At 34.8% G+C, this 139,135-nt stretch overlaps 23 protein-coding genes and 2 long non-coding RNA genes across 32 annotated transcripts; 14 read left to right on the top strand and 11 right to left on the bottom strand.

Moving 5' to 3' along the window:
- The first annotated feature begins 1,846 nt into the window (after positions 1-1,846).
- On the top strand, positions 1,847-2,653 carry LOC9306386. Its single transcript, XM_002870269.2, has 2 exons — positions 1,847-2,228; positions 2,313-2,653. The coding sequence occupies exons 1-2, from the start codon at positions 2,090-2,092 to the stop codon at positions 2,651-2,653; spliced, it is 480 nt and encodes a 159-aa protein (XP_002870315.2). The 5' UTR covers positions 1,847-2,089.
- A 520-nt stretch (positions 2,654-3,173) lies between these two features.
- LOC9304356 (ankyrin repeat-containing protein ITN1) lies at positions 3,174-5,437 on the top strand. Of its 2 annotated transcripts, XM_002870268.2 has the most exons (5): positions 3,174-3,226; positions 3,321-3,470; positions 3,571-4,010; positions 4,087-4,719; positions 4,848-5,437. In XM_002870268.2, exons 2-4 carry the CDS (start codon positions 3,335-3,337, stop codon positions 4,699-4,701), a joined length of 1,191 nt encoding a protein of 396 aa, XP_002870314.2. In that variant the 5' UTR covers positions 3,174-3,226; positions 3,321-3,334; the 3' UTR covers positions 4,702-4,719; positions 4,848-5,437. The 2 variants fall into 2 exon arrangements, with proteins under 2 accessions (XP_002870314.2, XP_020874970.1); XM_021019311.1 differs by having other exon boundaries at positions 4,087-5,437.
- Positions 5,438-21,828: 16,391 nt separating this feature from the next.
- On the bottom strand, positions 21,829-24,114 carry LOC110226494. The gene is made up of 5 exons (XM_021018422.1): positions 23,847-24,114; positions 23,508-23,735; positions 22,729-23,429; positions 22,554-22,643; positions 21,829-22,431 (listed from the first exon to the last, which is right to left on the bottom strand). The coding sequence occupies exons 1-5, from the start codon at positions 24,112-24,114 to the stop codon at positions 21,829-21,831; spliced, it is 1,890 nt and encodes a 629-aa protein (XP_020874081.1).
- A 2,592-nt stretch (positions 24,115-26,706) lies between these two features.
- On the bottom strand, positions 26,707-27,760 carry LOC9304354 (enoyl-CoA delta isomerase 2, peroxisomal). Its single transcript, XM_002868236.2, has one exon. It carries the CDS (start codon positions 27,535-27,537, stop codon positions 26,815-26,817), a length of 723 nt encoding a protein of 240 aa, XP_002868282.1. The 5' UTR covers positions 27,538-27,760; the 3' UTR covers positions 26,707-26,814.
- A 3,729-nt stretch (positions 27,761-31,489) lies between these two features.
- Positions 31,490-32,552, bottom strand: LOC9306384 (enoyl-CoA delta isomerase 3). Its single transcript, XM_002868235.2, has one exon. It carries the CDS (start codon positions 32,339-32,341, stop codon positions 31,625-31,627), a length of 717 nt encoding a protein of 238 aa, XP_002868281.1. The 5' UTR covers positions 32,342-32,552; the 3' UTR covers positions 31,490-31,624.
- Positions 32,553-33,806: 1,254 nt separating this feature from the next.
- LOC9306383 (uncharacterized protein At4g14450, chloroplastic) lies at positions 33,807-34,731 on the top strand. Its single transcript, XM_002870266.2, is given in 3 exon segments — positions 33,807-33,861; positions 33,994-34,244; positions 34,246-34,731. Coding segments are annotated over 3 exon segments (642 nt in total). The 3' UTR covers positions 34,582-34,731.
- A 540-nt stretch (positions 34,732-35,271) lies between these two features.
- LOC9306382 (bet1-like SNARE 1-2) lies at positions 35,272-37,146 on the top strand. The gene is made up of 6 exons (XM_002870265.2): positions 35,272-35,430; positions 35,675-35,825; positions 36,218-36,274; positions 36,362-36,421; positions 36,524-36,609; positions 36,708-37,146. Exons 1-6 carry the CDS (start codon positions 35,411-35,413, stop codon positions 36,730-36,732), a joined length of 399 nt encoding a protein of 132 aa, XP_002870311.2. The 5' UTR covers positions 35,272-35,410; the 3' UTR covers positions 36,733-37,146.
- Positions 37,147-39,927: 2,781 nt separating this feature from the next.
- LOC9304353 (AT-hook motif nuclear-localized protein 20) lies at positions 39,928-41,436 on the top strand. The gene has a single exon (XM_021016501.1). It carries the CDS (start codon positions 40,357-40,359, stop codon positions 41,200-41,202), a length of 846 nt encoding a protein of 281 aa, XP_020872160.1. The 5' UTR covers positions 39,928-40,356; the 3' UTR covers positions 41,203-41,436.
- A 7,929-nt stretch (positions 41,437-49,365) lies between these two features.
- Positions 49,366-51,704, bottom strand: LOC9304352 (serine/threonine-protein kinase BLUS1). Its single transcript, XM_002868234.2, has one exon. It carries the CDS (start codon positions 51,024-51,026, stop codon positions 49,596-49,598), a length of 1,431 nt encoding a protein of 476 aa, XP_002868280.1. The 5' UTR covers positions 51,027-51,704; the 3' UTR covers positions 49,366-49,595.
- Positions 51,705-51,818: 114 nt separating this feature from the next.
- Positions 51,819-53,560, bottom strand: LOC9306381 (FHA domain-containing protein At4g14490). Its single transcript, XM_021016504.1, has one exon. The coding sequence runs from the start codon at positions 53,433-53,435 to the stop codon at positions 52,203-52,205; it is 1,233 nt and encodes a 410-aa protein (XP_020872163.1). The 5' UTR covers positions 53,436-53,560; the 3' UTR covers positions 51,819-52,202.
- Positions 53,561-53,880: 320 nt separating this feature from the next.
- LOC9304351 lies at positions 53,881-56,873 on the top strand. The gene is made up of 6 exons (XM_002870263.2): positions 53,881-54,454; positions 54,639-54,801; positions 55,236-55,412; positions 55,500-55,583; positions 56,021-56,102; positions 56,189-56,873. Exons 1-6 carry the CDS (start codon positions 54,093-54,095, stop codon positions 56,608-56,610), a joined length of 1,290 nt encoding a protein of 429 aa, XP_002870309.1. The 5' UTR covers positions 53,881-54,092; the 3' UTR covers positions 56,611-56,873.
- Positions 56,744-60,773, bottom strand: LOC9306380 (CRM-domain containing factor CFM3B, chloroplastic). The gene is made up of 9 exons (XM_021016503.1): positions 59,789-60,773; positions 59,156-59,636; positions 58,949-59,079; positions 58,388-58,825; positions 58,123-58,279; positions 57,747-58,039; positions 57,524-57,583; positions 57,327-57,422; positions 56,744-57,217 (listed from the first exon to the last, which is right to left on the bottom strand). The coding sequence occupies exons 1-9, from the start codon at positions 60,614-60,616 to the stop codon at positions 56,981-56,983; spliced, it is 2,721 nt and encodes a 906-aa protein (XP_020872162.1). The 5' UTR covers positions 60,617-60,773; the 3' UTR covers positions 56,744-56,980.
- Positions 60,774-60,952: 179 nt separating this feature from the next.
- Positions 60,953-62,691, top strand: LOC9306379 (DNA-directed RNA polymerase subunit 7-like protein). 7 transcript variants are annotated; one of them, XM_021016507.1, is made up of 4 exons: positions 60,972-61,080; positions 61,233-61,396; positions 61,616-61,658; positions 61,858-62,691. In XM_021016507.1, exon 4 carries the CDS (start codon positions 61,874-61,876, stop codon positions 62,474-62,476), a length of 603 nt encoding a protein of 200 aa, XP_020872166.1. In that variant the 5' UTR covers positions 60,972-61,080; positions 61,233-61,396; positions 61,616-61,658; positions 61,858-61,873; the 3' UTR covers positions 62,477-62,691. The 7 variants fall into 7 exon arrangements, with proteins under 7 accessions (XP_002870308.2, XP_020872166.1, XP_020872164.1 ...); XM_021016505.1 differs by lacking the exon at positions 61,616-61,658; XM_021016510.1 differs by lacking the exons at positions 61,233-61,396; positions 61,616-61,658 and adding an exon at positions 61,659-61,670 and having other exon boundaries at positions 60,978-61,080.
- Positions 62,692-64,751: 2,060 nt separating this feature from the next.
- LOC9304350 (nuclear transcription factor Y subunit B-3) lies at positions 64,752-65,554 on the top strand. Its single transcript, XM_002870261.2, has one exon. It carries the CDS (start codon positions 64,993-64,995, stop codon positions 65,476-65,478), a length of 486 nt encoding a protein of 161 aa, XP_002870307.1. The 5' UTR covers positions 64,752-64,992; the 3' UTR covers positions 65,479-65,554.
- Positions 65,555-71,341: 5,787 nt separating this feature from the next.
- On the bottom strand, positions 71,342-73,404 carry LOC9306378 (auxin-responsive protein IAA14). The gene is made up of 5 exons (XM_021019653.1): positions 72,854-73,404; positions 72,466-72,695; positions 71,969-72,104; positions 71,593-71,654; positions 71,342-71,503 (listed from the first exon to the last, which is right to left on the bottom strand). Exons 1-5 carry the CDS (start codon positions 73,072-73,074, stop codon positions 71,466-71,468), a joined length of 687 nt encoding a protein of 228 aa, XP_020875312.1. The 5' UTR covers positions 73,075-73,404; the 3' UTR covers positions 71,342-71,465.
- A 13,395-nt stretch (positions 73,405-86,799) lies between these two features.
- On the top strand, positions 86,800-88,010 carry LOC9306377 (auxin-responsive protein IAA1). The gene is made up of 2 exons (XM_002870260.2): positions 86,800-87,342; positions 87,437-88,010. The coding sequence occupies exons 1-2, from the start codon at positions 87,185-87,187 to the stop codon at positions 87,783-87,785; spliced, it is 507 nt and encodes a 168-aa protein (XP_002870306.1). The 5' UTR covers positions 86,800-87,184; the 3' UTR covers positions 87,786-88,010.
- Positions 88,011-88,117: 107 nt separating this feature from the next.
- On the top strand, positions 88,118-92,710 carry LOC9304349 (acylamino-acid-releasing enzyme). The gene is made up of 18 exons (XM_002870259.2): positions 88,118-88,268; positions 88,593-88,774; positions 88,894-89,197; positions 89,275-89,499; positions 89,579-89,776; positions 89,873-89,944; positions 90,160-90,298; positions 90,449-90,600; positions 90,689-90,771; positions 90,878-90,996; positions 91,080-91,158; positions 91,243-91,423; positions 91,515-91,575; positions 91,658-91,780; positions 91,857-92,048; positions 92,130-92,198; positions 92,302-92,378; positions 92,456-92,710. Exons 1-18 carry the CDS (start codon positions 88,135-88,137, stop codon positions 92,520-92,522), a joined length of 2,457 nt encoding a protein of 818 aa, XP_002870305.2. The 5' UTR covers positions 88,118-88,134; the 3' UTR covers positions 92,523-92,710.
- Positions 92,711-93,593: 883 nt separating this feature from the next.
- LOC9304348 (CBL-interacting serine/threonine-protein kinase 4) lies at positions 93,594-95,148 on the bottom strand. The gene has a single exon (XM_002868230.2). It carries the CDS (start codon positions 95,001-95,003, stop codon positions 93,732-93,734), a length of 1,272 nt encoding a protein of 423 aa, XP_002868276.1. The 5' UTR covers positions 95,004-95,148; the 3' UTR covers positions 93,594-93,731.
- Positions 95,149-107,014: 11,866 nt separating this feature from the next.
- Positions 107,015-109,092, top strand: LOC110226674 (integrator complex subunit 3 homolog). Its single transcript, XM_021019072.1, has one exon. The coding sequence runs from the start codon at positions 107,111-107,113 to the stop codon at positions 108,647-108,649; it is 1,539 nt and encodes a 512-aa protein (XP_020874731.1). The 5' UTR covers positions 107,015-107,110; the 3' UTR covers positions 108,650-109,092.
- Positions 109,093-109,202: 110 nt separating this feature from the next.
- LOC9306375 (bet1-like protein At4g14600) lies at positions 109,203-111,277 on the top strand. Its single transcript, XM_021020013.1, has 4 exons — positions 109,203-109,375; positions 109,527-109,650; positions 110,159-110,215; positions 110,814-111,277. Exons 1-4 carry the CDS (start codon positions 109,305-109,307, stop codon positions 110,973-110,975), a joined length of 414 nt encoding a protein of 137 aa, XP_020875672.1. The 5' UTR covers positions 109,203-109,304; the 3' UTR covers positions 110,976-111,277.
- A 287-nt stretch (positions 111,278-111,564) lies between these two features.
- LOC110226591 lies at positions 111,565-112,988 on the bottom strand. The gene is made up of 2 exons (XR_002330551.1): positions 112,711-112,988; positions 111,565-112,244 (listed from the first exon to the last, which is right to left on the bottom strand). It is a non-coding gene; the product is annotated as an uncharacterized LOC110226591 (long non-coding RNA).
- A 90-nt stretch (positions 112,989-113,078) lies between these two features.
- LOC9304347 (transcription termination factor MTERF5, chloroplastic) lies at positions 113,079-115,034 on the top strand. Its single transcript, XM_002870257.2, has 4 exons — positions 113,079-113,183; positions 113,279-113,445; positions 113,531-113,749; positions 113,847-115,034. The coding sequence occupies exons 2-4, from the start codon at positions 113,310-113,312 to the stop codon at positions 114,986-114,988; spliced, it is 1,497 nt and encodes a 498-aa protein (XP_002870303.1). The 5' UTR covers positions 113,079-113,183; positions 113,279-113,309; the 3' UTR covers positions 114,989-115,034.
- LOC9304346 (probable disease resistance protein At4g14610) lies at positions 114,979-117,919 on the bottom strand. Its single transcript, XM_021018556.1, has one exon. The coding sequence runs from the start codon at positions 117,796-117,798 to the stop codon at positions 115,153-115,155; it is 2,646 nt and encodes an 881-aa protein (XP_020874215.1). The 5' UTR covers positions 117,799-117,919; the 3' UTR covers positions 114,979-115,152.
- An 84-nt stretch (positions 117,920-118,003) lies between these two features.
- LOC110226590 lies at positions 118,004-119,772 on the top strand. Its single transcript, XM_021018558.1, has 2 exons — positions 118,004-118,210; positions 119,358-119,772. The coding sequence occupies exons 1-2, from the start codon at positions 118,082-118,084 to the stop codon at positions 119,457-119,459; spliced, it is 231 nt and encodes a 76-aa protein (XP_020874217.1). The 5' UTR covers positions 118,004-118,081; the 3' UTR covers positions 119,460-119,772.
- Positions 119,773-126,538: 6,766 nt separating this feature from the next.
- LOC110226130 lies at positions 126,539-127,343 on the bottom strand. The gene is made up of 3 exons (XR_002330239.1): positions 126,987-127,343; positions 126,778-126,834; positions 126,539-126,621 (listed from the first exon to the last, which is right to left on the bottom strand). It is a non-coding gene; the product is annotated as an uncharacterized LOC110226130 (long non-coding RNA).
- Between the last annotated feature and the right edge of the window lie 11,792 nt (positions 127,344-139,135).

Raw genomic sequence — 139,135 nt, 5'->3', positions numbered from 1 at the left:
CTTGTCCGCTATTTTATGGACATGAAAAATGATGTCCAAACCCGCCCCGTTGTGGGCTACTTGGACAAAGCCCGCGGACTATCGGCCGGCTTGACACCTCTAAATGTGAGCAAGATAGACTAATGCAATGGAAGATGTTATGTAGTGTGGTCTGCTGAAGTGCGTGATATATCAATTTTAGGTCACTACACAGAATAACATCCCAGCCTGCAGAGATCAAGAATTGCAAGTTGTAGTGCCGTAGCCTCTGCTTTTACCGGATTCATGAGTTGGTTTTAACTTTTAAGGCACCTGAGGAAAAACGGTCTATTTCCTCACGAGAAGTATCGCATCATAACAGATAGAGCTCAATCTATGACTACATGCTAGATGTCTCCGAAACAATATTTTTCAACCTATATCTCCCCGAATCCATAGTTTTCATCTATTTTCCCATAAATCTCGGTTAAATCGGTTTACAAACTAAATCTAAAAAAAAACCAATCAAACCGATACCAAACCACTTATGTCAAACTTTCTTTTGATATAAAAGGTTTCAATAATTAAAAAACAAAAAACAAAAAAAAACAAAAAAATTGCAGCACGTTGTTCGTCTCTTCTTCATTCTTCGTCTTCAAATTCTAAATCTTTTTGAAAATATTGAAGCACCGTTAACAATCTCCAGTGCCTTATCCACGTGACCACGTCTCTGTTTTTGCAAACACCATTAATCACTGTGTTGTTATTGAAGATAAACTCGTTCAATTGCAACATTGCAAATACAACAATCTAATTACCCCAAATCAACATCTCTATTATTACATTTGTTTTATTGATTTATCTCTCTGTTTGTTCGATTTCTCATCTTAAAATCAATCGGGAAACAAATTACAAAACCCAGAAAAGAATCAACACAAACCATCAAGCCGCTGCAAAATAGATCTATAGCCATCATCATCGGCATCGACATCACCGTTCACCGAAGGGAAACGAAGAAGAAAGCCATCGTGTTTTTTTTTTTCCTTAATTATTCAATAATTACCCAAAAATATTATACAATTAATTAAATTAAATGTATTCGGTTAAATCGGGTTGTCAACGGGTTTAATCTGGTTATAATTAGGTTTAGTTGGTTTGTTTATCGGTTTTGAATACAGTAAGCTGATTAAACCCAGTGTGGTTTTAGCTCTCGAACTATTAAATCGGGGACATTCAGGTAATGAACTTTTATTTCATGGGAAAATAGGAATAGAACTTTCATTTCATGGACATTAAGACCGAAGTTAAAGTTTGGGCTCTATTTGTTATGATGCGATACTTCTCGGAGAGAAATAGACCGTTTTTCCGGCACCTGATCCTTTGAGTATCCGTCTACTATTCTTAGTTTTTTATTTGTTAGATATAGATATATATTTTATTTTTTCGATAAAAATTTGTACTCCCTCCGTATCAAAAAGATCGATTTTATAGAGTTTTCACACTAATTAAGAAAAATATTTAATGTTTAGTTATAAATGCACAATTTATTCATACCAAACTATTTCTCATAGCTATTAACCAATAGTAATTCATCAAATTTTAAAATTCTCAATTAATGATTTTTTATTAACATTATTTGATTAAAATTTACAGAAAATCAATCTTTTTGATACAAAAATAAAACCTGAAAAATCATTTTTTATGATATGGAGGGAGTATTTTTCTATTTTTATTTTTAAATATATTAATGAATAATAAATTTAGATTTAAGACATGACAACATCTAGTATTTTTTTATTTGACACATTTGATGTTCATGTGGTTAGTAATTTGAAAACCAAGTTTTATACAGTTAAAAAAAAATATTATAAGATGGAAGTTGGCAAGAAAAAAACAACCTCTAGAAATCTCAATTTTCGTCAAGAAAATGTTTAAAAACGAAAACATGGACTCTTTGAAAACTGATCGTTCACCAACTTTTATATACTTAATGAAACATTTTTCATCAACTTGGCTTTGAAATTTTGTCTTTCCACTTCACTAAGTTTGCTTATTAATTAACGTAAGATCCCCAGTCTCTTATTTTGTTCATTGATCTTTCACAACTTGGAGACAACAACGAAACGAAATTATGAACGATTCAAATACTATGGCGGAGAGTAACAATCAATCGCAACCAGATTTAAGTGTAACACTAGATATCTCAGGGACAAACACTTTGTTGCCCGGTCATATCCCCCCAGATCAGCGGGATCTTTCGTATTTTTCTGGTTTGGTTTATAATCTCTAACGTCATAATATTCCTGTTTTAAATTCAACTAGGTATGGATCTTATTATATTTTTGTTTCCACAGCTGAACGGAGAAGTGAATATCTCAATATATGTGTTCCTCTGTATCAAGCTGCTATGAATGGTGACTGGAAAGTGGCTCGTCCCATTATCGATCAGCACGAAGGTATTGCCCGAGCAGCGATAACCCGTAACTGGGAGACGACTCTTCACATTGCTGTTGCTGCAAAACACACCAGGTTCGTAAAGAATTTACTTACAAGAATGGAGAGAGATGATTTGGCACTGAAAAATCAGAGTAACAACACGGCTCTTTGTTTCGCTGCTGCTTCTGGGATTAAAGAAATAGCAAAAATGATGGTAGATATGAACCCGGATCTTCCGCAAGTCGGATCCGGCCCATAGAAAAGTGGTGGACAATGAAACGAAGTGGGCCGTCAGCCCGTTTCAAAAGATAAAAAGAACGGCCCAGTAAAAGTCGGCCTAGCTCGAGTGAAACGTCGGGATCTCGCGAATTAAATGAAAGGCGGGTCATACGGGATTTGCGAGGTTCGGAAGATTTGAAACGGAAACATTGATGAAGGCGAGATCTGCGGCTTGATGAACGACTTCGGTTTTGAATCGCGTGACTATAAATAGAGAACTAAAACCATTGTAAAAAGGGGACGATTTTTCTTGATCGATAAACAGATATACACACTTTACTCTCTTGTTTTCTTATCACGATTGTTGTTCGAATTAGCAAGGCTAGACGATCCAATATACATCATAAAACTGGTATTGCGGATTCCGACATCCACAATTTGGCGCTAGAAGGAGGGGATTTCTAGTCTTTTACTCCAGAATATCAATCGGAAAGATGTCAGACGTAGCGGATTCGGCTTCAGTCCTCGACGAGATCAAGAAGTTGCTAAAGAAGCTTGAGTAATGTGCAACTTGTAGATATCTTTCATGCCATCATATATGCCAACATTTTTGGTAAAACAATCTTTTTTCCGCGATGATCAAGTTTAGGTATGAAAATTTGGTTACAAGTGTCATGATGAAGCTAGTTTTGAGTTTGATTGTGCAGATGTAGCTTTGTGGATGTTGGAAAGATACCAAATACTAGCTACTTCTTGTAACCGTGCTATGGAAACCGGGTTACATCTTTTAGCTCGCAAGCCTTTGGCTATCGGTCACAGAAAAAATCTCAATTTCTTTCAGTGGTTAGGGCATTTAAGTAAGATGTATAATCAAATAGTTCTTATATATTAATTGCAAATCCATGTACAAATTAAACACCGTTTTTTTTTTTTTTTTTTTTTTTTGTGGCCTTTTAGTGTTTGAAGGGATGTTTCATAAAGCTAAAATGAGAAGCTTGGCTCACAAGTTGGTGGAGGATATATGGAACTTGATTATTCAAAAATCTGATGAAGAGGTTTCGGATTTATTGAGAAAACCTACAAGACTACTCTTTGATGCTGCATCATGTGGAAATGTCGAGTTCCTAGTCATTCTTATTCGTTCGTATCCAGATTTGATATGGAAAGTCGATAGAAGAAACCGAAGCTTGTTTCACATTGCTGCTATAAATCGTCATGAAAGCATCTTCAACATCATATATGAACTCGGAGCAATCAAGGACTTAATAGCTTCTTATCGAGAAGAAGCCACAAATAATACTCTGTTGCATCTTGTTGCAAGCTTGCCTCCTCATGATCGACTACATATTGTATCAGGGGCTGCACTTCAAATGCAAAGAGAGATTCTTTGGTTCAAGGTAATTATTAAACACATGAAACCAATAATCATTTTCTTTAACAATTTTAATTACCATACTATATTGCGTATTTCAGGCTGTGAAAAAGATTGTTCCTCGTTCATACATCAAATCAAAGAATAAAGAAGGGGAATTAGCGCAAGACATCTTTACTAATGGACACAAAGAATTACGGAAAGAAGGAGAGAAATGGATGAAAGATACTGCAACATCATGTATGCTTGTAGCAACGCTAATAGCAACGGTAGTTTTTGCCGCGGCCTTTACCGTACCAGGAGGGAACAATGAAGAATCAGGACTTCCTATCCTCCAAAAAAAGAAATGGTTTAATATATTTATCCTATCGGATGCGGTCGCGCTATGCTCCTCCTCAACATCTATAGTGATTTTCTTGTCAATCTTGACGTCAAGATATGCTGAAGATGATTTTCTTGTGTCATTACCCTCAAGGCTAATGTTGGGACTTTTGGCATTGTTTGTCTCCATTATCGCAATGGTCATAGCTTTCTGTGCGACGTTATTCTTGATCTATGACCGGAGACTCGCGTGGAATTTAGCCTTCATTATTTCACTTGCTTCAATCACAGCTTTTTCGTTTGCCTTGCTACATGTGCAGCTTTGGTTTGACACACTTCGATCAGCCTATTGGTCCAAGTTCCTCTTTCAACACCGTAAACATCGGCTGCATTAACCCACACGCACTCCTAAGGTTAGCAATTTTTTTTTTTTTTTATTAAAGATATTATTTTCTGTCATATCCTCTACGTTTATTCTCTTTTGAAGGTCTTACTTTTTTTTTTTTTTATAATCCACGTATCCGGACCGAAACCCGACTAGCACCAAGGCTTGAGGCCGGTTCCTGTCGGGCCGTCCAAGCCCAACGCTCAGTGTGTTTTCTGGAGGCCCGAGGGGGCCAGATGAAAACCTCGATGGCCAACGGAAATCGAACTGCGGGCACCATATTGGGATTACCCCGTTAAATTCTAAAAAAAAATGAAAAAAACATGTATGATATTAAATTTGTATACGGAAATTAAGTTTTCTGCATATCCATCTAGATCCGCCTTTAGGCACACTAATTCCAAGTTTTATAGTCAAACATTATACTATCTTCCTCAGAGACAGAGATATCAGATATGCATGCATGTTTAATTTTCTGATCAAAGTATTACTAGAATTGTCTATATCTTTGTTCTTTTATTTGCCAATAATTATATTAAAGAAAAATGTTTTCCTGTGATTGTAACCGCAAGTGATGCGAGGAGAACAAATGGTTTTCTATGAAGGAATTTAGGGTACGGTTTTACCGATGATCTTATCAAACGTATTGAGCCTGATTGGGACTATGAGTAAGTTTCCAAATAATTGATGTGTTCCTTAATTTATCCACTGCAATTATTGTAAAATAAAATATATTTTTTTTGATATTTTTGGATCGACAAGGCCCGATCCATAGCCAATCCCTACTACGCGGGGTAACGCGATTTAGTGGAGTCGAACTCCGGTGGAGAAGACGGAGTCAAATGAACTTAACCACTTGACTAAAGGCACATCCCCTGTAAAATAAAATAATTCTATAAAACTCCTAATATAATTTTTTATTAAAATACAACCGACAACAACAAAATCTAACAAAACTATTACTCCCTCTTTATTACATAGAATGATTTTTGAGGATTTTCACCAAGATTAAGAAAATAATAAATGATGTATATTTATTAATTATTTTTGTGTTATATCTTTTAAAAGGTTAATTTCAAACTGTGTTTTACCCCCACTTACTCCAATCAATTGATCTTGAAAATAAAAATGCATTAGATATACTATAGTAAATTATTATTATTTTGATACAAGAAGAAAACCTCAAAATCATTCTTTTTGATACAGAGGAAGTAGCAATCAATAATAAAAGAGAATACCAAAAGACATGAAATCATATAATCCAAATCAAAACTGAATAGCAAAAGTTTACTCTTTAAAATTATAAAAATTATTTTTACTTATTATTTTTTATATTTACCACATTATTTCATTCATTCCGCAAGACAATATATCGATATTTTTATATTATTCTCATAATTATTTAAATAATCAAATAAATAAAAATGGTAAAGTTATAATTTGACATCTATAAAATTAGGTTTATTTTATATGCAAAATATGTAATTGTTTCATTTGACCAAAATATATATATATATATATATATATATATATATATATATATATATATATATATATATATGTAATTGTTTCATAAATATTGCTTCGATATATTTTAGTGGTTCTTTACTATATGTTATTTTAAAACTACTTTATTCATTAAACTAAACTAATTTGTAAAGATTTATTTTTAAGTTCTAGTTTTAGTTATTTTATCTTTTTTTTTCTTATGTCATAGTAGAATAAAGAATTCAATATGTCGTTGTATTATATGAATTCTATGTAAGATTATTCATTTTATTCTATTATAGTTACTCTTATATATTTTTTATAGTCAAGCGTCATTGAAGATTTATTTTGTTAAAGGATCTTCATAAGCGTCATTGAAGATAATCTACAAAATGGCCAAATTTCCAAAGTTTCATTGTCTTACTCATTCAAAGACGAATATACATACGCAACTTCTTTTTTTTTTTGCAAAGTATACAAAAGCATTTCTCGAGAAGTGACAAAAGCTTGTGACCAAATTCCATATTTCCCATCTAATCGTGACTAAGCAATCAAGTAGTGACCAATAGAATTGAATTTACCCTTAATTCTGAAGTTCTGGTAGTTTACTATATGGTATGTATAATTTTAAAATATAAGTAGAATCTTTATAAATCTCTTCATATACCGCTGTATTTTAAAAAGTCGGAGTTTTACAATAAATTACAATATTAAGATTTATTTATCAATAAAAGTCTAAACTTCGAAGGAAATAACGTCATCTCATAGGCTGCATAAAGGGACCAGTACATCAGGGAGTCGGGTTGAAGTATTGGTCGGATGGGTGATGCCAACGGATGGCTGGGTTAAGCTTAACAGTTAACACGGATGGTGCCTCATACGGGAATCTGGGCTTACCCACTGCAGGAGGGGTCTTGAGGGATGGGAATGGTGGTTGCATGGTATGGTGGTTTCTCCCTTAATATAGGTCGTTGTACGGAACTGCTAGCGGAGCTATGGGGCATCTATTATGGCATGTATATAGTTTGGGAGAAGAAGATCACGCAGTTAGAACTGGAGGTGGACTCACAATTAGTGGTAGGTTTTCTGAAGACAGGGGTGAGTGAGAAGCATCCACTGTCGTTCTTGGTACGTTTGTGTCATGGCTTTCTATCGAGGGACTGGACAGTCCGTATCTCGAATGTAAATAGGAAAGCCAACCGTCTCGCAGACGGGTTAGCAAACTATGCGTTTTCATTGCCTATTGGCTTTCATTTTTTTTATGTTGTCCTGAACGTTGTTGATTCTCTTTTACACTACAAAAAAGTTATTTTACATCATTTATTTTATATATTTGCATCATTTATAAATGATGTAAATAAAATTTACATCACTAAAATAAAGGACTCTGAATATGGTGATGCAAATAAGTGACTCTTAAAATTTACACCACTTAAATAAAATATACATCACTTAATTAAGTGATGATGTCATTGGGTCTGTGCGTCCCAAAACGTGTCCGTTTGTTATTTGTTTTATTTTTTCTTAATAAAAGGGAGACCTAGACCTAGTCTCCCATCTCTTACCAAAAAAAAAAAAAAGTCTAAACTTTTTTTTCTTCTTTTTTCTTGACACCTGTAAATTCTAAATGTTTATGATTCAATTTTATCCTTAGTTTATTCACGAACTCATACTTCACAAATTGGTGAACTAGAATCTCCTTCACACCTTTTTTTTATTACTTTTATTGATTTTTTTAATAATTTAAGTGATTCTAAAAACTTTCTAAACTTAAAGACTAATTATGGATCTCAATAAAATCATGTTAGAATTTGAACTCTGGTGACCAATGCTACTCGAACCCAAGTGACGAAAATTTTCATCTCCTTTACCACTGAATCAAGGCGACTTAGTTGATTTTGAATTTTAGCTTTATGAGTTTCTTTAAAAACATATTCAAAACTAATTGACTCCTATATATAACCTTCTCATGTGACTGAAGCATCGAGCACGTATTTGATGTGCGAACTCGAGAATTGCCTGACTCTCCTCTATTTGATCTGCACACTTAGAACACATAAACCTAAACTATGAGTGAACATGAATACAATATTCATATCAAAAAGAAACATAAATAGAATTGAAAAAATAACTAGAACACAAACAAAAAAAACAATATTAAAATTTATGAAAAATCCCATTAAAAATCCTCCAATTAAATCATTTCCTAATTAAAACGTCTAATTGTTTAGGTTCCCCTTATAAAACATCTAACTAATTACTCATTCCAATTTAAATAAGTTGTCGTTTAAGGTATTTTCATGCATATTAAGATAACATTCAATTTTTCTGTTCTATCCCTCATTAATGTATTTTTTTATTTGATATCGTTAATAAATAAGCTTAATAGGAGTAAAATTGGAAAATTTGTCAAACATCTTCATTGAAAACATAAACGACAACTAATTTAAAACAAAATTTAACTTTTAAAATGACAACTAATTTAAAGGGAAAGGAATATTATTTTTCTATTAAACCCTCAAACATTTTTTGTTATCATATAAAACTTTTAACGAATGTACGCTACCTAAACAAATCTTTAAATAGTCAAATTTGAGTTCGAGCAATGGTTGACGGTAAACGACAATTCATATATCATCTATTTCGAATAAGAGCCGGCATGTGATCCATCCCAAAAAAATCAATGCTTTTTTTAACCGGAGAAATCCCGAATGAAACTCATACTAATGTCTAAAAACGATAGAAGTCTAGATGTTTTTGCTATTGAAGACGTCTACGGGTGAACAAGGTTTGAAGAGCCAAAACTTTGTTGGGACACATTAAATAAATCGATCCTAGGTCTAAATCCACATAAAAAATTTACACCATAAGCGAGAGCTATTAGTCCATCATAGCTTTAGAATCAAAGCTTTTTCTAAAAACTAAGGATTCTAGGAAGCGCAATTGTGGAAGAATTATCGAGGAATGACTTAAGCAATGACCACATTCCAAATTTCCCAGAAATGATGATAACTAGATACATTTCATATTCTATTACTATTTAATCAACATTCGCCAAGAAGTGACTAAGCAATGACCACGTCCAATACTTCCCATCTAAGTAGTGGCGAAAATTAGAAACATTTTATGTTATTATTCATACCACCAATAACTTTTTTATAAAAAAAAATACAAAGATCAGTTTCATCATATATTTCCAGGGGAAACAATGCTAACAAAGTGAAAAATAATAATCACAAAAGCAAAAGCAAGCAACTAAAAATAACCACACGTTGATATTTAGTCAGTCCTGTATTTAGTGATAGTTTCGAAACAAATCAAGGAAAATAGCTTCGAGATATTATTAACAAAAAAAAAAAAAAAAATTTAATATATATACATGAAAACAACAACGTAACGCAACCTGTTGTGGTTCCAATATAGAATTACACTGCTGGCTTGGTCAACCTTTTACCGCCTATTTAAGAGCCATCAACTCGTTAAAGTGAAATACAGAAAAAAAAAAAAAAAAAACCAAATCCCCTATCCCTAATTCGAATTCACCTACAATGTCGTTAGCAGGCAGTTCTGGCACTGGCTACAGTGGTTCTGCATTTGCTCCATCTTCCGTTGGTCGGATCTTCCCCGCCGTTCCTTCTAGAGATTCTAATCTCCCATCCCAGAACTATCTTGATGCCCGATCAAACCAGGCAGGCAAGGCATTTCAACAAAATTCATCCATTTATTCAGGAGGCTCCTCGGGCACGGGACATTCTCCGGCTAGTTATAATGGTTTTACTGGGAGAACTTCTGCCCGTTCTAGGGTATCAGGAAGCCACTCAGGGATATCAGGAAGTCACTCAAGGAGGTCGCCAAGTGTTGAAGAGACCTTCCCCAGCAACTCTTCAGTTGCTCCATCAAGCAGGGATAGCCCGAACCAGGTCAACGACCCTTGGCCGTTTAACAATGATCAGTACCCTTTTGGGTGGTGAAGACACTGAAGAATATATATAGCTCTATCCTTATTTATATGCTGCTTTGATTTGTATTTCAATAAAATTGCAGTATAGATGTACTTGGATATATAATCATCATAATATGCCTTTTTGATTTGTATTTAATATAATAATAAAAAAAATCTAAGATTTAAAAGTAGAATTGCGAGATTGAATCGATTTATATTAATAGTAATACTAGGTTCTGGTTCATATTTTTTTTGTGAAATAGTTTAGTAAACTGATATGTTTCTGATGTTTGGAAAAATTATAGTTTAGTTAGGGTATAATACTACGAATTTAAATCTATAATTCACTAAATTGATTTGTTCGGATGGTTTTTAAATTGGGTTTTCAATTAGGTTTCCGAGTAGCTAAGATATAACGCATTCTCATGGCACCAAACTCTGCAAATGGCCCATAAGTAAGATGCTTGTTCTCGAAAGTCATCAAATTTATTACGATATATGGTTTGATGATTTGATCTGGTTTACTACTGGTTCAATGTTTGGTTAACTTCGGTTAATCAATCTTAATTTGTGTATATATATATACGTAACAAACACTCTGTTTTAGTTGAACGTTTGTAACAACATTTTGTGAGATGAATAAAAGTTTTTTTATCATCTTCTTCAATCGTTTCTTGTTCTCCGATACATTGGAGCTTAATATGGTATCAGAGCGTTCTATTAAGCTTCCGCATTAACTTCTTTGTTATTCCCGGTGTTAATCGGAGCTAATCGGAGCTAAATCGGAGCTCGCTGAAGTTCTTTCTTTCATTTTCTTTTGATTTCTCTTTATCTTCTGCGATTCGTCGAAATTCTTTCACTCTGTTACTTTCTTTTCTTTCGATTGACCTTCGTATTGACGAATCTTTGCCTCTTTTTTTTTATCAAATTCGTCACACATTTCTTTGTAATTTTCTATATCTCACATTGAGTATGGGATCTTATGTACGACCATCACTTCCGACGGATCTACCACCGCAACAACAGCCTAATGGTGAGCGATATCAAACGGATCAATATGAGAATCCATTTCATCTTCATAACAATGATCACGCTGGTTTGAATATAGTTTCTGATAGATTTACTACAGCTTCCGATTTTCTGGCTTGGAGACGTTCTATATAGATGGCTTTGAATGTTCGTAATAAGCTAGGATTTATAGATGGCTCAATTATAGAACACAGAGATTATGGTGCTTGGTCTAGGTGTAATGATGTTGTAGCAACGTGGTTAATGAACTCGGTTGATAAAAAGATTGGGCAGAGTTTGCTTTTCATATAAACTGCTGAAAGTATATGGAAGAATTTGCTAACTAGGTTCAAGCAAGATGATGCACCTAAAATATTTGATATAGAGCAGAGATTGAGTAAGCTAGAGCAAGGTTCAATGGATATTTCTGAATATTATACGACACTACTTACTTTGTGGGAAGGACATAAGAACTATGTTGAGTCACCAGTTTGTTCTTGTGGTAAATGTGAATGTGATGCTGCTGTCAAATGGGAAAGATTACAGCAGAGAAGTCATGTGACTAAATTTCTTATGGGATTGAATAAAGGATATGAGAAGACAAGGCGTCATATTCTCATGCGGAAGCCTATTCCCATTATGGAAGAAGCTTTTAATATTGTAACTCAAGATGAGAGACAGAAAAGTATAAGACCGTTGACTAGAGTAGATTCTGTTGCTTTTCAAGCTACTACTCCTGTGATGGATAATGCAGACTATGGATATATTGCAGCATATAACACAGGGAGACCAATTCAGAAACCTATTTGACTAATTGTGGGAAGATGGGTCATACGGTTCATAAATGTTTTAAGATACATGGGTATCCTCTAGGCTATAAGATTAATGCTCCTTACAAAAACAATGGTCAACTACAAGTTCAACCTAGGATGCAAACAAGTCTGTTCCAGCCTCGGATGCCACAACAACTATGCAACCTATGATAGATCAAATGCAGCTTACCTCTCCAATGCAGTTGGTTCCCTATGCTAATACAATTCAAAATGCAAATGCTTAGTTTGAATAAGTGTAGATGAAAATACTTACAAATTAAATATGAAATAAAAATTGAAATAGTAAATTGGTTGCTTGTTATGATGTTGGAGTTTGTTTTTGTATTTTTTTGTTAATGGAAGCAGTAAGTTGTGAGATTTACTATACTATAATTAATCCATGTTTTGTTCTCTGGTATTTCCCTTTTGATTTGGCGAATGTAAAATTCTCGACAATACGCCAATCTCCAGATTTGATGAACCTCTACTTGTTCACTTGTTGCTTCTTAATAGTAGCATGGAACAAAGTACCATGTATATGAGAAAAAAAGACTCGTGTTAATAATAAGATGACATTGATGTTTACTCAACGATTTCACCTAGTATAATATGAACTGAAAATGGAATAGTTACTTATAGCTAGAATCATTTCCATTGTTTCCCATGTGTATTGTGTGTACGGAGTCCACAAATGCACAATTTTAACTTGGATTCTCCATTGTGTTTTGAAAGGCTTGATGTCGGCAAGATCGGTGAATGCTAGTTGTGCTGCCATTTTCTTAGAAGGAACGGAAAGAGAATAGATGATCGCTTTAAAAGGTGAGTGTGTATCTTTAATGGCATTCTTTATCCTATATTTATATTAATCCAAATGGCATTCTTTATCCTATATTTATATTAATCCAAAGTCGGCTAGCATTTTCTTAGGGTTTAGAGAATTACCACCAAAGAGAATATTTTCGAATATGAATAGTTAAGGTATATACTTGATTTGTTCCGATATGAATATATAGATTTTGATTTTTTTGGTAAAACTAATAATTTGATGCGGTTATAAAGAGATTTTGTTATTTTTGGTAAAAACTAATAAATGAAATCGAATGTAAAGAAATAAGTCTTTTTTTAATCATCGGAATATATAAGATTGGGTTGGTATAAATATATCGACGAAGTGATCTTTTTCTAATTCGAATTTATAGCTTTGCTTGTTATGGAAATATCTTTGAAGGTATTGAATCTAATTTATTCAAACTTTAATTACTACAGATCTCAATCCTAATTCGAGACCATCATAAAGGTCCTAATCGGCAAAGCCCAATAGAATTATTACAGATCCAATTTCACAAGGCGCATAATCCGCGTGTTTTACCAAATATGGTTGGATATAGATCCGACCCATAGACCCAAGATCCGCGTGTAAGTGTCCGACAAATTGTTCATTTTACCCCTTGACGGAATCTTTTAAGTAGTCTTAGATTGAAAAAATTTCAATGGCATCCTAATATTTTACCTTTTGTGAGGTTATTTAATGTTGGGGTCGGATCCCACACATTTTCGGTAGGATCCATTTGGATCTGTCCACGTCATTATTACATAATAATCCTCTTGGATTTCTAGGTATTTCATTAGGAGAATCGAGCTCGATCAGCCGGAAGTTCGATTCAGTTTATTAAAGAGCTCGATCTTTACCAGTACGGAGTTCGCTCTTATTCAGCATACAGCTCGCACAGAGAAAGGCCGAAGCGAGGAGAATATTGTTCGAGGTTCGTAGCAGCGTCAAGACGTGGGAGTTTGGAGTCAACAAGAAAGAGTTCGGAAGATCCACGCGAAGCCCAAGATAGTTCAAATTCAAGCCGTTTCGGTCAAATTGTAACCTACATGATTAATGCGGGTCAGTGCGATTATGAGCAGTAAATGACCGCATTGATCATGTTTTCTCTATAAAAACAATCCCAAACGCATGTGTTTGGGGAGAACAATCTTTTTACCTCTTACAATCAAGCAATACAACATACTCTCTTACAATTTCGCAAAGCTCTTTACTATTTTGTTCTTATCAAATTCTTTCTCTTTATTTAGTTTCTTGGTTACTTTCCTGTTCAAATTCTTATTTTCATCCTTTGATTTTAGAGTTTTTTCTCCGCAAAAATACTTAAAGACAATCGAGTGTGAATCCTACATCCACATTTTGGCGCCGCCTGTGGGGAATTACCGCAAAACTCTTTAATCTCAAAATCTCTCTTTCTCAAACCAAGAAACTATGGCTGATCAGCAAGCTTTGAGCAGTGCAATTCCCTCGCTTACTCAGTCAACCACCGATCTGACCAATCAGATGGGTACACTCACTAGTACCAACGCCACTTTTGGTGAAAGGTTAAACTCAATTGAGCAAACTTTAACGAGTGTTCAAACCACCCAGACAAATTTGTTAAACGCGCAGAATACTATTTCAAGCCGTTTAGATAATTTGTCCTCAGCGCGAACAACAACGTATTCGCGCAAGCTATTCCAGACTCCCGCACAAAACAGATCCGGGAGCACTCAAACTCCTCCTACAGGCCGTCCTGCTAATACTAGCAATCAGACAACCATAGGAGATGGGTCCAACCCAACCGGGGATGAAAATCCCCAAAATCAGGGAAATCCTGCTGTTGACGAAGAACTCCTTATGGAAGATCCTGATGTCATCCTTTCAGATGATTTCGTCAAAGTTCGTCAAGAGCTTGATGAGATGAAGTCAAAGTTTCATCAGGCGACCAGTTCGGCACCTGAGATTGATCGAGTAATCGAAGAAACTCGACGAACACCCTTCACTTTGAGAATCTCGAACCTTCGGATCAAAGATTCTCGAAAGGTAAAATTACCAACTTACGATGGTAAAGGTGATCCTAAAAATCACCTCGCTGCTTTTCAGATCGCTGCTGGCAGAATTGATCTAGAACCAGACGAGGAAGATGCTGGATATTGCAGACTATTCTCCGAGAATCTTTCCAGACCGGCTCTGTTATGGTTCACTCAGTTGGAGCCTGAATCTATTGATAGTTTTAAGGAATTGTCCTCCGCATTCCTAAAACAGTATTCCATGTTCATGGAAAAGGCAACCTCTGATGCAGATCTATGGAATTTAACCCAAGGTCAGAACGAATCACTTCGCAAATATATCGCTAAATTCAAAGAAGTGATAGCCAAAATTCATGGGGTATCGCACGCTGCTGCCCTTTCTGCTTTAAGAAATGGACTTTGGCATGAATCTCAGTTCCGGGAAGAAATCATTGTCAATCGTCCGAGCACCATCCAAGACGCTTTATTCAGAGCTACTAATTGGATGGAGGCAGAAGAAGAAAAGCTTAGCCTCGCTAAAAAACATCGGCCAGCAAAATTGGTCGCTGGAAATCCAACTAAAAAGTTCGAACCAAAAGATTAAAAACGGTTCGGAGTTAATCCTGCTACTAATGCCGTAGGAAAACCCTCTCCAAACAAAGGAAGATATAATTCTCCTAATACCTGAGTTAGAGATGAGAATGCCTATTGCGATATCCATAGAGTAAATAAGCATTCCACCAAAGATTTCAGCGTACTCAAAAAGCACCTCACCGAACTGTGGGCGGCTGGAGAGCTCGCTAATTTCAATATCGAGGAATTTGTGGAATCTTATCATAAAGAAAAAGAAGACTCCGAAGCGTCTAATCCTCCTGAAAAGAAACATAAGCCCAGTGGGCCCGGAACTCCAAATACACCTAAGAAAAGGATCGATGTTATAATGGGAGGATCCAAATTATGCCGAGATTCGATCAGATCAATCAAAAGGCACAAGAAATCAGCAGCAATTTAAACCGCTGTGGGTTTCCAGTCAAGTGAACAAACACCTTCTATCTCTTTCGATAGTTCGGATACTCAAGGATTAACGGGACCTCATGACGATGCTCTTGTGATAACATTAGATGTTGCGAATTTTGAAGTAACTAGGTGTCTAATTGATACTGGAAGCTCAGTAGATCTCATATTTCTAAGCACTCAGCAAAGAATGGGAATCAGCAAGAGAGCACCTCGCGTTATCCAAGTGGTCTTAGCCCGAATGAAGTTACCACAGAGATTGAAATTGATCCCAAATTTCCGAATCGAAAAGTAAAAATCGGTACTTCTTTGGGTTCAGAAATCAAAGATCAATTGGTAACTTTTCTAAAAGAAAATAAACATACTTTCGCCTGGTCGGCAAAAGATATGCCCGGAATCGACAAAAGTATTATCGCCCATGATTTAAACGTCGATCCCAGTTTTAAACCAATAAAACAAAAAATAAGAAAACTTTGTCCTGACCGAGCACAAGCGGTCAATGACGAAGTTGATAAACTTTTAGAAATTGGTTCTATCAGAGAAGTGAAATATCCGGACTGGTTAGGAAACCCCGTGGTAGTCAAAAAGAAAAATGGAAAGTGGAGAGTATGTGTCGATTTCACTGACATTAACAAAGCATGTCCAAAAGACAGCTTTCCCCTCCCTCATATCGATCGGCTCGTAGAATCAACGGCCGGAAACGAACTCTTAACATTTATGGATGCATTTTCTGGATATAATCAGATCATAATGAATCCCGAAGATGAAGAGAAAACATCCTTCATAACAGATAGAGGAATCTACTGTTATAAAGTTATGCCATTCGGTTTAAAAAATGTCGGGGCAACATACCATCGTTTAGTTAACAAAATGTTTGCAGAACATTTGGGCAAAACGATGAAAGTTTATATAGATGACATGCTCGTAAAATCTCTTAAGAAATCCGAGCACATCACACATCTCAAACAGTGTTTCAAAATTCTGAACGAGTTCGGAATGAAATTAAATCCAGCTAAATGTTCATTTGGCGTGCCTTCCGGAGAATTCTTGGGGTACATAGTCACGGAACGAGGAATAGAAGCAAATCCTAATCAGATTAACGCTTTCCTCACTATGCCTTCGCCAAGAAACATTAAGGAAGTCCAACGATTGACAGGCAGAATTGCTGCATTAAATCGTTTCATATCAAAATCTACGGATAAATGTCTCCCCTTTTATCAAATTTTGAAAGGGAACAAAAAATTTCGGTGGGATAATCAATGCGAAGCAGCATTTGGTCAACTCAAAACTTATCTAACGACACCACCGATTCTCTCAAAACCTGAATAAGATGAAAAACTATATCTCTACATTTCAGTCTCTAACCATTCCGTGAGTGGGGTGTTAGTTCGAGAGGACCGAGGTGAACAAAAGCTAATTTTTTACATAAGTAAATCTCTTACTAGCCCAGAAACAAGATATACCATGATGGAAAAATTAGCTTTAGCAGTAGTGATATCTGCTAGAAAACTCCGACCTTATTTCCAATCTCATCCAATAGAAGTTTTAACTTCTCATCCACTTCGATCAATTCTTCACGGTCCAAGTCAGTCCAGAAGATTGGCAAAATGGGCAATCGAACTTAGTGAGTACGATATAGAATACAAAAGCACAACTAGCGCAAAAGCACAAGTTCTAGCTAATTTTCTAACCGAACTACCACCAGATGATGGAATCTTTGTTGAAACGGACTCCACGTGGAAATTACATGTAGAAGGATCTTCTTCTAAACAAGGATCCGGAATCGGTATTAGGCTCGAAACTCCGACAAAGGAAATAATCGAGCAATCATTTCGATTAATGTTTCCAGCTTCGAACAACGAAGCGGAATACGAAGCTCTCTTAGCAGGAATTCGGCTTGCTCTCGCAATTGGAGCAGAAAAAATAATAGCTTATTGCGATTCTCAACTAGTTGTAAACCAGTTCGCTGGAGATTACGAAGCTAAGGCTCCTCGAATGGAAGCTTATCTTTCGGCTGTCAAAAAATTAGCCAGAAAATTCAAAGAATTCGAATTAGGTCGAATTCCTAGAGGAGAAAACACTTCGGCAGACGCTTTGGCTGCCCTAGCTTCTACCTCAGATCCTGAACTCAGACGAGTAATCCCAGTTGAATGTATTTCTTCGCGAAGTATTTCGGTTGAAGAAACAGAAAACAATAACAGTTTGGAGGCCGAACACTTCGAAACTCCAAAACCAAGTTCCGGAAATGAAAGTAGTTCGCTTGTCGTCACCAGATCACGAATAAAGTCTCAAGATGACAAACTTATTCCACCACCGGAACTTCCTAATAGAAAGCCAAGAAGAAAATCAAAGGATCAAGAGGTTCTCATTAAAGAACCGTCTCAAACCGAACAGTCACTTCCAGTCGATGTGAAGGTTCAGGAGACAATCGAAGATCCTGATATTCCCTCTGAACCCGAACCAAGGAAGTTTATACTCAAAGATAACACTTCCGCTAATGATTGGGGGGCTGACTGGAGGGTATCCATCAAAAATTTTATTCTTAATGGAGAACTACCATCGAACAAATGGCAAGCTCACAAATTAAAAATCATCAGCGCTAAGTATTGTATAATTAAAGAATCGTTGTACAAGCGAGGCGTCAGTGATCCTTATCTTTTATGTATTTTCGGACCCGAAGTTGAAATAGTGACAAACGAGGTCCACGAAGGGCTTTGTGGTAGTCATTCTTCGGGGCGAGCAATGGCTTTCAAAATCAAGCGGTTAGGATATTTTTGGCCAACTATGATTTCAGACTGCATCGATTATAAAGTTATGTCAGATGCACGCTCCCCTTATTCACCAGCCATCTGAAATTCTATCATCTATATCTGTTCCATACCCCTTCATGAGGTGGTCAATGGATATAGTCGGTCTGATGCATCGTTCAACACGAGGCGTCTAGTACTTATTAGTTCTAACGGACTATTTTTCCAAATGGATTGAAGCTGAAGCTTATATAAGCATACATCATTCCGTAGTAAATACATTTTTGTGGAAACACATCATTTATCGCTATGGAGTTCCCTACGAAATAGTAACGGACAATGGTCCTCAATTCATTTCAAATGACTTTGAAGATTTTTGTTCCGCTTGGGGAATAAAACTTAGCTACTCAACACCAAGGTATCCCTAAGGAAATGGACAAGCGGAAGCTTCCAATAAAACTATTCTCAGCAATCTTAAAAAACGCTTGAACGCTCGAAAAGGTGGATGGTACGAAAAGCTACAACCTGTGTTGTAGGTTTATCGAACAACCCCGAGGCGAGCAACAGGTGAAACTCCATTCTCATTAATTTATGGGATGGAAGCCGTAGTCCCAGCCGAGCTGAATGTTCCAGGTTTGCGCCGGAGCGAAGCTCCACTTAACGAGGAGTCGAATTCTAAATTATTAGAAGATGTTCTCGATACAATCGATGAAAGGCGAGACCAATCCCTTATTCGACTTCAGAATTATCAACAGTTGACCGCTCGATACTATAACTCAAAGTTGAAAAACAGACCTTTAAATGTAGGAGACTTTGTTTTAAGGCGAGTGTTCGATAATACAAAAGAAGAAGGAGCTGGAAAACTCGGTATTAACTGGGAAGGCCCTTATCAAATCACTGAAAAAATCCGAAACGGTGTATACCGTTTATAAGACCTTGACGGGAACCCCGTTCAGAGGCCTTGGAACATAATCAACTTGAAAAAGTTCTATTGCTAAAGCAAACACATTCGAACTACGATTTGGCTTGATCCTATTTTGGGTACGTAGGCAGCTCGCTAAAAACGAGTCCAGCTATAATATAAAAATTAAAATATTATTTCAAATCATGAATATTATCCTTGGGCTTGAATATAGAGTACATTGCAAACAATGTATAAATAAATATTTCCAGCTAAACTCAGACTTAGAAGGGTCTTGAATTACGGAATAACTCTGCTCCTTGACCTGCGAGGTCAACGATGCTCATAATGCAACCTGGCATGTTTTCGTACTCCTGAAGTCCTAGTTCGATCCAATCGGAAGGATGGGCTTCGAGGCGATGAAGCTGCGAGATATGTCGAGGCGACGCTTCTCTAGCTCCATTATCCGTCTCCTAATCTTTTTCTTCTCATCTTCGAGCTCATCATGCCGAGTGATAAGCTGAAGAAAATAAAACGCTACGTTTAGCAATAACAAAAAAAAGTTAATCACTAGGATGGAAAATACCTTATTGATAAACTCCTCAGCCTTAACACGATCTTGAGGCAACAATCTCTCGATTAGAACGATCGGAACCTGAATGCTAGTTCCCTTCTTTAATATTTGTGAATCTTGGTTCGCCAGATTCTCCTGCTTTTATAAGCTCGATGTCCGACGTCCTCGAATGATCAACATTCATCACTTTGAACAAGTCTGAAGGATTCTCTGATGAGTTACCTCCCTTGAACATTTTTGTAGAATCGTTGTTGAAATTCAATGACAAACTACACCCACTTTATACTCGAAAAATTATTCGATTGCATTTAAGAGGATTAATTGACGATTTCCCAAATCTGAAATTACGATTTTCATGGCAAATGTAATCGAGTTAATTGCTAATTATACTCCCTAGATTAAACGCATTAAATGAGATTTGAATAAATCGGCGAATTTAGAGCGAAAGGGGAAATGTAATTAATGTTGCTGGGTTTCAAGACCAGTGACATTTTACAAACATAAATAGGAAAGTGTTCGATCAAAAGTCTTCGCCCGATAATGACTCCAGCGAGGTGGAAGATCCCGAATAGCTTTCCGAGGATAGCCCCTCGTTGGAAGATAAATCAAAAGGGCCGGAGAAATCGTCAATAATTTTCGTCTCCAGTTCCTCTTTTTCTTCAGTTCTTAACATTGGAAGTCTCCGGAACTCTGAGGAACATGAAACAAAAGAGGACCCATCACTGGTCGCCAAAGATAAACGGTGAAATTTATCCAGCATGCGGAGGAATCTTCGGAGGCAAGTAGGCATTATGGCCACGATGTCTAGACCATTCCTCTCCCATTCGTGCGGTTCATATTCCAAGCGAAGGATCTCTCTTTCTATCCTCTTTATGCGCTCATCAAGAGCACGACGCCTCCTTTCGATTCTTTGTCTCTTATCACACAAAGCTTTGTGTCTCCCGACGATCTGTTTAAACTAACATTTTGTCAAATGACCAAAAGAAGAGAAGTTTTAGTTTTCTGAGAAGACTAAGAGATAGAAAAGGAACCTTTTCCAGGAAGTCATAACATTTGACCCTTTCCTTTCCTATTCGGAAATGAAAAAACGTTGGGTGAATAACTCCCTTTTGAGAGAATCCGTCTTCGGACTCAAACAATGGGTTCCCACTTGAAGTTGTTATTCTTGAGCTTGATCTGAAAGAAGACAGCGACATCTTTTCAAGTTTTTTCTTATAATAAGCTATGGTGATCTTTCAGAATCCCTTTTTAAGGAGAAAGGGGTTCAGATTTCTAGAAATAATTATATATTGTTGGCCTATTGGAGCAGGCTTCAGATCGAATTAAAAGCGGCCCAGCGATTCCGAAGCCATCATGGGCAACGATCGAAATCATTGCCTGGTCGTATTTATGACAAAATTCTTATGAATTATAAATCTTATCCCTCGATATAAATAGAAAACTTAAGCCGAGCTCCATCCTCGCCTTCGAGAGACCGAGGAGAAATACATATTAAGATTTTTTCTTTAAAAAAGGCAAGTGAGCGTGATCATCTCATCTCTCACAATTCATAAAACCTCTTTGGCGGGCTAGGACTTGCAAACCTAGAATCATGTCCAAACGTTTTTGCTAAAAAAAAAAAAAATCATATGCCAGAGCATGTACATGGTTGTGTTCGGTCACACTAATTGAACAAAATATTTCCGTCAAACAGAATAATCCTCATGGACTCAACAAAACATTTCTTTAAAAAAAAAAAAAACTTTCCTACACCTCTGGAGAACCCTCATGTGGCCGAGAACCTTCACCTACCTCGAATTGAGATGGGGAGTCTCCGAATACCAAAGAAAATTATTTCAGATCGAGAGTAGGACGGGAAGCCGAGGATAACTTGGACTCAACCATAGCGAGTTCGGCAGCAACTTCGTTCCTCTCGTTCTCGAACGAAACTTTCCCAGCCTCTAGTTCCTTAATCAGGTCTAGATTGCTCTTTAGTTCGGCTCGATCTGTTTGAAGTTTAGTCCAGACCTCTTCGTCATTGATGAACTTCGTAACAGATTGAATAAGTTGCCTTCCGAATCCCCTCATCACTTCTCGAGCATTATGTTCGGCTTCAGCGATATCGCGAGCCCTGTTCCTAGTTAAAAGCTCGATCTCTTGATTTGCTTCTTCGAATAAAGCTGTATTCTCCACTAGCTCAGCCTCTAAGCGAGAAGCATTAGACCTCGCAGAATCTCTTTCAGCATTCGTAATTCTGATGCGTTGCTCGTTAGCTGCTAGAGTTTTCTTCATATTTTCAAACGATGACTCGAGTGCTTTTTCCCGCTCAAGTCGCTTGTATTGGTTGGCTAATCTGAGATCATCAACCTCCTTCTTAGCCTTTGCGGTCTCTCTCTTCGCTTGATGAAGAAGGTTTTCATAATGGAAGATCATTCCATTAGTCTCCATAAAAGCCTTCGGAGTAAAAAAAAACGTGTCGATTAGACAAAAAGCTTTTACCTAAGGAAGGGAGATTGTCATAATCTAAAAGACCCGAACCTGGGATAGGTAGCGAGCTCGATTGGCAAACATCTAACGGATTTCTGGCCTCCAAACCGAAAAAGGAGGAAGGGATGTCCCTTCCCTGGTTTGGAAACTTCGGAAGATGTCTCCAATCTCTTCTCCGCCTACGAAGCAGAGGAGAATAGCATATTAATAGATGCAATCCGTGGCAAGTTTTGCTAATGTTCGTTTTCTAAGTAAAAACTTAACTGAAATCGAAGCGGGTGAAGGATTTTGAGTCCTAACACTCAGTCCTTGAGATAGGGAAGCCTCCGGTCTCGGCTCATCCGTTTCCTCTAAAATTACTCTGTCTCCCGGAAGAGGGAACTCGGAGTTTAAAGGTTCTGAAGAGGGAGAAACAGAGCGTAGAGGGCTAAAGACTCGTGGTGGAGAACTTAATCTCACGGTTTTAAGTCTCTCGCTTGATAAACTATCAGAATCTGGAGCCTTCCTCTTTGTACAAAGAGAGGAGATTATTTCTCCCTCACACCCTGGTTCGGAAGGGCAAATTGCGGTGGCAACTGGAGGGTCGTTAAGGATCTCGGCTCCATGAGGATCCACCGCGGCTGACAGGGCTGCTTCTAACGAACCATCATCAACCAAGAGGATCTTCCTGTGGAAGTTACCGACCCTGGAGATTGCAGCTATCCATTTCTTTCTCCCGATTTCGGATAGCTGATCCTTAAGAGCCTTGATTTCAGCCTGCATCTTTCTTTTATCTCGGGCATTCAGGCTCGAGACGTCTTTCTCCTCGGGAGGAGGATCGAGGGGGTGAGTCTGACTGTCTTTAATGGCGAGCCCCGCTTTATGATTGCGTTGAAGGGTGAAGGAATTCCAATTTGTTTCACCCTCGAAAACGATTTGAAAGAAGGACAAGAAGTCAACGGTTGGGCGGGGGATCGCCTGGTTCCCTGAAACAAAGTATTGGGTTAAGAATTCCATCTCTTTTGCTTAATTCAGTAAAAAGTAGTAAATGATGGATTTTTAACCAAGTTTAGCCAACCAATTGGCGAGAAGAAGACCGAAAAGACCTTGAACGGAATGGGGATTGACTCGGAAAAAGAACCAGTATTTCCTCCAAGGCCCATCATTCGAGGGCATTCCGTTGATCAGGTTACGGTCAAGGATAGGGTTTATAGGAAAAATACCCGCTGCTGCGGATTCACGAGCTCGAAATAGCCCTAAGAGCTCGCTGGTGGAGAGGGAAAACCCTGCTTCTGCCGAAACGGTCAAGGTACTCAGAACGTATCAAAGAAAGTTGGGAGCCATTTGGGGAAAGGTAATCCCTAGGTATAAAAGAAGAACTTCCGGAACGGGAAAAAACAAACCACAACCTTTGAAATAGACTTCGTACGCACAACCGTAACCCTCTCGCACCACTTCTGGAGACTCGTTGGGTCTAGGAAGAGAGAATTCAATTTCCTGGGGGATGTTACAAAGGCGGCGAAGAGCGCCAAGGGAAGCAGAGGTCGACTGAGACCTGAAGTGCGGACCAAATTTGTCTCCCCTTTGGGTGAAGACTTCATCCCCTCTGGGAACAGGGATTCCTTGACTGTCATCTTCGTTTTCCGAAACATAGACGGCTGGGGAAGACATCTTTTACTAAGAGGTTTCTCTTTTTCTGGTTCGGTAAAAGCTTTTGGGGTAAATATACGCTGCTGTAAAAGTCGTCGTTCCATTTAACCTTATTTAGCGAAAAACCGCCTCGAGAATATTGGGAAGTGGGACAGTTTTTCCCGTGGTATTAATATAAAATTAGGAAATTAATGATCACGATTGTCTGGGAAATCAAATCATCTGATTATCCAAGATCGGCGTAACAGCGTAAAACATGGAGAAATTCCAGAGTGTTAAAGATCTCGAGTCATTAATTACTATCTACTTAAGTCTTCCAAGCCGAGCACTCAGCTCGCAAGACTTGGGGGGCTAAATGTTGGGGTCGGATCCCACACATTTTCGGTAGGATCCATTTGGATCTGTCCACGTCATTATTACATAATAATCCTCTTGGATTTCTAGGTATTTCATTAGGAGAATCAAGCTCGATCAGCCGGAAGTTCGATTCAGTTTATTAAATAGCTCGATCTTTACCAGTACGGAGTTCGCTCTTATTCAGCATACAGCTCGCACAGAGAAAGGCCGAAGCGAGGAGAATATTGTTCGAGGTTCGCAGCAGCGTTAAGACGTGGGAGTTCGGAGTCAACAAGAAAGAGTTCGGAAGATCCGCGCGAAGCCCAAGATAGTTCAAATTCAAGCCGTTTCGGTCAAATTGTAACCTAAATGATTAATGCGGGTCAGTGCGATTATGAGCAGTAAATGACCGCATTGATCATGTTTTCTCTATTTAAACAACCCCAAACGCATTTGTTTGGGGAGAACAATCTTTTTACCTCTTACAATCAAGCAATACAACATACTCTCTTACAATTTCGCAAAGCTCTTTACTATTTTGTTCTTATCAAATTCTTTCTCTTTATTTAGTTTCTTGGTTACTTTCCTGTTCAAATTCTTATTTTCATCCTTTGATTTTAGAGTTTTTTCTCCGCAAAAATACTTAAAGATAATCGAGTGTGAATCCTACATCCACATTTAATTTTGAGTGATTCTCATTTAATAGTATAGATGATGTTTGTCAATCCTTGCACACCATCCAGTTTTATCCCCAAAAAAATGTACAATCATTATTACATTTAATTTATAATTATCATTACAAATCCTGAACCGATTTTCAATTCAAAAATACAAACAAACACAAATAGACAAATATATAAATATTAGTGCGGTTGCTAATTTTTGGTGGAGTTCAAATGGTGATTCCAAAGGTATGCACTGGATAGTGTAGAACAAATTGTGCAATAGTAAATCGGAAGGAAGACTAGGATTTCAGAATATAGACGATTTTAATTCAGCTTTATTCGCAAAACAATTATGGCGGTTGATTACGGTTCCGGATTCTCTTTTCACGAAGGTTTTTAAAGGGCGATATTTTCGGAAATCCAATCTGTTGGAAAATATAAAATCATACTCTCCATCATATGGATGGCAGAGTATGTGTTCAGCTAAATCCTGGTTAATAAAGGACTTATTAAAAGAGTCGGATCTGGGAGATCCATCTCAGTTTGGGAAGATCCCTGGATTCAAGCTCAATTCCCGAGACCAGCAAAAAGTAATGGTTCATTTGTTGACCCATCTTTAAAAAGTTAACAGTCTTATAGACAGTCGGTGGAACTTTTGAAATATTGATCTCTTAAATGCGATCTTTGATCCAGAAGATGTCGCGCTAATAAGTGCCCTACCTGTGGGTGCGACAACTAAGGAAGATACTCTGGGTTGGCATTTTACAAAATCAGGAAAATACACAGTTAAATTAGGATATCAATACCACACAGATAGAAAATTCAGAGACCAATTTATCCTTTATTGGCCCGGATATCAAAACGCTAAAAGCACATTTTTGGCAAGTGCAGTGTCCACCTAAGGTCCACCATTTTTTGTGGCAAATCTTAATGGGTTGTGTACCAGTTACGGAGAATTTGCGGAAAAGAGCTTTTGATTGTGACTCAGGCACGAAAAGTTTGTACAGAATCGCTTCATGTCACTTATCTAAACAACATTACTAAGGAATAGCTCTTCTGAGCACAATTTAATTTCGGATGACAAAAAAAAAAAACAAATATATAAATAGCAATTTAAATACATAGCTAAAATAACTAAACATCAAAAACAAACTTTCTTATCCGTTAAAGCTCCAATGAAAAATATATTATACACATTATACTATGACATATATATTACTTTTTAAAAATAATTTAAACAATACTAAATAGTCATCAAAAATTTTAAATGTACCCAACAGTAAAAAAAAACATTTTAATTAATATCAATTCTTAAGAAATATAATAACGAATCTAATGTAACAACCCATGGGTTGCGTGGGCTAACACCTAGTCTCATAGACGTTTACTAATCTTTAACATCGTCAGATGCACGAAATGCCTTTTCCATAATCCAATGACTTTTCGTTTCTTGATCTGCTTTAACCTTCTTATGACTAAAAGAAGAATCAAGTTAGAAAGTCATTTTGCGATTACCAATCAGAACCATTGTTAGAGGAAGACATTAGTTGGGAGATACGCCTTGAAAAATATGTTGGTGATGAGAAGACCACGAATCACTTGCTAATGTAAGTAACATGGCTAAGCAAACTTTATTGTTTATACTTTATTGTTTATGTGATCATAATTCTAGTTTGACATTGTTTCTCCCAAAACGATTTCTTTTTGTTACAAAAAGATTTTAGAGTTTAGGTGTTGCAAAGACTCTAGCCTCTAAACCAAGAATCCCACAAAGCTCCGGATACAAACTCTTCCTTATCGACGCATAAACCTCACCACTCCATTTCTTCGCCGCTAATTTCTCACCAAGGCGCACACTAGCCTCAACAACACCTTCCTCACTATCATACGCCGCAGAGTCAACAATCCCCAAACCCACCGCTTCTTCTCCTCTAATCTTCTTCCCACTCAGCAACAGCTCTCTCCTCGCCGCACTCGTCCCGATCTTAGCCCTAACCAACGCCGAGAAATAATCCGGCATCGAAAGCCCGATGTCAACCTCGCTCATGTACAGAACCCCACGATCTTTCCTCATGAACACGTAATCATGGCTTATAGCCAGCATCAATCCCGCGGCGGCGGCGTGACCGTTCAAGGCGGCGATCGTCGGCATAGGGAGATCTAAAAGCGCTGCTACCACCGGTTTGAAGGATTCAACCATTTGATGAAGCCGGTTTGCGGCTCCGGTTTTGGATCCGGCGGTTTGTGCCCATGCGAGATCGAAGCCGTTGGAGAAGAATTTGCCATTAGCGGTGGTGATGAGGATGGATCCACGGGTGGATTGAGATTTGGCTTGTTCGAGAAGGGAGAGGATGGTGGCGATTGTGTCGGGGTGGAATCTGTGTTCGCCGTCGCCGGTTAGGGTAAGGAGGAAGAGATCGCCGCGTTTCTCTAACGTACACATGGTGGTGATCGGAGGAAGAAGATTTTAGATGATTACGAGAATTGAAATGTGTGAGAAATAGTGCAGATATAGAGAGAGAGAGAGAGAGAGAGACCTTATCAGGATTGGTCTATGTTTCCATTTTTGGTTCTATTTGTTCTGATCGTATCAATTTGTGAAGGCCCATGGGCCGCCGTGTACGAAATTCCCTTTTTTTTTGGTCATTTTGATTTGGATTTAATTCCAAATATAATTTAGACCTTGAATGGTAATATTAACATGATTTTTTCTTACCAAAAAAAAAAAATGCTTTTTAGTTTTTATTATCCAAAAACTATTTAATTTTCCAATCTATATTATGGGCTTGATTGGTTCTCCCGCTAGCATCCGCCTAGCGGTTACTAGCGGTCGATTGCGGTTGTTAGCGGTTGGTACCAATCATAGAAATCGCTCCATACCGCTTCGAACCACTACAAATCGCTGGATTTCAAAAGCTCCTTCCCGCAAGCGTTTGCGGTTGCGGGCAGTAGCAGTTGGATTTTTTTTTTTTTTAAACATGTTTTAAAAAATTAGATTCACAAATCTTTTATTCTTACCTAACAAACTAGTATAAAAGTCAGTTCATCTCAACCCTAATATATTTGTAACGTTTTCTTTTTGCTAATTAAACGTGTTTCTTTTTCTATGATAGTAGATTTGGTTAAATTTTGCTAATGATCATGTTGATTTTAGTTGTAATTATGTTTTATTATATCTGTTTTAAGGTGATATTCATGGCTTCCCAACCTAATCTTTTGGTTTCCGTACTTCTACAATATTTTTTATGTTTATATGTTATTTACTGAATTAGAATAGTTTATTGAAATATATTTTAATATTTCAGAAATTTATATGGTTTGACGAGATCACATATGCTTTACTTCAATGGGTTATTATGGAGAAACAAACGGAAGAACCCAAAGAAGAATCCAAAATCAGATTTCTAAGTAGTGCTCAAAGAGAAAATATTCTTAAGAATATTAACGACCAGTTTGGAATTGATTTGAGTTGGAGCTGTGTTAAAAATCGTTTGGATACCTTGAAGAAATTTTATAATATTTGTAAAAGAAATCCGCGAATTCAACGTTATTTGCAGTTTGTCCCATTACATGATGCAATTTTTTGTGTTAAACCAGATGCATAAAATACTATCTTGTTGTAAAATTTCTTTATTTTTGAATAATTATTTAGTACTTTATTTATGTTTTAATTATTAAGTATATTCAATTTTTCTAATATTATCATAATAATATATTGGTATTTTTTTTAGTAGTATTTCTTATTATTTTGGTCATTTTTTAATTTAGCTACTACCTGCTGGTTTACCAGTCATAAAAATCCCGCAAACGCATCTATTTTCAAACGCTAAACCAGTCGTTCAAAACGTTTGGTAACGCTTGAAGCCGCAACCGTCCGCTTCCGCAAACTCCCGCAACCGCAAACGCAACCGCTGCGTTTAAACCAGTCAGGCCCTTACTGAAGATGTTTATGTGTCTCAGCCGCAAGGGTTTGTGGATCCTGATCGCCCATCATATGTTTGTCACCTGAAGAAAGCGCTATACGGACTCAAACAAGCACCTAGAGCGTGGTACTTGGAGCTTAAGCAATACCTTGTAAGTGCTGGATTTCTCAATTCCCTGTCAGATACATCTTTATTTGTTCTCAACCGCGACAAGCTGCTGGTCTATGTATTGGTCTATGTAGACGATATCATAGTCACAGGTAACAATGCAAAGGTTATTGAAAGCATTCTACAGAATCTGGGGTCTCGTTTCACAGTTAAAGACATGGGAGAAATTTCATATTTTCTGGGCATTGTGGCTATTAGAACAGAGGCTGGACTGCATTTAAATCAGCGAAAATACGTCTTAGACCTATTATCGAAGATGAATATGCAAGACGCCAAATCAGTTACAACACCAATGGCGACTACTCCGAAGCTTACATTGGCAGGTGAAGCCTACTCTAACTGATATAAGATTGGAACCAATCCAACTTATGATCATTCAATGATCAAGAGATTCCAAATTTAATCCCGCGGAAGGATGGAAACGATGTGGAGATAGTATGATTGACTCGTTTCCATCCTTCCGCGGGATTAAGTTTGGAATCTCTTGATCATTGAGTGATCATAAGTTGGATTGGTTTCAATCTTATATCATTTGGTATCAGAGCTAAAAGCTCATATAACCCAGGTGAATTCGTTTCACTTTATCTCTTTTTTTCAATTTTCATTTTTTATTATTTGTTTCCTATAAATCAAAAATCAAATAAAATTTTGTTTCTTCCTTTTGTTCTTGTTAATTTGCTTCAGCACCATCATAAAACCTATAAAAAAAAAAAAATTGTTTGAGTTTTGCTGTGTATTTTGTTTTATCAAAAGAAAAGCCAAAAAAATCGTATTTTGTTATTTTTAATTAATTTCCGAAATTTATTTTTATAAACTCTGAAAAGAAAAATAAAAATTTGATATTATTGTTTCTGTTTTCAATTTGAGTTGTCATAATTAAAAATAAAAAGAAAATAAAAATTTGATATAATATCACTAACCCTACTGAATATCGAACATTGGTTGGCAGTCTTCAATATCGGGCGTTTACTAGACCGGATATTGCCTATGATGTAAATCGGCTATCTCAGTTCATGCACTCCCCCAACGGTTGATCATTGGCAAGCAGCTAAAAGAGTATTGCATTACCTTGCTGGAACCAGTTCCTACGGACTATACTTTCGCAAAGGTAACCCTCTAAGTCTTCATGGATTCTCTGATGCTGACTGGGCAGGGGATGTAGCTGACTGTGTCTTAACAAACGGATACATAATCTACTTTGGTGGACAGCCAATATCTTGGTCGTCGAAGAAACAGAAAGGTGTCGCACGATCATCCACTGAAGCAGAATATAGAGCAGTTGCAAATGCTGCTTCGGAACTCATTTGGGTACAATCACTACTCTCTGAACTTGATCTCAAGCTCCATGCGCCTCCGTCCATATACTGCGACAACATCGGTGCTACTTATTTGTGTGCAAATCCAGTTTTTCCATTCAAAAATCCAAGCCGGTATACTGCGAGTCTCACACGTTTCCACCAAAGATCAGCTCGCGGATGCACTCACCAAACTTCTATCTCGAGCAACGTTTCACTATCTGCGCAAAAAGATTGGAGTCACCTTATTCCCTCCATCTTGAGGGGACGTATTAAGGATATGCAAATCAGGCAAACATATATGATTGATCACAATCATCTCTGTCACATTATTCTCATTACTGTGTAAATATTATGTTTCCTTGTACAGCTCTCTAGTCTCTGTATAAAGCTCATGTAATATTCTCATATCAATAGAATCATCACTTCTACAACATCTTATATAGTGAACATAATAGGATTCTTCTTTTCTTTTCTTTTTTTTCTTTTTTTTTTGAAAAACCAAACTTCCATATTTTCCATAGCTTACGTGCGGTTTTTACCACCACTCATCTTTATAGTGTTTTTGTTGTTTACCACCACTACTCATCTTTATAGTCTAACAGGAAATTATGTGTTTGTTGCTAGGTTTCTCCATCTTCCTTATTGTATTGATTCTTTTATGTAATACTTCTTCTCTCTCTATAAATTGTTGTCGTTTGGATTAATTTTCCACACCATATAAGGTTTCTCGTGGGTTGTCTAGCTAATTCGGTCGAGTTTGATTGATCAGACTGTACCCGTTTCTTATCTTATGGCGATAAATGCGATTATGACCATTTGACATAATTATTTGAATATTAGATATATGTTTCATCAACGAATCAAACGGAAATAGATGCATATATGATGTGATATATTGCTAATGTGAGTACGATTATGAAGTATGAATTATGCATATTTTACCTAATAACTTACCGATAGTTATATTGATGTTTATCAGTAATATTGTTAAAATTTTAACTAAATGAAAAAAAAAAACGTAGGTTACATTAATTATGTTTTTCTATTGGTGAGAAACAGATACTTAGTGAAATGGACGTTGAATTTTGTCGGCAATATTCATATTTCAAACATTTTTCTCCAAACAAGACAAAGAGAGTTTCTAGTGATTGTGAGTTGCCAAGTTATTGGCCGTTAACTCCAGCATCCGACAAAGCTCCGGATACAAACTTTTCCTAATGGATGCATACACCTCTCCATTCCATTTCTTAGCAGCCAAACTTTCCCCAAGGCTCACTGTAGCCTCCACCACACCTTCCGCGCTATCGTGCGCCGCGGAGTCCACGATCCCGAGAGCCACCGCGTCTTCTCCTTTGAGCTTCTTCCCGCTCAGCAACAGCTCCCTTCTCGCGATACCTGACCCGACCTTAGCCACAACCAACGCCGAGAAGTAGTCTGGCACCGGCAGACCGATGTCCACCTCGCTCATGTAAAGAACCCCACGGTCTTTCCTCATGAAAACGTAGTCATGGCTCAGCGCAAACATTAGCCCCGAGGCGGCTGCGTGGCCGTTCAAGGCGGCGATCGTCGGCATTGGAAGATCGAGGAGGGCGGCTAACACCGGTTTGAAGGATTTGACCATTTGGTGCATCCGTTCTATGGCACCGTGTCTAGCGGATTGGGCCCATGCGAGATCAAAGCCATTGGAGAAGAAATTTCCGTGACCAGTAGTGATGAGGACGGATCCTTTTGTAGATTGAGATTTAGCTTGTTCAAGAAGTGAGAGAACGGAGGCGATCGTGTCCGGGTGGAATCTGTGCTCGTCGTCGCCGGTTAGGGTTAGGTGAAAGAGATCGCCACGTTTCTCTAACGTACACATGGTGCTCAGGTTAAGGATTCACTGATTTAGGATGGTACAAGAATAAGAAAAGAGGTAGTAGAAAACTGAGATATAGAAGTGAGTGAAGTTGATTAATTAATGCAAGGGAACAAAAGAGATCCAACTGTATATTTATTAGACGTGCTTTGCCACCGAAGTCTTTAAATTGGGTAATCTTCCCAACCATTTTGGTGTCACAATGTTATTAAATGCAGACGAGACTATATATGTGTAATTTTCTTCCTCAAAAAGATACTGGAATTGTTTGTTTTCTTGTACATAATTACCATTTTCTCCTTTGGCAACTATGAGTTAGAACTTTCGTATTGGCAGAATCATTTTTTGTTTTCTTTTCTCCACTTGATTGATAGGTGATCTAACAATTTATCGGTGGTTAAACACTTAAAACATTCGTATGATTTTATCTAAATAACTATTTTGATATGATGACTCTTTTTGGAATAGCTTCTTATTTAGTTTCAAGCATGATTACTGGCATGATTTGATTGAGATTTTGTGTTTTAGCATTACTTCATGGACACATCACACATTCGATAAGAAAACAACATCATTGGTTAAATTAGTTCACTAACTCTTTAAGTTGTGCAAACAACATTAGTTAAATTAGTCCACCAACTCTTTCATTAAATACACAAGCTAGATAAAAAAAAAAAAAAAATCAGTGTCTTTAGATCCATATGACCGGCCAGTCGAACCGACCAAACCGTACCCTCTAATAATCGAGTATGGAATGCTATAAAACCAGACTTATATGTACCAACCATTATTAAGATCCTATGTTTCAAATACATATACTTAAATCTCTATTTATTATGTAAGGATTTTTATTTTATACCGAATAATTACTAAGATTTATCTTGTTTCTTGATTTTTTGTTTACGAAATTCATTTCACCGGATTTATTTCTGATTAATGACACCAGGATGGGACTAATATACAAATCCTATAATCATATATTACAAATCATGTTTATTTTTTACTTATTTTATTTAGATTAATAACATGCAATATGCGTGTTTGAATTAGGGTGGTGACACACTGACAACCCTAACACAAACCATTATTTTACATTTTTTTTTTTGTCATAGAGATGTCAATCATGATCGCTGAGTTGGGCCTGAAACCTGCAAAACCCATACATATTTAAGCATATCGTGACATGGCCCGATTGTTTATTTTTGCGGCTTAGATTGTAAAGCACGGTCCGGGCTAGACTCAAATATTCATATTCACCTGTGGTCCATAGCTTATATATGAGATCCAATAGAACATGTTCACGAGAATCTGTCCACATAACCTTATCCACCATTCACCATTTCATGAACATGTTTGGCTTCCATTAAGAAGATGATGTCTTTGTAATTTAATATCCAGTGGTGTTATACGGCATGAGCAGAGAGCATATATGCCGCAGTATTAGCTACACTCTCTTGTACTTGTTGACATGTTCTACTGGAATTCATACAAGCTATGGACCATAGGTGAGTATTTGTATACAGGTTAGAATGGATGAGATGAGAGTTTTGTATAAAAAAATTAAACTCATCTAGTTTTTATATAACTTGACATAGTTCAAATAAATGTTTAATTTGAAAAAGTTCAAAAAGAACTTTAACATAAAAAACAAGCAGGGAAAATTCAAAAGGAATTGGTCAAAGACTATTGCCAAAAAAAAAAATGTAAAGAAACGGAAAAAAGGGAAGGCAAAACAGCTAATTTTCTTTCTTCAACTCTGACCATATCCAAGCGTGTTCCTAGTCAACATGTTACTAGTCGTGTTCCTCAACTTATATATATCATCTACATAAACATCAGACATCACACACCAACATCAACAAATTATTGTGTTCTCATATACAAAAAAGTACTCAATTATCCTACAAGTTCACAAATCTATCTCCATGGCGTCCACGATGCAAAGAACAAGCAGCTCCGCAGCCAACAACGAGATGCAACATAGCCAGCTACAGAGACGAGCTCCGTCTTTGATCATCAAACCGACGTCGACTAATTGGAACATGGCGATCCCTCTCCTTTCGCCGCTAGCTCCTTCCCCAAGATCGTCCTTCAACCAATCGCATGTTCCTCCGCCCCATAACAAGACTGAGAAACCAGTGGAAGAAGTGAAGAAGACACCAATTTTCAAGAAATGGCAACATCCGGCGTCCCCGTTCTGCTACGAACAGACGACGTTTGTCCCACCGTTCATGAAACTTTAGTGGATTTCCATGACCCAGCGGCCAGCATCGTGTGAAGTTTGTCACACAAGCGTTTAACTATTTTCACGTTTTGTAAATTTAACTAACTGTGAGTTTGGTCCTCTAAAATAATACAATATACTTTTACCAAAAAAATAAAATAATAATAATAATAATAATACAATATTTTTTTTTATAACCCAGTGTCCCGACCATACTGTAATCCGACTAGCCCATTGGGCCTAAGCCCGCGTTCCTTGGATTTTTAAGCCTCCACTTAAGGGCCCCTCGGATCTGGTGGTCTGGGACGCTGCGCCCCGTAGGTAAATTGCGCAGTGGCCGGGACTCGAAGCCGGGTGGCGGGTGCCTCAGCCGAGGTTCCTATACCACCAGGAGACAAGCATCCGGTTTAATAATACAATATTCACTAACAAAGTATCATACAAGTTCAAATATTCCATCTTGTTTAATACATGAATTGGTAAAAACTAAAAACTAATTAAATTCATAAAACACGTAATAGAAGAAACAACTAAATCCATCATACACCTAGACCTAGTGTAGGGTTGGACTTTTCTTTTTTTTTCAAAGTGTTCAGTTTTACCAATTCAAACAACTAAATCTTGCGCCATCACCATAGACTGTGACTGTCTTTAATGGATTCAATTTAATTAGAGAAATGGGCCGAACTAAAGCCCAATAAGCTCTCACTTCGTCTCTCTCTCTTCTTCTAGGGACTTGTAACAGTAAGAACTTTCGTACGTTTCTCGCAATCAAAATCTTCACAATGTTCTAAATTCGTCTGTGATGGTGAGTCCTTCGTAAGAGATTAGAAGCGAAGACGAATCAAATGATGGTGAACTATCGAAGGTTTGATCTCATCTTCTTCATTCGAATCCTTGTTTTTATGTTGATTCGTCAATGATATTGATTCTTGATCCGGATCTCATCACAATCTTCAGATTCCTTGTTCCCGACACTCGAATTCCTGATTCTGAGTCAATGACCTAATTGCAGAGTTCGAATTACAGTTTTCTAGGTTTTGAATTGAGTGTCTCTATCTAGAATTTGAGAAAATTGGATCTGATTAAGAACGATTTTGATTTTGTTGCAGGGAGAATCGTGCTTCAAGAACGTCTCTATTCGATGGTCTTGATGGACTTGAAGAAGGTCGCTTGAGAGCTTCTTCTTCGTATTCTCATGACGAACGCGACAATGACGAAGCTTTGGAGAATCTGCAGGATAGAGTTTCGTTTCTCAAGAGAGTATGTTTCTTTCCATCTCTAGAACTAAAGAGTCAAAAGATCATCACAACCATAAACACTATGTGATTCTTCATTGTGAAATGGATTGTGCCACTGATCCTAATAGTTTGAGAAAGAACAGTCCCTTAAGCATAGTTAAATCTTTTGGATTCGACAAGCATCGAGCGATGATTAATTGTGAATTGTTTGAGAAAGATTTTTCTTGAATTAACTTTTAGATTAAGAACATTCCCTTAAGCATTGCTATGACTAGACCATGTTTAAGTCTTATATTAACAACTTCGAAAAGTCTAGTTATAAAGACAATGCCTTTTTTTTTGTTTTCACTCTTGTCAAATCTAGCTTGCAATAACGCTTGCCTGAGATGTAAGTTGGTAATAATGTCTTACCAGGTGACTGGAGATATACATGAAGAAGTTGAGAATCATAACCGCTTGCTTGACAAAGTGGTAAGCTGAAGTTTGATTTCATATGTTTCATTTTGTAGATCTCTGTCATATGCTTTTCTTCTTAGCTATTTGTTGTCTTATGTCCAGGGGAACAAAATGGACTCTGCGAGAGGGATAATGTCAGGAACAATCAACCGTTTCAAGTTGGTATGTAAATGAGATTTCGTACCTTTTTATGCATCAGCATCACCCCTTTTGTATTCACTAACAAAACTTATATCTGAAGAAAAATTGATTTTAACATGACAGGTCTTTGAGCAGAAGTCTAATCGAAAAAGTTGCAAACTCATAGCTTATTTTGTACTCCTGTTCTTGATCATGTATTACCTTATTAGGTAAAGTGCACTTCTTCTTATAGTTATCCAAACACTTAACTACTGGTTCAAGTCCTTGTTCTTCGACTCGAGCACTGACAATATTTCGGATTTTGCAGGCTATTAAACTACATCAAAGGGTAAATTTGGATACAAGAAGAAAGTAGTGTTACACTTACATGAATACTTGTTTCGTTTGGAAATCTAGAACAATAACTTCCATTTTTGGGTTTCGCCTGATGAATGAATGATTCAGACATAGTAAACAAGTCAAGGGACCCATATTAAGACAAAGAAAGAGATTGTGAAGAGACTAGTGAACCAATCGAAAGAAAAATGTTTGATAGAGACTTGTTTTGTCCAAAGCAAAATCATCTCATGTCATTTCATGTAATGTAGCAAAAGCTTCTTTATGATTTGTCAACTATTTGATCTTGTGATCATGTTAGCAATTTTGTCTACAAAAAGCTTAATTGATTGATTGATAAGCTTAATTATTAGGTTTCTGTGAAAAAAGTTTAGCACTTGTAATAAAAACAAGATAACTTGGCGTCTGAATCCAATTTTCAAAATTTTCAGGCGCAAATACCGTAGTGTATATTGACATTTGCTATAAGATCCTAATACGTAACAACATGAGGAAAATAAAAGAGAAATTTTTAACGACTCGTAACATCCATAAGTTGACATGACACACTATGCGGAAGAGTTTGATTTTTCCACTTTAGGTAACAAGTTGACAATAATCGACAAGTTCATTTTTGGTTTGGTATTCGACAAGAAGTTGACATGTACGTTTCCAATGGTTCGGTTTCTAGGTCAAATCATCTTAACAATTACGTAGACTAAAGTCTTAAATATTGAATTTAAGAGTGAATTTCTTGAAACTACTGTTAAGATAAATAATAACCATGAGTTTTAATATTAGCTACTAGAGTCTAGAGGATAACATTTGGGTTTTGGCACAAAATATAGAAAAAATACAAAAAAAATTTTGTTAACTTATTATTATCGTCAGTAATTTTTCAGTTTCTTCTATTCTTTTAGTATATGTTAAAATACCATGTTATTATATATGGATGTGATTTTTAAAAAAATATATATATATTATAACACATCAACAGATGTTAGGCTACAAGGTGCTAGATTATAAACAAAAGGGTTTGGATTCACACGAAAAATATCTGTAATTATTTTAAGAAGTTAGATATATAGATCATTCAAAAAATAGTAAGCTACATGGTTATATAATATACTGTTGGGAGTGATTCATCAACATAATCGTGACATATATACAACGTGCAGTCGAAATCGTTTCGAAGAAAGCCGCCGAAATACTCAGCCTTTTTAAAGACTAGTATACGACTTGTCTTACCACCCTTACTCAGAGAAATAGACTCATGATGCTGCGGGAAATGAATGACTTGCTTTCTTGAATAAACTCTTCATTTGAGCTCTGGTTGTTCTACCTCACAAATTATATATCTTCGTAGTTAATATTGAATATCTTCAAGGAGCTGACTTAAAATTAAAAGTACACATACATTGGAGCACGCCCACCATGGCTATTGGGCCATAACAGAGTTATCACACGGGTCATATCGGCCAAAAGCAGACTGCATCTAGTAGGGCAAGGTATGATTGATAAACACGATCGACAAGGAACTCAAGAACATCAATTCGCATATTGAACCTACATATATGACCGTATATAGGTATGTGGGAGGAGTGCATTTGCACCAGGTCCTTGTTCAAACAAACATTAAAAAAAATTAGTGTATTTAAGGACAGAAAAAAATTCAAACTTTTTTCTATGTAATTCAATTTCAATTTTGAACAAAGACCATTGTTTTTTTTTGTTTTTTTGTTTTAGCTGGTCCTACCTACATATGAATCCAAGCTAAGTTTTTTCATATGTATAGGTCTCACGATAAAGTATGTGTATGTGTGTATACATCTTATTTGAAAGTATGTTTTGAGATTATGTCAGAATGATCTACCGACATGTGATGACAAAACATGTGAAAATATCATGTGGTGATTTTTATGGTCGGTAAACAAGTTTTGAAAACCTTCTGAAATAGCAAACCGTCAGTCGGACATGAGCGGATTCCACGGACCGAGAGAAAGCGTGGGGACCCACTGACGGTGATAGTCAGGATGACAGGATATCACCTCTTTTATGTTCATATACTTCATCAAAATCTCGGCATACTCACATCCGTCTCCTGAAGAGTACCAACGCCCTCTATATTAAAATATATTTGTATACGCTCTTCCATTAACATCCTTTCTAAGCTAACGAAAACTTCATATTAAGCCTTAGGTTACTGCTTTGTTAGGTCCAAAACTAAATCATCCTCATTGTTTTCCCAATTTCTGGCAACTCACATTAACTCAATTCTGACTAGAGTGTCAAAGAGTTTTCGAGATGACATACATCTAAAAGGCGGTTAGGCAAAGATTAAGTTACTAAACTTGTAAATTCAGCCTTGACTACCAAGAAAAACCTTATGGATTTAGAACATGGTTCAAGAATTTTCTATATGGTATCAATTGTGGTTTAAGGGATGATTAGTTGAGATTGTAACGGTAATTGTTGTTTAAAATATTGGTTTTAAAATTTTTGTTTCTAATAAATGGGTTGTGAGTAAAAATTAAAAAAAAAAAAAAAAAAAAAATCTAAAGCGATTGATGATTGACTTAATAATTGTGTAAAAACTCAAAATATTTAAGTGTACAAAGTACTCATTAGATTAGAAGTTTAAAAAAATAAAAATAGATTAGAAGTTAGATACTTGGATTAATTACTCAAACGTATAAATATCAGTCATATCTTATTATAGAAATAGGGTAAGAGTTGTCGAGAGTGGAGACGTCGGGGCAAGGGAACATGACGTGCTCCCCACCACCCCAATGCTCACGCGCACTATGCCCCACTTAACCCTAATTTCCAATGCTAATCTATTAATTACATTTTATTTATTTTATGTCTTGATTTATTAAAAGATAACTACATTTATTGTATGTATAACTGCAATATTACTTCTCTAGTTTAAGAAGAAAAAGGTGAACCTAGTTTTTTTTTTTTTAGTTCCCCATGCCACAACATTCCAACACTTATCTATTTCCAAAGATTCAAAAAAAAAAGAACAACACTTTGGTCTTCTTCCCCATTTCAATTTTTGTGTTCATGTTACTACAATTGTTTATGCTGTCTCTTGGGTTTTAATGAAAGTTCATTAAATATGTTATGGTCTTTCTGGTGCTTAATACTTTAGCATAATCGGTATTCATTTCCACTGTTGGTTTAAAATAGACTCATAAATGGGTCCAGTATATTATATTTGTATTAATAAAAAGAGATTACACATATAGTATTGCGTTCTTGGATTCTATATAAACCATCAAACCCTATATAAAATAATACTAACTTGTGAAAATTAATTATTGCCCACTTTCTCTCTCTGCGATTGATTCTTGGAAAGAAAATCAAAGTCTCAATAGCTTTGCTTTGATTCTAGTTCCATTCCACAATTGCATCTAATTCTCCTACCTTAGCCTTTTCTTCTTTACTTTTATCATCATCAACTCCTAAATTTCATATGAAACTAGAGAAATCAATTGAAAAGAAAAATTTCAAGAAAGAGCTACATACACCTTTCGACCTTATTGTAAAGTTGGAACCCTAGAGGCCTTTCAAGCGAATCATCAGGGTAATAATTTCTTGATCTTTTTTTTTAGTGAATTTTCAGTTTTTGGTCAATCATGGCAAACCCTTGGTGGACGAACCAGAGTGGTTTAGCCGGCATGGTGGACCATTCGGCCTCCTCAGGCCATCACCAAAATCATCACCACCAAAGTATTCTTACCAAAGGAGATCTTGGAATAGCCATGAATCAGAGCCAAGATAACGACCAAGACGAAGACGACGATCCAAGGGAAGGAGCCGTCGAGGTGGTCAACCGTAGACCAAGAGGTAGACCACCAGGATCCAAAAACAAACCCAAAGCTCCAATCTTTGTGACAAGAGACAGCCCCAACGCACTCCGTAGCCATGTGTTGGAGATCTCCGACGGCAGCGACGTCGCCGAGACAATCGCTCACTTCTCTAGACGCAGACAACGCGGCGTTTGCGTTCTTAGCGGAACAGGCTCAGTCGCTAACGTCACCCTCCGTCAAGCCGCGGCACCAGGAGGCGTCGTCTCTCTCCAAGGCAGGTTTGAGATCTTATCCTTAACCGGTGCTTTCCTCCCTGGTCCTTCCCCACCCGGTTCAACCGGTTTAACGGTTTACTTAGCCGGGGTCCAAGGTCAGGTCGTTGGAGGTAGCGTCGTAGGACCGCTCTTGGCCATAGGGTCGGTCATGGTGATTGCTGCTACTTTCTCTAACGCTACTTATGAGAGATTGCCTATGGAAGAGGAGGAAGACGGTGGCGGCTCAAGACAGATTCACGGAGGCGGTGACTCGCCGCCCGGAATCGGTAGTAGCCTGCCTGATCTATCGGGGATGGCCGGGCCAGGCTACAATATGCCGCCGCATCTGATTCCAAATGGGGCTGGTCAGTTAGGGCACGAACCATATACATGGGTCCACGCGCGACCACCATACTGACTCAGCGAGCCATTTCTAAATGTTCTATATAAATAAATATATAGATGAATATAAGTGATTTGAGGTAGTCTATTACAAAGCTTTGCTCTTGTTGGAAAAATAAATAAGTATCAAAGCTTTGCTTGTTATTAATGGAAAATACAAAAGACGAAACTAAGGGACTTTCGGATTTTCAGTATCATTACTACTCCACGAAGTTATTGAAATGAATAAACATTGTACTGTAAATTAGAATGTTTGTCTTTTTGTTTTTGTTTAGTAGTATTTGACTACAATATTTGTATGTGTTTTCCTTTTGTGATCTTTACATACTTTACGTTTTGATTGGCACAAAAATCATAAGTATATATATATATTTAATGCTGGTTCAACGATGAAGGAACAACGAGAGCATTGCCTATTTGTGCGTTTCGATATTATATTAGTTCTGATTCATGAGCATTTCTAATTAAGGTTATTACCATAGGTCCATAGTGGTGGTTCTTTGATCTTCGGGTCATGATGCTATTGGAAATTTTTTAATGTGACTTTATAAACTAAAGAAATGCAAGTGGGTATTAAGAAATTTTGTTGACTAAGCATGTACACAGAGCCGTCCATAGGTACAAGCCATGGTGTTTGCGGTCTTTTTAAATATATATATTTAATCGGCCCCAAATTTTTGCAAAGATCCATTAGTTCTGCTGGAAACATTGTACTAACTTAGAGTTGAGGTCTCCGGTTCAATATCCCTTGAGGGAGATATCTTTTTTGTTTTTTTTAAAGGAAAAATCAGCAAAAAAAAATTATTTTTGCTTGGAGCCACCAAAATCTCTGGGACGGCTCTGTATGTACAAGTTCAATTTGTATTAATTAATAAGTTATTTAATGGTACATGACATGAGAGAAGCTAAAAACAAAATCATGAATGAACAAAAAAAAATGGTTGATGTTGTTGGCGAGGACGACTTAAGGAAGTTTAGTTTAGTTACAATCATGAAGTTTTAAGTTGTAAGTTAATAGGAGTATAAAGTCTTAACCAAAAATATTACTATTACCAAATGATCATTTATTGATGTTAATGCACTTTTATGATTTTCTAATGTTTGTTTTTTTCAAATAAAACTTGATATACATATTACATACATAATTCGAGGCTCTTCTCTGGGCGATTAAGTGTATAATTGGTGCAGATAATTAAGAAGTAGCGTTCCTTACAGAATGTTCTGATCTGGTGAAGATGGTGTCTTCTCCGGCCGGCATTTTCAGTGTACTTGGAGGAATTCTAGAGCGACAAGGAAGAATTATCATCCTTCTCTTTATCTTTAATTTCTCGTAATGCTATTGTAAAAGCGGATAATCTGGCACGAAAAATTCGTACATAACCGCTCAATATCACATATGTAAACAACATTCCACAGAAATGACTCTTTTGAGCTCTAATTAAATTCGGATGACAAAAAAAAAAAAACTTGATATAGATGTAACCTTCTAACAATTAAGATTCCTTCTGTTTAGATATATAAGATTTATAAGTGAAAAGCATGCATATTAAAATTTTATTTTTAAAAGAAAATATCATTAAATATTTGGTTTACAAAAATTAGTGAAACTAAATCATAAAAGATAGCTTTTTAATGATTTTTGCTTATTAGTGATGATGAATTGTAAAATTCAAGAACTATTGATCAAAGAATTTATTGAATTATTATTAGTTTAGAATTACAGAAAATTATTTAGTACAAAATATGGTACACATCTATAATTAAACATCAATTTTTAAATATAAATGAAGCCATCATCATTTAGAAACAGAGAAACTAAGTATTACATAATATAAGTAGTCACAAAATTTCAACTATAATTAATTTTAAAATTTGCATAGAAACTTGTAAGACATTTAAAATATATCTAATTCCTATTTATTGAAACTAAGGAAATACATATGTATTAGGTTTAATCCATTATTTTTTCATCGTTTGCGCCACTCATTTATAAGTACATGACCTGATTATGATTTAAAAATATGAAACTATATCTGGTAAATATTATAAAAATGTTTTTGTATACATACCAGTTGTTAAACCAAATGATTAAATGGGTCAAACTCTCACCATCTTACTAGTTTGAACAATAATAAATTTTAAGTTATTCTTTAGAATAAAATTAGTGATAAATGAAATAAGTAATAACTAAGAAAATATATTAGCTATGTAAACTTCGTACTTTCACTTTTTCAGTTTAGATTTCTGAACATCTTATTATATAAACTATGATTTTCAAAGTTAGTAACTCACGTGATCGTGTCACGTGTCAAAATTATCGATTAAGATTTTGCTATGTATCAAATAAATATTTCTGTTTTAAATAATTAAAAAATATATATGTAGTTATAAGAAAAATATAAATTTAGCAGTTTTAATTGTAAAAAAAATAATTATAAGGAAATTATACATATATTTCCATAAGAGATTTACCATTTGGCACAAAAAAATTTGGTTTTAACAAATTAAAAATTGTAAAAATATAATTATAACCAAATTATAAATTTAAACAGTTTAATTTCAAAAATAGAAAAATATTCTTATAAGGAAACTATACGTATATATAATGAAATTATATGTATATTAATTTTTCATAAAAATCGAAATCATAAAATTATGCTAACAGTACAAGAAAAAGGATTTCAGAATAGAAAAAGGATTAAAAAAATTATATAATTCATGATTAATCCTATAAGAAAAAGGATTGTAAATACTCACCTCTAAATAAACAAATATATTGTCTAATATTTTCTCACCAAGCAAACTAATTTCTTTATAAACATCACCATTGCTTTAACTTCATTCTATTGGTAAAGCTTTTCCTCTTTTTTTTGTCATAAATTATTTTTAGGATAATATTAGTAATTAACCTTTGTAAGTAAAAAAAAAAAATTTGAAAACTAATATTTTTTAGAGATGAAATGGCCCTCAAACAAAAGACAAAAAAACGTACATGTAACTAAAAAAAAAAAAACATGTAATAAATATTAGTAACACGAAATCAGAAAAAACAAAAAAAATTTGACTATGAAAGAGAGACATCTAATGAGAATTAGAGGGAAAAATTTGTCATTTAATAAAGTATCATGTCATACTAAAAGAAATAGGAGTAGCATGTGATTGTTAATAGAGGTGATGATGGTGGTGGTTGATGGTTACGGAGGTGGTGATAGGGTGACTTTAAAATTAACATAAATCATGTAAAAATTATTTATCATTTATTGGAAATATATTATGCCAGTTTCTAAAATTAAAACATACTCCCTCTGTTTCATATTATATGATGTTTTAGCCATTTTATTTTGTTTCACAATATAAGATGTTTTGGAAAAAAAAATTCAAGTTTATATGCAAAAAAATTAAATTTGAATAATTTTGTGACTATTTAGATTCTGCAGTAAATCATATCATTGGTCAAATTATCTTGAATATATAAAAACTAAAAGAATTAATTAGTTCATTAAACTTTGTGCTTTAAGGCAAAACATCCTATATTTTAAAACAGAGGGAGTATATGTTTATATAACTTTAGTTAATCTTACTAAAAAAATAAAAATATAAAAATTTCGACCAGCAACCCGTGCAACGCACGGATCCATATATATAGTTTAGTTATAAAAGCTGTTGAAAAAAAACTAAGGCAAGATAAATACATTTTATATTGCATATTACTTATATATAGAAGTAAAGTGAAATTAGTTTGGACTATATTTTTAGAGAAACATTCGATTACAAAAGAAGCTGCAATTTCATCTAAAAATAATAATGATTATTCATCTAATAAATATGAGAAACCTTATTCATACTCTATTTGACCAGAAAAAAACACCCAAAAACATTTCTTAAGAACTATACTTATTATTATTAATTATTATTCTTTTTCTTCAAATATTTTTCTGTTTTTAACTAAGTCTCATAGTCAAAACATTGAATTATCAATACAGAATATTCGAAACACATCACGATCACTCCACCAATTTTTTCTCATATCAACTAATTGTAGTAGTATTCACATACTATTTTTTTTTTTTTTTGGTGTGTGCAAAAGTAGTATTCACATACTAAAAAGCATATTTGCCGCAACAATAACTTCTACATGACAAACCCATTTCATCTAAAATCTATTTCACTTATAAATGTATTATTAGACTATGACTTGTAATCTAGTGATTTAAGTTATTATTATCTTCTTCTTTTGTTAATACTAGTTTATGTTATTATTATTATTATCATTGTGATTCCACACGAATCAAATCCGTATGTTATATGCTATTGAACAAAAAAAAATGAATTGTTATATTTTATTGTTGTCTTTTACTTTTAAAAACCAATACTGCCGCCTTATGTCACTAGACAATTTGTTAAACTGGATTTTCACCAAATAGTGACAATCTAACAATTTTGATTATTAAACTACTAAAAATGCATAGTTCCTTTGTAGATACCAACGGGTGTGACTGGTTAAAATTAGAAGAAAAAAGAAGAAAAAAGCTAGAAGAAAAGAGAAGAAAAAAAATTAAAAGATAAAAGAATTATTTCTACCATATAATTGTAGTAGGAATTTTTAACCCTTTTTATGTTATTTTTGGGATAAATTGGGAAGAAAACAATTATTCCAAATTTTATTTGACTGGTTAACTTTTAGAAGAAAATAGAAATTCTTCTCTTCATTTTTCTTCTATAAGATGTTAATAGTCACACCCAATATGAATCACGTCAAATCGAGTGGGGGATCCTAGAAATGGCGAAACATGAAGGACCATCTTCACATGAATTCACGTGTAAATCGTCAAAGCCAATGGGACGTATATAATTATTCTATTAGTATAATACAGTTATAATATCGTGTAATTAATAGCATCTGGTGTCACATCATCGCAAAGCTTGAAGACAGCATTAGTTACTTAATCGGACCAATTAATCCATGAACAAGTGAATACCCTCTTTTATCGACCCAATGTCGATATAATTTTCTTTATCAAAAATAAAATAAATGTCGATATAACTTTCTAGTGATTTAGCACTGCATTATTGACTCTGTAAGCTAAAAGTACATTAACGACTTTAAACTTAAGAGATGAGACAAAGACTGTTTTTTTCTTAAGGTTAATGCCTAACTATATATGCAACAGCACCATAAGCTTTTTCTGAACCAATTCTCAAAAACATTTCGTAGGCTGCTTATCAAAAAAAAACATTTCTTAGGCCAAACATTTTTTTTCTAAACTCGTAGCCAAACATTTTCATGCAGCAAGTCTCGAGAAAACATTTATACCTATGTAGTAATGTATATTATGCTTTATGCAACGAATTAATTTTATTTTTCGCCTTTAGTTATGAGAAAAGAGGAGAGGAGTGTTACCAAAAAAAAAAGAAAAGAGGAGAGGAGGACATGGTCCCGTTCTTAACCTAAAAGCGGAGTACTAAAATCCAAAAAAAACAAATGCAGAAAACAGAATCACAAGTCACAACACCAACTCTATACAAATATTTTGACCAAAAAAAAAAACTCTATACAAATATAATAGAAACTTTCTCAAATCCAAGAGCCAACACCGGGCCTCATACATCATTGACTCTTGAAAATAGAGATTCTCTATTTTTTCTTCTATAAATAGAGTTAAACTTTTTATAGGAAAAAATAGAGGAACACATTGGAGTAAAAATAGAGAAAATTTACATTTATTATAGAGATAGAGCTAAAAATAGGAAAATACATTAGAGATGGTCTAAGTTGCTAACTGTAGTAGCTTTGTTTTTCATAAATACTGATAATTTATCTTTATGAAATCACTAATTATTGTGACAATAGTTTATCTTTATGAAATCAGTAATTATTGTGCCAAACAAGAATTTTTGTGATGAGACTTCCTATCCACAAAAGAATCATTTGTTACCGAAAATATCAGTTAACTTACAATTGGTTGGAATCCTAAAATGTCTACTTAATAAGCTGATTTCCATCAAGTATTACATCATTGCCCACTTCGTTATTGCATCACTAATATATTTACTTGTTTCAAATATAAAAGTAACTTTAAAATATCAGTATATATTAAAACTCCAAATAAAGGTCTATAGTTAACCCTAGTCACATCCCATTCTGTATGTTTTCTTTAACTTTAACAAAATTTAACGTTTTCCTAACATGCAATTAAATTTTGTCTTTAAAATAGCTTTAATTAGCTGGATATTAATCTTCTAAATCCAGCTTCTTGCTTAAAAAAAATCAGTTTCTAGAAACTATTAAGAAGTTTTTAGAAAACTTATAGTCTAATTTATGTTTTAACATTACTAAATCAACCGAGTGACAATACATTAAATATTGGATTTAAAGATAGTCAGATCATGAATTTGAGTCCCAAATTTTTTAAAAAATCATCCTTATTAACTATTTTGGCCGTCAATCTAAATAAACTATTTTAGATTATGATTTATGAGTTTCAAAAAGGAATTATAGGAAAAGTCATGCAAAAATTTTGTTCCTTTGTATATGTAACTTCTAAATATATTTTTAGTTGTTGGGTTTACTAGTTATTCCATCAAATAAATTTTCATTTACTCGCTATGCAACTAATTTAAAATATGTCAAAATCCACAATTAAAAAATCAGATTTTCGCCCAAACTATGTTGGGCTGAAAATACCGAGATTGTAAAAACAAATTATATTTGGAAAAAAAGGTTAAGAGTAACAAAAGGAAAGATTGTCCGTGTGTAAGTGCTGTTGGTCTTCCTTGACTTGTCTCAAGCCGAATCTCAAGGTTATTTCTTTGTTCCTAGCCGGTCTCTTTTTCCTCGTCTGCCTTAGTGTGGTTTGACTGTTGTGGTTCTTATTTCCCTGGTATCGGTGAAGCTTGCTTTCTTGCCTGTTGGTGTTGCGGTTGGAGACTTCGGTCGTATTTCATTACCGGTCTCCATGATGCTATCCGACGTCTACAGTTTCTATAAGAAAGCTTGGTGGGTTTCTCTTTGGAACAGGGGGTCAAGTGTAGTGCATTGGTCTTAGCTTTACCTTTATAAGCTTTTTATGTTGGTTATCTCGTCTTTTTTATGTTGCTTCCCTGTTGTTTAGGGCTATGCTTCCCTTGTTTGGGCTTTTGTCTCCAGGGATATCTCGTTGTTCCGCCGGCTTTAGTTTTTCACCTTTGGTTTCCGGGGACATTTTGTTGTTCCGCCGGCTTTAGTATTTCACTTTGTATCTTTGCTTGGCATAATCAAATATTTACCAGTGAAAAAAAAAAAACAAAAGGAAAGATTGTTGTTATACTATTTCCAAGGATTGAAATATGGGAAAGGCGCAAAAAAAGACTGAAACAAGAAAAAGACAAAAGAGGAAACTGAAGAAGCTTTGACTGATTCAACATCTCCCACCCACGTGTACATGCTTTTCCTCCCGTAAATACCGGGCAACCCTCTCCTCAAAATTATTTTATATTTAAATTTAATAAAAATGAAATTCAATGTTGTTCCACAAATTGTATTAATCACTCTTACATGTTTCATATTTCTTAGAAATAATATGCATATGTTATAAATATAATTATCAAAATAAATTTTAGTTTATCTGCTAAATTTAGTTATATAGAGAAACTTGTCATGCAAACTTTATATATATATATATACATTTTGAATATTTGTTATTATATATTTCCATATCTAAGTTTTATACTTTTAGCTAATACAACATATCTAAGTTTTAAGTTAACAATTCAATTTTTTTTGGCGGTTTTCAAAGACAGGGATCAGGGAATATGACATGCAAACACAAATATATGTAACTAGAACCGAGTGGGTCTGCTAGTAAGGCTTGTAGAACCAAGATGAACTATATTGGAATTAGTATTTTCAGCCCAACATATTCATTTATTTTAGCTTATGATCAAATCCCCAAATTGCTTATTTGGGTTGATTTCAAAGTTTAATAATATTTTTGTGTTACTTCAATAATGATTTTGAGACAAAAAAAAAGAAGATGCTAATGATATATGAATTTTATTAATATGTTAAAATTTTATGAATCAAGTACGTAAGTAATCAACGAATTTTAGATAAAGGTCAAATATATTCCAGAATCTTCAAAAATTACTGTAAAGGTAACAGTTTAAGAACGAACATCTTAGTTAATTATATATATAGAAATCCATATTAAGCTTTTTTCCCTTTTTGTTTGAGGATGAAATGTTTTACAATGCAACATACTATCACATTAGTACACTATTAAAGTACAGTTATTCTAAGAACTAGAACCAGTAAATATTTGTATTCGTAAAATCATAATGTCATGCCACTAAATGATTTTAGAAAGACAAAATGTTAACAAGTTTAGAATAGTTAACCCAAAACACTATCTTTATCAGCACGCAAGGTATTTAGCTTCTCAGCTTCTCAGCTTCCAATTCAATCTTCAACTTCTCCACCATATCTAGAAGCTCTTCTTCTCTGCTCTTCTCTTCCTTGTCCCCACTCAATGCTTCGATTATAATCGACACTCTCGCTCTTTGATGCTCTAAACTTTTCTTCAACACTTTCAGTTTCTCTAACACCAAATCTTTATCAAACCCAACAACCTCACCTTCTTGGTTCTTAGCTTCCTCGTTTGACAAACCTAAACCGAGTTCAGATCCGGTTATTGTGACGTTATCGTCTTCCTGTTTGTCTTGGATGTGATCTTCTTCACGTGGACTGGACTCAGAAGTATCTGAATCAGTAGCTGGGAACACTGGACTAAGTTGGAGATCGTCTTCACGGAAATTCCACCCACTGATTCTCCTGTTCTTTGCTATCTTTTCATCTTCTTCTTCGTCTTCTTCATCATCTCCAACACTCTTCATCAAAATCTGACTCTCCATAAACATCTGCTCTGCGTTTGACAAGCTATGCAACACGTTCTTGACCACAAAGTCGAGTCCTTTACAATTCTTGAAGAAAGGATGCTTCAACAACTTCTCTGCAGATGGTCTTTTAGCAGGATCTTGCTCTAGACACAAACCAACCATTTCTCTAAAAGCTTTTGAGAACTTCTTGTTACCCTTTTTGCTGCTTCCGCTTGTATTGATCTCGTAATCAGCAAAATGAAACCTTTTGGTGATCTTCATGAGCAGACTCTTCAACGGCGGTAAGTGAGATAACGGAGGTCTCCCGTGTGCTAACTCCAAAGCCGTTATCCCGAATGACCAAATGTCTGCTTTGAAACCGTATCCTGTGTGAGAGTGAACTACTTCCGGAGCCATCCAATACGGTGTTCCCGCTATATCAGTTAACCTTAAAGAAGAAGATGTTGTTCCAGAGGAGGATGTCACGGGTTCATAGATCGAAGCGGATACTCCGAAATCAGCGAGCTTCACGGATCCATCAGAATCTACTAGAATGTTACCGGCCTTGATGTCCCGGTGCAAATGACCCTGATCGTGAAGATACGAGATTGCACTTAGGGTTTCCTTGAGGAAGACGGAAATGCAGTTTTCCGGTAAACCATTGGGGAAAGAAGAAGAGACAATGGAATGAAGAGAGCCACAAGACATGAAAGGCATAACCACCCAAAGACATCGATCAACGGTGAATGAACAATAAGCATTGAGGATATTCGGGTGAGAAAGCAGAGACATCGTCTTGGTTTCACGGCGAAGACTGTCAAAATCAGCTCGTGACTGATCAAGATCAATGGCTTTGATGGCAACTACCATTGAGTTCATGGGAATGCATATGGCCTTGTAGACCGAGGCACTAACACCAACGCCTATCTTGCAGATGATCTCGTAGGCCTCAGCATCAAGAGGGAATTCGATCTTGTTCCGAGCCATAAGAGAAAGAAGATGAGTACAATCTTGCTTATTAAATCGTTAGGTTTTTGGTGGAACTGTGGTCTTTTAGAGGCTAATAGCCTAATAGTAACATGAGGCTATTCATATAGGGATGAAAAAAGGAAAGAGTTGGTTTAACATGTGAACTTGAAAAAAAAAAGAGAGCCTTAAATGTAAAAGCAGAAACCTTATCTCTTACTTACAAATATGTTGATGAAACAATAAGATGAAGCATGTGAAAGAGCTAACTAACTAACCTTAGTTAATGAGATTCTTACCTTTGGTCTTTTCAGGAACCCCAAAGGGCAAACACAATCATTCACCTTCAAACCGGTAAAGGTGCCTTCAGTGCTTTACATAGCATACCCTATTCAAGTTAAGATCAACAATGAAAGTTTACAAGTTAAAATCACAAGGAGAGATGGCCAAATAGTACTCCACGGTTACAAGAATCGCATCGACTTCATAATATCAGTGACATAAGTCACTCCACGGTTACAAGAATACTTATGTAAGGAGAAGAGTGTGTACAATTGCTTGATGTAAAATATGAGCATTCTCGTGACAACAAAAGCAGCACAGGCTCGGGTTAGAAACAAGAACAAAATGGAGCTATCAATATATCTTTCCTCATCTCCCAGAAATTTAAAGCTATAGTGAAATATTCAGATATCTAGACCTGCTTTACGATTTTCTTTTTTCATGGCACTTCTGAAGAACTTGCATTTATCTTTGAACACATGAAAAGAAAACAAAGACTAGAGCAAAGACGTCAGCCTTCTTGGCATCTGGTAAAATACATGGTCAAGCATTCAACATCAGTATTCTAAGACAAAATCGCCAATGGAATATGACTTATATACTTCAAAACTGATATAAATGTCTAGGATGATGTCCTTGAAACCTACTATAAAATGGGAAAAAGTCTGATACTTATGAACCTACTCAAACATCAGCACTTCAATGTTTACTTTGTCTCACACGCAAAGAAAACGCAAGTAAATCATTGCAGTCAAAACTCTAAGTAACACAGCCAAGCCCACAGCATTAAGATTCACATCATAAGAAAACTTGTACCTATCAGTATGTGCTTCTTATTTCATGAAGTGAAGCTATACCAAACATAGGTGTCCACCATATCAGTTGCACACTTTTTCAATTCAACACACACACGCTTTAGCTTGAACTCTTCTCTGCTCCGCGATATACCTCACGAACTCTCTGAGTTTTACTTCGCATAGGCTCAATCATACTTTCTGTCTCATTATTTATCCCTTTTGACAGATGACCCTCCAGAAAACTGAACAATGCTCCTAATGTCATCTTTCTTAGATCTGTATCAAGTTCATTCTTCATATCTTCTTCAACAGGACAACTTAAATCCTGCTCTCCAGAATCAGTAACCTCATCATCTTCAAAGCTCTTCAATCGCTTATGCTCTGCTTTCTTGTTCTTCCCATTGTTCTTTCTAGCTTGGTTTAAAACCATCTCCAATTCCAAATAAGGATCTCCAACAATATCAATCTTCTTGCTTCTGGTAGCCCTTGTAGTCCTCTTCTCCTTTAAAGCTTCCTCCTTCTCTACATTAACCACTCCCAAACAAGATTTTCCAACACTTTCAATCTTCTTCACTCCCCTCCCTGAATTTTCCTCTGCCATTGTTAAATCCTCAATTTTCACTTTAACTGAGTTCACACATGAACTCTGGATACTTTCAACATTCCTAAAGTTTACCTTTTTCTCTACCAGAAGTTCCTTTTCTAATCCATCAGTAACCCCTAATTTCTCAGAATCCTCGATCTTCCTAACTTTCCTAACCCTAGAACTCGGCTTACTCGCAATTTTCACATCCAAATTGCTACTTTCAGAAACCCTAATTCGCTTTCTCGCATTAGCCTGACGCCTATTGTTCCTCGGAGGCTTCTCCTCCAAAACATCATCAATCACAAAATTCACCACAATAGATGTATACTCACCGAATTCGATAACATCGCCATCTCCGAGATCCACCGGCGTCTCCGGATCAAGATCCTTCGAGTTCAATAAAGTGCCGTTGGAAGATCCAAGATCTTGAACCACCCAATTCCCAGAAACCGATCCGATCCAGAGATGCTTAGTAGAGATTCCAGCGTCTTTAATGGCGATTTCATTACCACGAACGATTCGACCAACACGAATCGTAGACCCAAGTTTGTACTCTAGAGCATCGCCTTTTCTTGGACCCTTGACGAATAGTAGCCTCAACGATGGCGTATCCATTGTTACCGTTTTCGAACCGTTGCGCTTGACCCAAATACGAATTTTGAATTTTTCGGTTAAAGCGTTTTTAGCACGTGTGAGATTTATCGCACGCTCCATTCTAAATGGGCCTAAATGGGCTTTTACCGTCTTAACGGTGACCCAAGTCATGGCTAAAAGCTATTGGCTAAACCACTGGCATTATTACCCCAACTTCCAGCAACACACGTGAATCTCTCCCTTATCCACTATTTTCTACCTTTTGTTCTCCACGCTCCCTTACCCTCGCGTGTAACTCACCTCCTCATTTGGATATGCTCAGTGAAAATTCCTTTTTAATATTCGGAAATCAACCAAATTTAACCTTATTCGATAGACTAATTAGGCTCTTATCTCCTACAATTGTTGCAAATAAATAAACGAATAAATTTGAGTAAACGTGCTTCTAATGCTAACACAATAATTGATTCTTGAGTATATTCCTCTATGTAGTGAACACGACGCGCTTAGATCTGACGCGTGTGATATGAATTGTCAGTCAACGAAAGCGCCACGTCATCGCCACCGTGCTTGTTTCCTTATCATTTCCTTTCACCCGCCAACGTCGTTTCAAGCACAGCAAATAATATCAGATTTTTTTTTTTTTCTGATTTAATCAATTAATCACCAAACTCAATTAAATAAAAACAAATTATTCTTATCTCTTCTTCGTCTTCGTCTTCGATTCTCCTGATTCATGTCGTTTAAATTTTTGACGATCTCAGAATCCCATTTTCCTTCGGGAATCTGACATTTTCTCGTATCCAAATCGGAGACGTGAGAATCGCTATGGATGAGACGTATTTTGATCTATTGAATTTCTTTAAGAATCCCTCTTTTACAGAGACATTTGTCGACATCTTACTATGTGCAGTTCCGATTTGGCTCGCCGTCATGATCGGGTTATTAATCGGATGGTCTTGGCGTCCAAGATGGACCGGTTTGATCTATTTAGGGTTTCGTTCTAAGCTTCGGTTTCTATGGACTGCACCTCCTGGATTTGGTGCTCGTAGGCTTTGGCTTGCTTTCACCGCTCTCTCTGCTTTCTCCGTTTGTCGCACCATCTGGTCAAGGAACGATACCAGAGCTAATAAATCGGCGACCGGTTCAGCTCCTGTGGAAGAGAGTGATGAATCAGGATTAGTCTCAAGGTTAGTTATTGAAAGATGTAGAAGTTTAGTTCTCTGTTTTAAAACGTAACGTTTATTTTTAATTTAGCTAGATAAGGTATATATTTTGGATTATCTTTTAGTATAGCAATCACATTGGCAAAAGAAATGATTTTTTTCTTTAATTGGTTAGAATTATCTGAGGATAATTTGGTTATATTCGCAGAGGTAGCGATAACATGAGGGTGACAGAGGATATTGTGACAGAGAATGATTTAGAGCATTTGCTTCAGCTGCTTGAAGTTGGAAATGCAGCTATGGAATGGCAATCTATGATGGATAAGACTACTCCAAATATGAGCTACCAGGCTTGGCGTCATGAGCCTGAGGTAGTCTGAATTTTATACTCTTGCTTTGTATTTGTTTTCTTATGGTACGCCTGAATGATGTAGCTCAAGGAACAAGTCGAGTCATTGAGTAGTAAGCCGAGAAATTTGAATGACATCTGACTTAGAGACCTGCTTTTAGATTATTGGTATTATGAGGGAGATATGTTTGTTTGGGATAGCTATGGACGGTCTATATTTAATGATCTATCAATTGAGGTTTCTAGTAGTATTCACTGTGTTTCCTTGTTTAGCTTTGGTTCCTTTTGGGCTTGATCTGATGCGTTGTTGCATTTACTCCTTTGTGTGACATTTTTATGGCATTTTACTTGAAACTGTTTTCTTGCTATATAGAACCGGGGAATTCTTAAATACTAGATGATAGAAACATTTGATCAAATTGTGTTTTTAGCCTGAAAGGTTGTATTGTGTATCAGACAGGTCCTGTTATTTATCGCAGTCGAACTGTGTTTGAGGATGCATCTCCAGATATTGTTAGGGATTTCTTCTGGGATGATGAATTTCGACCTAAATGGGATTTTATGCTTGCCAACTTCAAAACCTTGGAGGAGGACACTCAGACAGGAACAATGATTGTTCAGTGGAGAAAAAAGGTCTCTGGACTTTTGATACTTCGGTCATCTTAATAGATAACTCCCACATTAAAAACTGTTGTCATTACTAATTTCTTTTGCGTGCAGTTTCCATTTTTCTGCAGCGACCGAGAGTATATCATTGGCCGGAGAATATGGGAGTCTGGAAATAAGTATTACTGTGTGACAAAGGTAACGTCATACTACAATAACTTGTTTTTTCCCTTCCATGGATCAAAGTGTGTAGCATTTATCTGTAGGGGAAAGAACACCAAAGTTTAGTTTTGAGAATTCTAAATGCCTGGAAATAATTCCGGAAACAGGACATTGTCTCTTTAGTTTCCAGCTCTAATAAGTTTCATTGTCATCACTTTATCAGTTGAAAACTTTGGTCAAAAAAAAGAAAATCCAACATCTGTTTCGCCTAAACCTCACATTAAGTTTTTATGCTGAAACAAAGCTCAAAGCTCAGAACAAAGGCGCTTATCTTATGGATATATCAAAGAAGATAAGCGCCTTAGTTCTGAAGATAAGCGCCTTATCCGTAAAATGCATAACGTTATTCTTTGTTAGAGCTCTAAACAAAAGCTCAAAGCATAACTATACCTAACACCTGTTCAATATTATAGGGAGTTCCTTATCCAGCTCTACCAAAGCGTGATAAGCCAAGGCGTGTTGAGCTTTATTTCTCAAGTTGGGTTATCAGAGCAGGTAAGCCTTTTGATTTGCAAGTCTTTTCCTCTTCTTTAAAAGCTGGCATAGAATTTGATTTTAAATCAAATATAAAAAAAATGCAGTTGAATCCCGAAAAGGAGATGGGCTAACAGCTTGTGAAGTATCCTTAGTCCACTACGAAGACATGGGAATCCCAAAAGATGTAGCAAAGTTAGGTGTCCGTCATGGCATGTGGGGAGCTGTAAAGAAGCTAAACTCCGGTTTACGAGCATACCAATCCGCCCGAAAATCAGACTCATCTCTATCCCGGATTGCCCAAATGGCAAGAATCACTACAAAACTGAACATGGATTCTGCAGAATCATCTTCAAGAGATGAAGACAGAAGCAGAACAATGGACTATGCTAGGAGACAACGGGACCATTTGAGAATGGACTGGAAATGGGTTGTTGTAGGAGGTGTCGCATTGGCTTGTGGTCTTCACACTGGGATCATTGGTAAGGCTTTACTGGCTGGAGCTGGCCAGAGACTGGCTCGTAGGTGAAAAACCTTGTCGTATTCTTATTATATCTTCCCTTGACAGAAAAGAAGAACATATACATATAACAAAGGGAAATGTATTCTTCTTGCAACTCCTATGAGAAGGGCATGTGGTTTTGACGGTGAACCATGTAGAGTAGTAGTTTTAAACTATGGAGTCTTTTAAGTTCTTTGAGTCCTATCTCGTTACACAGGATAGTGAGATATGTATTTTATATACTAAATGAATCTACATAGCTTCTAAAAGCTTAAAATCTTTACATGTGATACACTTAGTATCTCTCATTGCATTGATCAACAAAGAACAAGATGTCAAAACTTATCCCCTGCATCAATTCACTGCACAGTGCACACCAGCCGTTCTTTATTACCACTTATGGTTGCACATGAAGTTCCTCGTTCTGCAGATCTACAAAGGTTGTTTCTGGTGTTGTGGAGGATGCAGAATCATCGCCAAACTCTGTGTCTGATTCGTCTGAATCCCAGAGTTCATCATCTGAACCAAATCCAACATCTGTTTCAGATAGTGAACCCTTGGCCTGAATCTCACCTTCTTCACCATCTTCTCCCTCGTCTTCGTATGTATCTAAATACATGTCATCTTCCTCTCCCTACGCCAACCAAAAGAGAACAAACGAATGTGAGAGACCTCAAACACAAAATTCATGATGGTTAAAATTCAAGAAAATAAAGAGAGAATATAAGGCAGAAACATCATACATCTGTTTCTTCAATCTCCTCATCAGAAGAATAAGCCATGTCAAGCTTGTCGTATAACGCTTCATCTCCCTTGTCTTTTACAAGTTCCACTTGTTCCTGACAGAGTGAATTCAGGGCCTCGGGTTAGCAAACATTGAAGAACAAGAGAATGCGTTCTTTGTTTGATCAGTAAATGATACAGATAAATGGAACCATACAATTTCAGCTCTCAGCTGCTCTGATCTCGTCTGTACCGCCTCAATGTGTTTAATAAGAGCCTGTTGAATGCAAAGTATCCAAATAAGAAAGCAAAATAAGTGTTATCCGTTGAGGTTTATAACTTGATAGACTCAGGTGTTGGTCATAAAATGTAGAAACCAATGATAAGTTTGCAGAATTTGAGATCAACAAACGTTGATGCATATTTTTTTTATCACGAACCTCGCGTTTCTGGAGCTCAAGAGAACGTGCCAAAGCTTTCCTCTTTGTCAAGAGGTTTTTAGGCCTCAACGTGGTAGGACGCTTATAGTCTTTTCCTCTATACACGATTACGGCATACCCTTTGGAAATTTTGTCAACAGAAACCAGGATACCTCCACTCTCGGCTTCAAGGGCCATTGCCACTTTCTTCGCACCCTCTAAACTTTTAGCCTTTACAAGAATCTTGATCAGCTCCCGATATTTCCAGTGCAAGTGCATGTTCTCTACAGTCCCATCAAACACCCCTCTTCGACCTGAAGCAATTAATTCAAGTTTCTCAGACGAGTCAAACATACTTAACTACATCAGCCTACACATTGGTAAAAAGATGTTTTACCAAGAAGTAAGAAAGCTTTCATCCTCAATCCGAGCTTTTGGAACATAAATCTCTCTTCCTCAGTTATGCCCTCAAGGTCTGTTCTCTGCTCTGCTGGCTTCAGAGATTCCTCCACCTTAGCTAAAGCCCGTTCAGCTTTCAGCAGCTTTTTCTCAGCCTAGAAAAGTTAAGTAATAACCCGCTTAATTTCAGGAGCAATCTCTTAACTCAATATGTGAAATATAATTTGACAGATAGGAAGTATAGGGTCAAGTCAGGAACTCACAAAAGCAAGTTTCCTTTCCAACTTCCTGACAAGTTTTGCAGATCTCATTCTCTCGACCTCTTGTTTCATTTCCTCCACATGATCATCGTTATCCAGACTTTTCCCCCACTTACCAGTTGCATCAAGAGTTTCTCCAAGAGTACCGGCAGAAACAAGGTTTTGATTAGCTTTAGTACTTGGGACAACCAGAGTCGATGGACGTGACTGTTTCTCTTCGTCTTGCAAAGTTCTTGCAAGGTTTTGATTAGCTTTTATACTTGGGACAACCAGAGCCGATGATGCTCTTAGACGTGCTTGCTCCTCTTCGTCTTGCAAAGTCCTTACAAGCCTCTCCTTCTCCATTAATGCTTCAGCTACTTCTGGTGACAAAAAACTCTTCCCTCTGTAGAAAACCAAGAAGTCCTTGTTCCTCGAGAGCAGCATACCTCCCGTCAATCTCTGCAGTCACTTACCAAGATCATGATATAAAACATTCAGCATTGAATATAGAAACCTTCTAATTCATTCAAATGATATCCACATTAAACAATCAAATGTTACTCGGATGTGGATCCTTATTACCTTGATGTCCTCAGCCATTCTCTCACTGGTAGTCAGTTGTACACCACGTTTAAGGGCAACCTTGGCAATCAAACTCTTTTGCCATAACTTAACCATGGCTGTTGCCAACCCTTGCAGCTGTCTACTTCGACCTGTACATCAAAAGAAAATCTCACTCTTCAAAGACCTTAGTAGGCTCTCCAAAAAGTCATAAAGGAAATCAAATACCTAAAGCAAAGTGTGGAGGAAGAACTGTGGCAATTCTTCTTAAAGAGGTTGCCTCCTTTGTTCCCAGAGTTGATCTCACTCCATAAGGAAGTACCCTAAAAGGGGGTTCGTAAACAGGAACTATCCCAGGAAGCAAATCAGCATCAACAGGTAACGGATAACCTCCCTGCCAGTCTGTGTACCGAGGACCAAGACCCTCTAACAGTTCATTTATTTCATCTTCATATTCTACTTCATGTGGAGATGTCCTGTCTTTATTTCCCACAACGGTTGGCTCCTTCTCTAGCTGAGGAAGGTGGACTAGTTGAACACTTTGATCCACTGTACTTGTATTCGTAGGTAAGGAAGACTGCAATGTCTCTGCTCTTCTGTATATTTGCTTGTTCATGTTCCCTGATCCATCTCTGTTATTGCCACCTTTGTAATTGTACAATGCGATGGAAGTTCCTGACCTCCAAATCACCAAACCACCAGTTTTTCTCTGCCACAGTGAAGATATAATTACTATTACACTTGACCATGAAAAAGAAAGGACACTAGAAACTTTCAATTCTTTGACTTATCATTTCAAAACTCCAAAGATTAAGCCTTTGTAAATATAAACACTGATTAGGGGTTCATAAGAAGTAAAACCTCTAATATCTCATGCATCCTTCTCATGTTTAGGGCACTTGCTCCTTCAATCTTAAGTCTCACAATCTCTGAGCTCTTCCACTTCTCCTGAATTGCATCTACCACAGCCTGAGTAACACCTGCACCCGTAACTCTCATCTTACTCTTTGTTCGAAACATCACATTCCTCAATCGATTCAGCTCAGATTCCGAAAGAGTCCTCTCCGCCAACGAGTATCTACTCTCCTTCTTCGCTGTCCACTCTCCATTTACTAACTCTTTCTTCTCCATAGAACTCACCTTCTCCCAAGGAAACTTAACTTCATTCCCTCCAAATACACCAAATGGTGATTCCTCCGAGAATCCACCTCTTCCTTCTTTAACATAGAATCTATCCTCCACCGCCCTTTCCTCAATCCTTCTCTCTTGTTCAACTTCCTTATCTTGAAACTGATCATCATCCACAAATCCATACTTTTTTAACTTCTCCACAATCTTCTCCATTGTACTCCCACCACCACCAACATCACTACTTCGACTACTGTTCTCACCACTCATAACTCCTAAATCCGAAAACCTCTCTTCTTTTCGACGATTCAACACTACCTTTGAAGGTCTAAATTGATTCTGCCTCTGGTTTCTATTCCAATTCTCATTCCTACTGCTACTACCACTACCTTCACACGATAATCGCTTAACCTTTTTTATAAAAGAAAAACCGAATATATAGGACCTGAGTGAAATTGACGAACTTTTTCCATGTAACTTGCAGAAAGAGCTTCCCAACGAATCGGAAAACTTCGCCGAAGTAGTCGTCGGGCAAAAATGGCGACTTGAATTAATCGCCATTTCCGACACCAAATACTCTCAATTGGTTACTCACAGAAATACGATTCCGAGAAGATACAACGGAAAGTTCTGACCTTTGATTCCTTCAGCTACGATACGAAAGCTCTGAGACTGTGTTATCCATGGCGGGGAAAGAATAAGATGTTCGAGATGATTAGAGGGTTGTTTGGATACATGGTTTAATGTAACCAGTCCAAGAACAAACAAAGGACCACCACAAAGGGCGCATTTTAGAAAAATATAACTGTATATAGCTAAACTACGCCTAAACTGCTCATTTTATCAGAAATAAAGAGATTTCAGTAACATACGCCTTATGCCCGGATCCAACTTTTTTCGGTCAAAACCAGTTAGTTATGCTTATGCAGAGAAGGGAAGAGTAGAAAAGAGAACTCTTTTGCGTGTGCCTCTCTTTTACCGTACGATTCTTCGGGCTCTATGAGATTTCGAAGTTTCTTCTCAAGGTTAGATTTTTCGTTTGCTACTAAAATTTGCGAAAATTCTCCTTCTTGTGTTGAAGATTTCGTTTGATTTCACCTTTTATCCTTCTCGGTAGTGAAATTGGAACTTGTAAACACTTTGATAATGAATTGATGTCTAATTTTTGGTGATAAAGGGTATGGAGTTTGCATTTTACGATGTTGGGTTTCACTGTAAATGAAGTTCTTTCCAAAAACATATGCAGAGACTTCTTTTGAGTTTTTGGAGATCAGACAGCTACATATGTTTCTGTAGCTAGTTAGTGTCGGAATCATAGATCAATGCCTATTTCTCTTGAAGGTACTTGTGGTTTTCTTGGAAAGGGAAAAAGTAATCATCTTGTATCTTTGTAAGATCACTTAAGAGTGTGTGATCTTCTCAGAAATTATTGGCTTCTAGTCTTGTTGCGGCAGTTTCAGTGCTTTTTTTTTTGTTTTGTTTAATGAAAATTAGTAGTTTCAATTTTGAGTACTTTGTTCTTAATTTTGTCTCTTGATTGATTCCTATTCTCTGATGTAGAATTGAGTGAGCTGATCAGTAACTAAGTTCTTCTTATATGCAGGTACCATATAAGGTTAAATGCTATTAGTTCAAGTGTTTTTTTAAACGTTATGTTTTTTTTTTCTCTATGCCTGTGTTTTTTACTGCTTTATATAATCTTTATTGAGGCTTGATGGTTATCATTTAGATTTTAGGACTTATTTTGGGTTGCGGTTTTTACGATTCATCCTTGAACTTAGAATCTTTTGTGCTTTTTTCAGGTGACAGATAAACCAGATGTTTTCAGAAGTAGAAATGGCTCGGGATGTGGCTATATGTGCCAATCACTTGAATGGCCAAGCGCCGCACCATCAGATTCTAGGCAGACTACTCAAAGATCTAATACACGAGAAAGCATGCAGGGAACACGGATTCTATCTCGGTATCACTGCTCTGAAAAGCATCGGTAACAACAAGAACAACAATGACGAGAACAAAGACAATCACCAAGCACATCTCCTCACATTCCCAGTGTCCTTCACATGCCGCACTTTCTTGCCTGCTAGAGGAGATATCTTGCAAGGTACTGTTAAAAAAGTGTTGTGGAACGGAGCTTTTATCAGGTCAGGACCACTCAGATACGCATACCTTTCGTTCTTGAAAATGCCGGATTACCATTATGTCCACTCACCATTGTTGGAGGACGAGAAGCCGTATTTTCAGAAAGACGATCTCTCAAAGATTGCTGTTGGAGTTGTTGTGCGGTTTGGGGTGTTGGCTGTGCGGTTTAAGGAGAAGCCACACAAGAGAAGAAACGACTATTATGTTCTTGCGACTTTGGAACGCAACGATTCATTTGGTCCCATCTCTCTTACAGGGTCGGATGAGCCATACATGTAATTTGCTGTAACCCAACCATTACGTCATAGTTGAAGTCTTTAGATACTTTTTTCGTGTTTAGTACTATCATATAGGTGAAAGATGGTATTTACTTACCAAATCTAATGCTTCTGCAATACTGCAAAGAGGCTTTGATAGAGAGACTTGTAGTTCTTGGCAGTGATTTTTGCTTCAAACCTTATCATTAAGCGAAACCAAAACAGAGTTCAGTTCAATCAATTTTCCATGAAAGTATATGGAAACTTGTCGAAGTCAAACCGGATCGACAAGAAATATCTCTAATCAAAGTTAACAGTCTATCAAAAGACGAGTTTCAGCAGTCTCTGGATGCTCTTGAGTGCTCTCGTAATCGCCATCAAACAAACTCTCAAAATCTATGTATTGATCAAGATCCAGCTCTTGATCATCCAGGTATCTTGTAGGTTTGTCTGTACTTTCAGAAATCTCCAAGAATTGATCATCGAATACAATCATCTACGTTTCTGTTTTGAGACAATCATCAAGAATGCCAAAAGTTTCCGAACTAGACTTGAGATTTAGGGTTTCGTGTGAAACAAGATTCTCTATCTTGATGTCGTTGTTCTTCACGTCGTCTTGATGATCTCTTTGATAATTATTCCCTGAATCCAAAGTCAGTTCCTTCAGATCTCTCAAGATCTTAGACATCGAGCCAATCGCTTCCCTCAACTCCTCCAAATTCTCCGATTTGGCAAGACTCTCATCTTCCCACCAAAACCCTAACCCTAGATTCTCTTCACGAACAAGATTCTTCTGATCCTTGAGGAAAGCGGCAACAACACCATCAACAGAGGAGTGGCCAAAGGAGTAGAAAGAGACGTTGGAGTTGGAAGAACAAGGAGTCGTCAAGATCGCAATTTGTGCATCGAGTGAACAAAGCTCAGAGGCTCTACTTCATCGGTTTCTTCAGCTTCACTTCACGTATCACTTCTTGTACTACTTCACGACTGGTACATGAACGCTTCAAACAGTTGTATATTTGTAGCTTATAAAAATCGGTCTTCATAACATCAACATAGTCATCTTTCTCCTCTTTTATTTCCGTCAAATTGTGAATCTCGTATCGTCTTCACGAAACATGTGAGCATTAACAAAATCGAAGTCAACTTGAAAATGTTGTAGCAATTCATATATAGGAGGAGATATGTATATATAATATGTTTTAAAGCTTTTGGAATGATGAACAATTCATGAAAATTGTGGACATTATGGCTTGGAGAAGCCACATCAATCAAAGAAGATGAAACCAAATTTGTCTATTCAATCGGAGAAGATGATATAATATGGATCAATTAACACAAACGAAAAACAAATGCTTGAAATCCCTTTTGTTAATTAACTTTGTAATTGTTTAACAATTGGAAATTGAGAAGCTTAAAATCTCGTTTTTTCTTCTGAAACTTTCAAAATTGGAGATCACGACGACATCAATCCGAGAATTATGAGGAAATTGGAGATCACGACGACATCAATCCGAGACTTACGAGGAAATTGGAGATCACGACGATATCATCGAAATCACATCTCGTAAAATTGAAAATAGAATCGTCATGTTACGAAGGAGAAGTGCCTATCCGCGTAAACCCTTTATGAATGTGACATATCATAAAAGTTTACTTCTATGTTGTTTCCAAACAATTAGAGCATATTCATTGTCAAGAACCCTATTGGATATCTCAAATATACTATTTTATTAATTTAAACTATTTATTTAAAATTTAAATTATAAAAAAAGTTAAACCAATCATATGAAGGCAAATGTCAAATGAGTATCTAAAAGAGTTTTTCAAAAGTTCTCATTTGAGAAAGGTTTCTAAGTCTCTTCTATTTTATCATCATTTTTACTTTTTCAATGGGTGAGAGAACTCCATCAAGATACCATTGCTTAACACATAAAACTACATAAAAGAGAACAAAATGTGACCCTCTCCCTCATTCATCTTCACCAAGAAGGTAAAGAAATCCCTCACATTCATTTCCTCTCTACTTTAGGGAAAGAGCATTTTGTCAAAAGATTCTAGTTCTACTTGAGATACGAGCTCTACAAAATTAGATTGGATGCTTTAATTTGTCAGGTTTCTCAGTTAAGAAAAGGAACTTGTTGGAGTTGTTTTGAAATCTACTAGAAAATATGTTAAAGAAAATTCATTCTCAAACAATCCACAATCAAGAGTTGGATAGTGGAAAACAACCCTATTTAAACATGTGTGCATTATAGAAAAAGGAAAACCAATAAGCTGATATGTTGTGATAAACCAAAATACATATATAACCAGAACTCAAGTCTTTATCATAAAGGCAAACCGAAAAAACAGAACCGGTTATTATCAAGTCTTTCTCTTCTCTATCCAAATAACATCCACTTGTACCAATCTTATCGACAAATAATCGACCAATAACTACCCACGTGTCATCACGATACGATTATTATCCTCTCTGATCCAACGGACCCAAAACATCTATCTCTCTTTCTCCACCTATTGTCTCCTCGATCTAAAATGGCGGATTCGGACAACGATTCAGGAGGACACAAAGACGGTGGAAATGCTTCAACACGTGAGCAAGATAGGTTTCTACCGATTGCTAACGTTAGCAGGATCATGAAGAAAGCACTTCCGGCGAACGCAAAAATCTCCAAGGACGCTAAAGAAACGGTTCAAGAGTGTGTATCGGAATTCATAAGTTTCATCACCGGTGAAGCTTCTGACAAGTGTCAGAGAGAGAAGAGGAAGACAATCAACGGTGACGATCTTCTTTGGGCGATGACTACGCTAGGGTTTGAGGATTACGTGGAGCCTCTAAAGGTTTATCTGCAAAAGTATAGGGAGGTGGAAGGAGAGAAGACTACTACGGCCGGGAGACTAGGCGATAAGGAAGGTGGAGGAGGAGGTGGTGGAGCTGGAAGTGGAAGCGGAGGAGCTCCGATGTACGGTGGTGGCATGGTGACTACGATGGGGCATCAATTTTCCCATCATTTTTCTTAATTTGTTAATTGTAATATGATATAAGCCAATTTTCATTTTTATTAATTAATGATATATATGTTTAACTTTTAGTATACTTTTGACAGAATTTTTTTTTTTTAATTGAAGTAGGTTCAACCCACTAACAAAATAAATATTAAATTTATGATTCCTAAGGTTAGGGTGTTACTCGTGAATGATTAAAGTAACAAAATTAACTAGGAAATCGAAGTTTATGGTGGAATTAGAAGGGAAAATCAAATGAGAGTGACACATTTTTTTAGAGTAAAAGTTTCCTAAAAATTTGTAGTGGGAAATCTCTTTAAGTTAATATTTAAGAAAGTCGGTCTAAACGGTGTTTAGGTGTTAAGCGGACTTTCACAATAATGATGATTATATTTTTTCTAGTATTTTCATAGCAAAAAAAAACCAATTAATTTACTGTTTTTTTTTTTTTGACATCTTTGGATCGACAAGGCCCGATCCATAGTCAATCCCTACTACGCGGGGTAACGTAATTTAGTGGAGTCGAACTCCGGTGGAGAAGACGGAGTCAAGTGGACTTAACCACTTGACTAAAGGCACATCCCCAACTTTTTACTGTTTAAAACCGAATCAGAAGAAAAGGTTAATTTTATTTAATATATCTTTTGTGTTTGTTTTTAACTTATAAACCCTAACATTTTCTCATCTCTATCTTTCATTACCGTTATGTTAGATCAACTTTACAAAGATAATACCCAAAGGCCAAAGTCATCCAAATAGAAAGAGATACATATATTAATGACTACATAAAACGATATAAGCAAAGAAGTAAACTAAAACAAAAGTAAATTAACACAATGTTTTCATGTGGTCGTTAAAAGCAGATGCATTATATTGTTATTATTTTTGTAATCGATATCAAAGTGATACAATCTTTAGCTATCATGGTTAATATGGGATCTTGTATTTTTCGTCTTCCTAATCGACATCAAACTGTTGCAATTTTTGGCTAATCGACCTAATGAAAATTCCAACATTTTAGACGTATATTAAACTTCATTGCTTCCCTCGATAAGCCTAATGATCTCACAAACCATTAATACTACAATGATTGGATCTTGGATTGGAAGATGATTCGCCTAATCAATAAGACATCATTCGTAAAGTTTCAGTGTAATCCTAAATGATCTTCCGGCGATAGATAAATGCAGCATTTTTCTCCTTGTGAGATGTAGCATTGCAATTCAATAAAAAAAATTATGTGATAGAAAACACTTATAAACGGCTTATTGAAAACTTCCTAAAAACGAATTAGTTAGAAGCCGTAATTTATTAGTTATTTTGTTTCTAAATCATATTATTTCATTAATTTTATGTCATATTATATATCATATATCATATATCATTTAATTCTACAATTATCTAAATCTCTTTAAATCATTTACAAATGGACTAGAAATATTTTTTCCTCTAAACTCTATTAATTGAGTAATATTTTCTCCAATCCTACTTTATATCTTACTCTAAAATAGAGTAAATGATAGGATTTTTTTTTTACACGAACTCTATTTTAGAGTAAGATATAGAATGACACATTGGAGAAAAAATAGAGATTTATACATTGGAGATAGTCTAAGTAGATCACGCCTAACTATATATATATATATATATATATATATATATATATTTATCTTCATTGTTGCTATAAACCTATAGTAACCCATGGGTTAAAATATGTTAACCATTTGGCACATTCATTTTTTCTTAAATAAACATTTCTTTGTTTTTAATTCATCATTATCATCATGTCATAATTATCACCATGGTATCATCATCAATTCATCATCAACTTGATATTATCAACACACTATCATCATCATCATCATCATCATCATCATCAAATTATCATCATGAGATATCAGCTCTCATTATAAGATTTCAATATTTGGGGTTTGATAATCTAAAAAAATAAGAGAATAAAAAAGAGTTTTTGGTTAGTGTTATTTCGGGATTTCGGCTTGTGCTATCATTACAAATATACTAGGATATACTATATATGTCACACTTTAATGTATATTTAAAAAATTTAAAGACATAGTTAATAACATTGTACGACTTAAAGAAAGCGTTTTGGACATATATCATCATCAGAGTCATCATGCTAATAAGAATCATTGAAAAACAATTTTTACTTTGATGTAGGCAGGCCGGCCCTGAATCCAGTAAAATGAAGCATGGGTTTAGGGCCTCCAAAAAAAATTCAGACTTTATATATATAAAATAGGTCCCCAAATTTATATCATATTGCAAAAAAAAGCCTACAATTCTATAAAATTTTAAAATTTATCTATATGTTTAAGAAACTTTTTGAAATTCCAAAAATTTGCTTGGGTTCCTAAAATTTTAGGGTCGGCCTTGAATACATGAAACATGATATATGTAATTGAGGGCATATCTAAAACTTAACCATCATTTTCCTTCACAGTGTTGTGATGCGACAAATTCATGTTTTGAGTTCAGGTTTTTAAAAGCTTGGTTTTTCCATTAGTCCATGTGATGCGACAAATATTCGAAGAAATTTTTTTTACAAGCAATACTAAAATATCAAAAATAAATTTATACTAAAGAATAAAAAGAAGAGTCAATTTGTGCAGAAGTATTATTGGGCATCAAATTAAGAAAAAAACATTAGGGCTGCATGTCTTAGACAACAAAAAAATAAACGTTGAAATGGGTATTCAATTGGTAAGTATTTACGAGAAAATCAGCTATTTTTTACGTCATGTGCGTGAGGGAGAAGTATTTGGCTTTACGAAACCGAAAAAACAATCTGACATAACTTAAATGCTCAACAGTTGAACTAAAAGTTATTTGGGACAGACATGGCAAAGTGACTGTCATTTAGTGTAGACAGCTTTAATTTGAGGTTTTGCCAAATTTGAATTGACCTCCATATAGTATTTACAACAATTTTTGGACCTTCACATATAGATCTATAAAGAGTATATGGAGATTTAAGGAGATGGACGATACACTCATGCATTCATTTTGAGAAAACATGTCCCAATTAATTAAGAAATTAGTAGTTATCTATAAATTTAGCTACATATCCATACACTTTCATAAAGTTATATATCGATCTATATAGTGCTAAATAGATATTTATGCAATTAGGTTTGTGGTTTAAAATCCGATTTGGACATTCACAAATAATCATAGATCCACCATATTCCTGGATGCCTAAGAAATAACTACATGCAAGCATAAAAGTATACATCTATGATTATTTGTGAATGTCCAAATCGGATCTAACAAATTAGGTATTAAACACGTAAAAGTCAGATAACAAGGACACGCATCATAACCTCGAAAATAACATAAAGCATTTATTGCAATTGTCCAGCGTAATTGTGTTGATGATGTCTCCAATTTCATCAGCGCGTGGGGTTAAATTCGGGATAAATGTGGGCTAATTATTATTAATATCTTAGACTATTTGGCATAATACTTAAAATTTTATTAGTCCAAAAAGGGTTGTCTTTCACCCAATTATCTCTAAATAGAATCAACCAGGTAAAATCAGGAAAAAAACGAATTATCAACATATACCATGAAAAATAAGCAAATCGATTTTTTTTGTCAAGCAAATTGTAGAATCTCAAAATAAGAAAGATCATACGATGCAGAATTAAAGACACAATTACATTGATACATTGAAAATAAAGACAAAAGCTTGACAATTTATCTGATGGGGAGCTCCAACGATCTGGATAGCTTGCAACTAAATGAATAATACTAGTCTCCATGATGGACTCCACATAGAAGACTAACTTCAAAAGATTAAAGATCAACAAATAAATCACTCCAAGCAAAAGAAGAAAATGGGGGAAATTTATTTTCCAAAAAAGAGTTGTCCAAAGCAACGCAATAGGAGAAGATTTACCTTTTTCGAATTGTGAAGGACCATGCTCTGTGTTTTGTTCATGTCAACATTGAAAACTCTGTAATAGACCGAAGTTGGGGAAGAGTTGTGCCGCTGTGGGACATGCTGTTACTCTCACGCCAAACTTCGTAAACACATACATTCCATGCCTGAAGCAGTGCAATGGAGATGGCCTTACTTGTAAAAGTTGTTGATAATCAGTGGATGATGGAAACCAACTCAATAGGTAAGGTTGTAGGCAACAGTTTTGCCACAATTCTAGTCTAGATTTTAGCTGAGAAGGAACAAATAAAGTGCAAGTAGTTCACAGATTCCCCCTCAACACCATATTAAGGCAATTTTGTTCAACATCGTATCCCCAACAAACTTTTTATCAATAGTAGGGTTGCGGTTAAAAACAAAGAGTCAAACAGTAAAAGCATATTTAGGGATTCTCGCCTTATGCCATACCAAAACCGACCAAAAAAACTAAGGGTTTAGTCAGGGCCGGCCCAAAGATTCATGATGCCTAAAGCCCAACAAATTTTGATGTCCATTTACAACAACTAAAAATAAAAAAAAATAAAAATTTACAGTTGCCAGGGATCGAACCCTCAACAATCTATCCTTAAGTGACCTAAATACCACTAGACTACAAGACACTTTTGTAATTTTGATGCCCTTTAAAATACATATAGAATTTGATGCCTAAAGCATCTGCTTGCTGGGCTTTAGGTCTGGGCCGGCCCTGGGTTTAGTTATCCTGATGTTATTCCAATCATTTCGGGAAGAGAATTATTTTTGAATCATTATTTCAATCATCTAAATTGTCATGTCATTATAGGAGTAACTAGAATTATTCAATTCATTAATGGGAAATTAATACAAATTTTTTTTTGTGTGTGTGTCAAATAACAAACTTTCTTAAGATATTTTTTTAAAAAAAAATAGAGAGATTTTCCAAAAGGAAAGAAGAATTGTATATATACTTTTCTTTTAACAAAAAAAAAAAGTATGCTTCATAGTGCTCGGGGTACATTAGCATAATGGGGATGGACTGAATTTGAAATACCCATGAACATGCACATGCTCCTGTTCCCTACGCCTCTCATGGGTCCTGAATTTAATGATTTAATCCCACATAATTAGGAAAGAAAAAAGAAAACTTAAAACCATGAAAATTGGTTTTGTAGGTTTTATAATGGTTTGTTGGTTTTTGATTTTTTTTTGTTTTTGATTTTTTGTGTAGATTTTAGTTTTTTTCAAATATTGAATGGTAACTTGTTACTTTGGGTTTCATATACATATTAGAAAAAAAAAACATTTTTGATGAATTGGTAAACAAAATATTGATTCCTAAAAATAACATTATAAATACTAATTTTAATTAAAAAAATTATATTATTTATTAGCCTTTAACTAGTAAATAATTTTGTAGACCCTTCTTATAAATAAAATAAATTAAAATTTTAATTTTAAGTGTTGGATATAATTTAATTTTGGTGAAATGTTAAATTCACTTGATCAACCAAAAAGTAGAGCAATTTACAAACTGATAAATTATTGGAAATCATTTCAGTCAAAAATATACCAACATATTTCTTATTTTTCTTAAGAAATTGTTATGTGAAATGTTTTTAGATACATAAAACATAGTTACAAATTTAAAATATATAGATATTAATCTGTAAAGAAAATATACGAGAAAATAACGACGAAAAAAACCATAAAGTAGTTATCATTAGAAAAGTGGAGATAAATTACTTTAACGTAAATTTACCTATCATAAATTATATATAGTGTTAGCATTTAGCATTTCAAATAGCAAAAAAAGAACTCTATAGAATTACTATCACTATTACATATTAAAAATTGATTTCGACTAATTAAGAGATGAAAACAAAAACACAGACTAATTTCAACAAAAACACAGACATATTTTAAGTTTGGATCTTCTGGTCAAATACAAATTTATGATTTGTTTTCGAAGACAATTCTATTTTCCTATATACTTCCAATATTAAAAATTACAAACACATATGATCATAACAATACCAAAAAAAACAAAAAAATCAATGTTGTCCTCGTCTTTTTTGTTTGTTCATGATCTGTTCTTGAACTTCTCCATCGCTCTTGGAGCTGAAACCAATTGGGTGAAACAAAAAGCAAGAACATTATTGGAAAATAAAAAGAGCCACTTAAAGAAATGAACAAAAAAGAAAACGTACCAAGTCCAATTGCTTCGGATCCTTTCATTATGCGCATACGTTTGCATGACTCGACAAACATCCTGAAATCGAGATTTGGGTTGGTGACTATAAATTTAGAAATCTATTGAAAGTGAAAAGAATATGTGCCAGCTACAAATGAGCTAACATATTGAAGAGTAAATATTTATATAAACATCTTCTGTGAGTTCTGTCCCATGCCAACCAAAAGATGGCTGTGCGTATTTATAACACAATTTCGATTATCATTTGGGTATTTTCTTATAAGTAATATCAATAATAATGATTTTCTCAAGCTAGAGAATATAGTTTTTTTAGTTAGAGAACAGTTTTGGTCATATTAATTAGTGAAAGCAAGAAGAATGAGAAAACTCACGGCCAGGGGACATCACCAACGAGCATCCAGTCACCATCTTTGTCCTCGTAGCTTGGAACATACTCAGAACTGTTCAACAGATCCATCACTTTACTCTCGTTCATGAAATCTATCATCCCTTGTGCTCCATAACTCCCTATAATCAAACAAATCTCAAAACTTAGCATATTATTCTAATGTCATATAAAGAGAGCATGAACATGATGCCACAAAAAAAAAAAAAAAAAAGAGTATGGCTTCAATAGTTTATATGTTAAGGTTTTACGTTTACATGCATGTGAAGTTACAAAAAAAAAATTCAGTAATTCTCTTTCAATAATACACTTTTTTATTTTAAAAATTTACAAAATGTAAACGCAAAAACCAATAATATTCTGTTTGGAAATTTCTCTTAAAAAACCTTTTTTTTGTGTATACAATGTTTAAGAAAATTGTAAAATTATATGAGAAACAAATAAGAAAAAAAAAAATCGACGTCTATATCTGAAAATGCTTACCCATGGTAAAGGAGCTGAACATTTTGGCCAAGGCATCAGAGAGATCCTTGTAGCTTTTGTACATCTTGAGGTCAACCTTCCGAAGATAAGGAGCTCCATCCATGGAAACCTTCACAAAGGCGACGGTGCCTCCACCACTACTCATTGCCTCCTCCGCTTCGCCGCTCTTCTGATTAGCCATAACATTTTTCCGGTAGTTCCTCACCGGTGGCCAACCCACCACTTGTGCTCTACATACAATATAACAACGCTCACTCAATAACGTTATTACTTATGCATCCATAAATCTTTCATATATATATATATTAAGAACTTTTATATCAACTATTAGTCTTTTTTTCCCAGAAAAAAAAGTCTCCTCTTGCGGAATTGTGTAAATAGAACTTACTTAGCAGGAGGCTTAGAAGGGTCTTTAAGGAAGGTCTTCTCCTTGGGAGCTCCATTAACGTTGAGATCCACAGGTCCTTGTTTGTTAGATTGAAGATTGAGTTTGAGACCAACAGTCTCAGAGAAGCCTCTCTTGTTACCTACGCCCGACTTGGACGGACATTCAACGGTTTCAGCGCCTCCAGGGAGGCCAAGACAAAGCTCCGTCTCCTTAAGGTTCATCTCTTCTTGCTTTGTCTATTTTTTTGTTAAATCAAAATATGTTTTCTCTCTCTCTCGATAACTCTTGCATAAATAGAAACAGGGGTGAAGTTTGACAAGAGGGGAACAAGAACGAGGTAAGGAGAGAAGAGTTGATAATATAAGGGAAGACGAGAGAGACTATGGTAAAGAAAAATGGTTTAAATCCGTGAATAGTCTGACTTTTCTATAAGCAATTCTTTAACTATTAAAAAAATACACTGGTTTGTGTATCTGCTGTGCATGGAATCCCTACATTTTCTTGCAATGTGGGTTCACAAGACGTGGCCTTCTGCTAAACGTTGGCAGGTTGTTTTAGTATAGGTTATGAATAATCTTTTAACATTTTTTTAGGTTTTGAAAATATGAATATACGTTTGCCAAAAAAAAAAAAAAAAAAAACTATGAAATTTGTGTTCACAATATTGATGAAATTTTTACTTTTTAATATAAAATTTGGAAATTATGAACTTTTGACCTTGACAAAAAATAAAATTATGAACTTTTGACCCATAATTTTTTACGGTATCCGGAGTTAGATACGAATAATAACACATTTAAGACGTAAATCAATATTTTCAACTGAAATTGAATTAATGAATCAATCTTAAGACGACTAAACCACCATCCACTTAGTATTTTTACGTTTTAATTCTTCTGAAAACCATTTATGTTTTTGTGTTAAGCAATTTTGTATCATATTAGTTATATGCGGATACTAATGTATTTTTGTTTCACCAATAATTGAAGTGTTGTCTGAAACCAAAAAAAAAAAAAATGATTCTAATTAATTAGATGCACATACTAAAAATTTAACTAAACAATAAAAACTCATTAGTGATGACAAAAAAAAAATAAAAAAATAAAAAATAAAAAGTCATTAGTCTTCTTTTTTTTGTTTTTTTTGCTGAAAAAATTCATTAGTCTAATACAACAACTGAATTGATGTAATTTTGTTTTTTCGCCAACTATTGATTTAGATAGTTTCGTCAAGTTATCAGGCATGATATACTACATTTTTTATTTTATAACAGTGATTAGTAATATCAAGTAAGATATAAATGAGGGAAATCTAAGTAAATAATTAGATATATATATATATATTTATATACGTAATCATATCAATCTAAAATGGATTAAGATTCCGAGTAATAAAAAAATGAAATTCTACAAACATGTGTACATCTTGCAACATGTCTACCAATTTGTTAGACGTTGCCTCCATTGGTCTACTGTTCACGTATCACATCATCACATGTATACAGCAAGTGATGTTGGACGGTAAAAATTCCATGAATCGTATTTGGTCAACATTATTATATGATTAATCATTTAATTCTATTTCCTAAACTTTCGAAGTTTGTATATATTTTACTTCAATTTGCACCATCGATCTTCTCTCAACATTTCCCTGAATTTCCGTGAAATGATGGGGGGCAGTTTTCAGAAAATATGCTTGTTCAGTTGTCGATTAAATCATTATTAAAGTAGTAATTAATTTAAAATAAGCTTGTTTTCCGAACCTTCCAATCATGTGGTTCAAGTATAACCAAACCACACATGAACGTATAATTTGTGATTTGTCCGACGGAAAGTGCGGGTTTGTGACTTTATATTTATTTGCATGCTATATATTACATTTTCTTAGTTTATGCTATTATAATCACATTTCATATCATTGATTTTAGTTGACCATTATATTGGACACCAAAAAGAATAAGAATATAATGAGCCGTTCAAAACTTAAAAATATTAAAAGTGCACATGGATTTTACTTGCGACCTCTTTGTAAGCTATACATTACCACCCATTGTTTTGTGGTTAGGGGATGATTATTAATCCTTTGGAAATCTTTGGAAATAAGAATGACTATTATTTCTTAGATACAATATAATACTCCAAGATACCTAATCCTTTGAATATAACACTATAATGGATACTTTTTTTTTGGTAAAAGGTGAAGTATTTATACCATTTTTTTGGTTTGTGATTTTTTTTTTGGTAAAGGTGAAGTATTTATACAAAGAAGAAAGGAAAACAAAAAAACTACGCACTAAAGAATTACGAATATAAGAGAAAACACGACAAATAAATACGTTAGCGAAACCACAATCTTTAGACAAGAAGAAGAAACACCGATTCCGCACCGTGAAGCTCGGACATTTGCGAAATTGCCGCAGCTCGAATCTGATAAGAACTCTGTAATTTGCGAACTCTATAATGGATACTTTGCTATAAATATCCAGCAAAAGTTGATATTCAAATCTGATGAGATTATTAAAAGTTACATTAGTAATTAAGTATTAGTAAATCAAAATCATGTGAATTTAATTAATATTATCGATATATACAGTCATTTATTTTTGTTTTTATTAGTATTCAAATAATTATTAATAAAAATATTTAGTTGATTATATATCGTTAATTCTGATCATTTACAAATAATCATTTATCTTTTTATGTCAATAACATCACTTATTTGTGTTTGGATCCACTTACGATACATTAACAACATTAGCACAAACCATTAGAAAAAAACAAAACATGCACCACATTCATGATGGACTATTTTAGCATTAACTTCCGAGAGCCCAACGAATAATTCTATTTGCACTACGTTAGAGATTTCTGGTTAACTTATCTCTACTTATCTACGTAATTTGCAGTTTCTAAGAGCATAGAAAAATAAAATAATTTTTTTCCCAATACTGGCTTTAAAAAAGAAAACCAAGAAGTAGTTTACTTACTTTTAGATCGATGCACTTTCGAACAAAGACACATTGCTTCTTTTTTATTCCTTTTTTTACTTTCTTGATAGCAAGAACAATCTAATAACGCAAAACTGGAGGGATGTGATGACATTACTTGCTAGCAAAGAGTTGGACAAGGTGAAAAGGTTTCTTGTTGGTTATGCTTTCCAGAACACGATTCACTCCATTTGGGGTGAAAGAAATAACCGACGACATGGAGAACAACCTGCAACGACGGAGAAGCTGGTACGAATAATTGATAAGAATGTTCGTAATCGGATGAGTACGCTTACAAGAGGAGGGAATGTTGCTCTCGTTGGAGGACTCCAAACATGGTTTGCAACAAGACAAGATTAATTAGACTCTTGTTAGAAGTTTTTTCATATCTAAAGTTTGCATGAAAATGTAGAAACGTTTATTTTTTTTTTGAATATAATTTAACATTAAATTCCAAAAAAAAAAAAAAAGGACAATCTAATAACCAAAACAATACTAATTTTTGAAATCTTTGAAAGATCGGATTTTATCAACATTTAATGCATGGAATATGACTGAAAAACACTAACAGTGGATATTCATTGATGGATAACTCGATCTCCGACCTATATCCACAAGAAAACACATCTTCCCTAGTCAAAGTACTATTCAATTGAATCCGGTGAAGATAGTGAGACAGGTCACATCCAATTGGGGAAGCAATAAACATACCAAACCCCCAAAGGCTATGTTTTTGCCTTGTCACCATCCCTCACTCCCTCAATAACCCCATTGTTTCTATCACTCCCACCATTCAAATTCTCAATTTTCTCTCTTTTTATTATTATTCTCTTTTTAGATTTTCAAAAACGTTTCTAAACCAATATAATAGTATTCATAAGAGGAAGATACTTTTTCCTCTCTTGGAGCATCTTTCATACACATCATCTTATTAGGGCATATGCAAGAGTATAACATTGAAGATTGTTCTTAGGGGAAAAAAATATTAAAATATTATAAGAGCATTAAATAAGAACTTTTGTAAAGTAAGTGATTATTGGTAGAACATGTTTAGAACATAGGAAATAATAATTTAATAATCAAAAACTTTAAATGTTTTTTTAAAATTAGAAAAAAAAATTGAAATTGAAAACATTACAAAACTAAACACTTGTATTTTTTAGAGTTGTAATTTTTATAATGGTATATAATGTACATTTTAGACCGGTTTATTTGTGTGATTGGGTTGAAAAAAAAAAGCCCAACACTTAAAAATGCTACCCACTCAGAGACGGACACGTCACCCGGAGAACACCCTTGAAACAGTTCTCGCCCAAGATCACTTCTTCAGTTCTTAACCCTCGAAACCCACTTTTAATTATTAAAAACTGTAAGAACAGGCCTAGTGTTTCAGCGTTAAATATGACCTTAGCTGTCCACCTTCCCAACCACAAATTCCTCTCTGCATAAACACCTTTCAATAGATGCAACAACATATGCACTTGTCCCTCAAATTAGTATTCTCATCAAATCCTTTTGTTTTCTTCTTAACTGATTATTAAATGCGTACTATCAATTATCTTCATGCACATATGATTAGGGTTTTGAATCTTATCTATATCAAGTTCTATAACATGAAGCATAAATATGGTGAACTTCTGTAGTTTGTGGATGCTATTGATTTTTGATAGATGTAAAGAGTGGATATAATATGACTACGTGGATCTATTTTTCATTATGCACTATGGATTATATATGGTAGGCTTCCGCTTGACTTTTAGCCATAAACTCATTTATTTGTTCTAGTGGTAGAGTGGAGATGCATATCGTAGTATACAAAATTACAAATGTTTACCTTTTTATTTTTTGTTTAAATATCTTTACCTTATTGTTTTACTCTTTTTTTTTTTGACCGCCCTTATATTGTTTTACTTACTATGTCTAAGTAACCTACAATTTTTTATATGGCTCACTATGCTTTTAGTTCCAAAACGGGTAAAGGTGCGGAATTTGGACTGTCGAAGTATATGTATATCCAAAACTTTTGTCAACGATATTATCCAATATTCAAATTATTTGTTTATTTTAAGAAAAAGAAAAAGTTTATCAAGAATCGAAGCAGATCAGAAAGAGAAACAAAATGTTCAAGATTTCAAGCTAGGAGAGTTTCAATTACCTCCTAAGAAAAGATAAGATCACTCGTTGCAATTCTGTCACGTACTTTTTGGTTTCTGCAATTGGTATTGCAGTTGTTAGTTTTGGTTTGTGTTTTAATGAAGGCTCCTAGGCAGACCTGTTTGGTGTGTGTATTATACCTACTGGTGCTTTGGTTGCATCATCTTCAAAATTGTATCCTTCCCAGAGCATATAAGCCACTTAAGCTTGATGCTTACAGTTAGTCTTTCATATTACTTTATTTTAATTTTTAACCACTATCTCATATAATTTAGTATTTGTGTTATTTTGAAAAAATATAAAAAGGAAAAGCATCTGTATTTCCAAAATTCCTTATAAACCAAATATCATAAATTTTTATCTATATGATATGCAACTTTTAAATAATTTACTTTTTGTAACACGCATAGACTGAAAAGGATGTTGACGAGTATAAATATAACTAAAATAAAAAAAATAAAAATACTATCGAGATTAATTACCACGGGTACGTACGGGCCACGGTTTTCAAGTTTGATATTGCCAAGTCCAAATTCTTCAAAAGCTAGCATACCAAATTTTGATATTGCCAAGTCCAAATTCTTAAAAACCTAGCATATAATTTTAACGAAAACGTTAGACTACATAAAATGGCATTAACAGCAAAAACAAAAATTACTAAGATATTCCATGATATCCACGAGGTATAGTGGCTAAAATACGGTGAAACTGACTATGAACTACCAAAACGGAGTGGTCAGAAAAAACCCATATTTTTCATGTTCTTAAAAGTGAAGAATATATAATATAACTAAGATGATATGATAAGATATCATACCCCTCGTAGATTAGTACCCAAATAAAAAATCAATATAGAATTGATAAAGCAAGACTAGACAAGACGAGGCAGGTCCAAACAAAGTAGTGCTGATTGGTAGAAGGAGAGTTATGAGATGGTCCGGGTTATAATGTTAAGCCATTTTCAAGAAGTTATACGTGTTGGTTTTATCTGATATATATATATAAATCACTTGTGGTCTCTCCTGTGACCACAACGGATTGCATTTGACCACGTGATCTTCTATTTAGCAATCAATTTACGATTGGTATACAAAACCCTTAATAAATATTCCAAACAAAACAATTAATTCGTACATCTACCAAAAACTAGATTTTGAACCAAAGTTCTAACTAATTTCAAGTTATTACAAACCAATTTTTTTTTTTTTTTGAATAATGTAAGATTTTATTCAAAGAAGACCTGTGTTACAATATATGCAACCTTAAGTTGACGGTTCTTGAAGAATTAAAACATAAAACGTGCGAAAAAACCAAGCATGAATTCGATTATGAGCTTAGGCTCTCGAATGGAGCCAAACGCAGAAGGCCTCCGTATGCTTTGAAGGGTTGGTCTGATAAATGAAGGAGATTCTGTTTCGCACCATATGATCATTGATAGTGGTTATGTGATGGGCTGAGAGGAGGGGAGGTTCCTCGTGTCTCCTTCTGTTTCTTTCCCGCCAGAGATTATAAGTAGTGATTTGAAAGGCGTATCTCAAGAGAAACCGTGTGGAGCCTGAAAGTGGAGAATCTATGGTTAGTGCGAACACCTCGCTAATTCTAGTGATGTAACGAGGGCCTATATCTAGTGGATATTACAACCATTATGGTTCAGACTTCATAGTGACCACATTGTTGACGAAATGAGGTTGATCCTAGGTCTAGTCGTCTAGCCAACGGTCTAAAAAATGATATAGTATAGGTTAGTAGAAGGAGATTGTATAAGATCCAAATTAATTTATTGCTTGTAATAACATATTGATAGTTGTGATATAAGTGAACACCTTGAAAGTTGTAACATATTGATAGTTGTGAATTGTGATATAAGTGAACACCTTGAAAGTTATAAATAACACCAAATATCAACCGAACTAAGGAAAGAGATATCTTCCGGCAAAACTTAGTATCAAATGATTTTCATCACACATAACGAAATCGAACACAATCTTTACATATTTTCTGTTACCAAAATTATTCCTCATCTGAGAAAAAATAATCTAACATAAAGAATAATTATGAACAGACAAGAATATGACAATTTAATAAATATATGATTCCGATTTAGCTACGCATTTGTAAACTAAAATTGATTCCGATTCTTATCAAAACATTTTTTAATAATAGCTGATTAGCGACGTATACAACATATTGAATTTGTTTTATCAATATACTGTTACTCTCACGTTACGTAGTTGTGCTCAAGCAGTTGGTTATTTATTGTTTAGCTAGTGATTCAGTTAGAATCACCAGTTACAATAATATACATAGAACATCAACAATAGTGTTCTTGTAAGTGAAGTAAAGTCCCCATATAGGACCGTTTTTAAGTTTAGTGGATCTAAATGTGTGAATAGCGACAACGCATTAATGCATTACATCAAAGTTTATGGTTTTGATCTGATCTCAAGCTATATATTTATATAATTAAATAATTCCTTACAAAGTCAAATCTAATTTCTATATCCTAGTGGCTAAATTTCTATTACTTGATGATTAGTGTAAAGTTGAAGTAAAAAGGATTATAACGCAAAGACTTATAAACAAGGTCCTACATAGATTACAAACCATAGACATAAATAAGAGAATCTGGCACTGATAATATGATTCTTAATGTTGGTGGAACCAGAGACATGGTACTAGCTAGGACCATGGTAGGGGCTGACCATAGATAGGCACCTTCCTTTGCTTAAAAATGTTTCAACGTATTATATAATTCTTATGATAAAATTTCATATATTTTGTGACCATGGTAAAGCAAATAACAACTAGCATTTTCATTTTATGTGGACATAACAAATATAAAACATAAATAAAGAAGAAAAAAATCACATTGGACCTTTTTTTGTGCCTAATTAGTCATTGCACTAAGCCTAAATTTGTAAGTAATAAACTTTATAGGCTTTATTCCTCTTACTTTTAATGAAAAATATATATATTACTTTTAAGATTCAATTTCTACTATACAAATATACTGTAAAATAAATCTTGGAATATTCCGTAAAAGTAAAATTTGGTGTCATTTAATTCTCAATGTGACAAAGACTTGTGATTTTACTTTCTTATAAAACAGGAGGATTACTTTGATAGTTTGATCATTAGAAATGAAAATACCCTCAAAAGAGATATTGGACTCGTGATCAAATTTTTGTAGCCTAACGCTCATATAGTCATATTGCTTCCCAAGGGTGATGGATTGTGTGGATGCTTATGAAAATTATTTATAAGAACATATTCGATTCAAAATATGTATTTGAAATACAGACACATTAGAAGAAGAAAATGAAATTAAAGAAAACCCCCTTTGCACAAAAAAAGAAAAAGAAAAGAGAAAACCCTAAGGCAGATCCAACAAATGTTGAGTAATGTATCGGCTTTAAGATGTATGTCGATAATTATATTCCAAGCAGTCCAAAATTCATATGGCCCTTTATAAAATTATTATGGCCCATTGCAAAACTCATATCTAAGATAGGAAAAGATAGGAAGGCAAATTATATTCCAAAACTTATGGAAGGTTTACGTCAATTTTTTTTTTTATTAAATGATATGGAGTTTAAAAACTAAAAAAAAAACTGAATTACAAAAAAAATACAGAATCAAACTCAAACCATAAATCAACCACAAAAAGTGAGAGAACAACCTGTAGCAAGAAGGATCAAAGCAATACACTCCCAACCATCCAGTGCAATATGAGAATGTGAGATGAAGATCGAACCATTAATGTCTAGACCAACATTAGAAAAGGGGATAATCCCATTTAGATCTCAAACCTCTCAATTGTCTAGCTTTGTGTGGGATACGGGCTTTGCCCTCTATGACTAATTCGGTCCAAACAGAGATTGACTAAGTCAAACATGCTACCAACAGGAAAAAACGGCCCATCAGAACAACGGCCCATCAAGCTCGCCTGCTCGGCCCAACAGGACTTCGGCTCGACCCGATAACACATACGCTCGGCCCATCGCGGTTCGGCCCAACCCGATAAATTCGGAAGGGTAAAAAAAAAGAAATCGCAAGAGAGACAAAGGGAACCGAGAGTTATGATCCAGAGAATTTAAGAGAGAATTGTTGCCTAGCTCATTTATCTCTAACTTTCTGGTTTTCCGTTCTGTATTCTGGTTCTCCGTTCTGTACTTCGGTTTTCCGTTCTGTACTTCGGTTTTCCGTTCTGTAACTTACTGTTCTCTCGTTCATCGTTAATAAAGAAGCTGCTCCGTTCTCCCTAAAAACCCTTACATATTTATTGTTACAACCTCGGTACAAACACTTTGATATATATAGAGAGTAGAGATAATGTTTTGAAAAATGTGGCGAGCTAGGTTGAAGAATAAGACCAAGATGAGACCGCTTGTTTCTTTATTTTCGTACCTCATAATACAAGTTGTCTAACCTTGAAGAACAGCCAATTTCTTTGCTTGTTCGAGAAGCCGAATGGAGCCACTAGATAATGAGGCTCAATTAGGTAGGAGCAGACGGCAGTTGCAGCTTCATGGTAAGAAGAGTCCATGTATCCTTTAACATAAGATCATATAAAAAGAGATGGTCCCTAGTCTTGAAATCATTGCCACAAAGAAAACATGTTTGTTCCACATCAAGACCGGGAGTAGTTATTTGATAATTGGATTACTATCGAAAGTAGACAACCACACAAGTAGAATGTTTAGGGATAGAAACTTGGTGCCATACCAGCTTTTCCCCAGATATATGAGGATGAGGTTTCCTTAGATGAACCCACATCATTTTTGTTGAAAACTTGTTAACAATTATGTCTCTTAACTTTCCCAGGAGCCAGAAACGTCATTGACAACCATTTGATCATTTTCATAAGTTAATCCCTTATCCCTCAACTTTTTCAGTTTTGTGTGAATAATTTCCCTAACTATGTGTGATCTATCATAATCCAGTGATTGTTGTTATATGATGCTAGATTCTCGACCAAACGCTCAGTTTTTTTAATAATCTTGTTTATTAACTCGATACTGGTAATATCTAAATTCGCTTTTTTAATATCCAGGGTGATCCGAGTTTCTTACCACCAGACTAATCCCTCCAAGATGAGTGTACCCGTCGAATAGTCCACTCACTGGGTTTTCTAATGGACGTAAAACATGGTATCATCACTTCGACTGGCCAAGTGGGAGTGGTTTAGATAATTCTATGCTTGAGAGGAATTAATCTTTGGCCTAAACCAACAGGACAATTCCTTCTCAAGTGAGAACCAATATAATTGACCACGACACTTGGTTAATATCTAAATTCTTATCCCAGCACACTTGTAGAAAATGTTCAGGAGTGCAACCTATGTGAACCTATTGTTTGGACATGCTGGAATGCAGTCTTTGAGTTACTCTTAGGCTTCACATAATGACTTAACACGTCCTTAGTGGAACTCATAGATCTTGTTCTATATAAGGGTTGTCTTTGACAAGGTGAAAGACTTGGGCAAGAGGATCCGCTTGCATTCACCCATTTGTGAGTCTTTTGGGGTTTAGAGTTTCCTCAAAAAAATTAAGATGGTATATTGGCTCCTCTGGCAGCCCATAAGAGTTGGCGGTATTCAAATCGAGTATACAAAAAGTGGTTTAAAGATGACACACGTGCATTTTTTAAGTTATGGTGTGTAGTAGATAGATGATTTGAATTGTGACTAAAATCTTTGTGGCTCAGCTTTTTGTCCTTTCTACGATTTGATTATGGACCATACCTTTTTCAATACGTTCCAAATTTTGTTAGGAAATCACACGAGTGTAAATTGTACCTACATTGTAACATGTCACATGCATAGTTTTTTTGCAAATTAAATGCACACGCTTATACATCTGTTATTCTACATTTATGTAGTTGTATACCTGATAAATATATATATTTTGACAGCTATGAATATTCATTTTAGTATAATATTTATAAATATATTTTTAATGATTTACCCAAAGATGGTGAATGCCTAAACGGATATCATATTTTATCTTAATTTAGATGTTTTAAGAACGTTTTTGCAACCATTCTTTTATTTTTGACAAAAAATAAGGGAAAATAAAAACATCATTCTCTTAGTTATATATATTCTTATCTACTAAAAGTACACAAGACAAGAACAAAAGAAAAGAAGAGAGAACACGTAAGAGGAATGAGAACCAAGTGAGTGCATTTCACATCAAAGTTGAGAGAGTGCATTGGCATGTTCATTGTTTGCTCAACGACTAAAAGTGTCTTCTGGTGGATAGTGTCCCATTCTTATGACTTTTGCACGCTCTAAAGTATTAACATAGCATGTGATTACTAAACAAAACTATCCAAGCAATTGTTTCTGTAATTTTTAAATTGCAATGAAGATTTTGACAGGTCTGATTGGTGATTTGTTTTTTGCGGCGTGGTTAATTACTTTAACTAATAAAGAGAAACCAGTGTATGTGAAGTTGTTTACAAAATGATTATCCGAAAGTTATAAATTAGATTATTGTTGAAAGTGAATTTTTCTTTTCTAAAAACAAACGAATCATGAAATAACATGTGAAAATGTTGTTATTAACTAAGAAACTCTCCTCACGGATTTCTTTGCGGTGACACTTTTCAAAGGTTCTTAGCACCATGAAACTCTCCGCACTAGTATTGCATAAAAAGTTTTCCATGTGGACCTCTTCTAAAATCTCCCCGAGAGAATCTTCACACATATTTATCTCCCATATATACTTTATACACGAACAATATGGATGGATTTTTCTGTATTAACATCCTAAAGATTTCACACGTAAAGATAACTAACATGCCACACGAAACTCTCAAAGCTTGGTATGGATTCTTGTATCGTTGACCATCAATATGTAATGCATGTTGTTTAAGTGCGTGTGAGAACAAACTACACCCCATATTTAATAAACATGTATGAAACTAAATATTCCTCAACATGCGTTGAACCTGGTTTTCGCGTGCATAACATAACAATTAACATGCTGACATAAACATAAATGACACTATCACAATTCACCTACCAGGAGATCCATCTATATATTGGGATCAGGAAATCCGTTATACCATTATATAGCAGGTAAACTCTACAAATATGCTATCATTTTCCACAATGAGATGGATTTCCAAAAATATGTTTAACAAGTGTTCTTTCTTAAGAGTTGAGAGCATACGTCTTGTTTTGTCTAGAACATTCATGCCTCTAGCGACTAGCATAGCTCTACAGTTTTTGGAACATCTCTGTATTTCATGATCAAGTTTATACATGTTGTAGTTAGATTTTATATGTTATCTCTTTATGTTTTTTTTGTATATAGTATATAGATTGCTTTTGGTGAATATGCAAAGATTGAGAAAATTATAGAAATAACTTTTTGATTAATAAGAGTTTAATATATGAGTACTAACTAAAAACAGAAATGTTTGTTTGATAAAGAAAAAACAAAACCAACTAAAAATGACAAAAAAAAATTTGCTGAACCATCTTATAAACTTTATAAACGTAGGGAGCATTAACATGTTGTAAAAACGCTAATGCTTATTGGAAAAAAAAAATCATATACAAAAAAAAAAAAAAAACTCATATACATTGTGAATATGTTTAGTGTTTTTGTTCTTGATGTCGCTAGATAGACAATAAATTTTCTTAGTCGACTGAATATAAACATAAAATTAAAGTGCATGCAGATTGCAAGTTAAATGAACATAATTATGCGTAATTTCGAGAGGAGGTTAATGGTATTACCTTGCTTGACATATCACGTGGGCCGTGTCCTCAAAAGCCTATTTAAATTATTTTTAAATATTATTTTTCAACTTTTATTTTTAAAAAATATAAGAAAGATATTTTTCATATATATTTTATATCTCTATATAATATAAAAATTTAAGCGATAACTAAAATAAATAAACAGAGAAAGTTATTTGAGACAGCATATCACATGGCCTTACCATTTCTGTATCCATTATTCCATTCCGAACACTCTTCACTCTTATCCACATGCATCTCCCTCCCCAATTTATGATCATAATTGTACAAACCTATATACTTATAATTTATATGTCTACGAGAAAACAAATTATATTGAATACAATGTTTTTGTCTATTATATTATTCTTTAATAGTTTCTTGCAAACAAAATATTACTTTGACCAAGGGTTAATTAATGTTTCTGCACCCAGAGGTCTGGTGTTCGAGTTCCAGATACTGCGATTTATTAATAAATTTGCAGATTATTGGAGGCAAGTGTGCAGGAGATCTCCAGCGATGTACAATTATAGCCGTTCGCCAGGATTCTACGCAAAAAGAGAAGTGTCCATCAAGAGCATAAAGAAGGAGGTGAAGAAGGTGAGCATGAAGAAAAAGGTGAAGAAGGTGTCGTCTGTCGTGGATCTAATAAGGGTCAGAAGAAATTGTCCGTTGTAGAATCGTCTATGTAACAGTTCTCATAATTTACAATAAATAATAAATTCAGACGATAAAAAAAAACAAAGCATTACATTTCACGAAAAAAAACTGTTTAAATATTTATTTTAAAAAATTGTTAATTCTTTGATAACCATATTTGACCATTAATATTTGATCATCTAGATTCTAGACATCTCACATCTACCATATATGAGATATACCAAATTGTCAAACACTAGTTTCAGTTTTTTCTCCCATTATATCAAATGATCCAATCCGTATTATACAAAACAAATACAATAGATATTTCTTGAATCAAACCAAATAACGAATAGTTGCTAAACAAAAACCTAGCGTGATCGTGTGGTAGAGGTCGTGAAGTTCTCTTACTCTTATGATTTTCTCTTTTACTCATTTGACCGTAAGAGAAAGAAACGGCTAAGATCTCGCGTACGCAACTGGCGGAGACAAATCAGGACCGTTGAAAATAAGAAATAAGCCGCGTCCAAAATCTTTGTGTCCCACCTTTGTCCCCTTGCCTCTCACTTGCCTCCTCATGCTCCCCGACAACGTCATAATTCCCATCTCTCTCTCTCTTTAACCCTAATTTCAAAGCATCTTTCCTTATATAAATCTCTCTCTCTCCCTCACCATTTTACAACACACACAAGCATTTCAAGGATCTTATCACAATCCCAAGAAGAGCAATAACAAGAGAAGAAGAAGTAGTTCAAGAACCAAGGAAGAGAGATTCTTCGTTAAAGTATAGTTAGAGAAAATGGAAGTCATCAATGGGCTTAACCTTAAGGACACCGAGCTTCGTTTGGGATTACCTGGAGCACAAGAAGAACAACAACAAGAAGTTTCTTGCGTCAGAAGCAACAACAAGCGAAAGAACAACGACTCAAAAGAAGAATCCGCTCTTCCTCCTGCCAAGTAAGTTGAGATCTGAAGTTATATTTTTTATTTATCCAAGGTCCTTTTATATCGATTAGTGTACTAATAATAAATCTTGATTTGCTAACTTCAGAACACAAATCGTGGGATGGCCTCCAGTGAGATCTAACCGCAAGAACAACAACAACAAAAACGTGAGTTATGTGAAAGTGAGTATGGACGGAGCTCCATATCTCCGTAAGATAGATCTCAAGATGTACAAAAACTATCCAGAGCTTCTCAAAGCACTCGAGAACATGTTCAAGTTCACAGTAGGTGAATATTCGGAAAGAGAAGGCTACAAAGGATCAGGATTTGTACCAACTTATGAAGACAAAGATGGAGATTGGATGTTGGTTGGTGATGTTCCATGGGACATGTTCTCTTCCTCTTGCCAAAAACTCAGAATCATGAAAGGATCCGAAGTTCCTCCTGCCTTATGATCCATTGTCTCAAACACCTTTTGGTATAGGCAAAAAAAAGTTTGGTGTAAAGAAAGAAAAAAAGAAAGAAAGAGAGATAATTATGTACAATAGAGATACAAATACTTTATATAGATGTAAAACTAGCTTGCTAATTCTGTAAAAGATGAGTTTTGATTATACAAGTTTATATGTATGCTCAAGATATTTGATACTAACTTAACCAATAAAGTTTATTATTTGATACTAACATAACCAATAAAGTTTGAGACAGTGAAAAATATAAAATTTTGGATTAAGAGATGGACAATTTAATGGATATCACAATCGAAAGTTTTCAACTTTTTTTTTTTTGGTTTGTTTAATATAGATGGCGAGAATCTTTAGTCACTATCCAATAACTTGCTCCACCAATTTGGGATTTGACTTGAGCTCTTCTCATCGTCATCTTCGTCGCATTCTTTTCCGACCTACTTTCATCACTCTTTCCCTCACTCAATCGCCGTAAGCTCTTCTTCTTCTTCTTCTTCTTCTTCTTCTTCTCTATATCTCTCTCAATCTCTGTGTTTCAATCCGAAAGTTCATTTCTTTGATGGTGTTACAACGAATTGAGAATCATTGATGGTGTTGCTTTGATGGGTTTCTTCTATTTGATAGTTTTCAATCCGAAAGTTCAATCCTTTGATCGGTTTTCCGTTTGTTCTGTTTTAACGAATTTGAAGGAAATCATATCTATTAAGAACTGGATTGGTTTAATGTTATGGATGATGAATCTGATTAATGGAATTGTTTTGTAGTCATTTGAGATTTATGCGATTCTTGTTTCAGTTGCAAACCTTGGATTCGGAGATTTGTAGCTATGGATTCTTGTGGAACTGATTCGGCTAAAGAAGTGCATGTTGGTTTGGACTCAACTACTGAAGAAGAGTATGCCACACAGTCAAAGTTACTTAAAGAGTTCATTAATATTCCCAGTATTGACAAAGCGTGGATTTTTAACTCTGGTTCTGGTAATCACTTTTTACATATTCAAGTTGGGACTTTTGAGATTTAGATTTTTGAGTCTTTTGTTGTTGGATATCATCTGATCAAATGATGTGATGATTTCACTTTGATGTTTTTACTGCAGGTTCTCAGGCAATGTTTGCCATGAGTCAAGCAAACCTTTTGGCTAATAAAAGGAAGAAGTTTATGTTATCGGGCCATATCTCGAAAGAAAGTAACCAATCTGTAAACTTTCACTGGGCGCCATTTCCCGTCGAGATGACTGGTGCATCGGCTTTTGTCCCATCTCCATCGGGTCTGAAGCTCCTTGTAATTCGAAATCCTGAAAATGAATCTCCTACAAAGTTTGAGATATGGAATTCGTCTCATCTAGAAAAGGAGTTCCATATTCCACAGAAAGTTCATGGCTCTGTATATGTTGATGGATGGTATGGCACTTTTGGCTGATTTTAAAGACAAGTTCTTGTAGAAGTAGAAAAATGAGTAAGGCTTATGTATGATGTAGGTTTGAAGGGATCTCTTGGAATTCAGATGAGACTCGTGTTGCCTATATCGCTGAGGAGCCATCTCGTCCGAAGCCTACATTTGATCATCTTGGTTATTACAAGAAAGGAAATTCTTTGGACAAGGATATTGGAAGCTGGAAAGGTGAAGGAGATTGGGAAGAGGAATGGGGAGAAGCATATGCCGGAAAAAGGCAGCCTGCGCTGTTTGTTATCGATGTTGACAGGTTTCCATCAATCTCTCCCTAAGAAAAGAACAATTACTCGTACTTTTTATGATGGTTGTTTCTCTTTTTCTGTTAACAGTGGAAAGGTTGAGCCAATCAAAGGAATTCCTAGATCGATAAGTGTTGGACAGGTTGTTTGGAGTCCAAACAGTAACGAATCAGCTCAATATTTGGTTTTTGCCGGTTGGTTAGGGGATAAAAGAAAGTTTGGTATTAAGTACTGCTACAACAGACCTTGTGCCATATACGCAATTAAGTTCATATCAGATGAACCAAAGTGAGTTTGTGGCTTCTATAACTACTAAAAGACATATTTAATCATTTCTAATTTCCGAAAAATATCTTATTGAGTTTGTGTTTACTTGTGTTCCAGAGATGATGCAAATGAATTCCCTATTCATAATTTGACTAAGAGCATAAGCAGCGGTTTTTGTCCTCGGTTCAGGTTTACATCTTATGAATTTTTTTCTTACTTTCTAAGTTATGTATTTACTAAGAGTATTTGTTTTCCTTGTTAGTCTGTTTCTAACTGAGCGTTCTTAGACAACTTTTGCTAAACATTTCCCTTATATATAGCGGTGCTGATTTGCAAAGTTCGTTTTAATTATGACCTGTTAAAAACTTACTCTACTCACCAGACAATTTCTTCTTCCCTCACAGCAAAGATGGAAAATTTCTTGTGTTTGTATCCGCAAAGAGCGCTGTTGATTCTGGGGCGCATTGGGCAACCGAGTCACTTCACAGGATTGACTGGCCAAGTGACGGGAAACTTCCTGAATCAACAAATATTGTTGACGTGGTGAGATTATGCAGACCATTTTTTGTTTGTTTAATATATAACTCTTTCTACACAAATAGATTTGTTTTTTAGAGGAATAAGATATAGCAATCAAATTGATATATCTGTTATATGTTATTTGTTAATATTCAAATATAATTCATAATGCAGATTCAAGTGGTGAATTGTCCTGACGACGGTTGTTTCCCTGGGCTCTATGTTACCGGCCTTCTGTGTGATCCGTGGCTATCAGATGGACATAGCCTTATCTTGTCTACCTACTGGCGCAGTTGTCGAGTTATACTCAGCGTAAATTTGCTAAGGTGACTGATGAATTAATATGGAAAGTTTCAGAATTTCCTCCTGCTGCTGCTACTGCTAACTGATGAATATATCTTGAGAAAATTACAGCGGTGAAGTGTCACGTGCCAGCCCTAGTGATTCAGATTATTCGTGGACCGCTTTTGCACTTGATGGTGATAATATTGTTGCCGGTAAAATTTCTGAGCAAGTTCTTAATCTCAGTTATTAACTGTCACAATATCATCTTAATACACACCAGAGTTAAAACAACATTTTTCTTTTTCTTTTTCTGAGTAGTGTCTAGCAGTCCAGTGAGTGTTCCTGAAATTAAGTATGGAAAGAAAGTTCTCGATTCAGCTGGGAAGCCTTCATGGAAGTGGTCGAATATCCAAAACCCGATCAGATGTTCTGAGAAGGTAAAAGCATATATTGCTAGACCGTTTTGATTCAAATGATGTTAGCCTTTTTCCTTATCTATCTTTTGTTTTAATTGTGGCAGGTTATGTCAGGGCTTTCATCTCTTCAGTTTAAAATTCTAAAAGTTCCAATTAGTGATGTTTCTGAAGGTCTTGCGGAAGGTAATGTACACTTAAGTTTTATTTTGGCAAAAGCTATTTGTTTCCAAGACTTGGCTCTGAAAACTCTGTTATTTTTCATGGCAGGGGCCAAAAAACCTATTGAAGTTATATATGTATCGTCCTCCAAGTTTAAGGAGAATGGGAAATGTGATCCGTTAATTGCGGTCCTTCATGGAGGTCCTCATTCTATTTCACCATGCAGCTTCTCCAGGAATATGGCCTATCTCTCCTCAATTGGATACAGTCAGCTGATTGTAAATTACAGGTTTACTTACGAGCATACTGCTCCAAATTTCACTAGTTCATCAACCTTTTAGAGATCCTAACGTGGTATTGGTGACTCATTTGAATTGAAGGGGTTCATTGGGATATGGGGAAGATGCGTTGCAGTCTCTACCTGGCAAAGTTGGATCGCAGGTATTTAATATATGGGCCTGTTATGTCAATATTCTTCTTTTTGACCTGCATTCTGCTTAATTGATAAGCTTCTCTGATGCAGGACGTGAAAGATGTGCTCGCGGCTGTCGACTATGCCATTGAAATGGGACTTGCAGACCCATCTAAAATAACCGTGTTAGGTGGTTCTCATGGTGGGTTTTTGACCACTCATTTGATTGGCCAGGTACTGCAGTTACTTACTTCTGAATTGATGGCACTGGATTAGAAATCATCATCCTTATACCGAACTTTTTCTGTAGGCGCCAAATAAATTTGTGGCAGCAGCTGCAAGGAATCCCGTATGCAACATAGCATCAATGGTTGGGATTACAGACATACCTGATTGGTGTTTCTTTGAAGCCTATGGGGACCAGAATCATTATACAGAAGCCCCCTCATCCGAAGATCTTTCTCGGTTTCATCAAATATCTCCTATAGCACACATATCAAAGGTCAAACCATCCTTGTTTATCCGTCTCCTCAGGACATTTGAAAACATTTTAATGATTCTTCTTGTGTGTTTACTTCTGCAGGCGAAAACACCCACTTTGTTTCTTTTGGGAAGTCAGGATCTCCGTGTTCCCATATCAAACGGATTTCAAGTAAGATTCTCTTTAGTTGCAAGAATCTGAAATTTGTTCAAGTTTGTAGAATCAAAACTCATTGGTTATGGTGTTTAATCGGCGGTATTCTTGATTTGTATAGTATGTGAGGGCGTTGAAGGAGAAAGGAGTTGAGGTTAAAGTTCTTGCTTTTCCCAATGACAATCATCCCCTGGACAGGTAAAAACCACAAAGCCTAGCATTATTGTTGTTCATAGTTATAACATGTTTTTTGCGTCTTGTGATTGTTTATGCAGACCACAAACGGATTATGAAAGCTTTCTCAACATTGCTGTCTGGTTCAACAAGTACTGCAAGCTGTGAGACACCAGATTATTTCGAATACTGAGTTTGTTTTCTTACAAAATTAAAGTGAAAAGAAATGAAAGTTTAAAGAATAATCATTTGGTTCACCGATCTTAGATTGCTTGCAAAAAAAGACTGCGACTTTCTTGTACTTCAGTTCGTGTCATAAACGTTTTGAAAATAAAGTGGTTTAAGACGTTCTTTTATGGAAATCAAAACATAGTTTACACACAATGAGAGTAGGTGGATGAGTTTGCGGAAACGGAAGGTTGCGGTTAGTAACGGTATTGAACTGACTAATATAGCAGCCGGAAGCGAATGTAATTGTATGATATTTTTGCTTGGATGTCACCAATGTGTCATAACAATTAAATAGAAAATATATCAAAATAAACACAATGTTTAAAATTTATAAAAACACTAAAAACATATTATTGTAGTTCAAAAATCGAATATGTAATGCATTTTTTTGTCAACAAAATTTAATGGTTTCATCTTTGAAAAATTTATTAAGAAATGGGACGAAATACAAAAAATGTGTTCCAAGTTGCGGAGTTTTCAGATTGATTCATATAAATATTATTATGTTTCTTCAATGAGTCTAAACGATTTTTTTTGCGGGTGTCAAAGTCAAATGAACTCCAAATCGATTTTATGTGTATGTATAAATATATTTTACAAGTACAATACTTTTTAAAATATTAATATATGTTTGATTTAGTAATCAATTTGATATCAATATGAGAGTGAAAATAATTTTTGTTAGTTTTTACATCAACAACATGAATTATGTTGGTTTAAATTCTATGGTTTAAACGCTCCAAATATTTTATTAATTTATTTATAACATTATAAATTGACACAACGGTTTTAAAACTTGATTTTAAACGAACAAATTTACGCGGGAAAACCAATCAAGCTCTTAGATATATTGGCAATTTTAGCTAGGATAATAGTTATGTTTGAAGTTTGATATTATATGTACAATTCTAAGCAAAAAATCCAATCAAGATTCCAATTAATATCTTGACTATTTTACGCATGAAAAAAATTCCTATGTCACTTTTGTATCAAAAGTAAGACGAGAGGTTGATGCTCAAGCTCAAGTGACATAAAGTGAATCCACTAGTCTTCATAATTTTACAAAACTGAACCTTGAGAGCAAAGCTAAAGTCATCTTGAGATATATACACAATTAAAAAACAAAGAAGCAACTTTTAGATGACGTCAATTGTGCCATGAGAGCACAATCTCCTCAAGCTCTACAATTAGCTCCGACCAATGAGTCTCCTCCTCCTCCTCTTCACCCTCCGCCACCTTCACCTCCGCCACAACCAACCCTTCCGCCAGCTCCACCACCTCAACCACCACCGCCGTTCTTCCTTTTCCCAATCCTACCACCCTCGCCTCTTCTTTCTTCTCCACTCTAAACCCTAACTTTTCCCCTATCGTCTCTGCCTTCTCCACCACTCTTTCTGCCGACACTCTCGCCGTAAACCTCTTCTCTTTTCTCTTCCTTCTCTCAAACAACCCCGAAAGATCCAATCCCGATGACAACGAGATCAAATCAAACGCTGTAATCGCATTGCTCGACTTCGCTTCTTTCTCAAGAAACCGATCCAAGTCAAACACACTAGTCTGAAATTCCGAAATCTCTAAAGATTTTTGAAACCAAACCGTTCCAGTCACAGCTTCTATACTCATCCTCGTCTCCGGATTCGGATCAAGCAACTTATAGATTATAGATCGAGCCGGTTTCGAGATCCAGCTCGGAAACCGGTAATCTCTTCTGTGAATCTTCCTATACATGGAAACAATGTTGGAATCATCGAAAGGAACGTAACCAGCAAGAAGAACAAATAGAAACACACCACACGACCAAGCATCAGCTTTAGCACCGTCGTAACCTCTCTGAGCAATTACTTCCGGCGCTGTATAAGCAGGTGTGCCACAAGCCGTGTGAAGCAATCCGTCACTATTACGATGCTCCGGTAAAGCCGATAAACCAAAGTCGGAGACCTTGAGGTTTCCTTGCTTATCAAGGAGGAGATTTTGTGGCTTCACGTCACGATGAGCGATTCCGTCGCGGTGGCAGAAACTGAGCGCGGAGGCGAGTTGTTGGAAATAACGACGCGCCGCCGATTCGTTAAGGCGGCCGAATCGGTTGAGTTTGGAGAAAAGCTCTCCTCCGGCGGCGTATTCGACGACGAGGTAGATCTTGGATTTAGTAGCCATGACTTCGTGGATTTTGAGGACGTTTGGGTGGTGGTGGAGACGACGCATCGCTTCGATCTCTCGGATGATTCTCGGCTCCATACCGGAATCGATGGTTTTCTTCTTATCGATGATTTTGATAGCTACGAGTTCGCCGGTGGAGATGGAACGAGCTACATGGACTTTAGCGAAGCTTCCGCTTCCGAGTCGGCGACCGAGTTCGTATTTACCGAGAAGAACTGTCCCTGAGGGTTTTTCCGGTGATTTTGGATTTGGAGATTCCATAGTTTGTGGTGGTTGTTGCGGCGGAAATGGTGCCGGAGATTTTTTTTTAGAGGCTTCAGGGACGGTTAGATTATGGTGACTGTTTTTTTCTTTTTATAGGGAAAGCAAAAAAAAGCAAAAATCACTTTAATTTGTTTGTTTCCGAAACTGCCCTTTCTTTGTTTTTTTCTGTCTGGTATTTGATTATTAATAATATAAACGTATTTGTAGGACGTTGAGAATATCGGGAAAAGAAAAGAAAAAAAAAGTAGAAAAGAACGTTGAGATTTCTATTTAAATATCACGCTTGACGCTAAACAACACAACTAATAATAATAATGTTGATTTTGATGTGAAATGTGTGTATAATTCGGTCAAATGGTTAAACTTAACTTAAGATTAAACTTATGTGTTTTTGGAGGAGTTGCCCTGTTGATTTAGGCCAGGGATCGATTCCCTGCAAACGCGCAATTGTTAGATCTCTACTTGGCCACATGGATATGAGCCCTTGTTTTCGGCCCATTTGCATACCCGGAGAGAAAGTCTATCTGTGGGCTGCACTTCCCCCAAGGGATTAGTCTGGGCCCCTCCATAGGTCTGGGATTCCCCTGAGTTATAAAAAAAAAAAAAAAAAACTTAACTTAAGACGTTAAAATAAGATATTAAAGTTCATAAGTAACAAGTAACAACGATATGATGAGTTTCTTTTTTCTTTCAGTGAGAACGTTAATTAATAACTTCAATTATAACAGTGTTTGTAGGTTTTACAGATGTGTATATAAGTATAATGGGTGAATGGTATTGCATTAGTTATATATGAAAATTTTCTATAAATATTGTTTAAGAAAACTACGATTTCTATAATGTCATGTATATTGCACATTTGCACTTATATATTTTGATGAATACACATGAGGATCCACCAATAATTTACCATGTAAAAAAAATATTCTAGAACACAGCCAAACAATTCTTTTGTCTACAAGATCACAACTCCAAAGATTCAATGGTACAAATATATATTTTTTTTTTGTTTTTTTTTTTTTTCAATGGTACAAATATTATAATTATCTAAGTCGTATATATGCATCTTTTAAAAAACAGACTCCACAATTTGTTTTTACATTTGTAAGGAATAGATTATGGATATTGTGACCGCAAACCTTTTTCAGTTTTGGACTCAAAAACGGCTTTACATGGTAGTAAATAGAAAAAAGATAATAAAAATTAGACAAAACTTCAAACAAAAACGGCTTTACAAAGTTAATTAGTTTGAAGTTTCGTTCTCATATAAAACTTCAAACTAATTAACTTTGTCTGAATAAATCTTCAAATTGTCAAATTAGAGCTAGAACAGTAGTTAACTAATTAATGTTCAACGATAATTCCGTTCGAAATAGTAAATGGCCGTTAACGACATAATTTTTTTTTCATTTATTTAGTTTTCCAAATTTTAATGAACCCTAAAAATTAGAAAAATTATATTTTAGGATTGGTAATTAAGATTTTGATTTTTCCTATTGTAAGTAACACGTGTGAACTTCGAAACTATATAGGCGGAAACACATGTCGTTAAAGGCCGTTTACCGTTAGTCAACCAATGATTAGATTTAGATTTAACGAGTTGAATATTTCTTTAAGGAAAATTAATTAGTTGGAAATTAAATTTGGGAATTAATGGAAAAATTTGGAATTTTTATTGGGAAATATTTTTAATTTGGAAATTTTATATTGTGACGAAAAAAGTTGGAGATTTTAGTTGGAAAAATATTTCAACTTGAAAGTTTTTTCTGGGATTTTCCTTAAAAATTAAATCATTTAGTTTTTTTTTGTAATTTTAAATGATTTATTATTCTATACGTGAAGATTCTTCGTTAAACCTCAACCTCAAGCCAATACTCAAAGTTGACGAATATTGTATATATATTCAATTGTAAACTTATCTTTTAAAAGCAAGATACTCACAATTTATTGATCTTTTTACAAATCCTTCATCAAGTTTAATTTCTTCGACGACTACAACTAGATATTGGGGGAATAAAAGCTGGTTTATACGATTGGAAGACTTTCAAATTTGCTGGATTCCTCATAGTTTCAATACAGCTGCAAATGAATTTGCAAAAAGTTTGATTCCAAATGGAAAGGCATTATTCTCATAGTCATTTAATTTGTACCCAGCTGTATTTCTTCCCATATTTATCAGACTCTTGTAATTTTTTAAGGATAGATTGTAGAATTACTACAACTACAAGGAGAAAAATATCTCCTTGTCATTGTTAATGATGCTTTATAAAAAATATCAAACGGTCCTCATCAGTGGGACCTATCTCCTCAAGATATTCGTCCAGTACATGCACTTCGCAGTCAAGATTTTCAACCTGAAAGGTTAAAAACACTTCATAGATATCAATTTTGTCTTAATCACTCAAATGATAAATAATACCAGGGCCGGCCCAAGGCTAAAGCCCGTAAAGCATGGGCTTTAGGCAGCAAATGTCTATAAAAGAATTTTGGGGCATCATTTATCAGAAATTTATTGTGGTAAAGTGGTTAACACCTCCTTTCTCTCAACATAGTTGCCAAGTTCAAACCCTCCTAGTGTAATTCGTTTATAATTTTTTTTAACTATGTTTAATGATGGACAAATTTTTTTTTTTGTTTTAGGCATCAATTTACCTTGGGCCGGGCCTGAATAATACTATAATTTTAAGACTTTTGTACAAAGGGTATTTTAGTCATTCAATGGTCAAATTAAAAACTGATCATTTGGTGAAAGCTCTCACTCCCGCTCCTTCCTCGTGAGCAGCCTCAGGCTCACACCAACTCACCAACATGCAAGAAACTGTTTCCAGAAAACAACACCGTCAAGATTGTTTGGTGCTTGTCGTGAGTCAGATCAACGGTTCTCATTAAGCCACGCCATCGAGTGTTATAATGGATTCAAGACAATGTAACGGGAAATTAAAGTAGGCAACGAAGAAGGCATGCAAATTGACGTTTTAATTATTCTTTTTTTAGTTACTTTGATTTTTTCTCCCACTAAGAATTGGCATATTCGTCTTAACTACACCGCACTAATTTAAGTATATATGTAAAGAACTATTTCAACATAAAAAAAGTTTCTCAAAATCTCTCAGAAATTGTATTATATTGATAGTGGGAATAATAGTTTTATTTGGGTTTATATAAATGTTTTATGCGAGAGGGTGAGTTGGTCAGATTCATTTTGCCATTTTATAACTTCTAATTGGATGCAGATGATTGAATATAAGTAAATAGTATAAGAGATAGAACTAGGGACATTTGCAATGTTTGGTTTATTTTATAAATTGATAAAATATCTAATTTTTTTTAAGGTAAAAATATTTTTTATGGTTGGGTTTTTTTTTAAAAAATTGCAATCCGAATATTCTACAGTTACGTCTTTTTATCGTAACTCTTCATAAACAGTTACAGTCGTTTAGTTGAATCATTACAACATTTAGTTTATTTCACGAACAATTGCAGCTTTTGGTTTATTTTATAAATCGTTAAAACATTGTTATGTTTTGAAAGTAAAAATATACTCCCTCTGTTCTTCAAAGAATGATGTTTTGGGTTTTCACATAATTTAAGAAAAAGTAAAATTTATATTTTTTATTATTTTTTATTATTTTAATAATGTTAATTCTACTTCTCTCCTCCTTCTATTGGGTTCAAATGAAAGTAATAATGATGTTTATACAAAACATCAATCTTTGTGGAACAAGATAAAAAATCAAAACATCAAACTATAAGGAACAGAAAGAGTATATTTTACGGTTGTATTTTTATAGAAAGTTGCAATCTGAATAGTATCTTCTACGATGTCTTTTCATAGTAATTATTCATAACAATTTTAACTGTTTAGTTGTACAATTGCAAGATTTAGTTTATTTTAGAAACAATTACAATTTTAGGTTTATTTTATAAATCCTAATAATATTTAATCATCTATAGCCGCATCTGTGTGGAACTTTTCTTAAATTATTTATTTATTTATTTTTAATTACAAAAATTTATTAAAATGAAATTGAACCTAAACATAATTGCACATGTTAAAGGTAGTTTACATCATAATAAGATTAGATGAAATATTTCTAATGATGATGTAACTGATGATAAAAAAAAGTGATTTCTTAGTTTATTTAAAAAGATTTGTTTATTAAATTTAAATATAAAACATTAAAACCTAAACATGTAATCTAGCTATTTGTTTTAGTATTTCCGTTGTATTACCATCGAAATTTAAACTTTATGTAATGCATGTTACTGAATATTGACAAAAGAAAAAACTAATAAAACTCGATATAATGAATTAGGCGGAGCATATGATTACTTGAAAGATTAAGAACCATTTTAAAATCTTTGTTTTTTCTATCAATGCATTTTTGTTGTATGGTGTGTGTTGTTGTCCTATAACAAATCATGTAGGTGGAGAAGGTGAAACGTAAGGCGCCAATGAAATGGTGTGTCCGACATATACGTTATAACATATGATTTGTCAATAAAACAATCATATAATAAATTTGTGATTATAATTTCATAAGACAAGTTAGGCGAGGCTGTTCATGGACATTTGGACATCTGGAGATCGCAACCCGAAAGTTGGGCTTTTCATTTAATTGGTGGACGCCATTTAATCATATGTCTTAAATGGAATATCAGTGAGACTTGACTATATATACTTAATATGTACTAGATTGTTACCCGCGGTACACCGCGGGTTAATTATTTGATTTTTTTTGTCTTTTTATAAACGGATGAATTTGTTGTATATAATATTTTTTGTGGTACATTGCGAGTCACATGCATTGTAACTAAAAATGAAAATTTTAAGTTGTATTTGTTTTGTTTAGTGTTTAAAATTGTATAATTGTATTTTGATTTGTTAATCCCAGGATTTCACCCGTGATATATTATCCCGTATTAATATCAATCCAAATCCGACCCGTCCCACCATATAATCATGTCCCGTAAAATTAAACATCATTTTGTTATTTCTTTTAATAAAACTTTTATTTAAAAGACATATAATTCGAGTCAATTTAAAAGTTTGCTTTCAAATAGTTTATATAATATATATATATATATATATAAATATATATATATATATATATATATATATATATTTTCAAATTAGTGTGTGTTTTTAGACCAACCCGTAAAAATATTTTAAAAATGTATATTAAAATACTAAATAATTGTATTTCGATTTGTTAATTTTAAGATTTCACCGTGGTATATTGTCCCGTTTTAGATAATTGTAGAAATTAAGAAAATATTTGAATGGCTCAATTCCGGGTCAGAGTAAAAAAAAACGACCTGATTAAACGCGCAAATTTGTTTTTCAAAAATGTTAATATAGATTGTACACATACTTTTTTCTTCATCGATTGAGTAATATATGTCCGTTTAAAAAAAATTGAATCATAGCATATGCAGAAAAAAAATCAAATTTTTTTATTAAGTATATATAGTTTATAATAGTTCAAAATAATATAAATATAAGATCATATAAAAGTGAAATGAGAATCATATATTTATGTTTTAATTAGGTAGAGAGGTTTTAGAAAATTAGTTCAAATTTGTTATATTAGCATTAAATAATTATATTTGATTTCTATATCTATAAAAATTGTAGAGAATATGCCATAAATAAAGAGTTTAGGTATAGTAATTAGTTGAGAAAATATATATTTTTTAGATTTTATTGATTAATTTTCGTTTTTTAATTTTGTCAAAAATAAGGAAAGATCCGATTGAAGATTTCCGGGTCAAAATTAAACAAAATTTGACCCGATTAGGAACCCCAAAAAGTGTTGCAAAAATGTATAGTAGACTAGGATATGACCCGCGGTACACCGCGGGTTAATTATTTGATTTTTTTATTTTTATAAATTGATGAATTTATTGTGTATAATATTTTTTGTTGTATACCGCGGGTCACATGCGTTGTATCTAAAATAAAAAATTTTAAGTTGTATTTGTTTTGTTTAGTGTTTAAGATTGTATAATTGTATTTTGATTTGTTATTTATAGGATTTCACCTGTGATATATTGTCTCGTATTAATATTGACCCAAACCCGTCCAACCATATAATCTAAAATGAAATTAAACACCATTTTGTTATATTTTTAATAACACTTTTATTTAAATGTCATATAATTCGAGTTAATTTGAAATTTGCTTTCAAATAGTTTCCATGTATATTTTTAAATTAGTGTGTGTTTTTGGACCAACCCGTAAAAACAATTTATAATTGTATCTTAAAATACTAATTAGGATTTCACCCGTGATATACTGTCCCATTTTAGATAATTGTAACAATTAAAAAAAGATCCGAATGACTCAATTTCGGGTCTGAATAAAATAACGACATGATTAAATGCTCAATTTGTTCTTAAAAATGTTAATATAGATTACACACATATTTTTATTCGTCGATTGAGTAATATATGTCCGTTTTAAAAATTTTGAATTGTAACATATGCAGAAAAAAAAAACTAAAATTTACTAACTATTTATATATTTTATAATAATTTAAAATAATATAAATATAAGATCAAATAAAAGTGAAATAAGAATCATATATTTATGTTTAAATTAGGTAGAGAGGTTTTAGGAAATTAGTGCAAATTTGTTATATTAGCATTAAATCATCATATTTGATTTCTTTATCTATAAAAATAGTGGAGAATATACCATAAATAAAGCGTTTAAATATAGTAATTAGTTGAGAAAGTATATATATTTTAGATTTTATTAATTATTTTCGTTTTTTAATTTTGCCAAAATTTAAGGAAAGATCCGATTGAAGATTTCCGGGTCAAAATTAAACAAATTTGACCCGATTTGGGTACCCCAAAATCTGCTGCAAAAATGTATAGTAGATTTGGCTTATAGTATGAAATATAAAATTGACTATGATGCACCATTATAAAGAAAATTTATCATATGCAGTATTATTGTTTAGTAGAGTACTAGATGATACTCGTATTGCATAATGTGTTTTTATATTAAATGTATAGATTTGATAATATATATTTAAATTCATTTTTTCACTTTTAAATTTGTTTTGACTAAAAAATTATGAAAATTTAAGTGAAATTTAAAAATTGATTTGTATACATCTTATTTCTATATATATTATTTGTTTGCTTACATGGATAGTTCAGTGAGAACTTATAGATTTTTTGGGTAAAATATTAAGTTTATACCATTTTTAGTTTTTTTTTTTTTTTTTTTGTACAGAGAACAAGAACGATACAAAAAATACAATGGACTCGAAACTAGTACAAGAAAGACCTCAAAAACAAGAGCAAAACAATGAGAGGATCACACTTTAGAAGAGGAAGACACAAAAAAAAAACTAACGGTTTTGCCGTGAGTAAACCGCGATCCAAGGCAAGCCCTCAAAATCTTGGATGCAACAATTCCGCGTTTGTAATTTTCAAAAAAAAATTACATTAATTACAAAAAAAAATTACATTTTGTTTGGTAATAGAGATAATAGATCTAATTAATTAATTAATTAATTAATTTTATTATGTCAGTGGTATATGATGTAATATTTAATAAATTTGATGTTAACATTTTTTGAAATATACTTCTTTTTAATATTAATAGGATTATGAGACTTGACTTTATATTTGGCCTATAGAATTATTTAAGATGTCATGTAAGCCATTAATTCCTTACATATGTACTAAATAAAAGAACATTAATAATATTACAATATGTCTTAGTAGAAATATTAGTGAGACTTGACTATAAATGTTTTATTAGCCTATAAATTAATTAAGATGTCAGAGAAACAATACTTCTATGGAAACAAACTCTAAATATTGGTAAGATTTAAATACTCATGAGTTATGACAATGTATTTTATAAATTATATTGCATAAAATACTGTCAATGATTTGCTTTTATATAAAAGTTGGAGTCGCACATTATTCAGTTTCTCTAAAAATAGGCAAACAAATTAATTGAAATCGATAGATGGACTTAGATTCTCTTATTTAATTCTGAAAGCTACATGGTCGTGGGAATGTTGCCTTCATAGGTGGTTGATGCTCCTTCACCGTTAAGAGTCACAATATGTAGTTATTATACAAATATTTTGTCGATAACTAACATCAAAATGGGACATTATATGTAAATTAACTCGTCTTTCCGAGTCCTTTGGTCTCTTCTATTGACAATAATATATATATATTTTTTTTTGGGCAAACAAAAAATATTTATTAGCAATTGTCATAAGTTTTTATTGACAATAATATTTCTATTGACAATAATAAGTTCTACATCCTCCTAGTGTTTCTTTATTAAACAATTCAATTCTTCATCATACTAATAATTTGTGTATGATTTTATTAGCAACACTAACAATTACAAATTTCTCTAAACTTATATATATCCCTCGGAAATATATATATATATATATATATATATATATATAGATATATATATATATATATATATCCTCGGAAAAAAACGAAGTAAGTTAAACATTAGATTTTTTGTTTTCTTGACGACCAACATCAGCTGTGTTTATGTATTTAGGTAAAAGTGTTACTTGTATTTTTTTTGGTCAAAGTGTTACATGTATAATATGATCTAAATGATAACACATATATATATACTGAAGAATTCTTTGAATAAAAAATTGTTACAACATTTAAGGAATCGAGAAAAATTTGAGGAATGAAGGATTGAAGATTCAGTGTAACTTATAAATTTTGAGCATTTGTGAAAATATTGAACTTATTTGTAATTTCAATAATCGAAATGGTTAGTAAAAAAATTATAAACAAAAAATGCAAAAATAATTTAACTTTTATTAAAAGTACACACTTAGTAATTTATTCCATAACTTATAGTGTTATACTATAATTAATTTTGATAAAACTATTAAATATCTTCACTTTTAAATTTTTTCAAAATTCACCCTTAATTTTTTTACGAGTTGCAAGTTTTCCATAAAATTCTGTTGATTTTTTTGTGTTTACTAAAAAGTTTAAATCTAAAATTTATTAACATATTTAATTAATCTTGTTGACAAACAAACTAATTTACGTAATATTTATAAAATTTTAATTAATTAATTTGTTTCAAAAATAGAGCCTCATACAGCAAAATGCACAAACCCTAAGAACAACATGTTCTGGTTATTTATATTAGAGAAAAAAATGTAAAAGAAAACCGCCAGTTGAGTCAGAGTCTTTTATGCCAGCTCATCATTCACAATATCAAAATCGCAGGAACCATTTCCATTCTTTTTTTTTTTTCCCAAAAGGTTACATTTTATATATCATCCCGACTGCATCATTCATCATTGGAGAATCCAAAATGGAGGAACAAGAGTAAGTTACAAAATTTTAACATGTACAACCTAACAAACATATGGAAAGTACAACACATTTTCTATTACTAAGGAACAACAGTGAAATGGTAACTTGTTGACAGCAGAATCATAACAAAACCCAATAAGACCAAAACTTGAAGCTTAAAAGCTTGCAGCTGATCTCATCGCATCCATCATATGCTTGATTATGATTGCTTCTTGTTCACCATCATCAACCCAGCTCACGCTTAGTAATAGAAAGCATCCAAAAAGTAGAACGTAAGAAATTATAAGGGTTTACGAGATATAATTAAGCCCAATAGAAAGTCCATATAGTTATGGGTGAGTTATACTTTGCCACACTTTTCTTGTCTTTCGTAACAAAACACACACATTCTAAGATTTTCATCTTTTTTTAACTGTTCAACATTTATCAATACCAAAATACCCCTAGCAAACTCTTCCTCTTTTCTTCTCCTTCCCGTCGCTTATCTTTCTCTCATTCTCTTCTTCCTTTTTTTTTTTTTTTTTTCTTTTTTCTTTTTTTTTCTTATTTTCTTTTATTATCATTTTAGTTATTTAACATAACATATATTGTATACTTTTTATATAATAAATTAAGATTTAATTTTTCCTACATTTTAAGATCCATTGTTGCTATATTTTAAGTAAATAATTATATTACATATTATCCATTTTCGATTGAACATTTGTTTATTACTAAATGGATATTAAAAGGTACTTGAACAAACATACTATACCAATATTTATAACTACTGATCATCCAAACATATCCGCTAAACTCTGACCATATGGATGAATAATGATAAAGTTTTTCGGTGGACTATACATCCGCCAATTTCGGTGGATATTTCTGGATTTTAAAATTAGGGTAAGAAGAAGAAGAACAAGGTGAATGCAAAGCTTGAAAAAAGAGAAGAACATGACAAGTAAGGTATCCATCAAAGATTGTATATATGGATGATGGCAAGTATGTTGACTATCTCGGTGTTATTAACTTTCGTAAGTACTACGATGAACAAGTGCTTATGGTAAAATGGACAAGTGTTTATGGCCGAATCCAAGTAGATGATCTGAAAATGTTTAGAGAACCTTAAATCCATAATGGTGCTGCTGGTTGTGATGGTGTCCCAAGCCTGCAACAAGTCTTGATGATTTTCAATTAGCCGACAATACATATGGTCTTCACCAAGCACATACAGTTACCCAAAACTTTTATTTGTGTTTTTTCAAGCTGGTGGTTATTTAAGTCATCCATTTGTTCGAATCCAGTAGGCTAGTATATGGATAGTATGAACATGTCGAAGCGAACAATTGTTCACAATGTCATGGATGGTATTATTAATAAACATAATTTGGCCGACACGTTCGTATACAAATCCATAGTATGCAAAGCCACACGCTCTGTTTCAATTAGAGTTGTGTTTGAAACGAGACTTTGGTTAGAGATGAGAGAATCTAGATCTTATGAGAACAACTCCATTGAAGTAGCTTACAAAGCTGAAAAGGAGTGATCTTATGAAATGAATTCTTGAGAGAATCCATATCAAATGGTTTAAGAAGCTTCTCCCATCCGTTTGCTGAATCGGTACCACCGATTTCCGGTGAGCCGCCGCCATCATCGAGAAGAGGATTTGATCCAATAAGCTATGGAGAGATGGAGAGATGGAGAGAGGAAGGCGGTACAAATCATGGAAGGAGAGAGAGAGAGAGTTTGTTTTGCTATGGATCAGAATCGAGGAGGAAGAAGAAGAAAGATAAGTAGGTGAAAGTAAGGAAGAAGAGGAAGATTGGTTTTAGAGGGTATAAATGTGTGAGTGAAAGAGAACTTGAAAAAGTGTGGTAAAGGGTAAATATCTCTATAGTTATTGCTCGTGAGAAAATATCTTGAAGCGTATCTCTACACGTGTCAACCAGTGGAACAGAAGAGGACACGATGCCAGAGAAGAGATAAAACTCTTACACGCCAACCTCCGCACGCTTGAAACTTCCGGTGAATTAAATCGTCGTCGGAAAAACAAAATCCGAACATGATTCATTTGTTTCTCACCGATTTGCAAAGATATTGAAGCTCCGTTAATTTGACATAGCGGCTAAAAGGCAATTAAAATATGTAAAGGAACAAATCTTCTTTTCATCACTAAGACACAACCATATATGAAATTCTCTGTAACCCGTAGATCCAACAACATAATCCGGAGTAGAAGTAAGCCGTATAAAACGATATCACCGGAACTAAAACTCTGGAGATTATATAAGCAAACTAAAAACACGACAATAAAATAGCCCTGACAAAACTAGATAGTATACCGGAGAGCGAAATAAACTACATAATCGGACCTCGTCCGGACATGAAAGCCAGCCAAACGGTGCTATGGAGCCACCGATGCCGGAGAGAAAACTGGCCGACGTTGCTAAAGGAGCCAACGACGCCAGACAAGAGCCGACCAACCACAACTATAATAGCCAAAAGATGTCGGACAGAAGCCGAAATTTAACCGGAGGGCGAAGAAAGAAGCCTTTCTCTCTCTAGAAGATTTGAGAGAGATAAGAGAGAGAAGGCCTATTTTAACCATTTCCATTCCAAATGTGTATTTTTGATACCTTAAAGTTAAAAAAAAAAAAAAAAAAAGTCAAGTCAAAATTGAAAACCAAACCCTAAGTTTTTTTCCCCCAAATGTCACAAAACAATGATGATGGTCTCTTCTCTCTCGTCTATCCTTTAGAGTCGATTCTCTTAGAATGGAGAACCACTTTGTTACATCGAAACTGATTCGTGACTCTCTACACGAAGTTGAGAACCAGCTCGAACTGTCAATACGTCAAGCCTTTGAGTCTCTCCAGCCGAAACTACGACCACCGTTTTCCTTAGAAATCCCAGAGCCACAAGAGTATCTTGAGCTCAATAAAGCCATCGTCTATGGAGTTTTATGCGAACCCAATTACTCTAAAACCCATATCAAGCACTTACATGCTCTCGTCACTGATGGGTATGCGTTTTTCACTAGTTTACTTATTGGAATCGTTGTTGAATTGCATGTTAAGCTTGTTGATTCCGCTAAGATTCAGCTTATTTGGGTAACTAAGGAGATGATTGATGTTTCAAGTGTGGGGATTGAGGATTTGCTTGTGTCGTTGTTACGACGAATTGGCAGTGGGGATTATGGGGATCAGAATGTTTGGCTTTGTTCTGAATTGGTGAGTTTGTTTCTTGAGAAATGGGATTGTTTGCTGGAAGATATGCCCTTGATGTTAACTAGTGCTCTGTATAGTTTTCTTCGGTTATTAGCAGATCATTATAGGGTTTTAGGTGTTGCGAAACTGGAGAATGTGAAGAGATTGGAGATCAAATTCTGTGTTAAAATGTTTAGAGAGCAGCTTCATTTAAGTATGAAGATCGGACGGGACCTTATCCTGTTGTTGCAGGATCTGTCTCATGTCTCTGAGTTCAGAGAGATATGGAACGATTTGGTGTCGAACCATTGCTCTGATATTTACCAGTTGAAGACTTCAAGTAGATACTTCCTTCTTCGAATAACTCCTGAGATGGAAACACAGTTAAGGTTTTTGCTTGGAAATGTGAAATTGGGAAGTCATAAGCGGCATCAGATGTGGTTCTTGAAGAAGTTTCTCTTGGGTCCTGAGAAAGAAACGCTTTTGATCGACATAGTGAGATTCGTTTGCTGTGTTATTCACCCAACTAACGAAATCATCAGATCAGAGATCATGCCAAGATGGGCTATTATAGGTTGGCTTTTGGAACTATGTAGGCAAAATCATCACATCGAACGAAGTGTTAAGCTGGCTCTGTTTTACGATTGGCTCTTCTTTGACGAAAGATTCGATAATATTATGAATGTTGAACCTGCTGCGCTCTTGATGGTATGGTCGATACCACAGTATCCACACATCACTCACTCCTTACTTGAATTCGTACTTCATCTTGTGGAAACTTATGACATAAGCAGTCGAGATATTATTGTAAGAGGTTTGACGTCAGCATTCAGAGAAATTGAGCGAAAAGGAGTTATTCGGTCGCTGGATATATTCCTAACAAATCCTGCGCTTGCAGCAGATTTGAAGAAGAAGCTAGCAAATCTGTTGACATGTCATCAGGTGAAGGTTCCTGTGAATCTTCATCAATTTAGTGTTCCTTCTAAGCAAACATTTCTTTCTTCAGAAGCTAATTTAAAAGAATGCAGCACCAAAATTGTTGATATTCCTGATCAGAAGTTGGACAACTCCGTTGAAAATCCAGCAAAACACCAGATTCCAGGTTGAACAGTTTTGAAAGAGTTTATAAGACCCTCACGGTAAACAAAAAAACCTTTGTCTATATTGTGTATCTTGCATCAATCTTCAGCTGCAATGGAAGCTCAACTCTCTCTCTGCTTACGATCAAGACACTCGCACTTGAGGAGACATACCAACAGAACACTTGGAACAAAGACGGAGAGGAATGATACGCGTGTGATTGCATCCCATGCCTCGGCGAGAACAGAGTCTAGCTATCCACTATCTCAAGTTTACAAGATCATCAAGAGTTCTACAAACCGGAGGTTCACGACTAAAGTATTCTTACTCCAAAGATTATAGAATAAACACAGCTTATAGATGATCTTTCTCTATTTTTTTTCTTTCTTTCAAAATCTCTTTCTCTATTATAGTTATAAATTGTAACTCTCTCGATAAACCAATATAAACCATTACCGGTTCACTTAAAATTTTGGTTAAAGAATCTTAACTGTCGATAGCTCTCTCCTTATACAACTAATCGTGTATACGAATCAATACAACTAATCAAGAAACGCAGCGTTTTTAAATTAAAAGACTAGATCCGACCCATTAACCCGAAAATTGATCCGTCTTTGTTCTTCCCCAATTTCAATTCGCGTTCGATTGGAAACCTCAGCAGATCCGATTAGATTTCGCGTCGATGGCGTCAAATCCTCACAGAGGCGGTGCGGGTGGTTCCCTTTACGGTGGAGCCGCTCCGTACAGATCCAGGTATAGGTCTATTATCAGTTTCTCGTTTTGGAATTGATTTTGATTTCTTTCTCTGATCTTTTGGATAGAGAAAACTAGGGATTTATGGTCCTATATTTGGTAAATTCTGCGTAAACAATAGCTCTATTTGCTTTGGGTTTTGTGGCTGCAGAGAAGGGCTTAGTACTAGAAATGCTGCAGGTTCAGAAGAAATCCAGCTGAGGATTGATCCGATGCACTCTGACCTGGATGATGAGATCACAGGTCTACATGGCCAAGTCAGGCAGTTGAAAAATGTATGAAACCCTCTAAATTCCCAATTCTCTCTCGTTTTTGATTGCCAAATGTATTGTGATGAATTGCATGCTAGTGGCTCTTGGCTCTGTCTTTGAGCATTAAGTTGATCAAATGGATTGGGAAATTTGTCTTCTTTTTCTTTTTGTTATTGCTATGGCTAGTTGATGAGGGTCTGTGTCAAGTAATCGCAAACAACTCTCCTTTGTCTGCGTTTTCATTACAGATTTTTGGTTTCGAAAGTGGCTGGAACTTTGGTAAATTAGTTGTATAGGAGTTTTTGTTCCAGAGTACTATGATAGTGTGAATATGTTTACTCATTAGTGAGTCTATGATTAAATTAGTTGACTTACCAATTAAATTCCACTTATTTGATGTCTTTTATGCCGTACTTCTTGAATGAATCAGCTTTGACATTCTTTACAATTCCTTGTTTTTTACCTTAAATTTTTCACATTAACTTATGCCTTATGATTTTGGTTATTCCATTGATCACATATTTTTATGCAGATTGCTCAAGAAATTGGGTCAGAAGCAAAGTTTCAGAGGGACTTCTTAGACGAACTGGTGAGTTGTTGATGTCGCTTAAGTTCTTTATTTATCCATCACAGTAAAGTTGAATGTAATCACTTTACATCAGCAACATGAATTTACTCTTTACATTGTAGGCGAATCACTTATCAAATATAGAATATCCGTATAGGGTTTCCTTTAACTTGTTTCAAATGGTTGTGTTCATTATTTGGGAAACTACAGCTTCATTCCCAACGTATGTTAGATAAATATTGAACATAGCTTACAAACCAATGAATCTTGATAAATCCACAGTTTAGATTATGTTCAGAGTTATACGCAGGGCCTCGTCTGAACTCTGATGGGTAGGAATAGATATCTTCTTCCTCGGCTAGTTAAGTGAATGCACCAGGAAATGGTTTCAGCTTATCATTGAGTCTATCTATACCGGTTTCCTTATTAAGGAGAGTATGATGTTGAATATGTACATTGCTCTTAGTTCGTTCCAGTTTTTCTTTTTGTTACCTAAAAACCATCAACTAGGTTGTGTTGCGTGAGACTGCATTATGTGCTGTTATACATCTATGATGCAAAAAAACAAGGGGACCAAATGCTGTTGTCGGAATCAATTTTTTTTGTGTGTGTGTGACAGCAAATGACATTGATCAGAGCACAAGCCGGGGTGAAGAACAACATAAGGAAACTTAACATGAGCATAATCCGTAGCGGCAACAACCACATAATGCACGTGGTTCTTTTTGCGCTCCTCGTCTTCTTTATTCTCTACATGTGGTCCAAGATGTTCAAAAGATGAGAGACTCATAGTATTCAGAAAAAAAAACCTACGATGAATGTTCAGATCAATCGGTCCAAGATGTTCAAAAGATGAGAGACTCAGTATTCAGAAAAAAAAAACCTACGATGAATGTTCAGATCAATCGGCCAAGAACGGAATCTAGCAATCTCCTATCTCATGTTTGAAGAATACAACTTTAGTTTTGTTTTGATAGTTGTAACTTGTAACTAGGACAGACTTGGAAGTTGGATCAAATTCTCAGGAGCTCTCCATCCTCAAATTTTTGCTCAAATGCTCCTTTTTTAAAAAAAAAAAATCAATTTTTTTTTTGTTTAAATCGAAATATAAGAGAAAGACTTTAAAACCCCTTATGTTTAGAGTTAAATGTTAATTTTCGATCCAACCAGAGCAAACAGGTAAAAATACATGAATTTTTTGAAATCGGGTCGATAACTTCAATCCCTAAGTTTTGTCAAACCCCTTTATTGAAATTAACATCTTCCCTTTGTCTTTTTTTTCTTTCGTCGCAAAACCAGATCCGAAACCCAAATCGACATCTTCCCTTCGTATTCGAATAAATCACAAATTTAGAATATTTTGCACAAACTTGAAAACCAAAAAGTACATAAAAACATGAAATTAAAGATATACATAGTTGTATTGTACCATTACAAAACAAAGTTTTACAAAACCAAAGAGTACTTAAAACAACATAATCAAAGATTTTGGTTATGATCTTGGCTATCTCTCTGGCTCCGAAACCAGCTCTCCAAGTTTCCGCATGGAACTTGCTTATGCTTTAGGCGACGTTTTTTTGTTTTCACGGTACCAACATTAACACTGTCAATATCTCTACCATTTGAAATCAGCTCACCATAGTTCACACCAACTGAACTTCCTTTCTCTATTCTCGAATGTTGCTCGTTTAACAGAGCCATTTCCAAATCATTGATGACTTCTACATGCAACACACTTCTACATTGCTCTTTATCCAACGAGGTTAAAAAAACATATACATCATCATCATTCAAAATATATGATTGTGTATAAGTTTTAACTACCAATGGAATATAACTCAATTTCAGCTTTGTCGTAGATTCATCTATCCCAATCTTCTTGCATATCCTATCCACTAATCCCGAATAAGTTATCTCCTCCACTGATGATTTCCTAAACGATATACCGTAAAACCTACCTTCCCTTGGATTCCATGGATACTTATCTCTGGTATTTGAATAATATCCTTCATAATCAAAAAATATGTTTATCGGAAGGTTGCTCATTTTCCTGGAAAAAAAAAAATCTACATTAACCCTAATGACTTGTAGCAGTTATACCACTTTTCTCATTTGTACCAGTTATACCATTTATAACAATTTTTTCAAGATTACCAGTTATACAATTATATCACTTCTAACAGTTATACTAGTTACACTACTTGTTACAGTTATACCACTTGTTACGGTTATACCACTTGTCTCAGTTATACGCTATCCATTTTCCAAATTGATTCTCGGAACAAAAACACTAATCTAACTAAGATTAAACTTCTACCCTCCATTTAAATGTCCAAATCAACCCAGAAAACATGCTTATCAATCCAATGTCCCTTAATTTCTAACACCAATTTCAAACCTAATTGAAATCTCTAAATTCCAATTACAACAACACCAAAATCGACTAAAATCTTTATGGATTTAAGGGGACTTAAGCTTTAAGAAAAAATTAGAAGAATAAGAAAAAAAGAACTGACCTGGAGATTTAAGTTTCACTTTCAATGATGACAGAACTGCTGAATTTTGGTTACTATCGACAACGTGAGGTAAAGGCGACGCTTTTGTCCATCAGAGACTCTCGAAGACCGAAGCCGATAAATCAATCTAATCTTAACCATTACCGGTTCAATTAGAAATTTGGTTCAATAATCAATGCTTGCTTGACCATAATTCGAATTCACAAATCAACAACAGTCTCGATCAAACTCAACATAGGATATTATGTGATATGACTAACTGGGCCCAATGGGCCTTACAAAAACTACGAAATCTCAAACAACCAATTGGAAAGTTATTAGTTTTTATACCTTCACGTCTCCTCCAATCATGTCGTTTCAAAATCCCAGTTTCTTCTTCTCAGTGAAGAAGAAGCTCTCTCGCTGGTGTCCAAGCTGAATCTTCTTCTTCATCGATTGTAATCTTTCTCCTCAAAAGTAACACCATCCACAAGGTTAGTCGCTAATTTCATTTTGATTCCTCTCTCTCCCACAAAATCTTTCTCTTCCTCTGCTAATTTACCCTATCTTGTTCGCATCAAAACCCTAGCTTTTTATATCAACTCCATTAGCAAGAAACAATGCAAAGTCTTAGTCAAATTGGACCTTCAGAGATTTTCCTTGTCGCCAGAAGAGAAAAACCCAGTACTAGGTTAGTTATTACCAGGGCACAGCTTTGGTTTACGGGAAGATTGTCTTTTCGACAAGAAACAAATGGTGAGTGAATCAAAACGATACATTGGAGAAATGAATTTTTAGATTACAATTTTGTTTTTTTGGTAATGATGATGTTTTCTATTAGGGGTTCGTTTAAAGAATAGAGTAGAGTTTAGTCCAAGACCTGTACCTCCAAATCTGATTGCAGCAGAGAAAGAAGAAGCTAAAGCTGTTTTAACTCTATTCTTCAAGAAGCAAGGTCTTAGCAACAGTGTCTCTTCTCGCTTAATCAATAAATCTGATCAATTCATTGATCATTTAGTCTCTAGACTCCATTCTGTTCATAAAGCACGGTATCTCGTAGGTTCGATCTTTCTTCTTTTGAATATTTACTGTGTAATGAGAAGAGCTTGACCATGAAGTTTAAAAGTTTGGTTCTTTGGTTTTGAATTGTGTTACAGGAAGAGAGCTTACTACTCTTGAGATTCGAGATTCTCTCATTCCTTATCTCGAAGAACTTCATGAAGAACACGGTGATCTTCTCTCTGAGCTTGTTGTGAGCTACCCTGATCCACCAGCTGAGACTAGACTTGTTGCTTCATCTTCAGTTCCTGTTTCACCACCTCGTGGTGACACAGATTCTGCTGCAGAGACTCGGAAACTCAGAGCCGTGTCTCGGGTTAGTGAACTAGACACAGAAGGTGCATTACGTCCTCAGACTCTTTACCTTCTTGACCTTGGTTTAAACTTAGAGCAGATCAAAACGATTACTCGCAAGTTTGCTGCTTTTCCTTATTACAGCCTCGATGGTAAAATCAAACCCGTTGTTGAATTCCTTCTAGACCTTGGAATTCCTAAATCAGATATCCCCACAATTCTCTGCAAACGTCCACAGATCTGCGGAATCAGCTTAACCGATAACCTGAAACCGACAATGGCCTTTCTTGAGACACTTGGCATTGATAAGAATCAATGGGCAAAGATCATTTACCGTTTCCCAGCAATCCTCACTTACAGCCGCCAGAAACTTACTTCAACTGTTGAGTTCTTATCCCAAACCGGTCTCACAGAAGAACAGATTGGGAGAATCCTAACCCGCTGTCCTAACATCATGAGTTACAGTGTCGAAGACAAGCTCCGTCCAACTATGGAGTACTTTAGATCGCTAAATGTCGATGTTGCGGTTCTCCTACATCGATGTCCCCAAACGTTTGGATTAAGCATAGAGTCGAATTTGAAGCCTGTAACAGAGTTCTTCTTGGAAAAAGGTTTTGGTTTAGATGAGATTGGGATCATGATCTCTAGATATGGAGCTTTGTACACTTTCAGCTTGAAAGAGAATCTCATGCCGAAATGGGATTACTTTCAGACAATGGATTATCCGAAATCCGAGCTCGTTAAGTTTCCGCAGTTTTTTGGGTACAGTTTACAAGAGAGGATCAAGCCGAGATACGAGCTGGTGAAGAGAAGTGGAGTGAGACTGCTGTTGAACCAGGTTTTGTCGCTATCAGGAATTGAGTTCGAGAAAGTTGTTAAGAAGAAGATGATGAAGCTTTTGTCTAATAACGTAATTGCTGAACAAAGTAATGGTGGTTTGTTGTGAATGTTTTAGTTTTAGAGTAATTAATTTGCCGAGAACATTTAGCAGAGTTCCATGTGAGTCGAAGAAACAAACATGGTCACATACGTAAAAGCCAGTGAACACTTCAAAACATTACAAAGATAAGAGAGAAAGGTTGAAGAAAAAAAAGTTCATAGATTAGACGATTACCACAGTTTGCAGGTAGCCAAAAACCGGAGTTCAGTGGCTTTGTCTTCCCATTCAACACCTTCCAACCATTTGTTTTCGCCGTATTTTATGACAAGTTCTACATCCGCAGTTCCACTCTTGGAATTCAATGGAAGCTTTTTCAGCTTTGGGCAATGTTCTTGCACAGCGAGCTCACTCAGACGTGGAAAAGACAGGGGTGTCCAGTAGATGCTCTTCAGCTTAGGTAAATCAGATAAGCTAAGACATTCTAGTTTTTGAAAAGGAATGATAATATTTGCATTCTCGTCTGTAAAACTTGCAGCTTTTTCTTCACTGATTATATCCTCTAGTTGCTCTGCGAAACGAACATATAGATAAGTAAGGTTTGGAGCAAACAATAGCCATGTCAAATCCTTTAGACCATTGCATTGTCCTATAACTACTTTGGAAAGGCTAGAGAAGCATGATGATGTTCTCATCTCGACCTTTATCTCCTTCATTCCACACTTCCATATGCCAATTCGACGGATATTACACATGCTTGGAACAGTTAATATTTTGAATGATTCTTCCTCAACCTCTATAAGCTCTACATATTGAATAGATTTCGCCAATCTCTGGGAGCATAACAAATGTTCCAAAACCAAACTTGAGAAGATATCTATGGTTAGAACTTCTAAATGTTCTAAGAGTTGTAGCTCCTTCGCTGAGTTCACATCTACAGCCTTTTTGGACTTTTGTAGTCTCAATGTCCTCAAACTCAACAACTTAGATACTCCGGCAATACTTTCCAGTCTCTTCATGGACTCCAAATTCAAATGTATTAGTTTTTTCAACTCTTGTAAACCAACCGGCAACCGCTCTATGTTTGTATATGACAAGTCAAGATATCGCAAGGAGACCAACTCTGATATTTGGTTTGGTAATCCAATGAGACTACTACTCCATGATAAATCCAATACTACAAGGTTAGGCATAAATCGAAAGAATTCTCCGGAAATATTTACCAGTTTGTGGTTTTCTTGGAGGAGGAGAGTCGTAAGTTCAGGACATGTAGGACAACCCAATATGTTTTGAAGCTCAGTTTTCATCAACGACAGCCTTCTCACAGCTCTCCAATTCTTCACTTCCGGTACTGCATGTAACCCAACACCGGCTCGCACAATACATTGATCTTTGTGCTTTCCAAGATCAGATGATATCCATAGAGCCATCTCACGAACCACATCATGCATTTTCACTTCTGCTTTCTTCCATCCTTCCTCCAACAATAAACATGTACGGACAAGGGTACCGATTATCGCATAGCCTTCGTTTATCGCTCTCTCTTTACCGTCTTTTACATCTATAAATCCTTCACATATCCAATAGTCTACTAACTCTTCTTTTTTCATCTCATAATCTTCAGGAAATAAAGAGCAATATAGGAAACATGATTTGACATGCTCCATATTTAAGTTATCATAGCTATACTTCAAAATCGGAAGAATTTCATCTTCCATGCCTGAAAACTCTATGGCTGATGAAGTTAAAACATCAATCGCGTGACGCCATTCTTGAACTGTGCTTTTGCATGCCATAGTTTCTCCAATGACATTAAGTGCTAATGGTAGACCACGACATTTTTCAGCGACTTGTTTTGCAAGTTCAGGAATGTCCGGATGGCTTTTCAAAGTGTTTTCTCCTACTTTCGTTTGAAACAAATCCCAAGCTTCTTCAGGTTCCAAACAACTAACTTTCATCAGGTCATCGACTCCCATACGCCCACAAACATCTCGAGAACGAGTGGTAAATGCTACTATGCTTCCATTTTCTCTACTTGGATACGGTACTCGAACCGATTCTAAGTTCACCTTCTCCCATATATCATCCAACAATAACACAAATTTCTTTCTCCTAAGGACATTGTGTATGTCAACGGCTCTCTTGTTTTCGGTTTTTTTGTCCCACTCCTCACCCGAAAGACCAAGTCTTTTTGCAATATCTTCTTGAATCCTATAGATCTCTAGAGTTTTAGACACGACAACCCACATCACAATATCAAATCCACAATCCATTTCAGAAAACTTATTGTTGATTTGCGTGAGAAGCGTAGTTTTCCCCACTCCACCCATTCCATACAAACCCATAATCTTGAATCCATCTTTCATAAGAGAGTTCCACACCCTTTCAAGCATTGTCTCTTGACCAACAACTACAGATTGAATAGGCATCTCCTCCACTTGAACTACCATAGCAACCTCAGTCACCACATCAAATTCTCCATGAGAAGAGAGACTCTCAACTTCCTTCAACATCAAGCTAACCATTTTCCCATAACCATAGCTCTTTCCAAAACTTTTGGAGCAAAACCCACAAAAACACAACCTCTTTATCTCAACCTCTCTAGTACTAACCATATCATTGAACCTTTTTTCGATACTCGCGACATTTGTAAGCCATACCTGAACTTGAGAAATCCTTTGACGACGCCCTATAAACTCTTCTCTATCAACCCTTCTTTTCACATCATCTTCTTTTGTCTTGAGCACTTCCATGGCTTTATGCAAAGCTGCTAGATTCTCGGTAAGGCTGTGAATATAACTTCTTCTAACGCATAACCATTGAGAGAACTGATTCACAAACTGATCACATGACACCGAGACCGAGATACAACCTCCCATCTCGGCTCAAGACAAGAAACAAGAGATTGGATTCTTCAACTCACAACGATCTCCAAAAGTCAATTTCATTGAACGTTGAGTTTGGACGAATATAAAAGACTATACTCTATATAATTGGGGGCCTTATGAGTTTAGTGAGGCCCAAATAGGCCCGTTTTCCACTAATGTTCATCATCAAATTCGATTCCCAAATTTCTTAATCGATAAACCCTAAAAGCTCTGAGCATTTGTTGTTCAAAAGCTGATCTCTCTTTGACACTGTAGAAATTCGCTTTGGGGAAAAATGTCATCTGTTGGAACATCGAAGGGGGTTCTGGAGATCGTCAAGTTCGGTGTCTATGTCGCTGTTCCGATCGTCCTTATGTATACATTCGCCAACAACAGTACCAATATCAAGAAATTCATGGGCAATGTAAAAATAATCTTTCCTCTTTCTCTCGTTTTCTCTTTCACAAATTATCATCACTGATAGGCTTTAGATTGATTACAAATCAGGAATGGTAACTCTAAACGCACTTATTCGCAGCGGTTAAATTACTATTACCAGTGATTTGCAGAATCATGCTTCATTTTCAGAATTTTAGATTCTGAGTAATATTTCTAATTTTAAGATCCGTTTGTGGATTAGGCGATGGGGTTTTCAATTAGTGATTTTGAATGGTAACTCTTAACTTGGTAAACGCCATTGTCGCTTTTTAAATCATTGTTGCTATGATCCCAGAAACATACAAGCTATGGTTCAATCCCCTTGAATTGTCAATGCTTCTTCATCATTGTTTTCATTGATTCATTCCAAGCTTCGATGGTAGTCAGGGGAGTTTTCCCGGTTTGATAGATAGAACAAGTCTGCAATGTTGGTTTTGTGGTTCAAGGGAGCCATTTTCTTAACCCATTTTGTGTGTATCACCTGAGTGATTTTGCTAAGATGTTCATTTTAAAATAGGTACATACATGCATTGTTTTTTTTTTTTTTGGTAACAAAAATACATACATGCATTGTTACTTGATTGTTATCGAATCGTCTGCGTTTAAGTCACTGAAACACACTTAATAGGGTCTTAGAAACTTACACAATCTCAGTTTGATTGTAGTCGGGTTCTTTCCTGGTTTCACCTAGCAGTCTGCAATGATGATTTTGCAGTGCAATGGAACCATTCTCTAACCCACCAAATTCGGCTATTTGTTGTGCAGCGTTCGTATGTTGGTTTATCATAGTTTTCATTTTCTTCATTCGAAGTTTCAATCCTAGTCAGTGAGTTATCCGGGCTTTTAACAGTCTGCAGTGTTGGTTTTGCAATTCAACAGAGGGCATTTGCGATTTGCCTAACCCATTTTGTGTGTATCACCTGAATGGTTTTGCTAAAATGGGTACACGCATTGTTACTTGACTGTTATCGAATTGTCTGCGCTTAAATGACTGCAACATATACAATCTCAAATTATGGTAGTCGGGTTTTTTTCCGGGTCTTAAGCTCTCTACCGAGCAGTCTGCAATGGTGATTTTGCAGTGCAATGGAGCCGTTCCCTAACCCTACCAAATTTGGCTGTTTGTTGTGCAGCGTTCATATGTTGTTTATCCTGAAGAGGCACCTCGACCTCCTCCACCGGAGGAGTTAAGAGAGATGGCACGAGAGCTTGCCCATAAGAAGAACATCCCGTGAGTTTATCAGATGGAAATATACAAAAGTTTGATGTTATCTCTGTAATAGTAAACTCCTCGGCGTAACAACTGGTGGTAATAAGGTAATGTTATGTTGTTGATTCCCGTAAGATCTTTATGGGATATATAAGAAAAGCAATAATGACGAAGAGTAAGCATTTCTGATGAAGTAAAACATTTTCTGATGAAATTACAAGTCAGAGATACATAACCACAGCTTTATGTGATGAAATTACAAGTCAGAGATACATAACCACAGCTTTATGTGTTTCAAGATTGTTTTATAAGGTTGTTTCCAGATTTGAGTTTGAATATTTCTTATTTCTATAATAAATTTTTAGAAGTGCCAATTTTCAATATCTTTATGGAAAAAATGCATATTTTTATGAAAATCTCAACATAATAATTACTTAGTTTTGAAAATATCAACCAAATTCACTGTTCAAAAGATTCTGACTTGTTCAAACAATTAATCTTCTCTGAGTATCTTATGGATAACCTTTAATGGTGTCATCATCTTTTCTTAGACCATCTCTAATGTATTTTTCTATTTTTATCTCTATCTCTATAATAGAGGTAAGTTTTCTCTATTTTTACTCCAATGTATTATTCTATTTTTTCCTCTAAAAAGTTTAACTCTATTTATAGAGGAAAAAATAGAGATTCTCTATTCTCACCTCTATATATAGAGAAAAAAATAGAGATCTCTATTTTAGAGGTGGGAATAGAGGTGGGTTGGAGTAAATTTGCCTCTAAAATAGAGTTTAGAGGCAAATATAGAGGTGGGTTGGAGATGCTCTTAGCTGTCAAATGTCAGTGCTTTTGCTTCTATATATCTATAACGTGTCATAGATTAAAGAAGTTAATGATGCTTCTCTGCTTTAAATTACTTTCTTTTTTCGTTCACATTTCTATTTATATACTTACTTAATTTATTTTTATATTGTTTGTTCTCTTAATCAATTCCTGCAAGCTGTCTGATATTTTCATTTTAGCCCTTTTAGATAATATAGCAAAACGTTTAGGTTAATAGGGTATCTATAATCTGTGACCATAGAAGAATGAATAATTAGTTCTCTCTCTTCGTTACTATTTGGCATTCACTGTCCATATGTAAAATACAATATCACCCTTGATTTATTTATTCAATGTTTTATCTCTCTTCTTCTATTTCTTTCTTCTTCAAACACCAGAACACAACTTTAGTAATGAAAATTAAATCAGACTTTTTTCTGCAGAGAACCGAAAAGCAAAACCAATAATTTGTGTGGTTCACCTATGACAATAGTGCTTTTGATTTAGCGATGATGAAGATAAGGGAAGTTTTTGTTTTGTGTTTTTGCGAAGGTTGGTTAAGTTTCTGCGATAAAAAATAATGGTAATTGATGGTGGTTCTGATTTGACGATGATGAGATTTACCGGTGATGATGCTAACAATGACATTGTTGGTGGCGGTAAGTATAGAAAAAAAGAAGATGAAAGAAGAACTGAGAAGGTGTGATGGCTAAAAGTTGTATTGTGGTGATGATGATAATATCTGTTGCGGTAATTACGGGGGAGAAATGGATGGTGTCGTGAAGTTAGAACAAACAGAGTGGTGGACTGAGACAGATATGAAAACTGAATTTGTCAATTGTAGTTTAGATTAGGTTAATCGATGAAAAGAAAGGAATCGTCGGCGTCATTGGCACATTTTTCTGGGTTTGATTTTACTATAGTTATCGATAAATAGAGTAACACCTGTTATTTTTATTGTTATCATGTTAACATCGTTATACACGTTAATATAAATATTATCTATATATCTACTATCTTACCATAAATATTTTCTATGATAATATAAACTTTATCATATCAATTACAAAGTTACCGCGATACAATATGTTTAACACGATATATTTATAAACTTATTGATATATATTTTGTTATCGTGTTAAACCAATAGATAATCATTTAACTCATTAGATATTCTTACTCAGATATTTGATGGACAATCTATTTAAAATCAAATAAAAAACGTCAATAACTATTTTATTATATTGTTAATTAATTTGTTATATGCGGAGGGGCATTTTTGTCCAACTTACAGAAGTTGAGGAGAGAGAACTAATAATATAAAAACTATGGGTATATTTTTTATTTTTTGGTCAATTGTGGTTTAATATTTTGTTGACCCTAGGTAATATAGGCCAAAATTGACTTTGTTGATCTTCTAGGTAGGAAAAAAAATCAAGTAGAAATGTGGTATTTTTTTTATGCATACCTAAGCAACATTTTAGTATTTTTGTGAGTTACTAAAACCACTATGAATTATTTTAGTTTCAGAAATTCTATTATGTTAAGTAGCTTTCACATTTACTAAGTAATAAAGAATTTAAACACGTAAGTGAAAAGAAAAAAGTAAAAAAACAAAAGAACCAAAAGTCAGTATAACTAAACACAAGTTTTGTAAAAAGTCTTTGGCCAAGAAATCTCATATTTTTCTGAAGTAAAATCAGAATCTCTGTAATATATCATATTTATGGGGGGGGGAAAGTTACTAGTTTATGTTATCTTTGTAAGGAAAAAGTTAAAAATAAATGAAAATAAATACTAAAAAGAAGTATGGAAGAAAAAAAGAAAACGAAAACAAAAGGAGGAGGGGACCACATTTCACCAAATATTCGGGGTCTGATCTCAATGCGGATAAGTCTCTGTATTTATGTGTTCTAAAAATAGAGAAACATACTATATGTTTCATTATTTCCCATTCTCTTACTATTATAATCTCAAAAAATTATTCGGCATTGTCTCCATATAACACATATCTATTAATTTTATATGTTAGTTTCATTAGAATTTTTTTTTATAAATAAAATATAATTTTCTACTTTCATCTATAATATGATTTTTTAAGTCCTACGATATGATACTAATATGTATTTTGTAAATTTTTAAGAATTTTTTCAAATATTTAACCAGCAAAAATTTCAATGCGTCTAAAAAGTAGTTTAAATTATGATTTAGCTTTTTAATTATAAACAAGTTTTTCAAAATTTCTGTATACTTAGACATGTCATAATTGTATATGCATAAAATCATCTATAAATATATCTTTTAAGTATTTAATACTGCCAAAAAAGTTTTGAAAAGGATTAAAGGAATGCCTCACAATCACAATATAATCCAATCAGACATTTTCGTCTCTTACTTTCTTGATTTTAAAATATGTATATAGTTTATTTATAATATAATAAATCTATAAGATCTTTTTGTTTCAAAGACATTTTTAGTGTTAAAACTCACTATTTTCTTCCACAAGTTAACACAAAATAAGTAAATCTGTCCATCATATCTTAAAGTTAATAAGTCAACATGAATTCCTTACACATATATGTTAATTTTAAAAAACTTTTACCGTACTCGGTATTTTTCATCAAGTAAAATTTTTTGGCATTAATAATTTATATCTGAAAATTTCCATTAAACATTTTTCATAAACTGCTGGTATGTATGTATCTTATCAAGATGTTAATTGGATTTAAATGAAAAACTGAAGAGGCATGTGAATAACAGAATAAGCCCATGACGATGCGCCACAAAACTAATCACATTATCTTTGGCTCTAGGTGAATTTCTGAATTTTAGGTCAATAATGTAAGTAAGACTTTAGGCATGTCAATGTAGATAGGTCTCTTTACCATTAGCCATTAGCTTCGTCATCTTGCAGCCAGGTTGGTCCCCAAACATTATTAACACGCTATACGTAACCCTCTCTCTGTCTTGCTTTAAAATATATATCTACGTTTTTATATTTTTGATTGTAACATAGATGCTGTCAAGAAAATTGAGATCTATAATGTTATAACATTTCTTAAATAATGTTTATCAAGCACAAGCAGAGTTTTATATATGGTTTCAACATTCAGGAAAGAAATCTCCAATCCAAATGTCTAACGATTAATGTATTTCCATTGTCTATAAAATATTATTTGCAAATCATTATATCATGCACGTGTGAAAAGAGCCAATGAGATCTAATAAAGTAATAACAGTATCACTAGTTGGTTATGCGTAAATCTTTTATTCGTCTGACGCTCACAAGTCACAAGGCAAAAACTGATGATCAGGTGATAAAAAGCAACCAGACAATAAAACGAGTATCCTAACTATTCAAATAATTGCGTGGAAGGTTGTTTTCCTAAACGGATGGTTTATCCTTTAGGTATTATGGTAATGGTCCTTACTCCTTATAGAGTAAAAACTATTTTAATTTGCATCATCCAAAGTATTTAGATATCTTTTTATTGATGTAATTGGCTTTGAATCTCTATACGTAACATCTAAATATATATACTAAATTGACCAAACAAGCTTGATCTATTGTAATTTTATTTCGTTATATTCGGACGCAGAAATGAACAAAACATAAATATTATCATTTTATAAATTAACAAAATGGCATAATAGTTTTTCCATAATGTAGTTTCCTAATTTTATCAATCATACAATTGCCGTACTAGTTTCTTTATTCTAATGTTGTTGAATTATTTTGATAATGTTTGATTGTATCAAGTTCTTTAGCAAAAAAAATAAGGGCAATTTACACAAATAGCCCCAAAGAAGTTGTTTCTTCTAAAAATAGCCCCATATTCCATAAATTCCAGAAATAGCACTCAAAAGTATTAATTAAACATTGATTAAAACAGAAAATAGAAAATTTGAGAGACTAACCCTAAACGCCTCCGTCGGTCGCACCCAAAATTCTCATCTTCGACCAACGATCTCGTCGCCTCCGCCGGAATCTCGTCGCCTCCACCGGAATCTATAACGCCTCTGCCGGAATCCTTCACGGTTCCTCTCTGTTTCGCCAATTCTTCACGGTTTCCTCTTTGTTTCGCCAACTCTCGGTTCTTTTCTGTTTCGCCAACCCAATACTCACTGATTCTCCTCATTTCTCTCTGCTTCATCGTGTTCTAGGGTTTCCTGTAAGTTCTTATTATCTCTTCTTGTATTTCAATTTCTCTTTTTTTTGGTGTTTTGAATCGTCTCCAACGATTTGGTTTTTGTGGGTCTTTTACAAAAAGTTGAATCCTTTTGTCTTTGAACTTCATACAGGAGAGTTTCTAGTCTTTAATCATCTCTCTGTGATAAGTTGAAATCGATTAAGATTTTTTTTTGTAATCAATCTCAGTTTTCATGTTCTTAGTCTTCTGCTTCCCGTGGTTTCTTCTTGTGTATTGACTATAGTATATGTCATTGGATTTTCCAGTTGTTAGATTTGATTACTATGATTATCTTCTAGTTCTTGGGAATGTATTCAGAATCTAAAAAAAAATACAGTATTGTTGTAGTAGCAGTTTCGTGAGTTTTTTTTTAGTGTTCTTGTGGACAAGGTAATGAAAACAATAATGGTGGGTGGGGTTTTAGTTCAAAGCAATGACTTTTATAGTGGAGAGTGTGAATTAGTGGAAAGTGTTGACTTTTATAGTGAGTACTTTTAAAAATTTTCACAGTTTCAATGAAAAACTCCACCGTCTTTCCTGTATTCACCTTCTGCTTCTTCCGAGGAGGCGGTGGTGGGTGTTTATGGGTGTAGCGTTCTGTTTTTAGTTTCTAGTTCTTGTTGATTGAACTAAATCTAACATTTGATAGCTTAATATGTTTCATTCTTGATGGTTGAGATAATGAGATTTAGGCTTTTGTGAATCTTAGTTTGCATCAGATTAGTTTATCACTTTAGATAAGTTTAGTTTTTTGTCACAATTTGAGAGATATATCGTCACATAGTTATAGATTCAAGTTTGTGATATGAAGATATGAATAAACTTTCTTTACTTGTTTCTGTAGTGTTATTGTCTGTTCTCTTTGCTTGATAGAGTTGTTTTAGTTTGCATTCTAGAATGGTCTTCCTGATTCGGGAAGGACTTATAGTAATTCGGGAAGGTCTTCCTGAATATATCTGTTTACTGATTTCCTTTAATTTTAATTGCAGGAAAATGGGAGATTCGTTTCCAACAGATGTCACACTGCCAAAGTTTCTGTACAATATAGGACAGGAGCCAAATTCAAATGTTGGGATAAATCAATGTGCAAGATATGAGTATATCGAGAAAGTACAACAGATCCTCTCTCCTACAGAGTTTCAGAGAATCAGAGAATTGAAGATTTCTCCAAGCTGCATGATATAGATTCAGAAGACATCAGAAACAAGTTGGCTGTGGATATCTTCAATGAGTGTGTTAAGATTTCTTAGGACTATGTTTCTTTATTGGATGTATGATGCTTGTGAAACTGTTTTAGACTGTTTTGGTACTTCTATGATGGTTCTGAACTAGAAAAGTATCATCAGTTTCTATTTATGTTTTGTTTAGATATTCAATGTATGGTATTTTGTCAGATACCATATGTTTCGTACAGATTATCCACTCAGTTGTATGCTCTCAGCATATCCTTTGCATCTTAACTGTGCAATTTGTGAAAGATTTGAGGCAAATTATGCAAAAGTAAACAATTTTTGAAATTCAGGAAGGGTTTCCAAATATTCAGGAAGGATATATACATATTCAGGAAGGTCTTCCCTAAAAAAAAGCTATAATAGTTACTTCCACCAAGATTCATAACCGGGACCTATTGTTTTTGTAATAGAACATGTAACCAGTGAGCCAAGCTTCTAATTATAAGATCTTATACAAACGAACGTATATATTTCTATGAAACACGAAACACATCATGACATAAAAAGAGATTTTATAACTTCGCAGTAGCTTGCCTATGATTTTCATTTCTGTGTGTAGTGTCACATGTGTGCTCATGACAATACTTTTCACCACAAAGAAATCAGAAGAGTCTACCCTCATTTCACGCATCCTCCAAGTACATTTATCATCTACAGATACCAAAACCACTCTCTCTTTGTTAGACCATCGATACCTAAACTCAAACTTATACTCCAACTCCCATGTCCTCATCTTCTGCATTAACTCAGCCTTGTTCATGAAATATTTATTAATATATATATCATCAGCACCTTGTGTTGAATGTACACCTCCTATAGTGTTCGGACTACGATGTGGAGTAAGAAGCAGATCCAATGACTTATTGCCTATTCCCTTTTCAGTCGTTGAACATGTATTACTATATGGCACAGAGATGGAAGAAGTTCCGACTGATGGATGAGGTTCCTACAAACACAAAAATAGATAGGCATATGAACAAAGAGTTAAAATTGAAAAAAAGACGACTAGAAACGGATCATATCTGTATATTGCAGTATTTAGGAAGGTCATCCTAAAACTAAATGTATCCTTCCTAAAACCTATATGAATTTGAGTTTTTACCTTCTGGTTTTCATGTGCAGCAGAGATAAAAGAAGTTCCAACTGAAAGATAAGGTTCCTACAAATACAAAAATAGATAGGCATATGAAAAAGAGTTACAATTTTAAAAAGAAGACTAGAAACTGATTATATATGTATATTGCAGTATATAGGAAGGTCATCCTAAACCTAAATGTATCCTTCCTAAAACCTATGAAATTGAGTTTTTACCTTTTGGTTTTCATGTGCAGCAGAGATAGAAGAAGTTCCAACTTAAGGATGAGGTTCTACAAACCCAAAAATAGATAGGCATATGAATAAACAGTTCAAATTGAGAAAAAAAAGACGACTAGTTCGGATCATATCTGTATATTGCATTATTTAGGAAGGTCATCCTAAAATTAAATGTATCCTTCCTAAAACCTATGAAATTGAGATTTTACCTTCTGATTTTCATGTGCAGCCGTTGAATGTGTACTTCCTATAGAAATCACAGCAGAATCTCGAGCAGGAGGCAAAAATAATGAATAATTGCCCTGTCCTTTTTCAGGCGTTGAACATGTATCACTTGGTGGCACAGAAACTGAGATGTCCTTTCTAGTGCCTTCTCCAGCCTGCATAAATGTCACATATAGGCCTGGGCAAAAAACCCGTACCCGAGTACCCGAACCGGAACCGACCCGAAAAACCTGGTTCGGGGCGGGTACGGGTATGTAAGTTTTACACTGCTGGGTTCTATTATTACTTACCCGTGGGTATCGGGTCGGGTTCGGGTTTTACCCGATACCCAATGGTGTAAACCGAAAACCCGATTAGCTTAGGTTTTAGTCTCAAACCCACTTTACCTATTGTCGATTTAGCTTCTTCGCTTCCTCTATTCCCGCCGATTCTTCGCTTCCTCTATTCCTCTATTCCCGCCGATTAAAAACCCTAGTTCTCTACTCTCTCCTTTATCAATCATCATTTACCACAGTTTTCATTTTCGATTCAAACCTGGAAACTCAAACGACAAACCCCACACCGTCTCTGGTCACTTCTCCACCGTCCGCCTTATCGAGAAACCGTTCAGAGGTAATTTCCGGTTTCACTAGTCCATGATCTCTCTCTGATAAGTACTAAGAGAAAAGTACTTATTTGTCTTAATACTTTGTTTTTGTCTTTGAATTCAGAATGACTTTGAATTGTGACAGCCACTCATTTGTTTTTGTCTTTTAATTTTGAATGACATTGAATTGTGAATGACACAATTTTTTTGTCTTTGAATTGTGAATGACTTTGAATTGTGTTGAGTTGCAGATGGCGTCTTGTGATGAACCAAAAGATAAAAATGTTCCAATGGACCATGAAGATGATATGACAGACGAAGAGTTTGAAACTCCTACTTATAGCAAGGCAAACAAGAGGAAAGACAATGCAGGGGCAGTGGGTAGTGGTTGTAAGTCAACTAAGAGGGCAAGGTCTTGGGTTTGGGATCATTTCACCAGAAAAGAGAAGGTTGCAGACAAATGTAATTGTAATTACTGTGGGAAAGAGTTAGCGTGTCCAACCAAGTCTGGAACCTCCACGTTGAAGAAGCATATTGAAAATACCTGCAAGGCATTCCAGGTATGGAAAAGTGCTAATATACATCAAACTCAAACAGTTTTAACTCCTGATGGTCCTGGTGGTTGTGTTAGGGTTAGTAAGGTCAGTGAAGCAGTTTTTAAAGAAGCATCTAATGAGCTGTTAGTTTTAGCTGAGTTACCATTAGCTTTTATAGAGTGCTTAGCTTGGAGACATTTTTGTTCCAAAGTTCAATTGTATAAGCCTCATTCTCGGAGAACAGCTACAAGAGAGATTGTTGAGGTTTATGTCACTAAGAAAGCTGCCATGAAGAAGATTATCGAGAAAAATAAGCAGAGGCTGTCATTGACTACAGATATATGGGTTTGTCCCAATACTTCAGCTAGTTATATGGTAGTAACAGCTCACTTTATTGATAATATGTGGGAGTTGAAGAAGTTGATAATAAGCTTCAAGCATGTAGAAGATCATAAGGGTCAGACAATATGTGATACTCTTATGGCTTGTTTAGCTGAGTGGGGTATAAAGAGAATATTCTGCATCACTGTTGATAATGCTACAGCCAATAGTTCAGCTATGACCAAATTCAAGAAAGAAATGCTGCGGGTGTATGGAAGTGAAGCTTTGATACTTAAAGGTGAGTATTTGCATTTGCGGTGTGCTACTCACATTCTGAATTTGGTGGTGAAGGAAGGATTAACAGAGATTGATAGCTGTGTGGCTGCTATTCTCAATGGCATCACCTATGTGAGGTCTTCGACACCTAGACTGAAATCTTTTGATTTTAGAGTTGAAACAGGGAAGCTGCAAAGGGGAAGCCTACCTTTAGATGTCAAGACCAGATGGAATTCGACATATCTCATGCTAGACCAAGCTCTAAAGTTCCGTGTAGCATTTGAGAGGATGGAGGCTGAGGATAAACCATATAATGATTACTTTCAGGAAAAAGAGGATGGAACAAAGAGGATTGGACCAGCTGTGAGAGATGACTGGGAGAAAGTTGAAAGGTTAGTTCAGATTCTTGAGATTTTCTATAAGTCCACATTGGTTCTTTCAGCTTCAAACTATGTTGCAGCTCATAAACTCTACAATGAGATAGTCTCCATTACTTCAAACTATGTTGCAGCTCATAAACTCTACAATGAGATAGTCTCCGTACCCGACCCGAAACAAGCAAGAACCGAATTTTTCGGGTTTTTACCGGTTCTGAAATTTGATACCCGAACCCGACCATACCCGATCCGAAACCGAACCGTTATTTTCAGTTTACCCTATTGGGTCCTAGATTACCATACCCGACATACCCGTACCCGATCGGGTTTTACCCGAACCCGACCCGCGGACCCGAATGCCCAGGCCTAGTCACATAGATCCTAACTTATAAGATTAATGGTAATGCATGGAGATAAGAAGTTTTGGTTGCTTACCTCAAGTTCTCCAAATACCAAATCGTCAAGTTCCTCGCAGATGCAAACTTCGTCTTCATCATCCAAACTTTAATTCACCAACAAGATTTAATCAACTCCAGAAACCATATAAACAAAAACAAGGACAGGACTAGAGATCACGAAATACAAATCCGTTACAATCTTAGATTGACATAGTTCCAAACACATGATATTTCCTCAATAAAAAAAGCTTGTGGATTCGTCGGAGATTTCGCCGATTTAGCACGAGCGTAAGCTTCTTTGACTGAATCATATATCATATGTTTATATCATCTACCTTATATCATATGTAAATCATCTACATACCAAAACCACTCTCTCTTTGTTCAGAATTCGTAAAGCATCTACTTATCAATAGTTTTCAATTGCAAGTCTCATCTACTTAAGATTTCTAATGCAATCAAGCCCAACAATGAAAAAGGTAAGAGATGAACAATGACACATCATAATTCTTTGTGCTGAATCAATGAACGCACCTACAATTTGTCTAATTCCACAATAGAAAGCCATAATTAATTCAACAATAAACGTCTAATTTCGTCAACACGATTGAGGAAGAAGAAGAAAAAAAATTGGTGAAAGAGATCCATTTAGACCAGTTTGAAGTTCGAAAATAGGTGAAGCTTTCTCCGTCGCGGCAGATCTCTCCGTCGCCGGCAGCTCTCTCTGTCGCCGGCAGCTATCACCTGAAATCGTCTCCGTCGTCGCCTTATCGTGGAGTGACGACAGTTATCGTGAAATACTTTTTCCCTTCCTTTTGTTTATTAAATTTATTAAATTAAAAATAAATGAGTGCTATTTTTGTCAAATAAACTAGGAGATGCTATTTTTGTCATAAAAACTTCATTTAGGGCTATTGGAGACCATTTCTCAAAAAATAATATCATGTAAGTTTATTTAACTTTAATATATTATTATTATTATTATTTTTTGTCATCTTTAATATATTATTTAGAGCGATAATAATGTTGTGGAATTATAGTTGATAATGTTATATTTGTTACAAATGTCAAAGAAGTCAGGCAGCCACAATCAAAGAAGTCAGGTAGCCGCAATTGTTTACGTAAAATGTGTGGAGCTCACCGTCACTATGCGTGCATAGTAACTTACTTTTTTCTCTATAAATAGAACGTTAAACGTTCATTGTAAAATTACAATTGATACTTGAACAATAAGAAGTTATAAGAAATCTCTCTCCTCCTCTCATCTTTTTATTTTCAGTATCCCGATCCTTCTGAGGGTATAAATTCTTTCTCCATTATTTATATTTATATACACCATAAAATAAAGTAATTATTATAACACGTTATCAGCACGATCACTCTATGATCGCTGAAAAAAAATACGGTATTATACCGGGCGGTATGTCGCCTCGTTAAAAGAAAAAATATGAGAAAAAAAAAAAAAAAAAGAGAAAAGAAAATTATATAAATAAATAAAAGAAACTATATATGTATATATATGTTACTTCATGCACCATAATTAATTATTTTCTGTTAATGGTTGGCTGAGCCACCTGAAATTTTATTCACTGCTTTAAATATTTATTTCTGCTACCGGTCGGCTGAGCCGCCTTAATTTTATGTACTGCTTTAAATATTTATTTCTGTTGCCGGTCGGCTGAGCCGCCTTAATTTTATGCACTGCTTTAAATATTTATTTCTGCTACCGGTCGGCTGAGCCGCCACATATATATTTACTGTTTCTATGTGGATAATTCGTCACCATAATATCACTGTGAATTATTTGTTTATATTATGGTTTATTCACCTGTATAAATATTTTTATCCGAATCGATAATTTTTATCTGATTGATGTCTAATTTTTCAGATTAATTTTTTTTTAAATCTTTTTCCGCCAACGGTCTCAAAGAAAAATTTCAAAATTTTTTTTAAAAATTCAACTTTTTCCAACGGCTAGGAATAGTATTTTTCAATCTATAAATTCATTCATTTTCTCATTCATTTCATCAAAACAAAATTTTTTCATCTCTCTAAAAACTCTCTCCGAAAAAAAAGAAGAAGAATTTTGAAGTTTTGAAGTTTTGAAGAATGTTTCGATTACTTTTAATATTTGCTTTTGGAATAATTATTTTGTGTATTTATAATCTTTGCGTTGTAGATTTTACTCCGCAAGAATTTCGTTTGAACATTAGTTTACTTGTTTGTACGCTTTTTCTTTTTGTAATCGCTTGCATTATTAATGTAAACGATTCATTTTAAATATATTTTAAAATAAATTAAATAAAGATTTCTAATAATATTCCATGTTTTTATTTTTAAAAAACAAATGACAAACATTGAAAAGCTTAAGATCCAAGCTCTTCAAATCACTGGAGCAAATTACATAGCATGGACCACTGATGTGGAACTTCATTTAGATTCGCAGAATCTATTGGAGACGATAAAAGAGAAAAATGAATCACCTGCCAATGAAAAGGCAAAGGCGATAATTTTTCTAAGAAAGCATCTAGATGAAAATCTGATGCATGATTATGCAAATGTAAAAAACCCCGTGGAGTTGTGGAAAGCTTTAAAAAATAGGTTTGACAACCAGAAAGCAATAACTCTCCCACATGCTCTTGACGAATGGGCAAATTTGAGGTTCCTAGATTTTAACAAGGTAGCACAGTATAATTCTACCATGTTAAGAATCGTGGCTCAATTGGAATACTGTGGTAAGAAAGTGAGCGAAGACGAAATGCTCAATAAAACCTACCTTACATTCCATAAGGAGCACTATGTTCTTGCAGAACAATACAGGAACTGCAAGTACAAAATGTTTTCCGAGCTGATTGTGGCGCTTATGATAGCAGAGAAGAATAATGAACTTCTCATCAAAAACCACAATGCTCGGCCTGCAGGAAGCAAAGCATTCCCTGAAGTGAATGCAACGGATGTAAAAAATCCGGAGAAAAAGGATGTAAACTATCCTGAGAAAGGGAATCAATCATATCGGGGTCGTGGTGGTCGTTTTAATCGTGGGCGTGGAAGAAATTACAACTCACGTGGAAGGGGGTCGTTCAAATGGGTTCGTCCTCAAAATGATTCAAAAGGGAAGGAACACCAAGAAAATTCCACCCAGAAGAGTGAGAATGTTTGTTATAGATGTGGATCTAAGGGACATTGGGCCCGTACGTGTCGAACTCCTCCACATCTTTGTAAGCTGTACATGAATTCCACGAAAGGAAAAGGGAAAGAAGTCAATTTAGCAGAAAACTTCGAGGATACATCGTATCTCGATTCTCCCTCCTTTGCAAATGATTTGGATTAGACCGCTTTTGCGGTTAACTAAAGAGCTTGTATTGAGACTGCTGAAATAGTCTCTAGTTATGTCATATATATAATATTATGCTTTTGTTATTTTGAAAAATAATGTTGTTTTAACAACAATTTAATGTATAATTATTGTGTGTTTTCCTTTTATGAATAAAATTTACTTTCTTTTTATTGATGTTTATCTTAATCACAGAAATGGATGAAACAATCTCCAAGGAAATGGCTCAAGAAATTTGTATACCAAATAGTGGGACAACACACACTATTCTAAAGGACAAAAGATATTTCTCTAACTTAAAACCGACAAACATGATTGTCAATACAATATCAGGTCCTGTAGACGTGATTGAAGGAACTGGTATGGCCAACTTTATTTTGCCTAATGGAACCAAGTTTTCCATAAAAAATGCCTTGTATTCTCCAAAATCTAAAAGGAATTTGTTGAGTTTCAAAGACATATACCTTCAAGGAAAAGAAGTATATGTACATAACTTCTGATAAATCGGGAAAAAGGCTTATATTGGAAAATTTTCCAAAACTTCCTTCAGGATTGCATTATACTCATATAAGTGCAATCGAATCGCATCTAGTGATTAAAAGAAATCCAGAAGATTTCACATTATGGCATGATCGCCTCGGTCATCCAGGCACCTCGATGATGCGAAAAATCATAGAGAGCTCACATGGACACCCATTGAAAATCCAGGAGATATATCATGGGAATAAAAAGACATGTGCCGCATGTTCTCTTGGAAAACTTATCATAAGGCCATTGCCAACCAAAATTGATAAAGAATCACCAAAATTCCTTGAACGAATTCAAGGAGATATTTGTGGACCAATACATCCACCATGTGGACCATTCCACTATTTCATGGTATTAATTGACGCATCCAGCAGATGGTCACATGTTTGTCTATTATCATCTCGAAATATGGCATTTGCGAGATTTCTAACTCAAATAATCAAACTGAGGGCTGAGTTTTCTGATTACCCTATTAAAAGAGTTAGACTAGACAACGCTGGTGAATTCACATCCCAAGCTTTTAATGATTATTGTATGGTAACGGGAATTGAAGTAGAACATCCTGTAGCTCATGTTCATACACAAAATGGTTTGGCTGAATCTTTAATTAAACGCCTGCAATTAATTGCAAGACCATTGATCATGAGATCAAAACTCCCAACCTCTGTATGGGGACACGCTATTTTGCATGCTGAAGCACTTATCCGAATGAGACCAAGTGCATATCATAAATATTCCCCATTACAACTAGTATTTGGTCGTGAACCAAATATTTCTCATCTAAAGATTTTCGGTTGTGCGGTATATGTGCCTGTAGCACCGCCACAACGTACAAAGATGGGACTACAACGAAGGTTAGGGATATATGTGGGTTATGATTCTCCATCCATTATAAGGTATTTAGAACCTCAAACTGGTGACCTCTTTACGGCACGCTTTGCTGACTGTCATTTTGATGAAAAAGAGTTCCCAGTTCTAGGGGGAGAAAGCAAACAAGTAGGAAAGAATATAAAGTGGAGTGTACCATCTTTGTTACATCTTGATCCTCCTACAAAACAGTCGGAACTGGAAGTTCGACGAATTATGCACTTACAAAGTATAGCAAATCAATTACCTGATGCTTTTGCAGATACTAAAACGATAACCAAATCACATATTCCAGCTGCAAATGTTCCTGCTCGGATTGAAATTCCACACGAACATGGAAAAGCAGACGATACACGTGAGTCTAGAACACGCCTGAAGCGTGGTAGACCAGTTGGTTCTAAGGATAAAAATCCTAGAAAGCGAAAGGAAGCTGAAAAGCTCGATATTCCCAAAATAGCAGAAAGCATTTTGGAAGAAACGAATCATGAGTCTAATGACAATGATGAGCATCATGAGCCTGAAGGAAATCATGAGATTGCTATCAACTATATCCATAATGGAAAGATCTTGGATCGAAATAAAATGGATGAAGTCGATGACGTTTTCTCATACCTCGTAGCAAAAGAAATAAATGAGGAAAACGAAGATCCAGAACCACAGTCGGTATATGAATGTCAAAAGAGACATGACTGGATAAAATGGAAAGATGCAACACAAGTCGAACTTGATTCGCTCAATAAGCAAAATGTATTCGGACCTATTGTACTCACACCTGAAGATGTGAGACCGGTTGGATACAAATGGGTTTTCGTTAGAAAAAGAAATGAGGAAAATGAAATTACGAGATACAAGGCTCGTCTTGTAGCTCAAGGATTTTCTCAAAGACCCGGGATTGATTATGAGGAAACATATTCCCCCGTTATGGATGCAATAACGTTTAGATTCTTGATGAGTCTAGCGGCTGATGAAAATTTAGAAATGCGTCTCATGGATGTTGTTACAGCATATTTGTATGGATCATTAGATACAAATATCTATATGAGAGTTCCCGACGGGTTTAAGATGCCATAAGCATTGAAATCTAAACCCAAAGAGTTATGTGCAATAAAGTTGCAAAGATCATTATATGGGTTAAAGCAATCTGGGCGAATGTGGTATAATCGTCTCAGTGAACATTTAACGAAAGAAGGATACGTAAACGATCCTATATGCCCATGTGTTTTCATCAAGAAAACAAAATCCGGATTTGTGATAATCGCGGTATATATTGATGATCTAAATATAATTGGGACTCAAGATAAAATACAGAAAGCAACAAACTATTTAAAAGGGGAATTTGAGATGAAAGATCTCGGACAAACAAAGTTTTGTCTTGGCCTACAAATTGAACATTCCCAAAAGGGTATATTTGTGCACCAATCCACGTATACTAAAAGAGTGCTAAAACGATTCAACATGGATAAGGCAACTCCTCTTAGTACTCCTATGGTCGTTAGATCACTTAACGTTGAGAGTGATCCATTTCGAATGAAGAGATACTTGGTCCTGAAGTACCGTATCTAAGTGCAATTGGAGCCCTTATGTATCTTGCGAATTGTACAAGACCTGATATATCATTTGCCGTTAATCTTTTGGCAAGATTCAGTTCATCTCCTACGAGAAGGCATTGGAATGGGATTAAACATATCTTCCGATATCTTCAAGGGACGATAAATTTAGGATTATTTTATCCTAAAAATTCAAAAGGGCAAATGGTTGGTTTTGCAGATGCGGGATACTTATCAGATCCACATAAAGCCCGATCACAGACTGGATATGTCTTTACAATCGGAGGCACTGCTATATCCTGGCGTTCCCAGAAGCAAACGCTTGTGGCTACTTCTTCAAATCATGCTGAAATCATTGCACTTCATGAAGCAAGTAGAGAATGTGTATGGTTGAGATCAATAAGCCAACACATACAATCAAGCAGTGGGATCAACACAAATAAAGAGCCAACCATCCTATATGAAGATAATGCTGCATGCGTTGCCCAAACGAAGGAAGGATATATCAAAAGTGATAGAACCAAACATATCCCTCCGAAATTCTTTTCATACACCCAAGAACTAGAGAAGAATAAAGATATTGAAGTCAAATATGTTCGATCATGTGACAATGCTGCAGATCTCTTCACAAAATCACTACCTACCTCGGTGTTCAAGAAGCATGTCTATGCTATTGGAATGCGCCACCAACGAGATCTGTAAAGTTGATCACTCGAGGGGGAGACTACGTCGTTGTACTCTTTTTACCTACTAAGGTTTTTCCCACTGGGTTTACTTAGAAAGGTTTTTAACGAGACAACAGAAGACATTACACAAGACAATAGTGACACTGGTCTCCAAGGGGGAGTGTTACAAATGTCAAAGAAGTCAGGCAGCCACAATCAAAGAAGTCAGGCAGCCGCAATTGTTTACGTAAAATGTGTGGAGCCCACCGTCACTATGCGTGCATAGTAACTTATCTTTTTCTCTATAAATAGAACGTTAAACGTTCATTGTAAAATTACAATTGATACTTCAACAATAAAAAGTTATAAGAAATCTCTCTCCTTCTCTCATCTTTTTATTTTCAGTGTCCCGATCCTTCTGAAGGTATAAATTCTTTTTCTATTATTTATATTTATATACACCATAAAATAAAGTAATTATTATAACAATATTATATATATATATATATATATATTGCAAATAAAGGAATAATTGATTTTTCTTTTTTCTAAAATAAATTTCTACTCCTAGAAATAATGTCAAACCCCGGAAAGAGACTGGGATAGTATTGAGAAAAGGAAAGAGGCCCCCACAACCTCAGAAATTATTGTAACCGACCCTACCCATTTTATGCAGCCTAAAATTACTGCAATTTTTTTTTGAAAATCTAGCTAGAATATGTAAAACTTGTGTGTTTTAGTTGACAAAAAAGAAAAAAAAAATTGTGTGTTTCCTAAAAATATAATGATAATTTTTGTAATGTGTAATATACTAATATGATATCAAGAATAATAAAAAGTATATATTGTGAATGGTCTCATAAAGGATTACAATGTCCCACAACAATGATTGTGATTGCATTTACATATTGGTTTGGTTTAACCGTTTTAAAGCACAACAACATCTTTACGGAAACAAAGTTAGGTCCATATAAAAAGTTGGTCTCGGCTTCGACTAAAATAAAGCAAACACAAGCTTTGATTTTTCAAAAAACAAAACTTCATCTTTCCATTTCAAAAGTCTAACAGAACATTACATTATGTCTTTATCGAACAAACCAATTTTTTTTCTATTTAGTTTGATTTAGTTTTAAATAAGAGAACTCCTCCATATATATTATACAACCATGGAACATAAGTTAAAAAAAAAAAAATTTTGATACATAATTTTAATGCAAGATTGGATCAGTTTTCTATTTGGTTTTTCTTTTACTGATTTTTGTAATCTGAATTCAAGTTTTGGATCTTCTACATTATAGCTACACTATTTATTTATCTGTAGCCAAATCACACACGAAAATATTTATTTCACTGACATAAATAATTATATCAAGACTACAGAAAATAAATATATACAGTAATTAAAAGAAAAGTAAATACAAAAGAGAATATTACACTGTTCAAGTGGACAGCTTCTTGCACTCCAAGATGCCACAGACTTCTTCTTTCTTCTGGGAATGCTATCGTCATCGGAAAATAATTAAAAATAAATTCTGATAAACTACTTTATCCTTATTATTTTTTTAATTACTGACTTCCATAAAATACATTGTGGTAAATTGCTTGTAGTGATTTATGAAAAAGTTAAAGTTGTCATAAATCTTCTGTTCCTTTTGCGCCAACATATTTTTAAACAGAGTCGCAGTAAAAAAAAAGTTATAAACAATTTTCAAGAAAGTAATAACTGAAACATTAATTGCACATTCTCAGAATTGCTACAAGAATTTTACCAAGATAAGACTAGTATCCGGTAATAACATGTCTCTGTTACTTTTACTGTTTTACATAGGGTCCGAATGGTAACTGCGTTTTGCGGTACGGGAGAAGTGCGGTATTATAGTGCGGTACGGTTCAACTGTGGGATGTGCGGTATGCGGAACAAATGCGGTTTTTAGAAATAAGCGGTATAGCATAATGTTTGATTGGTAAAAAAAAACGCGGTGCGGAATACAAATTATAGTTAAATAATTTTTAAAAGTATATTAATAATATTAATATAATTATAAATTAAACATTTATATATATATATATATATATTAGTATCATCATAAATTAAACATTTATATATATATATATATAAATATATTTTTTTTGGTAATTAAACATTTATATATATATATTAGTATAATCATAAATTAAACATTCACATAAATTAAACATTCAGTTTCTTTTTGGTAGGATAAATTAAAAATTCTTAATCATAAATTTAAAAGCTTTCAATTTAATTTGCTGAAAAAGAAAACACAATTTAATGTGTCTCTTAACGTTCTTGATTATCCCTTCTATTTAATGTGTTTAATTAATGAGTTATTTTGTGTTATAATTTTCCTTAATAAGCGTGCTTTTAGCCCAAAAATTCTATATTTTGGAACAGAGGGAGTATTAGAGAAGGAGAATATTTTTTCCTACCAAACAAAAAGAAGGAGAATGACTTTCATAATAATTTT

The sequence above is a fragment of the Arabidopsis lyrata genome (genome assembly GCF_000004255.2).
Source record: "Arabidopsis lyrata subsp. lyrata unplaced genomic scaffold ARALYscaffold_7, whole genome shotgun sequence".
NCBI classification, from domain to species: domain Eukaryota; kingdom Viridiplantae; phylum Streptophyta; class Magnoliopsida; order Brassicales; family Brassicaceae; genus Arabidopsis; species Arabidopsis lyrata.
This window is presented reverse-complemented; position numbering and strand designations above follow the sequence as displayed.

Bases quoted from the DNA above. Each gene is read 5' to 3' on its own strand.
- LOC9306380 (XM_021016503.1), bottom strand. From the start codon at position 60,616: ATGGCGATTAATTCAAGTCGCCATTTTTGCCCGACGACTACTTCGGCG. The intron at 58,826-58,948 runs GTAATAAGGATC...AAGTGACTGCAG, and splicing joins GAATGGCTGAGGACATCAAG to AGATTGACGGGAGGTATGCT. The intron at 58,040-58,122 runs GTAAAACATCTT...TAATTGCTTCAG, and splicing joins GAAAGCTTTCTTACTTCTTG to GTCGAAGAGGGGTGTTTGAT.
- LOC9306377 (XM_002870260.2), top strand. From the start codon at position 87,185: ATGGAAGTCATCAATGGGCTTAACCTTAAGGACACCGAGCTTCGTTTG. The intron at 87,343-87,436 runs GTAAGTTGAGAT...TGCTAACTTCAG, and splicing joins TCCGCTCTTCCTCCTGCCAA to AACACAAATCGTGGGATGGC.
- LOC9306384 (XM_002868235.2), bottom strand. From the start codon at position 32,341: ATGTGTACGTTAGAGAAACGTGGCGATCTCTTTCACCTAACCCTAACC.
- LOC9304346 (XM_021018556.1), bottom strand. From the start codon at position 117,798: ATGGGAGGTTGTATCTCGGTCTCGGTGTCATGTGATCAGTTTGTGAAT.
- LOC9304350 (XM_002870261.2), top strand. From the start codon at position 64,993: ATGGCGGATTCGGACAACGATTCAGGAGGACACAAAGACGGTGGAAAT.
- LOC9304348 (XM_002868230.2), bottom strand. From the start codon at position 95,003: ATGGAATCTCCAAATCCAAAATCACCGGAAAAACCCTCAGGGACAGTT.
- LOC9304356 (XM_002870268.2), top strand. From the start codon at position 3,335: ATGTTGGAAAGATACCAAATACTAGCTACTTCTTGTAACCGTGCTATG. The intron at 3,471-3,570 runs GTAAGATGTATA...GTGGCCTTTTAG, and splicing joins TCAGTGGTTAGGGCATTTAA to TGTTTGAAGGGATGTTTCAT. The intron at 4,011-4,086 runs GTAATTATTAAA...TGCGTATTTCAG, and splicing joins GAGAGATTCTTTGGTTCAAG to GCTGTGAAAAAGATTGTTCC.
- LOC9306382 (XM_002870265.2), top strand. From the start codon at position 35,411: ATGATGGTGAACTATCGAAG. The intron at 35,431-35,674 runs GTTTGATCTCAT...ATTTTGTTGCAG, and splicing joins ATGATGGTGAACTATCGAAG to GGAGAATCGTGCTTCAAGAA. The intron at 36,610-36,707 runs GTAAAGTGCACT...CGGATTTTGCAG, and splicing joins ATCATGTATTACCTTATTAG to GCTATTAAACTACATCAAAG.
- LOC9306381 (XM_021016504.1), bottom strand. From the start codon at position 53,435: ATGACTTGGGTCACCGTTAAGACGGTAAAAGCCCATTTAGGCCCATTT.
- LOC9304351 (XM_002870263.2), top strand. From the start codon at position 54,093: ATGGATGAGACGTATTTTGATCTATTGAATTTCTTTAAGAATCCCTCT. The intron at 55,584-56,020 runs GTAACGTCATAC...TCAATATTATAG, and splicing joins AGTATTACTGTGTGACAAAG to GGAGTTCCTTATCCAGCTCT. The intron at 56,103-56,188 runs GTAAGCCTTTTG...AAAAAAATGCAG, and splicing joins AAGTTGGGTTATCAGAGCAG to TTGAATCCCGAAAAGGAGAT.
- LOC9304354 (XM_002868236.2), bottom strand. From the start codon at position 27,537: ATGTGTACGTTAGAGAAACGCGGCGATCTCTTCCTCCTTACCCTAACC.
- LOC9304352 (XM_002868234.2), bottom strand. From the start codon at position 51,026: ATGGCTCGGAACAAGATCGAATTCCCTCTTGATGCTGAGGCCTACGAG.
- LOC110226494 (XM_021018422.1), bottom strand. From the start codon at position 24,114: ATGTCTTCCCCAGCCGTCTATGTTTCGGAAAACGAAGATGACAGTCAA. The intron at 23,430-23,507 runs GTTAAAAATCCA...ACTTTGTTTCAG, and splicing joins CAATTGGTTGGCTAAACTTG to GGAACCAGGCGATCCCCCGC. The intron at 22,432-22,553 runs GTTAGATGTTTG...TTTACTCCGAAG, and splicing joins GGTTTGGAGGCCAGAAATCC to GCTTTTATGGAGACTAATGG.
- LOC9304349 (XM_002870259.2), top strand. From the start codon at position 88,135: ATGGCGAGAATCTTTAGTCACTATCCAATAACTTGCTCCACCAATTTG. The intron at 89,777-89,872 runs GTGAGTTTGTGG...CTTGTGTTCCAG, and splicing joins TTCATATCAGATGAACCAAA to AGATGATGCAAATGAATTCC. The intron at 89,945-90,159 runs GTTTACATCTTA...CTTCCCTCACAG, and splicing joins GGTTTTTGTCCTCGGTTCAG to CAAAGATGGAAAATTTCTTG.
- LOC9306386 (XM_002870269.2), top strand. From the start codon at position 2,090: ATGAACGATTCAAATACTATGGCGGAGAGTAACAATCAATCGCAACCA. The intron at 2,229-2,312 runs GTTTGGTTTATA...TTGTTTCCACAG, and splicing joins GGATCTTTCGTATTTTTCTG to CTGAACGGAGAAGTGAATAT.
- LOC110226590 (XM_021018558.1), top strand. From the start codon at position 118,082: ATGTCATCTGTTGGAACATCGAAGGGGGTTCTGGAGATCGTCAAGTTC. The intron at 118,211-119,357 runs GTAAAAATAATC...TTTGTTGTGCAG, and splicing joins TCAAGAAATTCATGGGCAAT to CGTTCATATGTTGTTTATCC.
- LOC9306378 (XM_021019653.1), bottom strand. From the start codon at position 73,074: ATGAACCTTAAGGAGACGGAGCTTTGTCTTGGCCTCCCTGGAGGCGCT. The intron at 72,105-72,465 runs GTAAGCATTTTC...GTTTGATTATAG, and splicing joins GTTCAGCTCCTTTACCATGG to GGAGTTATGGAGCACAAGGG. The intron at 71,504-71,592 runs GTACGTTTTCTT...AATTGGTTTCAG, and splicing joins ATCCGAAGCAATTGGACTTG to CTCCAAGAGCGATGGAGAAG.
- LOC9306379 (XM_002870262.2), top strand. From the start codon at position 61,874: ATGTTTTCAGAAGTAGAAATGGCTCGGGATGTGGCTATATGTGCCAAT.
- LOC9306375 (XM_021020013.1), top strand. From the start codon at position 109,305: ATGGCGTCAAATCCTCACAGAGGCGGTGCGGGTGGTTCCCTTTACGGT. The intron at 109,651-110,158 runs GTATGAAACCCT...ATTTTTATGCAG, and splicing joins AAGTCAGGCAGTTGAAAAAT to ATTGCTCAAGAAATTGGGTC. The intron at 110,216-110,813 runs GTGAGTTGTTGA...TGTGTGTGACAG, and splicing joins GGGACTTCTTAGACGAACTG to CAAATGACATTGATCAGAGC.
- LOC9304353 (XM_021016501.1), top strand. From the start codon at position 40,357: ATGGCAAACCCTTGGTGGACGAACCAGAGTGGTTTAGCCGGCATGGTG.
- LOC110226674 (XM_021019072.1), top strand. From the start codon at position 107,111: ATGGAGAACCACTTTGTTACATCGAAACTGATTCGTGACTCTCTACAC.
- LOC9304347 (XM_002870257.2), top strand. From the start codon at position 113,310: ATGCAAAGTCTTAGTCAAATTGGACCTTCAGAGATTTTCCTTGTCGCC. The intron at 113,446-113,530 runs GTGAGTGAATCA...GTTTTCTATTAG, and splicing joins TTTTCGACAAGAAACAAATG to GGGTTCGTTTAAAGAATAGA. The intron at 113,750-113,846 runs GTTCGATCTTTC...ATTGTGTTACAG, and splicing joins TAAAGCACGGTATCTCGTAG to GAAGAGAGCTTACTACTCTT.